General features: G+C 40.4%; 2 protein-coding genes and 1 long non-coding RNA gene across 4 annotated transcripts in view; 1 reads left to right on the top strand and 2 right to left on the bottom strand.

The window, feature by feature from the left end:
* Positions 1–39304: 39304 nt before the first annotated feature.
* FRZB (frizzled related protein) lies at positions 39305–58307 on the bottom strand (the record flags this gene model as incomplete). The annotated part of the gene is made up of 6 exons (XM_082284831.1): positions 39305–39430; positions 41389–41452; positions 41679–41883; positions 43856–43921; positions 48190–48237; positions 57854–58307. The coding sequence occupies 6 exons, from the start codon at positions 58305–58307 to the stop codon at positions 39320–39322; spliced, it is 948 nt and encodes a 315-aa protein (XP_082140957.1). The 3' UTR covers positions 39305–39319.
* A 12513-nt stretch (positions 58308–70820) lies between these two features.
* On the bottom strand, positions 70821–132231 carry NCKAP1 (NCK associated protein 1). Of its 2 annotated transcripts, XM_082285069.1 has the most exons (31): positions 132054–132231; positions 120947–121057; positions 110956–111048; positions 110701–110757; positions 109566–109708; positions 109388–109478; positions 107182–107319; positions 106494–106542; positions 105863–106019; positions 105227–105283; positions 104603–104699; positions 104269–104375; positions 103092–103224; positions 101741–101822; positions 101277–101335; positions 100570–100715; positions 99159–99291; positions 97369–97488; positions 96972–97111; positions 95664–95795; positions 93073–93291; positions 92592–92722; positions 92086–92183; positions 87687–87780; positions 86978–87060; positions 86440–86520; positions 81659–81752; positions 79980–80096; positions 76165–76274; positions 73249–73338; positions 70821–72657 (listed from the first exon to the last, which is right to left on the bottom strand). In XM_082285069.1, exons 1-31 carry the CDS (start codon positions 132159–132161, stop codon positions 72541–72543), a joined length of 3387 nt encoding a protein of 1128 aa, XP_082141195.1. In that variant the 5' UTR covers positions 132162–132231; the 3' UTR covers positions 70821–72540. The 2 variants fall into 2 exon arrangements, 1 of the variants encoding a protein (XP_082141195.1); XR_014226572.1 differs by lacking the exon at positions 76165–76274 and having other exon boundaries at positions 72521–72657.
* A 7232-nt stretch (positions 132232–139463) lies between these two features.
* Positions 139464–144179, top strand: part of LOC309575084 — a 15316-nt gene continuing 10600 nt past the window's right edge. The window contains exons 1-2 of the long non-coding RNA XR_014226581.1: positions 139464–139997; positions 141757–144179. The exon at positions 141757–144179 is cut by the window's right edge and continues 10600 nt beyond it. This is a non-coding gene — a long non-coding RNA (uncharacterized lncRNA). The remainder of the gene's footprint in view (positions 139998–141756) is intronic.

The raw sequence follows: 144179 nt of genomic DNA, 5'->3' as shown, positions 1-144179 counted from the left end.
CTAAAGCTTGAGTCTTAAGGCCAAATTTAGGAACTGGCATTATCATAAATGACCGGGCAGCTCTCCCTGCTTTCAGTCAGGATTTTCATGGGATCTACCAGTGACACTAGCCTCAGGCTATTTTCTGCCTAGCAGGAGGCATCTTTATGGGAACAGATGCAGCTGATCTGCAGAACTCAGTAGCAGAGGACTCTGTGAAGGTGAAAAACTTACATAAAAGAAAGCAGAGACAAATTCATGGGCACTGGCACCTGCTGAAGGCACAGGGTCAGACCATTCACTCCCTGGCATCTCTGAGCCTGGAGTGCCATGATCAGGACCTCTGTAAGTTCTCTCTGTTCTCATACGCTTTCCCTAAGCATTCAGTACTTTCCATTATATTATCTATCTGCTGGTTTAAAACAGCCACAGTAATTATTTTGTTAGGAAGAAGACAAAAAAAAAAGTAATTTAAACAATGCATCAAGTTTAGCCATTTCTTAAAAAGTCTTTTCAACTCAGAGCCTCTGAGCAGAAACAAAAGAGCATTTCTGCAGTGAGTGTGGAACACTCTTGGCTCATCTCACAAAGTGAGCTGACAGCCATAAGGTGTGGCATGATCTAATTTTAGAATTATCATCTAAGACTCCAAATTTATTTTATTAAAGAGAGCCATAACTAAATTTTGATGTCATTAGATAATACAATTAAATACTGGCTTGCTTGCAGGTCTTTGTATTTTGCCCCAGATAAAAAAGACTGTATCTACAAATGGCTGTCTTCTGAGATTTTCTTCTACAGGATATTTAACAGTTACTGACATATGAAATAAATCCTTAAAATATAAATGAAAACCTTTTAATCTACAGAAGCAAACTGAAGAAAGTTGCATCTTGATATGGGAACCTCCTAAATGTTTGATACTCTGTGAACTCCACAAATTTTAAACCCTTCCAGGTAAGTGAAAAATAATTCATTTCCACTTTCTGCCATTTTCAGATGAGACAATAAATAACACTCTATGGGTTTTCTTAGGAAATAAAAAGACTGCGTAAATGGAAATGGATTCAATATTGCTTTGTCATCATTTAAATCCCACTAATATGGCCTCTCCAACTGAAAAAAAACCCACTGCATTTAGTGTAGTCTCAGTAGTTTGGTTCTGGACTCAGAAGTTACAGCTGAGCAATATGAGGGCAGTTTAAGACAAAATGTTTGGGACCCATCGGAGGTTCAGAATTTGATGGCCACTATAGCGGCTGGTCTTGGGGTCTGTAGCTCAGACCCAGGAAGCCATGACCGGTCCAGAGAGATGGTCCCTCGAGGAACCGTCTTCCAGGGACTGTGCAGCTTTCCCTCAGCTGCTGGACTGCCTTTGCAAAGAGGTGCCTGTTTCAGCAGGCTAACAGCTCTTTCAGTGATTTTCAGCTAGTGATTTCAGCTCTTGCTCTGCGAGGCAATCTCCAGGCCAGACCAGGAAAGAGAGACGAGAGGCCCGTATGGCATTCCTGCATAGGTGGCTTTATTGTCCTGCACCTGCAAAAGGTGGCCAGTGACAGGCTCACTCTACCGACTTGAGCTAGCCGGGCTTCTTTTGTGGGGGTACAAAGGTGGGTGTGAGAGGGTGAAAGCCAATGGGTTGGTTACAAAGGATCTACATAGGGTCTCCCAGAGGATCATGGTTCTGTGCTCTCCCTCACTGTAACAGAAGAGTTCTGGCCTTTCTAAGGGGGGCTTGCTGGGAGATTGTGTAATCTCCTCTTATCTCAGCAGGCTTCCTCCCAGGGCAGAGGCTGGGCAGGCTCCACAGGCCACAATTTGAAAATTACTTTTCCTAACGCACAACAAACCACCCCAACATAACTTGGTTCTTACAGCAGCCAAAAAAACCAATCAACTACCTAGACTTTAGTACCATAGGTAAGGTCTGGACTGATTTTGTCAGTTCACTACAAGAATACCTTGTGGAAGCAAAGCACAGCAGTATTAAAGATCCATGATAGGTGATATTTTTTTTCAGAGAATGGCTCAATATTTGCATCCATATTAATGTGTGAGCCAACATACAGATTTAACTGCAAACATTGTGCTTTAAAAATAAACAAAAGCCCAATACAGTGTGCTATTAATAAATAATGGTAATAACAATAAAGTGATAAAACACAAGCTATTTAATTTACTTTAGTAAGAGCCAGTTCACATAGGATGCTTTCATAGGGAAACATTTACCATTATTTCTACTTGTTGACAAAAACCTAAAGAGAAAAGCCCAGTGACCTTGTAGTTTGCAAATACTGAAGATAAAACCATCAGCTTTGCCTGTGTCCTGGAGGGAGAAAGAGAGGAAAAAAGAGGAAGAAAGGAAAAGGTAATTTAGTGGAAATCAGTTTACTAGGCTTTTAGGTTATGCTTGAGCTTTTTTTGTGTCTTCCTGTAGATTATGGTATTACTTGTAGCCACATTCTTCAAAGAGAAATTTTCGATAAGTCCAGGAGAAGAAAGGCGAGGGTCAAAGCAGAGTCACAGGTGTTGTTACCTGATTTTTTCTACAAAAACAAGAAGTGATGTGTGTGTGCATGTTTATATGACAGATTCATTCTAGAATGTGCAGTTTCCCGAGTGTTGCCATCAGGACCAAATTAAATGTTCTATTTAATGCAACTGTTTTCTTGATCAGATATATTGGTCCTTTCTGACCTCTCAATTAATGTATCTCAACAATTGTCTTAGAGAAGACCAAGCACGTAGTTGAAAGCTGCAGATTCAAGATAAGAAAAATGCCCAAAACAAGCTAATTCACCAGCAGCATAGATGTGTGTGCAGAAAAACATCTGGAAGTCCTATCTTCCCTGGTTGTTCAGGCTAACCCTCCTCCCCCCAGTTTGATCAGAGCTCCAAGTCTGCCAGTGAGATTTAAGTTCTTGTGCTATGGAAGTGTTTTTAAACAATTTGTCCATTAACCCTTCCCCCTCCCCCCCCCAATATCTTTCAGGACAGAAAAATAATCCAAATAATTTCATTAGGTAAAAATGAGTTCCTGTTACCCAAAGGATGCTGGCTCACTCACATGGGCAGGGGAATGTTCAGCCTTCAGTGTGGCATGTCCTGGGCATTGGAGGAATGAGTGAGTGGCTGCCAGTGGCATTTTGAGATATCTTGCCTTCATTTCTCAGATTGCTACAGAAATTAATGATTAGATAAGGTGATTCCAGGCTCAGACAGACTTCAATTTCTCAGTAAATGTCTACCTTCCATTTCCCTCATTAAATATATATATATGCATACAAATATATTTAAAAAATTAATCTTACTGCAAGAGCCTAGTAAAATAGATTAAATGGCTCCCACTCACTTCCTCGGGCACTGGTTCAAAATATTAATCTGATTATCATTATGGCTCGAATTCAGCATGGTTGTTAAGTATACATCTAACTGAAAGCACCTGAACAGTCCTGTTATGATGATTCATGGATTTAAAAATAGAAATACGTTTAAATGCTCTCTTGAAGTCAGGTCTAAATGAAATCAATACATGCCATGGCTCTTCTTCATGAAATATTAAGGCAAGATACATAATTTATTGTGCTCTATGTATGCATATGTATTTAGCACTGATTATTCTGTAATAGACATATACATAATTTAAACTATAGAGCATCCACTTGGTGTGTGGTGGGGGGAGAAGTCTTCATTAAATCCCAAATGGTACATTGTTTGGTGATGTGGGGATTTAGTTTATTCTTATTCTGTGGATGTCTGCATAATAAATCTGTGCGCACATATTCAGAAGCCCTTTTCCAGAGGGAAAAGAAAAATCACAGCCTGTTGTACAGCTCTGGGAGGAGATCCTGCAAGCTGCTGCTGAAGGACAGGACTGCAGTGAGCACCCAAGCCAGGGTGCCCAAACCACTGTAAGGGCCACCAGTCATCCCTCAGGACTATCCCTCAGCGCAAAGCTAAGAAATTAATTTCATTTAATGGTACATTGTCCTGGGTAACTCAAAATGTTAATTGTATTCCATATCTATCTGTGCTCAAACTTGTTACTCAAACTATTTAGGATCCTGCGGCCAGAAAACGGAATGGGAGGGCAGGGGCTGGGGGTGCCCTGGGTTCTTTAGACGTCAAGGCACTCAGGCAGAGTCAATCTCTACCCTTTGCCTCTTGGCTTTTTCTTGCCTCTACTTACAAGAGTATCAACTCAAGAAGCTGCATTTCGCAATCAAAAACTGTTTCAGAGTGAATTTTGCAGCACCTGTCTTTAGCTGCGGCATGGCACTGAGAGTGGCTGCACTCTGTGCAGTCACCCCAGCCCACCAGCAGCACCTGACTGAGGGGAAGGCATGTGAACTCTGGGACACCTCAGCCCGCTGCTTGCTCTCTGCTGCCAAGAGGAAGGCGAAGTCCCTCCACGGGTTCCAGCCCTTGTCCAAGTTCCAGCTGCCGAAGTATGCCAAGCTGCATGCGCTGGCGGAGCTGGTGCCACCAGGGCGATAAGGGGGGGAGGGCTGCTGCCATTTTCTCTTTGTCTGCCCTCAAGCAGTTGTCTGTGGTGGGCGGCATCTTGGGGACTGTTTCACGCTGCCATTTTGAGTTTCTCTTTGTTCCCCGGCGGGAGTCCCTGAGATTTCAGCAACTTTGTAACTAGTGATTATTTACTGTTATTTTTTGCCTATTGCTATTTCATTTTTTTAATAAGCTGTTATTTTTTTCACTTTTATCTACTCATATTAATTTCTCGTTATTGGTGGAAAGGGAGGTAAAACTTAAGAGTAGGAGGAGGTAACTCATTTTAGAGTGTTCCCCTTAAATTGTCTTAAAACAAGACATGCATTCAGCTGGACAGGAAAAAAGGGAGCCTGCGGTAGTAAAGCCCACCTTATTTATTCGCTACCAGGGATACTAGTCAAGGTTACTATTGGTTTCTAAGCCAGTTTCAGTTCTAGATCTTGTTTGCTGATGCCATCATGCTATCTGCAGGCCTGACAGTAATATGTAAAGTACTCACAGAGAGAAGCATTCAAGAGCACATTTAAATATATTTATACACAGAAATGGGTTTCTACTCTGCCATGCACATTAGGAAGTAACATGCTTAAACTCAGTATGTATTTAAAAGCATTTCTTGGCTGAGAGATATGTGACACATTTAGTACTTCTGTCACATGGGTGGGTTTTCAAAAGCTTTGCTGCCTTTTTTCACAACGTGACACTTCCTTGCCTGTACCTGGGACAGGTGTTGCCTCTGATGGAGAATGCTGACCACAGCAACTGGGATAACTCTGCACTGCAAAGGCAAAGCAGGGAGCTCTGCCTAGGGCTTCCCATTTCCCAGACCCAAGGAGATACACAGAAGAGGAAGAAGGGATAAACAATGGGAGGAAAGAAACGGCTCAGCTTTCTGCAGCAGAGCTATGTGGTGATAAACTGATCCCGAAGGGGTAGGTTCCTGTAGTAGGTTGACCATGGCTAGATGCCAGGCACCCACCAAAGCCACTCACTCACTCCCCTCCAGAGCTGGACAGGGGAGAGAAAATTTAACAAAGGGTTCATGGGTTGAGATAAGGAACTGGGAGAGATCACTCAGCAAATACTGTCATGGGCAAAACAGGCACTAATTAGAGATATGAATTGAATTTATTACTAACAAAGTCAGAGCAGGATAATGAGAATTAAAAGAAACCCTTAAAAACACCTCTCCCCCACTCCTCCCTCCTTTCCAGCTCTACATCCTACCCCAATGGTGCAGGGAGATAGGAATGGGGGTTATGGTCAGTTTATTACCCGTGGTTTCTCCCACTGCTCAAGGAGAGGAGTCATTTCCCTGCTCCACCGTGGGGTTCCACCCATGGGAGACAGTTCTCTGTGAAGTTCTCCAACACTAGTCCATCCCAGGGGCAACAGTCCTCTTCAAACTGTTGCAGCGTGGGTCATTCTCTCATGGGGTGCAGTCCTTCAAGGACAGGCTACTTGAGTGGGCTCCTCTCTCCAAGTGTCTCCCATAGGTCACAGCATCCTGTCAGGCATCCCCCTGCTCTGGTGTGGGGCTCCTCCACAGGCTGGGGGGGGATCTCTGCATCCCTGTGGATCTTCATGGGCTGCTGGGGTACAGCTGCTTCACCGTGGTCTTCACCACAGGCTGCAAAGGAATCTCAGCTCTGGTGCCTGGAGCACCTCCTCCCCTCCTTCTGCACTGACCTTGGTGTCTGCAGAATTTTTCTTCTCACATGTTCTCACTCCACTCTTCTCTGGCCGCAATTACAACTGCACCATAACTTTTTTTCTTTCTTCTTAAATATGTTATCCCAGAAGTGTTACCACTATTTATAATTGGTCCAGCCGTCACCAGCTATTAAAAAAAACTAAAAAGAAAAAATGCCCTAAGGTATATTACCGTGTCCTGCAGCTGTAGGGAGGAGGAGGAGAAGATCTAGCAGGCAGGAATTGTGAAGCAAGATTGATTTATTTAATTATTTTACAAACTCTTTTATAGATTTTTTTCTTCATAGTCTAATTGGACAAAGGATCAGCCACCCCTTGGGGTGATTGGCTAAAATCCTAAAACATCCATTGTCAAAATATTTTTCTACTGTACTATAAACAAGACTTTTCAAGGCTGCAGGTATTTGGTTGTTTACATAACTCTGCTACCTCTTCTGTGAGAGAGAAAAGTCTCTCACGGACTTAGAAAATAGCAAGAAAATCCTCGCTAGCAGTATTTTGGTATCCACAATCCCCCCTTTTTGTTTGATAAGATAACAACTCTGTTAATCCTAAATAGAAATTTACATCAGTTATTAATTCTAAATATGTCCTTAAGGCTTTAACTATCTGACTCCATAACAAGAAATTTAAAGTTCAGTCTCTGCTTGTGGAAGGACCATCTGCCTGATGGTCGACATCTTGGTCATCATCAGAAGAGTCATTAGGCTGATGATCTACATTCTGGTCGCCATTTGGGTGGTTGGCGTTCTGGTCATCATTTGGAGGTTGCCTGTTCTGCCTCTGGTGCCGTAGGTCAGGGCAAACACATTTTGAAGGTAGCCACTGTACCCCAGTATCTGTGGAAACGCAAGCATACCCACGACCCCAAACGATAACCTCATGCGGGCCTTCCCACTGGTTAGTGAGTAAATTCTGTACCCAGACTTTTGCCCGGGGCAGTTGTCTCTCGCCTGCAGACTGCAATGAGAGAAAATGATTCAGAATAACAGGATTATTTGAACTTTGTGGTACTGTAAGGTGATTAATTGTATACAAAGCTTTTTCTAGTCGGCTCTGTGGGGTTTCTCCATGCATTCCCCTTTTTTGTTTGTCCAAAACATGCTTCAAGGTACCATGAGCGCGTTCGACAATGGCTTGGCCAGTAGGAGAATGTGGGATACCAAAGGTATGGTCTACACCCCATAGGTGTAAGAACTGCCGCGTCTTCTCCGAGGCGTAGGCAGGACCATTATCGGTTTTCACAGAAGCTGGCACGCCCAGGACTGAGAAAGCCAATTTCCAGTGGGCAATGACATCACAGCCCTTCTCTCCAGTGTGAGCAGTAGCCCACATAGCTGAGGAGAAAGTGTCAATAGACACATGCACATATTTTAGCCAACCAAATTCAGGGATGTGTGTTACATCTGTTTGCTAAATCTGCAAGGCTTTTAGCCCTCTGGGGTTTACCCCTGCTGGCAAAGGTGCAGTGAGTCCATGACAGTCAGCACAAGCGCTGACAATGTCACGCTCTTCCGTTGGCGTTAAATGGAACTGCTTCTGCAGGGTATGTGCACTTTGATGGAAGAAACCGTGCGATGCCTTGGCTTGTGCAATTTTGTCAGGCTGTGGCCCTATCCACGCAGGGTTGGCCAGCATGTCAGCCCTGGCATTGCCTTCTGTTAGAAAACCTGGTAAATTGGCGTGGCTTCAAATGTGCAGAATGTAATACGGATGCACTCGAGCCTGAATTGCAGACCACAAGGTTTGCAACAGCGAAAACAGAGCCGCATTGTTCACCTCCTTCAGAAGTGAACAATCTAAGCGTTGGGTGATATCTGCTACATAAGCAGAGTCAGTAACCAAATTCAAAGGTTCCTGTGAGAATTGCTGAAAAGCCATGGTAACAGCCCTTAATTCAACTAACTGAGCAGAGCCTGACTCGTGTTCCTTCAGCACCTGCCATTCCGATCCCTCCTTCCAGGTAATGATGGCTTTCCCAGTTTTCCCAGAACCATCCGTAAAGACAGTGGGGCCTTGCACTGGCACTCGACTATTTCTCGGCCGCAAGGAAAGTACGGTTGATTTTGCCAACTGCAGTAATTTATGGCTGGGCAGATGGTAAGTGATCTGCCCTGAAAAGTTTTGCAGCGTGCTTTGCAAAGGAGCACTATGGATGAGGCTCCACTCAAAGTATTCCTCTGAGATTGGAATGACAATTACTGCAGGATCCGCAGCCATCAGTTGCAAACACCATTGACGGCATTTGATTATCAGAGAAGCGACCAATTCAAACACTGTGGTCACAATCCTTTTTGGCTGGTGAGGCAAGAAGACCCATTCTAGGATATGCAAATGCCATTGTGCATTCCACTGGCCAATGATACCTGTAGGATGGAGGTCTGGAATAGTAATGAAAACAGTGATAGCAATGGAGGGATCCATTCAATAAACCTGACGAGCAGAAACAGCCCGTTGGACCTCTTGCAGTGCTCGTCGCGCTTCTGGAGCCAACTCCCGAGGTGAATGCAGATCAGGATCCCCTTTTAATGTATTAAAAAGTGGGGAAAGTTGCTTCGGGTTTCGACCTAGATAAGGTCGTAACCAATTGATGACACCCAGCAGTTTCTGAGCATCATTCAAGGTTTTAATTGAATCTGGGAAACACACCTCTTGGCGATTTGGTTGGTGATTGGATAGTTTGGTCCAAATTTTTCACTCCTAAATATTTCCAAGGAGGATGCTGTTGAACTTTCTCTGGAGCTATCTCTAATCCATAGGCATGCAGAGCAGCGAGCATCTGAGGCTGTATTCTCAGCAGCTCGTCCTGGGTGGATGCTGCCACCAGGATATCATCCATGTAATGGTAGCAGCATGCATCAGGAAACTGCTTGCGGACTCCAGCTAAAGCTTGGGCGACATACCACTGACAGATAATTGGGCTGTTCCTCATCCCTTGAGGGAGGACCTTCCATTGGTATCTCTTAGCAAGTTCAGCATTGTTAACGGCAGGCACAGTAAAGGCAAATTTTGGTTTGTCATCAGGATGCAAAGGAATTGTGAAAAAACAATCCTTCAAATCAATGATCAGGATGTCCCACCCCGTAGGAATCATGGTCGGAGAGGGCATGCCACGCTGCAATGCCCCCATACCTTCCATTACTGCATTAACTTTCCGGAGGTCCTGCAATAATCTCCATTTCCCTGACTACTTCTTAATTACAAAACCAGGAGTATTCCAGGGACTAGTAGAAGGTTCAAGGTGCCCCTGTTGTAACTGTTCCTGAATCAGCTGATGAAGGGCGTCTAACTTCTCTTTTGGGCCACTGCAGCTCAAAGATTGGTGTTAGTCAGCCACTGCAAAGGCAGTGTAGGATACTGTACACCCTTATGCACAGTGACTCCTGCTAAAAATTTGTCCCAATCCATACCCCCCAAGCTGCCAGCATGTCCCATCCCCAAAGGTTAAGGGAAGTGGTAGTAACATAAGGCCTAATTGTAGCTGTGTGCCCCTCTGAGTCCCGCACCATCACAGGCCGTTCGCTTAAATAGCTCTGTGTGGTTCCTCCTACTCCTGTGATGGCCGATCCCACCGGGGCTAAAGGCCATGAGGGAGGCCACGCAGAGAAGGAGATGATAGTTACATCAGCACCCGTATCAATCAAACCTTGAAGCTGAGTCCAGGGTGGACGGGCGTTCGGCAGGATCAGGGTACATGTCATCTGTGGCCTTTGGTCTGAGATGTCTGCAGTCCAGAAGGCCGGCAGAAGTCCCATAGATGCACTGCTGCTATCTTCATGAGTTTGTTGTTCTATCCTGGGGACACAAGACTTAAAAGGCACTAATTTAGCAAAGCAGGTCTTTTCAGGAATAGTTACAGGAGGTTTTTGCGTGGAGACCATAGCACAAATCTGACCTTTAAAGTCAGTGTCAATAACTCTTGAGTGCACTAAGATTCCTTGATGGGCAACATCAGGTTTTCCCACCAGCATCGCACTGGATCTCTGGGCTAAGGGTCCATATGCATCCAAGGGAACCTTATAAATACTGCTAGAGTCTAAGACGACTGCGGCTGCGGTGTGGACGTCAAAACCGTCTGATCCCTGGGTGCTGTCTCTAGGGTGGTGGAGTAGGCCTGTGCCTCTACCTGTGCCACCCTCTGGGGGGGCGACTGCATTGGAGACCAATTCCCCCTCCTTGCACCCCGGAGGAAGTTTCCTGACAAAGGCCGACCATCAGCATGAGTCAGGGATCTACAATAGTCTGGGCAATGCCCTGGCCTGCCACACCTCTTGCACTGGGGGATCGGTGTGTTCTCTTTTTGGCTCGGCTTAGGCCGCTTCCGTTTTTTCATCTGTTTTGGTTGCTTTGGTTCACTACCAGAAGATGTGTGAGCAGGCTGCAGGAACGCAGCCAAAGCAGACCTTCTCTGGTTCCCAGATCCCACCTTAGCGCAGGCTTCGACCATGTCTGTTAACTCAGGATCCCCTGGTAAGGCTTCTATGATTTTTCTGCACTCCTCATTTGCGTTATCTCTCACTAACTGCCTTAACAACATCTGCCTTAACCCGTCATCCTCAACCTGCTTCTCGAGAGAAGCAGTGACTTTCTCTACAAAATAGAGAAATGACTCTTGTCCTGGGTTGCAGTGTATTCTATTACCATCCTCAGGAGCTGCTGAAATCAGGTGGGGCAGTGTTTTCCTTGCCTCCTCCCCCCGACTATCTTTCTGTTAATGGTCCATCAATGCCCTGCCGCATGACTCAGAGATAACTCCCTTCGGACTATCTTCAGTTAATGAGCCCATCAACACCTGGCCCCATGACTCATCATCTCATTGTAAGATGCTCCACCCAGAGGGAGGAACCAAGCATTCCATCCTGGATATAATCTGAGATTCTGAATGCTAGAGACAACTTTTCCACTGGATTCCCAGAAAACAAGAGCTACATAGCCACCACTGGACCTTCTGAGGAAGAGCAGCCCCTTTCTACAGGATCACTGCTTCAAAAGAACCACATCCACCACTTCAGGAGGACTGCAGCCACCATTCTACCAGACTGCTACCACCACTCTGACTAACGGTGTCAGGTTGTATCTTGACTCTGTCAGTTTGAACCAGTGTTTTCTTTTATTTTTTTTTTCCTTTTCTTTAATTTCCTTATTAAATTGTTATTCTGACTTGGTGCCTACCACTGGTTTGTTTTCAAACTAGTACAAGTCTGATTTCCCTTGAACTATTTCAGTATATTGCTTTCTAGGCACAGACAACTCCATGGTTTTCAACAGGGCAGCCATGCCGACCTGTTGAGCTTGCTGCAGGACGCTACAGGACAAAGTACTCTGTAGACTGGGATCAGAGAAGGGACCAGTCCCCATCAAAGCATCCGTTCCTGCTGTCCATCTAGGATCGGCAGCTGGGAGCTGTATATTCCCTAATGCAGCCTTGTCGGCCAGCTTTCTCCAGGTTTTCTCAAAAACTGTAAATTGTATAGGTTGAGATAGAATTTGACCTAAGTGTCTGATATCAAATGGAGAAAGCAAATCTGTATTTATCACCCTTATTATCTGCATAATATCAGCAGAACCTAGCCCATGTTGTGCCACCTTGGATTGCAGGTCCTGGGCAACCTTCCAAGCAATCACCTCATGCTTCTCATGCTCCCCTGAATTTGGGAGAGCCTTATACACTGGGGAAGCTTGGATCTCCCCTTTTGGGGAATCACTACCATCCTGAACTTCTGGCACAACCTGTGGATGAAGCATAACAGCTTCCCAATTACCCCCAGACCCCTCAAATCTATTTGGCATTCCAAGTGTTTCCAATAATTTCCAATCTCCCTCCTCCAACACTCGCATCTTAACTGACTCTAAGAAGCGATTGTAGTGGGTTGGACGCACTGTTACCATGCAGTCCGGAAAGGTCCAGGGGCGAGACTGGCGCAGCCTTTTCATTGCCGTCCGGCTATGGCAGCTTTGCGCCCCGGCACCAGAACCTCATCTGCCTCACTTCCTGATGAGGAATCATCAGGCAAAGGCAACTCTGAGATGCTGTGAGCAAACAGAGGTGGGCAGAGAGGGGCAGATTCACTAGAGCCAGAACAGACAGCACAGACTACAGCTGGCTGCGCTGCAGTTTGAACAGCAGCCTCTTTACGGGATGCTGTCTCGGCCGGTCCTTACCAAACTGGTACTGGAGCTGCTGCAGCTGTCTCCAGGGCTGCAGCCACGCCCAGCGCTGCGCTTGTGTCTTCCACCGTGCCGGCACCTGGCACCGCTGCTGGCCCTTGCTCTGTGGCCACGTTTGGTGCTGCCGCTGGCTGGGGTGCAGCTGCTGCCGCTTCCAGGTTTTCCCGTGGCAGCGCTACTTCCAGGTTTGCCGCTGGCTGCACCCCTTCCTGGTTTGGAGCCGCGTCTCCCATGGGCAGCACGGGCCCGGCGCACCCCGCACAGCAGGGTGCCTCTGGCATCTGCAGCAGCTGCTTTTGCAAGCTGAGCAGTTCCTCCAGCTTCCGTGATATGCTCAGCAGCTCTGTCAGCAAAGTAAGATGCTGTATTAAAAGTTCGACGTCTCGGTTCTGCAGTGGTGCAGAACAGTCCGGCACCATAGAGGTCAATGGACCACACCCAGGCAGTCTCAGTGCAGGCACGCTTGGAAGCTACGCCAGCCAAGAAGGTAGATCTGGGCGTTACTGGCGCAGCCGATGCATGCACAGTCAGGCTAGGAGCCGCCACGGTCCAATTCGCTAAACCGCTATATTGTGGCCCTGGATAAGCTGTGGTCGCTGCCGAGCCGAGCAGCAAGGCAGGCTGTGCGGCTTCCCCCTGCCCCAACACCCCCGCCTCTGCCGGCGTGGGGTCCCTGGGGGCCGCAGACTCCTGTGACTGTACAGGCTGAGATGGCGCAGGCTCTGCCTGTGAAGCCAGGGGGGTTTTTCTGGATCCAGCACCACACGTCCCTGAAGCCCGGTCAGCGGGGTCCCCTTCGGATATCCCTCCATCACTCATCACTGAAATAGGCAAGCCAGCTCTGCTACCACAGTCAAGGTCTGTCAGCAGCATAAATAATGAACGCCAAATTCGGAATAATTCTAACACTGCTGGGTCCCCAGACGGGAGCTCATGCTGGACAGCGCAGCCAGGTTCCTGCCATAAGCCAAAGTCCAGGGCAGTATCTCTGTCCATGGGAATCCCTTGCAAGGCAGCCCAAGTTAATAATTCCCGAAGTGAGTTCTCAGGAATGGAGGCATGCATTATACTGAAAACACCTTTCCAGACCGTTACCACAGCGTTGATTTGTGAGCTGCTGTTCGCCATTTTCTCAGTCCTGTCAGACGTCCCGGTCCTGGGGGGGAACAGCATACCTCTAGATAAATGCGGCTTGGCTGGCAGCAGCAGGACACTTTGCAGCGTGCAGATCACGTCAGGGTCACCAAATATTAAAAAAAAATAAAAAGAAAGAATGCCCTAAGGTATATTACTGTGTCCCGCAGCCATAGGGAGGAGGAGGAGAGAAGATCCAGCAGGCAGGAACTGTGCAGCAAGATTGATTTATTTAATTATTTTACACACTCTTTTATAGACTTTTTTCTTCATAGTCTAATTGGACAAAGGATCAGCCATCCCTTGGGGGTGATTGACTAAAATCCTAAAACATCCATTGTCAAAATATTTTTCTACTGTACTATAAACAAGACTTTTCAAGGCTGCAGGTATTTGGTTGTTTACATATCTCTGCTACCTCTTCTGTGAGAGTGAAAAGTCTCTCATGGGCTTAGAAAATAGCAAGAAAATCCTTGCTAGCAGCATTTTTGTATTCACAACCAGTGGCACGTCCATCTTTGGAGCCGCCAGGGATTGCCTCTGCCAGACATGGCAGAAGCTTCCAGCAGCTTCTCACAGAAGCCACCCATGTAGTGCTCCCGCTGCCAAAACCAGGCCATACAAACCCAATGTGATTCCCCTCCTCTGGAGCTGTGCCAGGCAGCTCACACATAGACTCATATGTCCCCAGACAATCTAGAGGAAATTAGCCCTAAAGATTACACAAGGAGCCATCTCCATTCAGTGAAGCCAGATCTGCCAGTGGGGATGCTGCAATACAACAAGGAAACCCTGCTACTTTCTCTCTAAGTTCTAAGCTTCATATACTGCAAGGAATTGAAGTAACACAACCACCACTGGATACAGCAGAGAATACTCTGAAACGTCATTGCTTCCCAGTCTCTGCATACATATAAACCACAGTTCTTGGTAAGCAAATATCAATACCCCTTTCTTCTCCTGGCCTTCCACAATAACTCAAATAATCCAAATAAACTTCTTGAGGCCAGGCTTACTTTACCAACTTTGTCACAGGCAAAGCTTACAGCATGGAAGTCTCCAGCAGGAGAGCGTGTGAAGGATGCAGTTCTTCCAGTCATGCTGTGCTGAGTCCAGTGTCCATGTCACTGCAGAAGAGCAGAAAATGCTTTCAGTAATGATAGGATCTCAACAAGCTGTAAGCACACACATGTGGGATTTAAGATGTGCTTCCACCCTTGAGCAGCTCCTGAGATCCACTCTAGCTTTCTTGTTTCTGTTTCAGCCCAGTTCGCTTAGTGGCATGGTGTAATACTGGCCCAGTGCCATGCACCCATGAAAGCCACTTGCTCACCCTCCTCTGCCACAGCTGGGCAGAGGAGAGAAAAAAATTAATGAAGGGTTCATGAATTGAGATCAGGATTGGGAAAAAATACCAAGGGCAAAACACATTCAACTTAAAGATACAAAGTGAATTTATTACTAACAGAGTCAGGGGAGGATAATGAGAAGTAAAATAAGCCTTTAAAATACCTTTTTTCCCCCAGCCCCTCTGTCTTTCCCACTGACAGCACAGGGAGACAGGACGTGGGGGTTTTGGTCAGTTCGTCACCCTAGATTTTCTTTGGCTGCTCCAGGAGAGGAGTCCTTCCCCTGTGAGACCATGGGGTCCCTCCCATGGGAGACAGTTCCCCGTGAACTTCTCTAGTGTGGTTCCAATCTCATGAGCAGCAGTCCTGCCAAACCTGCTGCAATGTGAATTCCTCCCATGGGCAAACAGTCCTCCCAAAACTGCTGTGGTGTGGGTCACTCTTCCATGGGGTGCAGTCCTCCAAGGACAGGCTGCTCCAGCCTGGCAGCAAGGGCCTCCCTCTCTCCATCGGGTCTCCCACTGGAGCACAGCCTCCTCCAGGCATCCCCTTGCTCCAGCATGGGCACCTCCCCCACAGGCTGCGGGTGGATCTCTGCGTCCCCCATGGACCCCCACAGGCTGCAGGGGCACAGCTGCTTCACCATGGTCTTCACCACGGCCTGCAGAGGAATCTCGGCTCCAGCGCCTGGAGTGCCTCCTCCTCCTCCTTCTCCACTGACCTTGGTGTCTCCATGTTGTTTCCCTCACATGTTCTCACTTCCTCCCCTTCTCTGGCTAGAAGAAAAACTGTGTGTACTTTGATTTGATTTTCTTCTTAAATATGTTATCACAGAGGCATTACCAACCTCTCTAATTGGCCCAGCCTTGGCCAGTGGCATGTCCATCTTCAAAGTCATCAGGGATTGGCTCTGCTGGACATGGTGGAAGCTTCCAGCAGCTTCTCACAGAAGTCACCTCTGTGGCTGCCCACTACCAAAAACCTGGCCGTGCAAAACCAACACACCTAGGTTCATCTATTTTCTTTAGGTCTTCAAGTGTGAGGGAAACAAAACAAATATTGCCAGTTGTGCTCCAGTTTTGAGTTCAAGCCAATACAACTGCAACTTCACATGACTTGTGGCAGATAATGATTACATAGGCAAAATTACCTGAAGTGTTTCAGAAAAAAACACAACTAAACTTTTATGTTGCAGTGGATTTGATGAAAACATTTCATCAGTAGAATCAGCGGATATACTATTTGGAACTGCTAGTTGTATTCACCAAATTACTAACAGTGAAGAGTCAATACTTCACCCATGACTTCTCCATGTCAATCATTTTACTAAGCATGCGATTATGAACACCTAGCAGAGAACAAGCCTCCCATGTAGTTGCTTGGAAAACCTGATTGGAAAGTCATTGGGAATTGATCTGAGCCACCTGAAAGTCAGCAGGCACATACCTGTAGGCAAGTGCTGTGCTGTGAACCAGGCTGTGCTCCTACATGAGGCCACCTCCCCAACTATGAGAGATGTGCTCACAGCCCAACAGTCAACTGGATAAAAACTTGGAAAAATAAGAACAAACCTGAGGCTGGCAAACATAGATCAAAAAGGTACAAGGAGCAGAAAAGCCTTTGTTGCACTCATGCCAAAGGGTTTTTTGTTCTGTGGATACTGGGGACAATGGCTCTATACTGAAGTCTTGAAGACTGCTTGGTATGTATTGCCCATCTTCATCCATCTCAGCCTGAGACTGATAGGACAAAGTGTAGAGTTCCCACACCCTGAGCAAGCCAAAATAAGTCTCAGATTTCTTTGCTGAGCCCCCATAGCCCAATTTGAGTCTGGTTTCCATGTACATGCACAGATAAGCTTCACCAAACTCACTGTTCACACAGCTGGATGCAGTATTACAAAACACTCTGTAAAATAAGAGCTATGAAACCTTTTTCTTTTCTTTTTTTCTTTCCCCCTAAAAAAGTTATTTTTAGGTGCTGCCAAGAGTTATGTTAATTCAATAAAAATAAAATGCCCTTGTCCTGTGCAGCTGCAGAGGCTTGGTGACAGATGGCGCTACATGAATATGAATTTGGTTTTTAAATAGCTACATTAAATATTTAACATTACATTTCCTTACACACAAAGTGCACCTGAGCAGTGTCAGTATTTTAATTACTTCTTACACATCATAAATAATATATTAGAAATAAAGCTCAGGAAAACAATTTCTTGAGATGTCGCAAGACAGCAAAGGGCGTATTCTCTGTGATTCAGCTCTCTGGGCAAATCTCCCTTAGAGTTGCAAGTTGCTCCCACCCTTAGCCAAGAGCTGACGGGTGGGAGCAAGAGGAGGTGGTTGCAGGTAACACACTGGTCAGTTAATTTCCAGTTTCCTGGGTTCCAGAACACCACCTGCAGAGAACTTTTTCTAGTAGTAAAGCTGCTTCGGTAAATATAGTAAGTATTTACACAGCACTGGCAAGTGCAATCAATAACTGCAGTGGTAAATTTCCATTTGACCCAAGCACTGCTCTGGTCCTAGCTGGGGATGGTCAGCTGACAAGGCAGCCTCTGGAGGAGATTACATCCTCAAAGAACAGGTAGAAGGGGGAGAACCACATAAATAGAATGAAGCATATAGAGTGAAAAAGGCATTCAAAGCACATCAGTGAGAAGACTGGGGAGTGAAGTTTGCAGAGATCCACAATAATGTGAAATGTATAGAGCAACAGTAAAAAAAAAGTTCTGTGTTTTTTTGAACAAGTATCATCTTCTTCACTCCTAATTAGAAGTGTTCACGGCCAGGCTGGATGGGGCTTTGGACAATCTAATCTAGTGGAAGTTGTCCCTGCCCATGGCAGGGGTTGTGGAATGAGATGATATTTGAGGTCCCTTCTACGCCAAAGCATTGTTTTTCCATGACTAACCTGTACCGAAAACTAAAGTTCCTACTGACTCATTGTAATGTTCTCTGCATCTCTCACACCTACTCATATACCAGATACTTAGAGAGCAAAAATGATCACACGAATTTACCAAAATTTTTTCATGTTAGGGCTAGCAACATCAGTGATTGCCTGAAACTAGCCTCTGACTTGCTGGATTAGCTTCACATTTAGAACTCCTCTAGAAAGTGCATTGTGATAATGTCTGGTAGAGAATGCCTGCTCAGGAGAAAGGGGAAACAAGGGACAACCAGGACTGGGAGAAGAACATTAAAAACTAAGACGCAAGATTTTGTAAAATGTAAACTGTGACCAGGAGAGATTTTCTTCATTCTCCGCATGTGTGGATTAAACAAATACAAACATCTTCTCTCCATTGGTTATTTAGAGAAACTGTAGCACACAGAGACAGCTTGAAGAATGGGAAGCTCAGTCTATGAGGCTAAAAAGGCCCCAGAGGAGACAAAGCAGCAATGCTAGGTCTTCATGGAACAACCACCTCTCTTGCTTCCAGTTTTGAAGAAAACCCTCCAATCATCCCCAACTTCCACACTTTGATTCACATGGCAGAGCATCCTCAAAGCACAAAAGCTGGACTGCTCTGGGATCATACTAAACTGGTAGTCTGCTTCTGTCATCCAGGGGAGCTCAGACTGCAGGCACAGACCAGAGCTAGTCCAGAGTAAAGCCTCGAAAACAGGCACAGCCCATGGTTGGGTCCTGAGCACCCGCTGTTTCTCCTTGCAGAGTCTCCCCTTGAGCACCCCCAGCCACATAAGTGCAAGTGCAGCCCTTGCCTGTGGTAGAGGCACTGTTGACTCCTCCGCACTGTGACACAGCTACTGCCTTGGAAGGTCAGGGCTATGCTCTGGCCAAAGAAACTGTCGCTGTTTTCCTATCCTTCTTCTCACTGGATTCATACACACTTCATTCTGGTCAGTGCCAAGAGCTTCCCTCTGAGCTTTGCCCTAGGGATCAGCATCATGCAGTGACAGCTGATAGAGTTCCCCCTGCCTGCTGGACCCTGCAAACTTCCACCCCTCCTCTTCCTCCTCTCCATGCATGTCCAACCTCCATCCCCACCTCTTCACAGCATTCAACTGTGAAGTAAGAGAGCTCCTAGAGTGTTTTTCTTGTAGAACTGAATTGGGGATCACTTCTATGACATTAATTGCATTATTAAATATGCAAGGTCTGAACCACATTTAATAACACACTTGTTCCAGTTAATCTCCCACTATCAGCTCAACCCTCAAAATATTTGCACTCTAGCTGGGAGGTTTATATGGGCTAAACAGTAATTAGAAAGTTTAATAAGCACTCAGGGAAGCTTCCTGAGCTGTTCTGCATTTCCTCATTCAGGTCAAATAAAATCTGTTTTCCTGTCTTCTAAAAGGAGTTTGATATTTCCTAAAACTCAGTAAACTGTTGGGAAAATTTAAGTGGGTTACAATGCTAATTGTATTGGGGAGGAAAAAACACTCTCCAAAGCTTACTTCTTTTTAGTTCTGAGGAGGCTTTGAGAAGTGTTACAGAGTTTAGAGAAGTCTTTTTACAAAAGGCGTATTTAAAAACATAGAGGGAAAAAGTACTCTAGAAGATGGAGCTTGCAGCTATGCATCCCCAATGGAATGATGCTCATGTTGGGGTGATTCAGAGTTCTGAACTGTATCTTCCTCAGATTCAGTACCTGACATCCTTCGCAGGATGACAATTAGAGCAAGGGTCACATTAAGAAGATACATACATCCTCCCTTTGGAGTCCTGTTGAACTTTACAGGAAACCAACCATGCAAACTTCACCAAACCCCAATGAATAAATATTTCAATGTTTGTATTTAATGAAGCAATCTCGCACTAGAACAAACAAGAAAATTAGCACTTATACACACAGACTTTAGCATTTGTTTGCTATAGATAAACTGCAGTGGATCTGGAAGTTTCCCTGAACCATCTTTCTGGGCGACAGGAAAGCATAACCTTGCAGAGGAAAGCAGGGACATCTCCTGGGTTGTGAGAATAACATCAGGGAAAAGGATCCACAGCGCACTACAAAGAGAGAGAAGACATCTCAGAAGAGGACAAAATAGCTGCAAAACTCTACTGCTCTGACTTCCATAGTAGGCAGCAACTGAAGGCCTGTTTTACCACATTTAGGAGACACATAACCAAGGACATTTGGAGCATTAGCACACCAGTGAAGACAGAGTACTTGAGAGAGAATCAGGTTTGTGGAGGTTCAGGAAATATTCACATTGAAAGTTACTACAAAGTTGTTAATTACATGTTGTAACATATTCATACCTATGTCTCTTCATTTAGGTCCATCACTTTAAACTGTAGATGTAGCTACAGGCAAGCAAGTGAAGGAAATTTGGAACATTAACATCAGATTTTTAGAAGAAAATATTTCAAGCAATATTCTAAAGAGCTTGTGCTCAGTGTATTTCTTATTTCATGTATCTGTATCACGCTTTGAGGGTGAAACTATTCCAGCGGCTCAATGCAGAATTCATCTGGAAAATGCTGGAGTGAAGTCTTAGACTGGAAGCACTGGTTTTCCTCATCCTCCTTAGCTCCTGTTATTTGCCTGCATAATTTCATTTAAAGTTATCTTAAAAGTATTAATGTGTCCATTATATGTTCTAGCTCCATTTAAATAGCTGAAATTTCAAACAATAGTCACATTAAAAAAAATACCACTTTCTTGCCTGGATAAATAAGGAAACCTGTAGATCTTCAGCAACTGCTCAGTGTCAAATTCCTCCTGCCACGTGTCATTCCTCAACACTAAGGGAAAAATTCAATAAAGCTCCATTAACTGCTGCTGCCCTTCAGCCATCACAACATTGTCTCAGACTGTATTTTTGGATAAAGCAGGAGGGAAGCATGCTGCTTTCACGGCTCTTCAGTGCTTTGAATGTAATCACTTACATCGAATCATAGTGATGGACTCCATCACTCCACTGCTTTAGAAGATCAATCTAGTTTTGTGTTTGCTTTACTTTTGGGGGAGAGGGAAGCTTCAAGGCTTGCATGAAATGTCAGAAACTCAATAAAAACTTTTTTCTATGTGACTCTTAGCCTGGAAGAAAGTATTTCTTTAAATTTCATTTGCCATACAAAGATATTCACAAATATATTTTAATTCATTCACTGTTTGCTTCAGATGCAGTTAAACTGCAGCATTAAGATGAGATACAGCCTTTGGCAGGCCTCAGAAGATAATAACATATACATCAGATATAAGGAAAACTATTTTCATCACAAGGATGGTCAAACACTGGAGAAGACTACAGTATCTCCATCCTTGAAGATATGTAAAACTCCAGTGGAAAAATTCCTGAGCAGCCTGAAGAAGATTTATATGAATTACTCTATATTTCTATTCTATTATTCTATATTTCTGTTCATCTCAGACATTTGCAGAAGTTCCAAAAACCATAACAGCAAGTAGTTGTAGTCTGTCCAGCCAGTGATCCACAGGCTGCAGACCACCAGCACCAGCAGCTTCAGAGAAGTTACTGGAGCCACACTCATAGAACTGTTCCATTTCTGATCGAAGTGTTACATGACAAACAAGGGGGCTCTTCTTCCAGAAAGCAATTCACAAAATTGCTGTTGTTCCAGTTAGCCAAATCTGTTGTTTCATGTTAGGTATTTGTATTGCGATTCTGCATCTGGTAAGACTGTAGCAGCTAATGGAGCTATTAAGGCTCTGAGAATGAGAAAAGGCCAAAATCACAGAATCACAGAATGGTTTAGGTTGGAAAGGACCTGAAAGATCATTCCATTCCAGCTCCTCTGCTGTGGGTGGAAACACCATCTACTAGACCAGGTTGCTGAAAGCCACATCCAACCTGCCCTTGAACACCTCCATAAGATAGGTTGAACTTCAAAATACAGGTTGTAAACTAGGTTTTGAAGCATCCTCAGGAAGCAACACCTACACAATCTAACTCTTTTCTGTATTTTGTGCTTTTAAGAATGATGGAGATGGAGGTGCCTTATGTTTAGAAGGAGAGGAATGATGAAAAGAGGGATGAATGGGTATGAGAAACAGACACTACCTAGGAGGCATTGCTTAATCCCTCCCATATTTCCTACAAGAGATTTTTGCAGTTTTGCTACAAAATAAAATGACCCATAAACACATGGAATTTCAGTAAGCATAACAAAAACAGAAGGAGAAAAAAAAAAAAGTCCAGATTCTATTAGAAAGCAACCGGTTTGCTCTACTCTCACTCTACAGCACTGCCTACAGCAAATGAGATCTAGAGCCTTTGCTGGAGTGTGATAGATATCTAATCAGTGCCTGGTAAAATTATGGAGGAGATTATTTTGGGAAGTATTGAAAAACACCTGAAAGACAATGCAGTCATTGATCACTGTGGGAGTGTGTCTTGTTTGGTTCAGTCCGGGTCTCCCCTTTGGGTTTCGTGTTACTGTACCATCCCAGTTTATACCCTCCTGGTTTCGTGTTCATAACCCTGCTTTGTCTATTTGTCTCCTCCCAGACCCCTGCCAATCGCTCCGGCACCCCTCCCAAGCTTCTAGAGAGTTCTGGCAGGGGCGTCGAGTGATTGGTCTTGGGGGGAGGATCCCTCCCTTCCTTTCCCAAGATAGGTTCCCTTGTGTGTCCCTCATCCCGCAGACCCGTCCTTCTCCTTCCCTGATTCGATGCCTTTGTCATCCCTCCCCTGTCGCCACCCCCCCATAAAACCCCTCGCAGGCGCGTTCAGGGTGGCTCATTGCTGGACACTCCCGGGGGCGGGGTCCCCTGTTCAGAGACACAATAAACCTGGATTTCATCTACAGTTGAGCCTGCCTCCTTCTTCCACCACCTGCCTCTATTGCGGCAGTCCTGTGGAAGGACCCACGAGCCAGACCTCTGGTCTCCCGGATTCCGGAGGCTGGCCCCCGCAGCCTGCTGCGTCCAGAGCTGACCGGGCAAAGTGGGAACTGCTCCAAAAAGGACCCAGAGGCAGATCACAGCCAGCACATGAGAGGAAAGCCCTGCTTATCAAACCTGATTTCTTTATGTGACAAGGTAACCCACCTGATTGATCAAGGGAAGCCAGCTGTAATCTCTTTGGACTTTAAGTAAAGCTTTTCATCTCTGCCAGGATCCTTCTGGATAAAATGTCCAGCATTCAGCTGGATAAACATATCATGGGATGCATGAGCGGCTGGATTATGGGTCCGGAACAAAGGGTGATAGTGAATGGGGTGATACCAGACTGGTGACCTGTAACTAGTGGGGTTCTGCAGGGCTCCATCCTCAGCCCTGTGCTCTTCAACATCTTCATAAATGCCTTGGACACAGGACTGGAAGCGATATTAAGCAAGTTCACAGACAATACAAAACTGGGAGGAACTGTTGGCTCCCTCAAAGGCAGGGAGGCCCTGCAGAGAGACCTCAACAATTTAGAGGACTGGGCCATCCCCAACCAGATGAAGTTCAAGAAGGGAAAGTGCTGGAATCTCTACCTGGGATGGGGCAACCCTGGATGTATGGACAGACTGGGGAATTTGATGCTGGAAAGCAGTGCCACAGGACAGGACCTGGGATCCTGGTTGAAGGAAAGCTGAAGATGAGTCAGCAGTGCCCTGGCAGTCAGAAGGACCAACTGTGTCCTAGGGGCATCAGGCCCAGCACTGCTGGCCAGGTGATGGAGGAGATTGTCCTGCTCTGCTCTGCACTGGGGCAGGCTCACCTTGAATATTGTGTGCAGCTTTGGTCAGCACAATATATGAAAGATACTAAGCTATTGGAGAACGTTCAAGGGAGGGCAAAAAGAAGCACCTTGTATGCACTTATGAAGCTCTATGAGGAGTGTATGAGGAGCACTTGGTTTGTTCAGCCTGGAGGAGACTGAGGGGAGACCTCATCAGGTTCTGCAACTTCCTCGTGAGGGGAAGAGGAGGAGCAGACACTGATCTCTCCTCTGTGGTGACCAGTGACTGGACCCAAAGGAATGGCCTAAAGCTGTGTTAGGGGAGGTTTAGGATGGATATTAGAAAAAGGTTCTTCTCCCTGTGGGTGGCTGGGCACTGGAACAGGCTCCCCAGAGAAGTGGTCACAGCACCAATCCTGACAGAGCTTGAGGACCATTTGGACAGTACTCTAAGGCATACAGTGTGACTCTTGGGGGTGGTCCTGTGCAGAACCAGATGCTGGACTCAGTGATCCTTGTGGGTCCCTTCCAACTTGGCATATTCTGTGAAATAACAGAACATTAATCTGCAAATTTTAGTTTCTTGCAGGCTCCTCTCCCTTAGAAGCACTTACTAAGTGCTAGTACTTAGTCCTTTACATATTCCACCTCCTGCAGGTAAACAAGCCAAAGTCACCCTAGATCCTCTCATGCCCATACATGGATAGTTCCTGCATTTCTGTTTGGACACCATCACCTTAACACTTCTACTAAATTAGGTAACAGGACAATTAAGCATGAAAGAGGTTAGAACTGCCATTTTGGATACCTTCCTGCGCCTACCTGGTAGAGCAGGTTGTAAAAAATAAGGTGCTTTGCATGGCAAGGTGTTTGCAAATTTCTGAAATCATCCTGTTTTGGTACTCAAGAGTGGTTTCTACATTCTTTACAAGCTGCCGCTGGGCCTATCTGCATTATTTTTGAAAGAATGAAAGGAATGAAGAATGAAAAGCCTTTGGGGTTTGGAATTTCCCAATTCATTGAACTGTTCAGAAGTCCTTGGCTTCCAGTCAACTCCTGCTCTCGTGGTCAAACCAAAAAAGTGAAATTTTAAAAGTTAATCCATTTCTTACACAAACTTAATGACAACAAGGACAACAATAAATTTAAAAATTAACTTTAAGTTAAAAGTGACTTTTGCTCTGAAACACTGATCCGCTCTACTGGACTCATAATTCTTTTCAGAAAGAATATTTTGTGGTTTGCTCTGTCCCCATCAATAATGTATCCACAATGTTACAATTCTAGAGCTTGGTAGGAAACACTTCTGTTAGCCAATACATTTCTTCAAGACAAAAATAATTCCCCCTTTCAGTGTTGGGCCAGATCCCTTTTGCAACCTTTTTTCTCATGACAAACATCAGGGCAGGGAAAACCTGCCTGGAATGGGCTCCTAGCAGGGCCAACAGGGTGAAGAGCACCCATACACATGGGTTTTTCTTCTCCTTTCCCTACCTCTTTCAAGCCCTGCATGTCACGAGGCAGAGGTCTGTACGCCTGATGAAGTATTACCATCTGGATGACTCAAGCAAGATGGCTATACTCCCGTTGAGTTAGTCAAGTAATACAGCTCTGACATCTTCTCTGCAGAATGAATCACACGTGTAGGAATAGGCAGCTATTCAGATGTGTAAAAGGAAATACAAAGATAGGCATTCTCCTTGAAAAACACGGAAAAAGAAATTTGCCTCCTGACTAAGCCCTTAATTTGTAGCATAACACAGTCTTCCCCTCGTATCTAAAGGGCAGGTCTTTTAATGAGGTCATTTGAGAATGTACAGTTAGCATATTTTTATACTCTATGCCAAAAAGTAGATGTGTTTTCTTAACAAGTGCTTAACATCAACCTATAACCACATGCTATAGCCACAAAGACCAACTTGTCTTCAAAACAACTTTGAGTCAGGGAGAGTCTCTGCACTAGTTAATCAAGGCCCAGGTAATTTTTCAAAATATAACTAAAAGAAGCAAGATAAACAGTGTCTCATAAGACCTTGGAAAATGTGATTTACTTCTGCTTTATATGCTAATTTCCCCGCTGAAGATAATACAACACGGAATTAATAGTTTAAATGCATTCTTAACCTATATATTACTCAATTTGTTTAAAAGTTGCATTTCTTTTATGTATCCTGTTGACAAATATTGAGTAGGAGAAATCCATGGATGTTTCTGGGAGTTAAGAAAGAAGAAACCTGTGTCCTTTCTATGCATCTAAGAGTCATAATATTCCCAATATGACCAACTTTTTTTAAAACAAAACAAATCAATCAAACAAAAACACAGAAAAATCCCACAGAACACAAATGGGGCACGGCATTAAAAAAACATGTACTGTGAAGAACATCCTGGAAAACTCAACCCCACTGTTCCAAGAATATCATGAACATCAACAAGTGACAACTGTAATCAAGAAGATAAAGAATATATACTAACAGTATATTATAAAACATCATTTTACTTGGCTCATATGAAACTTATTCACGTTGTAGCTCACAATCTGTAGCACAGAGATTTGGTATCCTGAGAAAAGTTAACAAGGTGACTTTGGATAAAATTGGAGACCTTATGTTGCCCCCTCTCTTTCACTAAATAATGGATGTTATTGACACTTTACATTAAACAGATAAAATTTGTTTGTCAGCTCTAGGCATCAAGGCCTATGAAACAGACACATATGACCCATGGCATTCTTAACTACCTCATACTATCATTTCCTACTCTGCTCTGAATTTTAAAGAGTTTACAACTTCCTGAAGACTTTTTTGGGGGGCTTTACAGACGTAAGTGTGAACTTAAAGGTTTTTAATTTTACCAAAGATAGTCATTATCATCTGTTTCTGCTTGGCTCCTTACCCACTTTACTTTTTCCAACAACTTACTTTATCACAGTCCTGCCACTGTATTTATCACATCACTAGGATATACTACTCCAAAATTAAATAGAGAACAGTTATTAACTAAGCTGTGATTATAATAAGAGCTCCTGGCCTTTATTTATTCCTTTAGAATAAATAAATTCCTTTTGACCCTGGTCTGAAACTCACCTAAGTAATGTGAGCCTTAAAACACCTTAAACTGCATCCTCTGGAGCGCAGTGTTAGTACAAGTTGTGGTAGTGCAATGCCAAACATGTTAGAGAATTTAATGCCCATCAGGTCCCAAAATAAATCCTCACACTAATTTAGCAGTTTCAATGCTACCTATCCCTCTTGATCTACTTTTACTCAAGTTTTCTCTGGAGGGAGAAAATAATTTGTTATTGTTTAAGAGAAGCTATGGCCAAAGACCAAATTTTTCCAAAATTATTTCAAATAATCTTGAATTTTTTGAACTTTAAGCTTATAATCATCTGACGTACTGGGAAACACACCAGGAAGACATAGTCCTCCTTGGACCACTCTGCACTAATTTTTTGTAGCAGTTTCACTGCACAGACAACCTCAACTTTTTCCCTCATGCTGCACTTTACAAAGCATCCAGTTTTCATCAATTCACGCTAAATTAACATCCTTCTTTTGCATTCTGCAGCTTAAAACTCATTGTTTCTCTTACAATAAGACTTGTACAACCAGCAATCTACTAACAGCAAACTCCTACATGAAAACCTCCAGTACAACTCTCTACCATCGACACATTCCTATCCAAGAACTTTATATTGTTCCTAAGATTCCCACCCAAAAAACATCTGGAAACAAAGATCACTGTCCCAATAACAGCTAAAGCTCCCCAATGATCTCTGTAAAGTTAAAACCAGGACTGCACTGTGATTTTGTTGGTATGTGTTAATGCAGAGCTGGGTTTGAAAGACCCTAAGGGTACACTTTACAAATTCATGTGGCATTTGCTGAAAAACCAGTATTTGCACTTAGAGAAGGGCACATAGAGAACCTTGTTTAAAAGAACCAGAAGAATGTTGCACTTCAGTGCTCTGAAGCTGAGGGGAATCAGGGAGATATGTAATACCCTATGGAATACCTTCTGCTCCATGTAGAATATCTGCCTGCATTACTAACCTGAAGACCCCTGCCCTAAGCGGAGGTTTGGCATGGAAAAGGTACAAGAACTGTTTTCCAAGTGCAAATTCAGCATATTCAGTAATTCAGTCACAAAAGTAAGCAGCAGCATGAAATTAGACCAAAACCTTCAACTGACGCTGTTAAGGTGGCCAGGCCCTGGTGCTCACACATAGACCCTTTGAATACAGCTCTCACCAGAAGTGAGAATCACAGAACTAAATAATTTTTAAAACGAAAAATCAAGACATCACACAGCTGTTAGCCAAACCTGCTGCTTTTTTATGAGACTAGAAGTGACACTTACTTCTGGGTAATTTTCAGGAATTCCATTTGCAAGGTCGATAAAATGTAGTATTTCTAGCAGATGATTCTCATTCCTACAGTCCTTTTACCCATGATTAAAGCACATGGCCCAAACACACCATCAAAAGGCAAACAAACAGAAACTAAATCAGTGTATTCCATCCCAAGGTAAGACAATAGCTTTTGTGTTATTGCAGCAGGTAAAGCCCAGTTATGCCATATAATTTCATTTTACCAAACTTCTCTAATTACTCGTTTTCTTTCCCTGATTACTAGGAGGGCCAGTAACAGGCCACAGCTGCTGGCATTTAATGTTACACTGCTCCCAGCAGCTAGAGTCCTGCCTTCACTTTTGGGTACAGCTTTAATTAGCCATGATACTTTGGAGGCAATTACAGCTAGAAGTTGATTTTTTTTTTTTTTAAGAATTATTGACGGGCACATTCTTTGTCTCTCAGTGTGAAAATGGATGTGAAATTGCAGTGGACATGCTAAAAAAAGTAGACGGGTAACCTAAAGAAGGCCTATGTTTCAGGAAGATTCCAATTTTTAATATCTAGGTTTGAGAGAATTCTTATGGCCTGGGAGTTGATGTAAAGAGTTTGCAGGTTCCTGGTCAGAGACCTCAACTCTTGCTGCTCATCACTGTATAATGCTACACAGGGAAATACCCTCAGTGAGGTCACCAGGGCTCACCCCATTGTCAAGGAATGGTGCAGGCAGTGGGCCACAAGACTGGAGGTCTAGAATGTAAATCCAGAGTATGAGTTTTCCATACCCCTCTGTTTTATTGGCTTGCAAGACAGGGAAATGCAGAGAACCAGCCATCTAAACCCACAGGCAAAACATTGCTTTTAAAATACCCTGCTTGTAATTGTTAGGACAGCCTGAAAATATGGAAAAGTAGTATTTCAATGGCTCTGTTATCATTGCACAGGCATGGAAAACACTTCTCACACTGAATAATCCTCACCATTCACAACAATTTGCTGTTTAATTAAGAATTTGAAGTATGGTCAAGATATTAAAGTCTAACCCCTTCCTTCATGGCAGAGCTGACTGTGACTGCCTTCTGTGACTACATCAGTGTTAAGGAGAACCTCCCACCTTGTCAAAGCTCTGGCTTGTGTGGATGGAGGAGAAAACATCACTGCCTACATTGAAGGTACAAAGCCCTGTGCATGGCATGCATAAATGAAACTCTTCAGACTGAATGACTGAATTACTTGTATTTTATGGCAGGTGTTAGGAGTCACAGGTTAAGAGCACAATGTTGGCACAAGCTAGCATACCGCATAAAGTCCAGTCTATAAGGAAAATATAACATTAATATTTTAGGAAACTGATGTCTTTGTATTTTTAATACATTCAAGCTGAAGAAGCAAACTTTTTCCCTTAAAAAGCAAATTGTTAATAAATAGCACTGTATACAGAGCTCTCCTGGGAAGCCACTGTCTGAAATACCCATTTCAGGACATCTGGGAGAACACCAGTTAAGTTTGTGAACCAGAAAGTAATATTCACCCAAAAAAAGGTATCCAATTTACTGGTATTTCAATAGAATGCTCTTTCATTACCCAATTATGCTTCAGAGGAAGGGGTGAGTTTGTAATACCTTGACCATACTTTAAATTCTGCCTTGCCTTGTGTTGCCTTGCTTATGCCTGGCTTACATTACCTTGCACTCCATTACCTTGCCTTGACCCTGCCCTGCCCTTCTTCAGCCTCACCTTGCCCTTTTCTGTGGCCTCTGTCCTCTTTTCAGCCTCCACTATTTCCTGGCCTCTACTTCCCTCCTGCCTCCCGCCACTTTTAGGGTTTTATATTTATGGCCACATCTTGCTTTCCAGCCTCCCATCCTTTTTAAAACATACACATCTTTTTTGCCTCTCCTATCCCCTTTCCTTTCTCTCCCATCCACACTTCCAACCCTTTCACTCTCCCGCTCTAATTTAGCCTCCAATCACTTTAGGGCTCCACTTTTTTCTAGCTACTTCTTGCTTTCCAGCCTCCCACTTCTTTTTGGACTCTCACACCATTTTAGCCTCCACTCCTTTTTAGCCTTCACTTTTTCCTGGCTTCCACTTATGCTCCAGCCACCCACAGCTTTTCCATCTCCCACAAAATTTGACCTCCACTCTTTTCTGGCCTAAACTTTTCCTCAGGCCTCTCACCCTGTTTGGCTTTCTACCACATATCAGCTTCCACTTTTTTCTCTCCTAAAGTTTCATTCCAACTTAGCATCCCTTTCCAGACTTCTACCCTTTTTCAGCCTCCCACTCCATTTTAACCTCCCACCACTTCACAGACTCCACTTTTTCTGGCCTCTACCCTCATTCAGCCTTCTACCCCATTTCAGCCTTTATATTTTTCTGGCCTCTGCCTGATCTCCAGTTTCTCCCTTCTTGGCCTCCCACCTCTTTTTGCCCCTCTTTTCCTCCCCACACTCTTCCCTGGCTTTTCACCTTCCACATTTTGGTCTATACTTTGGGGTTTCTTTTGTCTCTGGCATAATTGTGTCCTCCTTTCCTTTCAGCTTCTGCATTTCTTTCTCTCTCCCACCCTTTCTTGGCTCTCTACCCTTTTGCAGCCTATGTTTTTTCATTGTTTCTTCTCACTGACCTTTTTTTTGTCTTTGACTCTTTTTCAGACTCTACTTTTTTTTTTTCTCACCGGTTTTCTTTGCTACTGCACTTCGTTTCTGGCCTCCTTCTCATTTTTAGCCTCCACTTTTTTTTTCAGCCTTCCTTATTTACTGCATTTGCACACTTTTTTTGGCCTCTGCCTTCTACACTGAGCCTTCTGTTCTTTTTCAGTTTCCCACTCTTCTTTGTTCCTCTACCCCTTTAGGGGCTCACCTTTATATTAAGCCTCCACTCTATTTAATGTTTTCTCCTTATTCCTCCACTCTTCATCAGACTCTCAGACTCCATTTCACAAAAAGATTTTGTGAGTGTCCCACAGTACGTTAGCCTCCCCCCAAGTTTCAGCCTCTACTTTTTGCCCTCCAGTCTTCCACACTTCTTTGGCCTCCTATCCCATTTCAGCCTGCACTCTTTTCAGGCCTCTATCTCCCCTCCAGACTCCCACCACTTTTCAGCCTCTCACAAGAAAAAATGTGCTAAAATCATGGACTGAAACGCAGCTGGCAAACACTAACTTTTTTTTTTTTTCTGCTTTTCCTCAAGTAGTGTATTGAGAACATCCTGTGTCGTGTTTTGTGCTCAAGAAACTGTCTACGCTGGGCAATGGGTTACCCGGTACTTAGTATCTAGGTGTCAGCCAAAGGGTTCCTCAAACAAGGGATTTAAGGCTGCCCAGTACTTCTAATAAGACTCAGCTTTCCATTGCTAGTCTGTAATTCTGCACCAAAATATTTAGGAAATTCATAGTTGCACAGCCTGAAGTATTAAATATCAGCTGTCTGGGGACTGGAGTTGTTTTGTGCAGCTCTGATTTTAGACACAGTCAATTCTAGGGGCAAAGCTAGGGAGGAATTCTTCATCCACCCACACAGGCAAGGAAAAGCCAGACCTTTGTCTCAGCAGCTCCAGCACTCTAATTTCTTGGCACTCTGGGATGGTGTGAGAAATTTTACATTTAATCATGAGGGCTGCCATAGGGTAAACAATGTACCAAGAACACTTGGGCATTTCAGTTTAAATTCTCCACAGATAGGCCAAATTTCCCTGTAACTGATATCCACAGACCCCTTTGAAAGGGGATGTGAGGCAATGGGAGGAAGCAAATGTCCCAAATGTCCCTGATAGTCATCAGCTGGGGGCAGGAGGCTTGGCTCTAGCTGCGGGAATGGGGAACAATGACCGGAAGAAAGGGAGATAAACAGCCAGGAAACACAGAGGGCACAGTGGAGCAGAAAGCCACAAGAAAGCAGAGAGGGAGAGCTGCAAGGCAAAAAACAAACCGGCATCCAGTGTTGAATAGAAGGGATGCCTGTATCAGAAAGGAAGTCCTCAGAAATGTTAGACGGCATGTCAGAGTGAGAGTGCAAGTGGTAAAGGTTCCATGAGGCCACGGGCAGCAGGAACACCATGCTGGCAAAGGGGAGCAGAGATACTATGAGCCTCTTCGTGAAGTCCCTGGGGCAATGGAGACTGGTGCATGAGATGGAAGAGCCTGGTTATCCTGTCACTCAGACAATCTCCCAGAGGGAAATGCTGGAAAAAGCTAGGATTATGCATGTAAAACCTGGTGACCAACGTCCACTTCCAGATACTCAGTCTGGGACCAAAAAAAGGTGGGTTTCCCTACCTCAGCAATGCAAAGACACGGCCAGAAGGAGCCACACCACCTAGGACAGAAACAGGTCCATATGGAGGACAAAGACGATCAATTTTCCAATGGATCATACAGGATAAAGTGATCAAAGTCTTCTGTCCGATTTCAAACCCTAGATAACTGCACAGGAAGGTCAGATTTGCAGTGTTCAGCACTCAAAATTCAGCAAGTCCTAATATTAGATCTGCTGATAACACATGCGTTCAGTCCCCCTATTCACCTGTGACAGTCTGATGTTGCCTTTAGTTATACAGTAACATATCTGTGCTTTTTACAACACACTGCCTAGCAAAGGGGCACAAGAACAGAGTCACAAGTAATTTCTTTCTGCTGCTCTTGTCCTGAAACTCCTTTTCTATCCCTCCTCTATCTCCCTTCATCATCACCCATTAAACCTTCCAAGCCCTGAAGTAGGAGAGGGGCAGTTGGCTGGCCCAGAGCACCCTACCGGCAAAGGGTGTTTACTTCAGAGCCAGTAATCTCCCCTGTGACAAGGCTTGTCTGGGCTCCATGTGGGCATTTAAACTGCTCTGCGAAGGATGTGGTGACCTGGTTTGCTATCCCCAACCCGGACTGCAGCAGTGGGCTCAGTCAGCACTGATGTGGAGTCTTTCCCATGGGTTTCACAGCATAACCTAGACTCATTTGTAAAAAATTACTGAGGGACTAATTCAGCCTCAGGATTTCCTATGTCCTCATCTGCCCTACTTTGTAACCAAAGAGAAGCTGCCCACCAAAACAGCTGCTGCTCCTAAGGTGGCTTCAGCTAATTCTGCATCTACACACATTTCTCCTGAAAAATTGAGGTGTAGCAAATGTCCAGGAAGCCTTGTGTGAGGCAGTTCCAGGGTTGAAACACAGGCAGATGCTTTCCAGAGGCTGAGAAGTGTGGGAAGAACCAGGTGCTCAGGGTAGGGGACTGCAATCTCCAGGGTGGCAGGTCAGAGGGGCAGCCAAATACATCTCACCCAACAATGCTACAGGGAAAAAAGGTAAGCTTTTTCCCTCTCTTCCCACAAAACACAGACAACAAGAACATTTTGACAAAGAGGGTCAAGCCCAAGCACTTTTGCAGCTGACCTCCATGCTAGTGGCGCTGTCAGTGACACTGAACTTACAAACAGTTTTCTGGCCATGCTGTGTTTTGGTGTCACCTTCCTAATGATGTGGCACAATGACCATTCAGGAATGCATCTTATGCATAAGGCTCTGCTGTTTACTCTAAGGAAAGGGCAAGTGCACAGCTCACGTGCAGCAAGACAGCAAGCATCACCTGAACCTTTATCTACCCATGCTCCAACAGCACTGTCTAAAGTGAGTAATAATCAAATATCCTGTACTGTGTTATAGAAGCAGTGCAAATACCCCTCCATGCATGACAGAATGACTTACTAAGATTTCTCCTGCAGGACAGGGAGTTGTTGGACTGTCCAACAGACAGGACATTTTTAAAAAAAGTTACACAGTATGCTGCTGTGCCAGGGAATGGGGAAGCAAATCTAGGGTGTCACTCAGAGTAGATATATTTCATCCCATTTTCGATACTTTGCTGAACTGATACTTCTCTCAGACTCTACACGCTAGAATATTATAAAAATGAAAACCCTGATTCCAGTTTAGTCCTGCAACCCTGATCAACTGAACTGTGCTCTTCTGACTGGCTCTTCTCTCTGTGCTCTTCAACTGTGCTCTTCTCAAAATGTGCAAGTTGTTCTCACACTGCAGACCCTGATAATTATTGGCTTCAATGGAAGGAAATATACTCCAAAATAATAATTCCCAGGCTGAAATCAAGCTCTGTTATTTTCATGCCATTGCTAATATGTTCAGAGCAGATTTATTAAAGCCATGCGTCAACCCCTGCCAGAAATTAGAGACAATGCTTGTGAATAAGCAACTTTGGTGTTTATTCCTCCTGCCTCCTCATCTGCTGAGCTGCATCAGGGAAGCAACTTGTCAGGCTAATTATTCGCAGAGATTTTAAGCTGCGTATTTCTCTCTGGACTAATCTAACCCAGATGTGGGAAAGGCATGGTTTTAATCCTTCCATACATCCCATGACACTTGGTCACATGTGCATTGGTAGGTATGTGCATCATGTGCATCACCCAGGAAAATAACCACATTGTACACCATTAACAAGCTAGCTATCACGTGCTGTTCTGTTTGCCCTCTTTTTATGGGATTTTGGTGCTGCATCCAAACAAACCAGTTCTGGAATGAAACTCTTAATGACTACAGAGCATTTTTTTCATAGTTACAAAATTTTTTACAAAAGTAATAGACTGACCATGACCCTCAAGTAGTTTCACTGCAGGTCAAAAGGCAAGATTAAAAGCTATGTACTTTCTCTATATTGTTCAATAAGATCTTGGAAAACAGAGTGAAATCAGCCTTCCTTCCAGCATATGGAAAGTCATTTAAAAGGGACACACCATCTGAGCCCACACTAGAAGCCTCAGTGCAGCCAGTGCTCTAAAGCAATTCAAGGTATTTTTTTCCTGAAACAAGTGACAGACCTAGGCTCCAGGGAGGGCAGAGCCCTGCACAAACTGCAGAATCACTTACCAACACTGCACTGACCAGCACAGGATATGACAAAACCAGCTGCTTCTTGTCCCTAGTGACACCTGAGGTCAGGTGCTGTTCTTTCTGCAGTGACAGAGGCAGGTTTGCTCCCAGACTGTACCCCTTTCCTTTTCTTCATCCTCACACAGCATTATTTTTTCTTTGGCTCTAGCTATGGGGACTGAAAGACAAAGTAGAAGGATCTTACTTTAAGGGAGGAATGAAATAGACGCTGGATGGAAAGCAGGACTTTTACGAACAAATTAATTGAATATAACACTACCTGTTAGCATACACTGACCCAGTTTGAGTGCAGGACTTGGGAACACAAGGCAAAGCTCTACCCAACTTAGGGAAGATTAAAAAAGCACCACATTTTCACACCATAGTCTCTAATTCTAGATTGCATGGGATGTTCAGGTGAAAGGAATGAAAAGGATGTCTCTTTACAAACAAACTGTGGGCCTGCTAGTAGATAAAGCCAGATACCGCTAGGTGAAAGTAGCAATGGGAGGAACCATAAATTCCAGAGGAATTCCACTAATTGACACAGACTCACCCAAGGCTGTGCTAAATTCCTGGACTTTGAGAAAAAGAACAGAGATACAAAGAAAAACAGGGTCTGTATTAGGTTATTTGGGAAGTCTGTACCTCTCAAGTACCTCAGCCAATGGGGAGAGATGGAAATGTGGCCAGGAAATTGGGATAAAAAGGAGGCTGCATCCTCCAGCAACTTGAGAGACTCCATGGGAAATGCCCCATGACCTCTCCCTTTGTTTGAATAAAGTTGCCGGTCTCCTCTGTCTCCTTTTTGGACATAAACCTCTGACATTGTGGATTAATTTTCCTGACACAAGGAATCTCAAAAAGAGATCTAATTAGGCAATATTTAAAATAACAAACCGTGCTTTCTTCCAAAGGCTCTGAGAGTAAGGACAGGAGGGCAGTAGTAAATATATTACTCAAAAGTTTGGTTTTCTTGGCTTTTTGTGCAGCAGGTTTTCCTTCTAACATTAACTGACAGTCACTGAGTTCTTAAACAAACAAACAAACAAAAAAAAAATCCAAAGCCCAGCAGTTAAATAGGATTGACAATATGCTTCATAGGATTTGCTGATTCAGTGATGATGCTCACCTTGCTGTACCTATTGTGACCATCACAGGCAGAGCTGTCTGTGCTGGTAGCATGTCTGGAAAACACAGGCACCAGGCAATGGTGTGGATGAGAATGGAAGCACCAAGCTACAATGTCCAAAATGCATCACAGTGATGTTCTCAAATGGAAACAGTTTTGTTGTTAAGTATTTCTTATTCTTCTAATTCAGCATCCTCTTTGAAAGTCCATTTGCAACTCCACACCAGTTCCTGCAGTACCTTGCATACAGCAGGTGGGTGGGATGGTGGTGGGACCTGAGGTATGCTTGGTGTGGGCTGAGGGGCTGCATTCACAGCTCTGTCACATTGTGCTGTGCCTGGGGGTCATGGAGAAGAGCTCTTCCCACTCTCTGCATGGGCGGGAGGGCTGGGAGCAAGATAGAGGAAAGCTTGAGGGTTAGGACAGAGGAGAGCCCACATGCAGGATGCAGGAGAGACTGGGAATTAGGATGGAGGAGAGCCTGGACCAGCTCGGCCACACTGGTGTAAAATGGCCACCTTGAGGGCACAGGGAGCGGAGCCAGTGCTGGACCCACAGCTCAGCCTGGCATGCAGCCGTCAGGTGCAGCCGCATCAGAAACTGTAAAGTTCAGTCTCAAGTCTGTCTGCTTTGGATGTTTTTCCTCACTTGCACTGCGCTTTTCCCTTGCTGTACCCATATGATGGTTTCTGGGGGCTCTTCTATCAGACAAACATTGTGGTTGACACTCCATTTCCTTTACAGCTGAGCAACACGACTTTGGACAAACCAAAACTTTTAGAACATACTTGACTTTGTGTTTACATAAATTAATAAAACTGGAGGAACAAAAAGCATTAGAAATTGAAGCAAAGTCACATCTCAAGTGGATGTTTTTGAAAACACTGTGCTGAAGGCTGTGTGCTCCTACAGAAGAATGTGCTATATAGTGCATTTTTGAAGGTAGGATCACATCAAAAATATGCACAAAAAGAGCAGAAAAGGATTTCCTGGGGAAGAAGCAAGAAAACAGTCCATCTTGTCACAAAGCTCTCACAGATGTGGTAAAGCAGTAACTGCAGCTTTTGAGCAACAGAGCATTTCAGCATGCTCCAGGCCACAAAACAGATGTGGGAACGATGCTGCTCAAAGTTATTGAAATAATTGATATTGTGCCATCTGTCCTTGGATGTCATTTGTACCAGCACAAGTGAGTCTGGGTGATGCTGCAGAGGTTCAGTCACCGAAATCACTGTGATGGGGTAAAAGCAGTGTCAGAGTATGTAAAAGGCTCCTCAGTTAATTAAGGGATTGTGAAAAATGCCTCCTGCCTCTTTCAAGCAGCCCATCATGCCACCCTCATTTTTCACGTGTTAATGAAAAATGATTAATTCCTCTAGAAAAAAAGCAATCTGGTGGCTTACAATTAGGGAAATATTTTCCCTGTAACATCATGACGTGTGTGACTGTTACAAACACTGCTCATTTTTCTCTTATTGAGGTTTTAAAGTGCAGCACTGTGCTCTGCTCTGGCAATTTTTAATGCGACTAATGTCAGTATTGGGTTGCAAGTGGATTAAATAAAGGTGGCTGTCAATCACAGAGAAATGGTATGGGAGAGCCCATCTTCAGAAGTGGTGGCTAAGAAGGATAAACTTCCAACTGTCTGGGGATTTTCTACATCTTTAACAGGGTTTTATGATTTCACAATTCTTTTCATAGCAGAACACGACATGATGAACGGTGACTGCAGAACCTGTGATTCCAGCACTCATCTACGTGATTTCAGTGGATGCTTTGGGGTAAATAATGAGGTTTTTAACATTATTTAACAAGCTATTCACAACTTAACAAATTGTTCAGTTATTTACCAACTCAGTAGAAATACTTGTTAAAGTCACCCTCCCTGGAGGTCTTCAAGAAAAGACTGGACATGGCACTTAGTGCTCTGGTCTAGCTGACATGGTGGAAATCAATCACAGCTTGGACTTGATGATCCTGGAGGTCTTTTCCAAACGGAATGATTCTGTGATCTGTGTGATTCTGAGAAAATACTGAGGATTTAATACCTGGAGGATTAATATCCTTCTCCCAGCTTTCAGAACCAATCTTTCTGCTTTATTATCCCTTTATTTTCAATTATAAATAAAAATTTGAGTGTTGCAGGAAGTTGTTCTTTTTCAACTTTCTTGGTACCCAGCCCAATGGAAAATCTGTCCCAAGACTGCTGGTTATTAACTGAAATCTTAAAACAGCATTATTATAATATTCCCAAATATTTCTGTCCTACTTATCATGATCATATTTTCAAACCACAAGCTAACAACACTGTTTTCTTACTGAAAGACAGCCCTAGTGTACTAAAGACTACTGACCACTAGAACACAACAGTCATTTGTTCTTTATAAGCAGAGCCGGTTCCCCTCTGCAGACTATGCCAAAGAAGATTGTTCTTTGATGTACCTCATTTTAATTTCTTTTAAGCATGGGAGAGTAGAAAAACAAAGGTAATTTTGAATATGTTGGTACTATCTGCAAAGAATTCTATTAAAGCACAAATATTAAGTTGGGGTTTTTTTAAATTTTCAAGAGTAGTATTAGAAATATGATGTTGGTTCAGAAGTCAGGTAAGGAATTGTTGGCGGCTACAATTCTTTATTGGACATATGTTACTGAGCATTGAACACTTGTTTATGTAGGCACAGATTTAAGAATAACATCACAAAATCAAAAGGCAGACCTGCGCTGAGAAGCAGGCCTGGTGAGTCTGTCTACTCCTACAACTCAGCTGAGAAAAGGGGAAAAAAAACTGCCATTATAAGAGAAGAAGCATGTTATAAGTTCTGGTTACAGAACTAGACAATCTTTCCTTCAAGGTCCAGAGCACTGGAAAACCCAGGTTCCCTGTGTACATGCACATCGTGTTTGTTGCAGGAAATATTTTAAGTTAGACTTTGCCTTATACAACTGGTTTATCTGTAAGAAAATTTAATAAAGCTGTACTGATTCAAACAGTTCTCTTAACAGTTTTTTTTATGTATTTCAGAATTATATTTCAGAATAAAAACCAATACACTTAAACCCAGATAACAACCTACCCAAAACAGAGCAAGTTTCAGCAAATAGTGACCAAGAAAGAATGAACAGGGGAAGCCAATGTGAGTCATGACTTTAAGCAATGGTCTTTTCCAGATTTCATTCCTGCTTGTATCAGAATTTTCTCCCTAAGAAGATTCAGGAAATAAAAAGGTAAATTGTCTTTCCTCATCTTGTAAGGGCAGTTTTCTACAGTTCTTAGTAACAGGAAAAAAAATACACATTTCCAGAGCTTGCCCATATCCAAAAAGGAAAAGGTGGAAAACAACAAGAGGGAGAATAAAAACTAATAAAAGCTAAAACATTATTTTGTAGTAAACATTAGAATATAACGTGCAATAGTGCAATTTCTCCTTTGCTGCTCCAACAATGAAGTCTTGGTAGACAGTCCCCTGCATGTCACCGTGCAGCATCCCACATCTAACTGCGTGCCTGCCGGGCACTGCTGGGTTTGCCAGGCTTCAGAGGCGAGTCGCTGTGTCCGGACTCTCCCTTCCCCTTTCCAAGGTGGCGGAGTTTCTGATCCCAGCGCTGCAGATTGAAAGGCAAAGAAATTACAAGAGAGATTACAGAGCCACGTGTTCACAAACAGCAGCAAAAGCAGAAAAGCCGTTACTATTTCCACCACGTTACCCTGCATTGGGCTCAAGGGTGGAATGAGAGCTTATTGGGAAAAGTCACTTTAAATAGGGAAACTGTTTCCTGGCTTTCTTGTAGCCTCTGTTGAATGAAGGGTCTGATACAAGGCACAATGGCTTCAGCGCAAGGGGGACTCACCTTCAAAATAAGAAAATTTAAATGAAGCTACTCATGCAGTCTTTGGGGGAAGCAGGATGAAAGAACAGTCAAGTGATTTTTGTTAATTTTTAAAAATTATTATTATTTATTTATTTTTATTTTTGCAGGCAATAGCAACCACAATAAATAAAAAAAAAGACATAATAAATATAATTGGTACAACTGTTGACGCTCTTGGAAAGGAAGACAATGATGACAAGTGGGTGGGGATGTGGCAGGGTCCTCAACACCCCCAGGCTGGGTGCGAGGGCAAAGGCAGCAAGTCACAGATGACAAGGAAACAAGTGAGAAAGTAAGTATGTTCCCCAAAAAAATTCCAACAAATGATGTTACCACCCAAGAACTGAAACTGAGCAGAAGTCAGCCCATGGCAGCAATGTGATATTTCCTCTGTGGCACTGGATTTCCTAGGGTTCTGCCAAATCAAACAACAACTTGAAATAAGATCCCTGTATCTTTTCACTCCTGTAATCTCCACTGATGTAAGAAATGTGCACAGAAAATCTTGCATTTATAAACACAACAGTATTTTCCTGCCAGTGACCCTTACACTGATGAAGAAAGTGCTGAGTGGAAGAGCAGACTGGTTTGCACATGCACAACACCATTATGGCAAATCAATAGCTGAGAAATTGTGTCAAAATAAGAATATTCTGTGTAAAGTGACACTCCTAACAATGTCAAAACCACTGATACTTTGCAGCGCATTGAAACATAAAAAGGCAATCCTTACAGAAATTGGAAGGCATTAGAAAACATTTAAATAAGAAAAAAACAGAATATATTTTCATATAGAGAGTTGGGGTTGCTCAGCCTGGAGAAGGGTTCAGGGAGATCTTAGAGCACCTTCCAGTACCTAAAGGGGCTACAAGATAAATGGAGAAGAACTTTTTACAAGGGCATGTAATGACTTTAAAGTGACAAAGACCAGGCTTAGATTAGATATACTGAAGAAACTCTTGACTGTGAGGGTGCTGAGGCCCTGGCACAGGTTGCCCAGAGAAGCTGTGGCTGCCCCATCCATGGAAGTGTTCAAGGGCAGGCTGGACGGGGCTTGGAGCAACCTGGGCTAGTGGAAGGTGTCCCTGCCCATGGCAGGGGGTGGGACGAGGTGGGCAAACCATTCCATGATTCTATAATACATGGCTTGCATTTGAGCTCACTGCTTCCAATTTGCTGTGACATGACTTCCCTATCAGGCTCCTCCCTCAGCCAAGTCAGGAAGATGACTTTAAAATAGTTGCTAATCCACAAAATTTGGTGAGAGCAGAACTCTATTTAAAGAATATTAAATCTTAAAAGTATAATCCTGACTTAGTCAGAAAAACATTTGTAAAGCCCCCAAGTCTGTTTGTTTTTTTAAATTCATATCACAACCCCAACTAAGCAGGCATGTGTTGTGGAATGCACAGCTTGCCTACAGAGTTAAAGGACTCCTACTCTCTGCTTTTTTGAGACAGAGGTTTTGACTGCCGCTACACTGGGATACTTTGGAATAATTCAATGTATCCCTTTAGTTTACTCAGCATGCAGTTCTAAGTAATACAGCAAATAACACACCAAGTTAGTTTTTGATACATGATATTAATTAACTGGAGGCAGCACATGCATTTTCTTCCCTTATTTTGAAAAGATAGATAGATGTTTTATGGCACCCACAACATATGACTTCTGGTGAGGTATTTTCTTACCTTTATTTTTTTACCAAGACGTTCCTTCCACTTCTCCGCTATGGAGCCTTCCACCAAGAGTAACCTACACAACAGAGACAACCAGTTACTCCATCAAGAGGCTATACAACTCAACACACACAAGACTAAGGTCTCTGTGCCTGTAGAGAGCCTTGCCCTCCCTGAATACCATGAAGGAGATGCACAGACACCCACACCAAGTTTTCCTTCCTTTTGGGTCTGATGTTCAGCTTTATGACAGGGGAACAGTAACAACAAACGTGCTGCAAGGATAGCACAGAAAGAGTTACCTGGAGCGCTCCTCGTCCTCATAGCCCATAATGATGTACTCTTCATTGGCACTGAGTGGTGGGCACAGGCAGGCAGAATTCGTGTGAAGGCTTACAGTATCCTTTGGAATGTTCACTAGGGAAGATTTCAGGATCTCCTTTACTTCCACTACTGCAGTGACATCATGACATTTAGTCTTCACCTCCTTCACTTTAGCCCGAATGACTGGGGAAAAGTCACAAAGAGCATTGTTAGAAGCAGCAGATAATCCAGGTCACCCCCAAGCTGTTCTTGGTGACGTCTGGGTTTAGTCTTTTGCATGGTCCTTTATCAGAAGTTTAGCTGAACTCCTGCAATGTCTCTGCCCCCATCTCTTCCCTTCATTACTTTACCCTCCACCAAGGAGGTCCAGGTATCTCTGTGTGTCTCTTAATGATATGGTCAGGAGCAGGGGTTATATGTACCAGTTGGATTTACATCCTGTTTAAATCAGGCTTTGACTTCCTTCCTTTCTTCTTCACTCTTTCCACGTTAAATATATTAAATCTATTTCTTGTATGCTCTCCTTCTCCCTTGAGCTGTGACTGTTCCCTCTTTGACTACCTGCATTACAGATGACCAAACTTTATTTATCACTCTGAACCTTTCACAAAAATCAAATGTGCATTAAAACTTCTCATATCACTACTTCTGCTGGATGACAGGCCCTTATGTTTTTTACTCTCTCCAGTGACCCAGCACTAATCTGCTCTGCTTTTTATGAACTTCAAATGCTCCTGATCTTGACCCAATGACCTCTCTAATTGTTTCCTCTCTCACCCCTTCTTTTTGCCTTAAGGAGGAAGGGTTGCCTTTCAAAGGGAAAGCTTTTCATTCTCTCATGGTGACCAGTGAACTGATACCACATGCAAATGCAAAGCCAACCCAGAGGTCATGCTCTAGAGAATGCCACATCAATCACAGCCTGCAAACAAGAGTCCCTTTCCACTACAAACAGGAGATACCCCAAATTCCAAATGTCTCCTATATGAAAAAGGTAATATAGAAGAAAGAAAACCATGGACTTACACATCTCCTCACTTCACATACGTTGCCCTTAACAACCATTAACCAGCATGCAGGCACATTAAATGCAGTTGCCAACAAACACTAACTTGTGCATCTAGTATGCACAATTTACCCTAAGTGATCCCCTTTCTCAAAACCTTTTAAGATCTCAAAATAAAACATTGCTTTAGTTTGGAGATATTTCAAATGCATTTTGAAACCTCTTTAATTTCAAAAGCTTGAGAAAATGGGCAGGAGCATGCTCAATGATTCTGCCATGTGCAGTTTCTGCCTAGAGAACAGTCACTCCAATTTTTTTATAAACAAGTCCACCAAAACAACATAAAACTGACTAGTGACCTAAAAAGTGTTTGAATACAGTTATAATTTTTTAGCTTTTAACAGCAACTAATTTTAAAAAAGATTGTCTGACTCTGGTTTTATAAATGTGTAATCCTAATAAATATTATACAATCGCTACCATTTAAATAAATCCTTTAAGTTCACCAAACCTAAGGCTCTTCACCTGATTAATGGGAAAAAGGAAGGGCCCAATTGTTCAGTTCCCATGATATATATTCAGTGGCTTTATCAGCCTAATTTGCTTGAAACAAACAGTATGAAGAAAAATACTAGCCTGGACCTGTGATATGCCTGAAGAGCAGGACACATGCACTTTTACAGGTGTTACTGACAGCATAACACAGCTGGCAAGATGTCCATTGCTGGCTTTGACACACCAGAAGGAAAAGAACCTGTTAGATCTCATGGTGAGCTAGTGGGCATGAAAGCTACTAAAAACATCCCCTTCTGCAAAAGCTGAGTATATTGGAAATCACAGAGGCAGTTCAGGCACAGCAGCCCACAATGTCATTTTTGTTGCATCACTGTTCACACTAGAGAAGTACATGAACACCAAATGCCTGCACTAAAACTGAAATAACTCAACAAAGACTCTCGTACTAACATATTAAGCTAATCCCCTCCATCCTTCTAATTTGAAAATGTTTCTGACTACACCTTCCTCCTGTAATAAGTAACACTGGGCTACCATCAGTAACTGTGACCTTTTTTAGGTTTTTTTAATGAAAACTTTCCCCTTCCTGCAGCCTTAAAAGAAGTTGGGAGCTGGCCATGCAGCTGTTCTTACCATAGTTATAGTTGTTGCGTAGATAGGTCTTCTGGGTAGCTTTTACAGGCTTGCACTTGCAGCGGTCTACAGAAACAGAAAGCTTTGTTTAGAAAGAAAAGAATACGTACTCATTAACAATCTTCCCAAACCCCTGCGGTCACACCTAACAAAAATTTCACTGAATTGACTTGTTTATTACAGTAAAATACTAAAAACCACAGGGCATTCCTGGCCTATTCTACTGGGAGAAGTGGAACTGTGTATGAGACCTTACATGTTCCTAGGAGAAAAACTGACATACTGAAATTTAAAAAAAGCCAAACCCAAACCACAACACAACAACAAAGACACACAGACTTTGAGTCTCAAGTGACAAAATCATCATTTTAAGCCAATTCAAGGTTCAATCTTGGTCACTCCTGTGCTCGCAGGTGCTATAATTCCATCCTTGCAATGCTGTTCTCTCTTCTGTACTAGACTTAAGGAATGCCCTCCTTTCTGTTCCTTTTATCATACAGACAATAATAGAGACACAGCAAATACTATGACAGTACATGACTGAACATTTTTTTGAATACTAGGTATCTCAGGTTAGTTTAGCAAACTTGGATATTCTGGCTAGCAGGCAATTCATAGAATAGTTGGCATTGGAAGGGACCTTTAAAGGTCATGTAGTCCAAACCCCCTGCAAATAAGCAGAGACATCTTCAACTAGATCAGGTTGCTGAGAGGCCCATCCAATTCACCATTAGGAATTGTGTAAATTTTACACAATTTTATTATGACCCAGAAGCCCAAGTTTAATGAAAATAGAGAAATTCTTAGTCCTTGTGGCCATAAGGATAGCCTTCAAAAAACAACACAAATGAGCACTGTCAGAGCAGCATTTCCAAAGGTGCAGATGCTAGACAGCTGGGAACTCTAACAGAGGTAAAAACATTTTCATTAGTGCCCAGGGAGTGCTAACGCTGAAGCTCCCGACCCACATGTTCATTAACACCACTGGTATTTCAGGGCTGGTTGTTCTAATGCAAATATTTACTTATTTTACACTAGTGTCTAAGCGTGGTTTGGTGGAGTAATTTCAAACAGCAGATCCCAGTATTACATATGCATGGCCATCTATTTTAATGCCAACTTATTTCTATACACCATCATTGTAAATATCAATGCATATAAGCTAGTGATTTAGTTAAATCCAACATGAAGAGTGAAAAAGAACTCTTATTTGCTATGTAAGATTCCTGCATATTAAAAAAAAATTTAAAAGATGGAATCATATGGTTACCAACTTCTCAAATCATGATTTATTTTCCATAGGAAGAATTTTTGTAGCTGAAAATACAAAAAAAAATACCCAAAAAGAGGAAAACATTTCAAAAGAAAAGCATATTGTTTCCTTGAACTTCAAACACATCCTCAGGAATCTATATATATATATAGAGAGAGTACTACAGACTTTAACTTTCCTATGAGTTTGTGTTAAAATAAAAAAAGCAGAGAAGGGAAGTGATTTTTGGCTTCCCTTCTGCCTCTGTGAGCTCATGGATACTGTAGAGCAAATTATAGCTGCTGTTATAAGCTGTCTTGAAGCAGAGCATAAAAGATGTTCTCGTATGAGCCATGCTCACACTGGCACCTCAGCATTCAAGTCCAGCAAGTCATACACTATAACATTCTCCTGCTATACAGTACTTTGCACTGTTGCAGGTAAAATAAAATAGGCTAAATTGCAAGACAACACAGTCTCACATTTCCTTCAGTTTTAAGACAGTATTGGCTTACTTTATTAATTTCAGAATATATTTTATTAGTCTAGTTCTATTTCTAAATTACCCTCATGCTTTTTAAATTTACATTTAAAAGAGCTTTACAAAGTGCTGCATTATTCCTAATTACTATTTAGAGATACAGAAACTAACACGAAAGTCATTTGCCAAGGTCAGTTATAAAGTTAGAGCCAGAACCAATTCCTCTCTCCCAGTTCCTGGTACAGTGATTTTCAAAGGAAGGCAAATGCTGACCTTTCCCCAGGGAGCAGGAACACCCACAAAAGGTGGCTATAAAAATGTACTGCATTGCCTGATGCTGAGGGAAAATCCCATCCTACCTGACAGCCTCCTCAGAAGCTGACAGAATTACCAGAAGAGCTCTGGGATCACAACAATGGTATGTCCCAAGCACAGAGACAGGCAGCAGAGGCTCCCACTGGCTTTGACTGAGATCACAGCTAGCCATTAAACATTCAAGTCAATAGAGGACTAACAACTGCTCAAAATCTCTATCTTTGAAAACTTCACTCTGTAAATGCCGTAAGACATGGACTACACAGGAAAATGGTTTTCCCCATGGATTGCTACCAAGGAACGTCTGTGTCATCTTAAATATATGTGCATGCACAATCAAAAACTTTGTTGTAATACTGTCCCGTACAAGCATTCACACCTGGCAAATACTTCCCTGACAAACCAAGGATAAAAAAAACACTAGAAAAATTTTCTAAGACACTGGAGGAGCATGTGATGAAGCAGAAAACAATGTAGTTCACTGCCAATAGAGGTAAAAAAGGTCTCCCAAAAAAACCCCATGCAGACTCAGAGAGAAGGTTTTGCCAGCAGATACTGCCAGGGAAAAATGGTGTCTCAAATAGGGATAATGCAAGAGTACTGTTGCCTGCGACCATGCACAGCAGCACAAGCAATAAGCTGCAGAAACCACAGAGCGGAGAATGGGATTTTTAAAAAATTACATCAGTTTGCTACTTGCAAAACAAACAAAATATCTCTATTTACAATGGCAAAACTACAAATTAACTTTACTGAACATATAAATAAAGCCATTTTGAAGCATGGCCTTTTGAAACAGGGTCCAACTGCGTTTGTCAGTTCAAACAGATGTAGCACATTGAACTGGAAGTCATGTATGTGCAGTAAAAGGCAGTGATATCAGCAGATATTGCACCAGCAATTTTTCTGTGCATCCATACCCTATTTTCCAGTGAGGATTTTTTTAGGTCTGGTTTTGCTTTCAGTCATCGAAAAGCATCACAACAGTAACAATATGACTGAAACTTTCCTCTTCCACTGCCGGGTCACTCACTGGAATTACATGCTTTCTACATGCCTATGGACAGGCAGCAGTAAAGATACGCTTCATAGTTTTGATATAAGGTGACACTGAGAGCATGCAGCTTTGCTTTCATAGTCAAAGTGAAGCTTGTATGCTCTTTGTACAGTCAGTGTCGAGCATGAAATCCCTACTTTCTCAATGCCACACAATTGAAAATGACTTAAAACTATGAAGATACTAACGTAACAAATATCTTTAGCAAGTCTTCCAGACATGGTCCCATGCTCAAGACAATTTAAAGCAAAGCTTGCTTTTGTGAGTTTTTCTAACTATACCTGGGTTTCTAGAGGGTATGCACTGTGATTTAAAGAACATTTCACACCTATACAGCTGCTTTCACATTGGGACCTGCTGATTAAATTTTAAAACTGTATTATAAACTGGGCATTACTAATACCTTTTTGCAATTTGGTCACAAAGCTTAATGCTGAAATTATATATATAGGTATCTAAGGTTAGGTTCAACAACCATGCTTAGGTGTTTACATTATTGAAGTGAACATCAATGCACACTGTAGCTCATCAACACCTCTGCAGAAGGAAAGACGTGGTGGCCAATTTTAGGCTTCCAAGTGTCAATTTTTTGACAAAGACGTAAGAGGTAAACTTCGGATGGAATCATAATAAAATTCAAGGAAATCTACAGTCATTGACTTGCTTGAGCAAAAAATTCGCATTCCTATAATTATTAGTTACCAACCTGGGCTTTGCTTCTTTGCATTGGCAAGTAGTGGTAATGTTCAAGGGGTTTTATTCAGTTTTATTCAGTTCCAGCAAAACCAAAACAGAAATAAAAAACAATAGGGGACCTGCTGGAATAAAACTAGCCTCAGAAGGTCCCACCCTCAATCTCCTCAGGCTAACGCGAGTATTGCCATTATCTACGAAGAGTACTGAATTTAATTTGCGAACTTTAAGGTCAGAATGAACCATTATCTTCACTGGTTTTGCCCAGGGAAAAATCAATTCAATGATTACTCTCTCTGTCCAAGAAAAAAAACTTTCAATAAAATCAGCACAGCCCTCTTTCTTTGATGGACATTTTGAGGCTGACCAGCCCCAAATCCCACCTGCCCATGGAATGCAAAAGCACAATCTACAGTATTCTTAGTCAAGACAAAGTATTTCAGTATTTATCACTCAGTATCCCTCTTACTTAATCAAATATTTAAAGGATTTGAAAGTCTTCAGCTTATTATACAGTTTTATAAGAATGTACTTACCAATGCCGGCACCTCTACAGTTGCCGTTATTAGAATCCATAGGGAAATCTGGCATGGATTTGTAAAATACGTAAAGAAATGTTAGTATTTTTAATACTGGATTATTTCACTACACATACATTACAATGTTTTCTCTTTGTCTAATATTTAGTACATGGAAACTTAATAACTTCATTAATAAACAGTTTGCAATGTTTTAGAGGTCAATCCAGTAAAGTTGACACAATTTCTTACCCAAATTTCACCTGAATCCAGCATATCATGTTAAATGCTGAAGCATACTAAATATCCCATTTCCATTGCTACAGACTGGCAGGTTTCAGACAAGGATTGACATTTATGTAATGAATTTTGATCACCTACAAAAAACACATGTAATGTTTGCATTTAATTAGATAATGAAGGAGAAATTACTTTTGGGGTTTTTTTTGGTTACTGAGGAAATCAAATCAACCAACCATAATTATACTGTTGTAGGAAATGCCAAAATAAATGTTTCAGACCTTCCCCTCAGTTTAAAAACACACTGAATTGGGAGAGAGGCAGGACACTTTATTAGAATGGCACATCAAACAGAAAAACAAATGAGCTTTCAAAGAAAAAGCCCTTCTGTAATTTTGCATGCTTAGTCATTTATGCTGCTTTTCCAATTCTGGAATCTAGTATCCTACAATCATCTTTTGTAGATCTTTACATAATCATGGAGGCAACACCGCTGCCTTTACAATGTAGGACAAATGTAACAAAAGCTCCTCTCTTGCAGCGTGAGCTGTAAGACAGCCCGGAACACTCATCGTACTCAGTATTCGTGACAGCTTTAGATGTGTGGATTACATTTGAAGGGATGGGATCATTATTTAATCACAAATTCTGTAAATACATTCTCTAAAATACCTGTTTACGAGAAAAATAATATTACTCAGATAACCTTCTAATTTTGCTCGTTTAAAAAAAAATGTAAAATCTCCACCTTAATGAATGCTTATATTACTCATAGCAACATGAAACTTCATTTACATAAATGAGGATGGAGCTAAATCAGTCAGGGCAAGAGTAAAACTGAAAAACAACTAATTCCCTCACATAATAATTAACTTTAAAAAAAAATGTGAGACTTCAGGACTAATTTTTCTAACCAACATGAAGAGCAAAGGGTATAGAAAATAGCATTGAAAGATTGAACAGATGCTCTTTTATATTCAGTATCCTGTAGTTAATAAAATATCTGTTGGGGTTTTAGTTTAGTCCTAGTTTTTTTTTCTGTTAAAGGAATTTTTTTCCATATGCATGTTGCTAGGGGACAAATGGCTGTACGTAAGGAAGACAAAAGAGCTGCCCATTGGGGGTGGGGTGGGCCTGGCTACTCCTTTGTTTCACCTGGGTGTGGGTTCAGTTTGCTCTCGGTGTCCGGAGAGAGAAGCTGCAGAGAAAAGAGCTGCTGGTTCCTTTTTTCGGCCGTTTTTCTTTCTGCTGGAAACAACACTGGGATCCCAAAGCCGCTTTCCCTGCCCTGCTGGAGGCCGGGCTGTGGCCGCCCTGCCCCGCTGCTGCTTCGAGCTTTTGCTATGCTGTAGCCGTGCTCACCCTGCCTGCCTGGACCTCCGGGGGGTTCCCCATTTGGATACATCTCGTCTGTCCTCCAGGATTTGTGCTCATCCCTGCCGCTCCAGCCTGCCGCTCCAGCCCCGCCGTTCCAGCCTGCTGTTCCCGAGAGCCCGGGATCGGCTGCCCAGCGGCTTGTGAAGCCTTTGTTCCATCCCTCCCGGGATCCCAGGGCACCAGTGCCGCGTGCTCCCCGAGCTCGCTCCGGAGCGCCCCCTGCAGCCGCGGGGGAACCATCGCACCTGCCCTGCTCACCGGGAGCCGCCAGCGCCCCTGCCGGCTGCGAGCGGAACTGCACCCGAGGGGAAAGGGCCCGACAGCCGAGAAGGCTGGCACTGGGTTTGTGATTGTTTGCTGTTACTGCCATAGTTACTGTTGTTTTGTTTGACTGGTTATATATATATATATATATATATATATATATATATATATATATACATATATATATATAAAAGTAAAGAACTGTTATTCCTATTTCCCACACCTTTGCCTAAAGGCCCTTGATTTCAAAATTATAATAACTCAGAGGGAAAGGGGTTACATCTGCCATTTCAAGGGAGGCTTCTGCCTTCCTTAGCAGACACCTGTCTTTCAAAACCAAGGCAATATCACATCCATTTTCTTGCAAAGAAAGTTTCAAACTACTACAGGATCTCAGTTTATAGAAGAAACCAAACATTTTTATGGAGCCAATCTGGTGTTTGCTTATCAGGTGCTTCCATAGAACCTCCAAATCTTCACCATGCTGCCTTGTAACAAGTCCAACTATACAAGCTGATTCTTACTTACATGTTTGATTTTGGTTATTCACCTGAGTTATTCTCAATGCATTAAGAATGCATTTTATATTGTATCAAACACGTTCCAGTATTCCAGGACATGATAAAAGAGGAACTAAAATGACTTCACTCTTGCAAATGGTAAGAAAAAGATAACCACACTTCTCATTCTTCCTCTCCTGGGGCAGTTATCTATTGTCTTGTTCATTTAGCCAAGCTGTAGCTTTAAATCTACAATTCCTTCTGATGTCTGATGTGATAAAAGCGTAGCGAGCACTCAGGTCTATGGTCTGATAATCCTCCCATCCACTCCAGCTACAGACAAAAGGTCTGCAAAACCCTCCAGCCACCAAGCACAGAGAGGCGGCTATATAGGCCTCTCTGTGTACCTAGGACTGGCCTCAGATGTTCACCATTCTGGGCGTCCGAAACCCCTGCAGAGAAAGCTCTCCAGCTTCACTGCCCCTCTCACACAGCTGCCTTGGCCACATTCTCAGGTTTCCTTGAAGGCTATCTGCATATGCCCAAGCCAACTCCTCTGGTTTTTCATGTGGGCCAGCAAGCTAAAATTCCTACCAAAACAGGTATTTCAGGGATAGTTTGTTCATACCTTCAAAGCACATTCCCCATTCCACCAAAATTGTTAATGGGAGCAGAAAAAAATCTTCATCACAGAGAAGACAAGAGAAGTATCAGATTAAATGCTTACCATCTTCCATCCATGGAAGGAAAAAGAAGCCCTGAAGTGCACTGTCCCTACCTAAACCAAAGACAGATCCCAAGCAGGCATGACTTCATGGTGCTCAAGCAAACCAAGTCCAATTCACATTGAAATTACAACTCAGAATAAACCAGAGTGCAGTAAAGGGTTCACAGACTTTCCTGGACAATGTGGAGTATGACGCTCATGGGTATTGGCTGAGGAACTGTCCTTTGAGCTCACACCAACACAAGGAGGACTGGTGAGCACTTGATATGGCCAGCATAAACCTGGTCCTGCAAACAAGCATGGAACTAACCTGCTTTATGCCAGATGTTTCCATACTCTCTTAGGTACACAACTTATTTTTAACCAAATTACAACACACCACAGCCTCAACCCACCTCCTAATTCTGCACTGCCGGGTCACCTGTCCTACCCCAAACTAGTACTACCCAATGAAGTAGCGGGGTGTGCAGCCGGAGTAATTCAGACACTGTGTGCAAAGCACCCATTAATGGAAGTGACTTGGTTTCTGTGCCTGCACAAAGGCATCAGTGCAGCCTTGTGGTCAGAGCATGGTGCCCATCAGTGAGCAAAGGAAGGGTGAACAGGTACTGATACATCACTTCATAGATCATTTCCTAACTTGCAAGGACTTGGGCCAGGCAAGTATTGACCTTGCCTTGATGCTTATCTTTTCCAATGCACTCATGCCTATTTAGGGGTGACTGGTTTCTACAGAAGGACAGGAGCACGGGCTCCATGGAGGGGACTGGAGACCTCTGCCACTGTATGACACCTCTCAGGAAAGCCTTCTCATTTCTCTGACCCTTTCCCCAGTTAAGATCATACAGTCTGGTCTCTTCTCACCTACCAGAGAGGAGATTGGAAGAGGGTCCAGGCCAGGCCTGCAACCAGCTACTTGTCAGATCTTAAGTGGGTGTGAGCACCCATGAATTCCCAGCCCCTGTCCCTAGCAGCCTGACTCCACCAGGAGACACGCACTGCTGAGACCATCAGCTGTAACGCAGACAGAGAGGGGGGAAAAAAAAGCTATTAAAAAAACCCCAAACAAATGACTTCCTATTGTTCCACTTCTCTTCACGGGCAAACCCTCTGCCAGGTTCTATCTATGCAAAGCAATCTTTTTGAAAGAAATACGTGTCAGTGATGATTAGCAGGATTGCCAAAGAGGGGAATATTATATCCAGAAGCCCAATCCAAGAGTTTCCTATTAAATTTTGTTTAGGAGCAGGGGACAAAATCCAAACAGTTTTTTCCAGTAAGCCATCTCAATTAATTGCTTTTCAGAGGTATTCTATATAAAAAACCACAAAACACTAGCAAGGAGAGCTAAATAAAAGCCATGTACACAGTAAGTGTACAAAATAACAATGCCCGTACCACAGATTTGGATGAGAAGTTTGGAAAAGAGAAACAACTTGGTAATACCTAGTTTTGAGCAAACATATTTCCTATATCACTGTTTAAATAAATAAAAATTTTAAAAGGCAGAGGAAGGCCAAAAATAACACGATCCTGATTGTCATTATGATTAAAGAATGTGGCCCAGCTATTACCAAAGCCACTCCAGGCACCCTGTTCCAAAGAACTAAACCACAGCCAGAGGCTGCTGCTTGGGTACCTTCTTCAGATTGAGACATCTGTGAGTCCCATTAATTAAGAAACCCTTCCACAATGCATGAATTCATTGTCATTTACTTCAGCTCTTAGTACAGCGAGGATCTTTGCTAAGTTGGTAGCAAAAACATGCACAGAAAAGCCAAGTGATAGGAAAATTGATTCTAGTTAACATTTAATACAAAGAACTCAAATTCCAAGTTGTAGAGCAGCCAGCAACATGGCTGCTCCACGTAAAAAATGATTCCTCATAACAGATCCCACCAGGTTTTGATGACATTTAATGGTCCAAGTATTGACTAAATGCTTAGACTGTAAAATCCAGGGGACTCAGCCAAACTGTAGCGAGCGCCAAACACCATTGGTGGTATCTTCATTACTAAGATTTAAATTCTCTTATTTACTGCTCCTGTCCTCTTTCAAGCTTGAAGCTTGTAAAAAATTTATTATCTAACTGAGAAATGAGGCTGCTCCCAAGTTTCGAGCAAAGACCTAAAGAAATCTCAACTTTATAAATGATAACCTGGGTATGACTGCTCATCCTCAGCACAGTCTGTAACACTCCCCCAGCACTGTCATGAACATCGACTGCTCTAAGTAGAGCTAGGCAAAAACTGAGTCACAACAAATTTGATCTGGAGCTTGGAAACCACTGTTTTGGAAATTAAGTTAATAATATGTAAGAAACAAGCATGGGAAATGGCTTGTTCACTTGTCTTTTAAGCCTGTAATGCCAAATTAACATACTGGGTTACTATGAACTCTTGCAGACAGACACAGAGGACTTGGGCAACATGGAGAAATCATGGGTTCATATTTATTTAAGAAAATAGGTGTCCATCATGTGAATAGTCTATAATTTTCTTTAATGTTTAACAGATGGTGTTTTTTTAAAAAAAATTCAAAGTTCTCCTCAGATATTTTATCATAGTTTGGGTGTTACCTACACATGGTTGATACCTTGTGATGTTGCTTCCCTTTTCTCCAACATCTTATTAACAGGCCAATATGACTTCAAGATACTTTCTTATCTAAAGAAGATAAGACAACCTGCTTGATAGATCTGTCTTCCCATACGCACAGTACCAATCACACTGCTCTGGTTTTGTTGTTAGTTCCCTCTTCAAAACAGGAATAAACATTTCACTCGAGACATAAACACTCTGCTAGGCAGTAGCAGCCAAGGACACATGTTGAAGATGCTTTTTCAGTCAGCATCCCAACATCAACACTGGTCACTTATTACCTGTAAAACTAAAGATAGGTCCTGCCTCTGAAATTCTAGATTAGAGACAGTTTTGTCTCTCAGCAGTTCCTGCTGCTTCACAGACCTAAGAAGGTTTGGCAGTGCCGTGCCATGAGGGAAGCAGATAATCTTATAGAATGGAGGAAGAATAAGCATATGCACATGAAGACAAATATATGGAGCAAATGAACAGGACTTCCCAGAGATGTAAGACAGCTTGTACTAATGTCTGCAAGCAGAACCACTTTCATCTCCAAAAGCACAGGACAGGGATGTGGGATAAATGCCATAGGACACTTCAGACATTAGCATGCACTTCTTTGATATCTGAGGTGTTAATGTATTGTCAAGATGCTCTTTCATCCTCCATCCTGGATGATGATTTGTTGGATCTTTCACAAAAAACCAAAATATTCAGCATCACACTCACCTCCAGAACACCTACACCATGCCTGTAGCATCCCTCTGCTTTCTGGCTTTAAAGGAACCCAGATGTTTCCCAAAGAGAATGAAAAATTGAGAAACATACACTTCCCACATGACACTTGTTTCAAGCTGGTCTCTGTAACTTGAGGAACTTAAGACCTCCAAATCAGCACTCCCACTCAGGTTTTGGAGATCAGCACGAGCCCGGGGTGTGAGCACAGCTGTTCCTCTAACTGAGCCCAAAACACAGCACTGTTGTCAGCTTTCTCCATCACAGACACAGTAGCAGCTGCTTCACCCCTTCACCATGTCACTAGCCCCTTGGTCCTGTGACAGGAAGTGTCTAGATCTTTCTCACCACCTGGGCTCAAATGGAAAGATGTCCTAGAAGATGTCTGTGGTGGACTATGCCTCAACAGCTGAAAGTGAACTTCTTACTGGGATTTATAACAGATTTTACCAACCACAGTTCCTCTATAGCAACAGTCACAGGCTACTGGGATGCAGGGAATACAACTGATGGAAATTGGGCTTGTGAACACAGTCCCTGCTCTGACAAGGACAAACACTGACTACATCATCTGCAAGGCTGCTCCCTTATGGAAGGGACTAGATAAATGTAGTAATGTTCACCAGCAATAATGCAGAAACCTCAAGAGGAGAGGAAACAGTAGAACCCTGTTACAGGTAGCAAAAGAATGAAAGCAAAAACAAGATTTCACTACCGAAGAATAGAAAAAGCCCCTTCTACAGCAGAAAGCCATAAAACAATGGATTTATATTTCTGACTGCTCTATTAGATGTAGTTTACAGACAGCAGAAGGGGCTAGAATGCTTAGGAGATAAATGAAAGCAAATACAAGCAGGTATTCTGCATGCTTCTCATCAGGCAGTTGGTTATTCGTGTCTCCTACTTGGCTGCAATCTTTTATTTGGAGAATTGGATTTGAAAGTGTTCACCTTACCTCTTCCTAGAACAGGAATCCTTCCCTCTGCTTTCTAAAAGAACAGTTTTATTCCCTCAAGAAGGATTCTTTCAGTCTGGTGCATAATGCATCAGTTCAAAATATTCAGCCCAGAAATGAGAATGTCATCAGGTTCTCATTCACTGAAAGAGAGTTTTCATGGATCTGGCCCTGGAATCCCTCAAAGAGGTTATTGTACTGCTGAGGTCCTCAGAAATAGGTAACTTGGGGGCTATTTCAGCCAAGCTTCCTCCTTCCAGATTTGAATGTGATTGCTTTCAGATCGCTGCAGACCTGCCAAACCTTGCTCATGTTGGAGCCATTTTTAAGGTAGTTTTGAAAGCACCTCAATGCTGCAGGGAAAGGTGCTTGGTGCTCAAAACCACATCTCCCCAAAACTACCCCAGCAGGACTGCAGCCCTCAGAGAGCAGCAGCTGATGGCAAAAATAGATGATTGCATTCATGGGCTGGGGAAAAAAGTATGAAAAGGCAAGAGGGAAGCAGTTAGAAGTTAGAAATAGCAGTAATGACTGGAGATATCAGGGTATGGAGGTTTCAAGAGGTGCAGAGGGTAAGGGAATGGAGTCAGAGAAGGAGTAGAGTTTGTCTGGCCTGTAAATAAATGGAGATGGAGAGAGCAGCTTACCTGGGAAGGCTGCGCTGGGGGGCACGGTCAGGAAACCGAAGCATGATATTTTGTTAGGAGAAGAAAACAGGAATTACGGTGTTTGGCATTACTGGCAGTGGGATACATAAAGCATTTGATAGTGGGACAGAAGCACAGTCAAATACTGTGCTGAGCACAGCATGAAAAATCCCCCTTTCATCCCCAGGCTATTGCTGCGGGAGGACAGAGAGGTGAGATCTGCTGCCTGTCAAGTGAGCTCCCATAACCCAGCACTGCAGCAGTGGGCACTGAAGGAGCCAGGTAGCAGCACAGCAAGCTTGTGGGGTGCATGGGTGCTGCTCTGCTCTGACCCCTCTGGTCAGCTCTCCCACCCCAGTACTGCTCTCCCACTCCTCTGATGGAGAGGTCTGGCAGAGCCACCATCACTTTAACTTTGCATCAAAGAAAATGGTCGCCTGGTTCCATCAGCAGCAAATACTTTCCTGAAAACATACACGAACCATAGTCACTTTGTAAAAGGTCAGAGCTCACTCGTGATAGCCACCCACTGGCTTGGTTTAATTTCCCGTTCAATAGCTCCTTGAATTCAGTATTTCTGTGGTGCTCAGCTCACCACATTGGAGCAGTGTCCTGCCAACTCCTCCAGCCCAAAGGCAGCTGTGACAAGAGCAGGATCCCTAAACCACAGCAGGTTTGTAGCATGGTGGTGGCCTGAGCAGTCAGCAGTCCTCGTCTGACTGTGCAGAGATGCTCCTGCCTCCGACAGTACTGCTGGGTGGCAGCTGGACACCCAGCACCAGCCATCCTGTGGGATCACAGTGAGCTCAGCTGGTGAAACAGGATGCAGTGAGAAAGTTGAGGGGTTCCAACAGCCCCTCTGAGGCCACAGTGGTCAGACATCATCAGGGCTGTGCTGGAGTTGACTCAGGTGATGGAGGCAGCATTTGGCTCAGTTCAGAGACGTTGGGAACAAAACATAGTGGTAGGCTGCACTTTGCTACGCTCCTCACCTGGCCATAAATCTAGAGCCCAGGGACCTGCTGAGGAACCTGTGCTGTAACCTGTACCTTCAGTGCTAACCACTGAGATGAGCATGTTTTCTCCCCTTCAGGTGTGCATGTACCACCACTGTCATAGGAGGTGTCTGGGGAGACCCCAGCCCCCAGCTCCTGCCTGGGCCTCCTCTGGGCACAGATCTTTCCCCAAAGTCTGTGGAGTGGTGGCCTTGTGTGGGAGGGGAGCAACCTGCTTTGGGAGAGAGCAGCTGGAGATGAGCAGAGAGGAGCAGGAGGGAGCCGGCAGCCTGAGGGCTGCCCCTCACTTTGGTGGCTCTTCCTTCTCTGCCAGCAGCCGCTGCCGATGGATCACCGAAGAGTGGTATGGAAACGTTTCCCGTTCATGTGGAACGAGGGCTGTCGCTCCCACACTCGTAAGCGCTCCCCAGAGCGGTGGCGGGGCTGTCACTTGTCACACACACTCTGTGCCCAACAGCAAAACTTTTCCGGCAGCGATGCGGCTGCTAAAGGCAGAGAAAAAAGAGCAAAAGAGCGAAGGGCAAAGCAAAGAGAATCCGAGAACAGTCGGAGGGGAGGCAGGGCTCCCGGGCTGGCTGGGCTGCCCTCCCCGCCCGCCGCCCATTGTCCCCGTGCCGGTGCCGGTCCCCGCGCACTCACCCGCGCCCTCGGCGGTGACGATGGCCTCGGGGGAGATGCAGACCCCGCGGTCGTAGACCGGCAGCTCGTCGCAGGCCAGGCTGTCGGGCCAGGCGTGGCTGTACCGGACCAGGACCGGCTCGCAGCCGGCGCGGGCGCGCTCGCAGACGGACTTGCAGGGCTTGATGGGCTCGTGCTGGAAGTCGATGGTGCAGATGGGCGCGTACATGGCGCAGAGGAAGAAGAGAAGGTCGGGGCTGCAGTTGGTGCCCAGCAGCCCTTCGAACTGCTCCATGGCCAGCACGGCGTTAGCCTGCGTGCTGTGGTGCAGGTGGTTCGGCATCTTGGTCATGTTCCAGGGCAGCGGCTTGCACAGCGGGATGCGCACCGGCTCGCAGGCCGCCCCCCGCCCCGCCGGCGCCCGCCCCAGCACCAGCAGCCCGGCCAGGGCCAGCACCGGCAACCCCCGCCACATGCCGCCCGCCCCGACGGTAACCGAGGGGCCGAGCGGGCACAGCGCGGCGCGGGGGCGGCTCCGCCCGCCCTGGCTCAGCCCCTCCGCGCTGCCCCCGTCGGGCGCTCGCGGGGTCCCGCCTCTCCGCCCCGCAGCCCGGCCCCGAACAAAGGAGAGCCCCGGGCAGGGGAGGGGGAGCTCTGCTTTCTGGGAAGAACGAGAGAGAAATTTGCCTCGTCCTCGCCGGAAAGCAAGCGAGCGCTTAAATTCTCCCCGAAGTAAAAACCTTACTGTGAACATGAACACGATTTCAGACCAATCTCTCGGAAATACATTCATATATTTTTTAGGAAAGACCTGGGTTTTTTGCACACACTATGCTGGATGCAAATGCTTAAGCAGGAGGTGCACACCAAAAGCACGTCACCTAGACAGTGATGGGTGACCAGTTTTAGAGGAGAGTAGTAATGTTGAGAGGCTTAAAAATGAGGGAGATTCGGCTGAGCAGCTGGAGATGTTTTCTTTTCAGAAGGTTAAAAAAAAAAATTGAAGAGGCCAGATGTTTAAGATACCTTGAAGAGCATTGGCACAATAAAGGGAGTTCTGACTTGATCTGAAAAAAGCACCTTGATGTAATCACAGAATCACAGAACAGTTTGAGCTGGAAAGGACCTTAAAGATCATCTAGTTACAACCCCCTGCTATGGACAGGCACATCTTCCACTAGACCAGGTTGCACAGAGAAAACAAGCTGACATTTATTAGCTGAATAAATTCTTTCCAGTTATAAACATACTGAGCAACTGCTCGATCATGCATTTATTATTTCAGTTTCTGCCACTAAATCAAACCTGTGAGTAGAAACACACCTACCACAAGCCACTGCTCAGAAACCAGACCAAAAACGTGAATGGGCTGTGAAAGCAACCATGGATACAAACTCAAAAACACAGGGTCCTAAGCCTGGAAAGGCTTTCTTGCAGTTTTTAATTTTATGACTGCAGATGAAACCTTGATCCTTTAACTCAGCTGCTGATGTCCTGGCTCCAGCAAAGGCACATGCCAAGCAAACAAGGAGTTATAATATGGCCAGTGGAGTAAAGGTACCTTTTATTTGCCCACCTCCACAGGCAGTTGTTAGTTTCAAGGACCAAAGCCTTGTTCCCTGTACTCCTAGAAGAAAATTTGGGCCTCAGAGGGGGGCAGAAATGTTCACACACATGTGCATACGACAGCCTTGGGAGCCATCAGTCAGGCTGCCCCTGACCCTGAGCCTGCATCCAGGCTTGCAAAATAGCCAGGAAGGCAGGCAAAGGGAAGCTTGCTCATCTGCAGGGGGAATTAGAGAGAGAACTGTTTCTACTCATCTTCTCAGCTCTTCAAATTTAGTCATAACAAAGCCTCAGGCTTGAGTTTTCCCTTGCAATATAAAAAATTACATGTTAAAAAAGTATGTGGTTAATAAAAACCTTATCCAGCTGGTTGGGAACTGAATACATTGGGACCTTACCTGACTGCGGTGAGTGTGAGAGCGGTGCATCCCTGAGAGTCTGAGTCCAGTGAGATGGGCCAGAGCAATGCAAAGTACCCATTAACATGAACGAACTACTTGAACATGAATTTTCTGCTTCAATATGAAATTCTCCCATCTCTGTATTTTATTTCTGAGAATATTTTTTCAGATTGATAATTACACAGAACAGCTTTAAAAACATTTCCTGTGCTTTGCAGGAAAAAAGCATTGATAATACTGAATATTCCTATGCCTGCAGTAAGGCTATGAAGTCCAAAAATTTAATTTTTTAGTCCCAAGTCTACATGATTGACATGAGAGGACCTTGCACTTCTTTATTTAAATAGTAAAATTACTGAAAATTATTTCAGGACAGCAAATGCTGGCATCCCCATGAGCTCACAAACATTAAAACACATTCCTATGCAATCTGGCTTCACATCTTCCAATGCTGGTGTGAAGATACCTCCCATCCATTCAGCTGGCAGAGCATCACCCACTGCCCTGCTCTGCTGGCAAGTTCCTGGTGCAGCTGGTGCCTGGGAGAGGATCAGCTGCTAGCAGGACTGGGGGCTGCTAGCCCACAGGGCTGTCTGCATTCATTACCTCTTAATGCTTCCAGTATAAATCAGCTTATATGAGGTGGTAAAAATTCACCTCTGGCTGGAACTAGGCAATCTGATTGCTGACCTGAAACATTGCTATTTTAACCAAACATTTACACCCCCGTGTCTGCCAAGTTATTTTCTGTAATACAGAAGCACTATGGCCAGTCTTGACACCTTTTTAAACACATGAGCAGTCTGGTAAAGCAGAAAAAGAGACAGTGAGGGAGGGCTGTGGTTTCATGCTATCAAAATGTGGCCACAGTGCTTTGCCCTGCATGTGGAGTTACATATACAGGAAAATAAAATGGCTGGTTGGCGAACTACCAAGCTACTCTCTGTCTTCACATGCAGTTGCAGCACAACACCAAAACTGCTAATTGGAACTATAATAGGTTTACATACTGAAAATGGTGACTAGGGAGTTTGTATGTTAGCTGAGAAAGCATGTGCTGTGGTATCTGATATTTTCTACCAGTTTCAAAATAAAAAGTAGCTTTTACTCTGGGTGCTACCATAGTGCTGTCAGGAATGTCACCCCCTTTTCTCCCACCACTTTCTTAAGATTTATGAAGGAAACAAAATCTCTTTCGACAGCTTCCATCAATGCGGGCAGTGCTAAAACTCTGGGGGTGCGTTGTGACAACAATCAAATCCCTTATCTTGGACAACTGCAAAAGGGCTTAGTCAAACTATGGTATCATCATTCTATGAGCTTGATGTCATGCATGACCAGCAAGAATTTCTTAACCAAAGTATGCCCAGGCAGCAGACTGAGATCAGCACTGCATGCTTGTGAATTTTGTGGTAGACTTTGGGGGGTTGGTACAGACCTATAAATTTAAAGAGTAATAATACAGCCCATAGTATCACACAAAGTCATTTCCTAGAATAAACAAGGACTCAGTGGGGTTGAGGCCTAAGGCAGGGATTTTCCTCTAGAGTAGCTCATACAAAAATTACAGAAAAAAGGGGTTGTTTGTTTATTATTAGTAGTAGTAGTATTATTAATCCCCACAAGAACGACTGTAACCCACAACAGTGCATCCAACTTACTCATCCATAACGCCATTTAAAAAAACCAAGTTAGTTGCCTTGGAGTGCCATGAGGATGGACTTCAGCAGGGGGTGGCAGGATAACCCTCACAGCTCTAGGCATGGCCAACCAACATTATTTGGGGATACAGAAACAGAGCAGAATGAGGAGGGCTGCAGAGAAGATGAAAAGGGATTGTGGACTTTGTTGTTGCATCCTTCCCCAAAAGGAAACTAAGTAAGGAACGGCTTCCAGATGCCTGGCATTAATTTATTTCTGTATTGTTTTTTCCTTTACATAGTATCTATTCTTCCCCCCCACCCCCAACTGCCTGCCCCCCTTTGTTCTTCTCTTGCAGGAGGCAGATAAACAGCAACAGGCTTAAGAAGCAAGAGCTGGTTTTCTGAGAGGCTTGGATGTCCAGCTCCATTGTTAGAACTGTCCATTAGGAAAACTTCATGGCTTAAAATAAAAAAATACATGTATTTCAAATTTAGGCTGGAACAACTACGTTACTGAATAGAAATATAGAAATATGACCTCATTAAAAAATAAAACTGGAATCTGAAGCCTTCTTTGCAACAGTAAGAAACACATATGGGTTTGGTCAAGATGAACACGTTGCAGTCAAGGCAGTCCCAAGTGTATTTGTTAGCATCAATTCTATCCTGAAGTGTTATAGTCTCCCTTTAGAGATAAGAAACATCCCCATATACACACCCCAGCATCTTACCTCTATAAGCAGGGGGTGCTTATAGGCCAGGGGAGGTATAGGGAGGATGAAAGACCAGATCAAAACAGGTCCCACTTATTCTGGCTTGGGGCAGAGTTCAGCAGATCAACAAATCTGTATTTACATTTCTAAGAGAAGAGGAACTAAGTATATACTGTGGATGCATTTAATTCCATAGTCTGCAAGTGGCTGAGACATGAGTATGTGTCTAAAACAAACTAGTACTGACAGGACAAGAGGGAATGGCTTCAAACTGAAAGAGAGCAGGTTTAGATATTGGAAGAAATTCTTGGCTGTGAGGGGATGAGGTCCTGGCACAGGTTGCCCAGAGAAGCTGTGGATGCCCTATCCCTGGAAGTGTCCAAGGCCAGGTTGCACAGGGCTTGGAGCAACCTGGTCTAGTGGAAGGTGTCTCTGCCCATGGCAGGGGGGGTGAAATGAGATGATATTTAAGGTCCCTTCCAACCCAAGACATTCTATGATTGTATGAATTTCAGAAAGGGAAAATCTGAGATCAGGAAAAGATGCAGAACAAGGGTGTTATTTTTCCTCGTCTAACAACTGCCCTGAAGATGCAGGGGCCTGTGTGCAGGCACATTTGTATTTTAGATACCATAAACCTCATTAGCACTGGAGTGAACAGCCTGCATTAGGCTGTAAGCTCTACGTGGCATTATAAGAAGTCATCTCTCCACTTTCAGTTTGTATGTTTTGCCAGACCCTTCAGAGCAGTGACCTGTGGTAGTGTTCAGAGAAGATGCAAGCTCACTCTGTGCTTGGGGAGCTTCCCATCATCCCACTGGTTTAGGCTGCCCAAGGACCCCGTGGGCTGCTGTTTATAAACCAGGACTGTTCTTTATGGTCTGGTCCTGCCCATTCCAACTGAAAAAAGGTGACCGTATCTATTCAGAATGTTCCCAAGAATAAAACTAGCTGAGAAAAACACTTCTTTAGAACGGGTTTTTGTTCTCCTGTTCTCTTTCTTTGGCAATCTCAGGATTACACGTGATTTAATTTGCTTATATACACTGCCTTAGAAAAACAACCACAAAACCACAAACCAAAAACAGCCAAGAAACTCACTGAAAACCAAACCCTAAAATACTTCTTACATGCCTGTTACTAAAACTATAAAATCATTGACTTACAGAGTCATAAAAATGGGATTTATTGTATATTTCCTGTTTCAGCCAGGATCTTGTTACAGCTCCCTCAGGTAGATAAGACACAGGGGAATATTAACTTATTTTAATAATCTTTTAGGCTTCTCCATGGATGGTGTGGAAGTAGCAAAGAAGAAAAGGTTCTTTTAATGCAGTCTTTCAGACTGCAATATTTGGGGCTGTTTTTATTAGACAGCTCATTATTAACTATCCCTTGCTCTTGGGGTCTGCATGCCTTCTAGATTTTTTTCCTAGTAATATTTACTCAAATTGCCAGTGTTCCTGAATTTGCAGCAAAACTCCTCTATTTGCCCAGTGTTTTGCATCCATGTTATGGGTAAAATTAGTAGTATGACTAGGAAAATATGCTGCTTTATCTTTAAACACCAAGAAGCCTAACTGACATGCATTTCAAAGACAGAATTATGCCAATTCTGTATTACAGGCTTTCAATTTATCCACAGAGACACATATGCACATAACTCTCTCATAGCAGTCTTATTTTGCAGGGTGATTTTGTTTGCTGCTTAGGACTTTTCCCAGATTTTTGTGGCCATGTCAGAGTTTACAGCTTCTGAATAATGAAATTTGCTACCTGCAGTGCTGATTTTCCACCTGGCCATTGGAACTTGGATTAGTGTTTCTGTGGGAAAACACTGCCAGATTTATTGTGAGTTGTATGTCCTTCTCAAAGCACTCAGCCATGCTGAAGGGACTTACAGCAGAAGACAGAAAGCTGGACCTCCTGATGTGTCTTAGCAACCTTCCCCCAAATCCTCCCAGATCATTTTCATTGTAAAATATTGTGCAGATGTGAGCCAAGAAATTCTGGTGGAACAGAAATGCTCCTGTTCCTTGTGTAGCTGAATTACAATGTCAACAGCTTTCCTGACCACTTGGTTTAGCACACATCAAGAGTGCAGTCACTTAAAGCAAGGGATGCGACTGCCATTATTTCTTTGGGAGAGCACATCTTAAATTCAGAGGCAATAAAAGCACAGTTAGTTGGTCAGTACCTAAACTCCGGGACTTCAAACTAGGAAAGCATTTGCATGTGTTTCAGAGCAAAGTAACTCCATTTTCACTCAATTCCGCTGTTCCTCATCAGTCTGTATTAATATAACAATTCCCCAGGGCAAAGATGAACAACAATCTACAGTCACTTAACAGTACTGATTGACATGTAATTAGTGTCTTGAAGGCAGTTGTTGTTCCACTGGTTGTCCTGCTGCTGCTTGGGAGGGGACACAAAGGAGGATGCTTGGCTGCTTTGCTTCCCAGCATACAGTTTTTTTCTTTTTTTGGTTTTAACTCCTGCTCAAGTGTTTATGACTGCGAGACAGCCTCTGTGGTAGCATTATGTGCAGACATTCGATTTCAATATGCATTAAATTTGTTACTCTAATGTGGCAAATTGCTATACCCAATAGCAACTGGGTCAATTACAATGACCACGCAGATAATGAAAAATACATCCTTCTCTCCCACTATGGACCACGACAGAGAAACAATTGCATCCACTGAACTCTCTCCAAGTTATAATTGCTTCCAGATGGAGCGTTTAAGACAAAAAAACCCAAACCCGCAGAGCTCTATAATACTCTACACATTACACAGCATTTCTAGCCTGGCCCCTGCAGAAGTAACTTGAGAGGCCTAGCTTAAAGGCCATAACCACTCAGAATTTAATTTCATTAAACCATAAATTTACTATTTCAGATTTACAGTCTCTCTGGTTGCATGGCCTGAGCCTGCCTCTGCTGCTGCTTACCCAGATTTATTAGCAGTGCTCAGCAGTATTAAGTACCAAATCACACCCATGCCTGAAAATAAGCCTCACACAAACAGCTGTGTTTTGCAGTACCAGCCTAATATCACCAGGTGCTGAAACTCAGACTCACCGCTCATTTCAGTGGGAGCTGATTGGGTTTGATGCACCAAGGATTAAGTAATACCTATAAATAGAGGCCAGCCCAGTTTCTGTGTATTTTTACACATGTTTTTAGCCATTACCAGTGGGATCACAAAGGGCAACCTCAGCAAATTTGGGAGAAGAAGCATCACCTGTCCTGAGAGCTTTTAACACGCTTGCAGAGCCATACAAACAGCAGATGCTCCAGCATGCTGAAAACTATGAAATCTAGCCCTGTAAAAAAAATTTCGTGTTAAGCTAACCCACACACAGAGAAGTTTTTAATTCTCCCAGATTAAGGTTCCCAGTTGCCTTACCTGTACGCCTCAATTGCCCCATGCTCTGTCAGACCTTTGCACAGCTGATGGTGCTTTTCATATGCATAGCTCCTGAGTGATTATTTTTAACTTCACAACTGAGTTTCTCTCATCCCATCTCTGATTTACTGAAAAGCTTTAAAACTGGGGGAGTTGCTGAGGCTGCAGCTGCTGCTGTGACTTTGTCGGGGTGTTCCATGTTTTGCCACTTTATTTTTACTTCTGTGAGAGACAACAATGAAGGTAGAAAATACAAAGATACCCCAAAATTAAGGAAGAGCTGCTGGTCACAATATTTCAGTGTGAAGCCATTATACATTAACATAATCTACAGCCTAGTCTAAAATAAGTGCCCAGTCTCTAGAAAATCTTATTTTTCTGCAGAAGCCTTTCCTTGCCCACCAGATCTTTTAGCCCTTTGCAGCAGTCCACAGCATTCACCATGTCTAATGATTTACAGTCCCTTCAAAGTATGCACCAGGCTATACTGAAGCCCTACCCCATCCAAAACAGTGAGTTGAGGGATATTTTGGGAACTCTGGGACTTCCAGTTCTTTATCCCACACACATTTTAGTTGTGGTAGAATAAAAATCAAAGCCGGTAAATTATTACTATGCTTACTTTTCTCCAATTATATCCTGATGATATTAAGATTTTTTTTAAAAAAGTAAATAATAGGGTGACAGTGTTGAGAACTAAATGTTTTAAAGTTGCTTTAGTTCTCTACTCAACAAACTTCCATAGCTCAACTAATACCAAGGGGAAAAGCTAGTGGCATTTTTCTATGAATTATTTATAGGTTTTAAGTGTGGCCATTCTGCTGTCACTCCCGTAGTATAAAACTAACCTTCCAACAAGCTTTTCTCAGGTAGGGTGTGTTGTTTAGATTTTTTTTGTCCCCACCTTTATAGACTGTTCTTACAACAACGCTGCTTTTTCCCCCTCCCTGAAGGGCTCCACAGGCTTACTAAAATTGGAAACACAAATCCTGTCTTAGCAACGTAGCTCATATGCATACACACAAATATTTATCAGTTTAACTGGTCAGGAATAAACCTGATCAACGTTTTGTGACTTAGAAAAGCTTGTGTATTTCACCTGCTCACTAAGGACTAATGAAATACCCAATGAGCCCATCCTCTGTTTGCAGGGCTGTCAGTCACCAAGCTGGAATAATTAGAATGTGAGCTTAGAAAAGGCCATTTTCCAGTACCATGGGACATTTTAATTGAGAGCTTTCCTTAGGACGAAGGCAGCAGGGCTTTTATCTGCTTTGCATCTCAGCTCCAATGCTTCTGCAAACTACCCTCACAGCTCCATCTCACTTGGTTCAAGCAGGATAATTTTAAAATGGCCCTCAGATGTCATCACTGCTTTTAATTTCCCTCTCCTCTGCACACTAAGGTCACTGAGACCTTAATAGCATGTACATCTAGAAGCTGGGATCCAGGCACCTCAGTGTTATGCCATAGGCTGTGTCCTTAAATTGCAGTTCTTTGTCTCCATCTCCTACCTGCAAAATTACAATATTGATATGCAATTACTCTTTTGCTGCTTGCATCTTCTGCTAGTAACTGGGATTTTGAGAAGTTCTGATGTGATGTTGGTTTTAAATGCTCCAGCACCCTCCTCGAGAGGCATGTGATACCTATGGCAACTGTGCTAAGTGTCATCTCTGCCAACAAAATCCACAACACAATGTTCACTTCTACCATTTGGAGAGAGATTTGAAACAAATGAACTCTGATCCCAACACCCATTAGCAAAAGACTGTGACCACCTTCAACCAGTGCCTGGGGAACCATGGGTTAGCCAGAAAACAGTTAGTATTATATGATAAAATTAAAATTTATTGTAACTTCCTTGTTGCTAGTTTTTGAGTTTTTACTAGAAAAAAGTTCATGTGTTTTCTTAGCACTCAAACAAAAACTGTTATGGAAACAGTGGTGCAATTGTTCCCCTAATAAAGTTACCTCTAAAGCAAGCGCCATAGGGTCAGCTCATTTTATTGGCCCTTTGAAGTGATTTGTTATCTAAAATAAGAAATGGCTGAGATGAACTCTTTCACTTACCTGATCTCACTGTAACACTCAACATCATTCCTGACATCTTCCAGTTTAGACATACATGGAACTAAATCCAAACAGTACATACCACCTTTAGTGTTTCATAACAAGCAGGCATGAGAGATGGTCCTATCCAGTTCTGCTGACTCCGTCTTAGCAAACACAAGTTCATGGTAAGATTTCTCAAAGTTTTACACTTTAAAGGATCCTTTATTTACAAACAGTCCTAAGGCTGGATAAGTTTGCTTCATGTGCAGTATGGAATAAAGAGGATACAGCAGCTGAAATTTTTAAGTGCAATTCTGAAGTCTGTGAGATACAATATAGATTTGATCCACAAAATGTCAAATGACTTCAGAGTCACAAAATGAAATCAGAGACACTGAGCAATGTCTTTTCCAACTTCTCTGATGGCTATGTGATAAGCACTTTCCCGTCTTACCTCCCTTTTCTTTTCAGGCCTCTTCTGTATTACCATAATTAACATAATCTTAGTTTACAATGCATTTGTTGTGATACTTCTCTTTCCTTTGTGTGACTATGCAAGGAATGGTTTCACTGTTGCTGAGATTGTGTCCTTGCTATTGTTAAAATGATAGTTGAATTTGTATTAAGAAGTAATACTGCTTTTGCCAAACACAAGACTTCCATTCTCTGCACTGGCTGCCCATCGAGATTCCCTCAAATTCAGCCAGATTCAAAAGCTAATGACAAGGGCAGAGAGAGCAAGAAGAGTTTGCAGGTAACCTGTGATATGGTCTTTCCCATATCCTGGTTGCCACATGAGTGAGTACTGACAAGATAGCAAAGCATGTGGTTAGTGAAAAATGAACTGGATTCATGAGCACTGGGGTTTAAAACAGCTCTAATAGCTTTGCAGCTTGCATCTCTCTTCACACAGGTGTCAGTGTAATTTTTATTGCTTACCTTCACTGTTTGTGATAAGGCACTTCATAAGATTACTAAGATCATGAGCAGGGCAACAACCTTAAAGTCTACACGAGAAATTACTCAAAATACCCTTACTTCATGCAAAGCTAAATAGAGGCTTTTCATTCTGAATTTAATACTCACAATTTCTCTTCCTGAATTGTGTAAGACACATTGACACTATATCCAGTGAACAGGTCATTTTGACCCAGGAGTGCTAGAAAAAGCATGACTAATAGCAAATGAATATGGTTTTGGACACAGGTCAGGGGGACATTTTGATTTTGTTATGAGTTAGTACAAATATTTACAGACTTTGTAACATGACAAATAGCAAAAGCACACAAGGAGTGGTCAATTAAAGTAAACATGTTTTGTCACTTCAAGGGAAGATTTAGCTTTACCATTAAAATAATTTTAAAATTGTACTTACAGAGGAATACAGGTAGAAATTCAGTATTTTTGAAAATTGGTTATTTGACAACACTGAAAACCATTCTTGTCCATGAAACCAAATCATTTATGTGTGTAGCTTCCACTTCAATTACCTTGCTCTGGACAGCCAGCTGTGTCCATGTTTCAGGGCTAACCACAAGGACTGAAATGGAAGCAATTCCTTACATTCTTCCAGTCCTTAATTTATCAGCCCCATTTAGTAGTGAATACAACTGCAATCAATTACTTCTGCTGAATCCAAAATGCACTGTGGTTTTAAAGGATGCTTGAATTTGGATGTGAGACCAATTTGAAGTCTATGTCTAAAAAATCTCTTTCACTGATTGAACAGGATGACTTGCTACACGTAAACCCCTAGCTGTGAGTTTCATTCAGCTTGAAGGAGCCATTCACAAAAAAAAAAAAAAAAAAAATTACAGCATTAGTTCAGACATACCCGAACTTTAAGAATTTATAAGTTACTAGTACGTAACTGAGGGCTCACTTTTAGTATGAGTCACAACTGTGTATCCCAGGACAAGGGAAGCTTTTGGAAAAAATACAGTTTAGAGGCCAAGCATATTTACTTACGGTCTGAAATTCTTGAATCTGGAATGAATAAGCTCAAGTCAGTGAAAGCCCATGACGACCTGCTGAAGAAGACTTGTATCTTTCCTCAAATCACTGGCCTCGTTCCAACATTTGCTGGGGAGAATGCCTTTCTCCAGTGCAACAAAAGTGGCACAGTCCAAGTGTTACCAATTCCTTTTCCTATATAGAAAACAAATTGCTACAGCAAAAAAAGGTTTAGGAGTAGCCCTTGCTTTAAATGGTAATCTTTTGTCCTGGCACACAGGTCTTTTAAACTATAAAAATAGTTCTCTGGGCAGCAATGGGATGGACATTCTTCTTCTGCACTGTTTCTCAGATGAGGCAAAACCCTCCCCTGTGAATTAGACATTTGATCCAAACTGGCTCCAGATGGGGCCAGCTCAGCCCAGCCATCTGTGCTTTGTGCTCCAGGAATTACAAATACATCTGGAAATGCACAAAAGGCCACCTGAGATGTCTTGATATACAGTAGCCAAAGCCGAACTTACTAAGTTGTGACAAAATGTTGCAGGCTCCAGAGGAAAAATTCTTTCTCTATGTTCCTTCCCAACAAACTTGGTTCACCAGGCTTTTGATAGTTTGTGTAGTGCATGGACACAGGTTGCCTCGAGGACTAGGCCTGATGTGCTCTGCCTTCCATGAGCAGGCTGAACCCTAAATAGTTCTGTGGTAGCTCAGCTGAAACCAGGAACAACAGAAATGCAGCAAGACAAAGCAAAGAAACCCTTCCAGCCTTGCCCAAACCCAATCAACACATGGATGATGAGTCCACATGATTCTTCTCCAACTTTCCCCTTCTGTGGTTTGTTCTGAGCTTGCCCAAGTTTTTGCAGGAAGTAGTTAAAAAGCAGTAGTGTAGTTAAAAAGGTATCACCTCAGGGATTTGTGTGCCAGACACCACATGTAAGGGCTCCCACAGAAACAACCAAGTCTAAAAGGTTAATGTCTAAATCTAATCCAACTGTGTCAGAACCAGCTTCTTGCAAAGATACTGCACTCATTACCTATTTGTCAGTGATTACCTATTTTCTAGGTTTGGTTCACTAACACCACAGACAGTGGAAATCTAGGATCTGAGACAAATGGACACATACAATTGTTTTGTATTTAAAAAGATTAAAGACACAAAATAGGTTATTTCTTAAACTGGAGTTTTTCAAGAATCCATCCTGAAAATAGGCATTGTTTTCCCACAAAAGGCTACATCATAATCAAAATCTTAACTGAAATCAGAACATTTGAATGTATTAGATAATAAATATTACAGAGTAGAACTCTTATGTCTTGCATTCAACCTAATTACTTTATGAACAAACTTCTTCAGTATGGTACTAACTTATCAATTTAAAAACACTACCACAGTTATAACATAAATTGCACAATTAGGAAAAATATAGATGTACTGTCTTACTTCCTTAGGACAATTTTATTCCAATACTTTTTTCCTCTGGACAGAGGAAGCTATTGTAACTGAGCACACAACAGCTCTTTCATAATAGAAAAAGTTACCAGCATGCACAGAAGTTGCACCAAGAACAGGGGCTCTATACAATGTCCAGAGCCTGTTGAGGAACACACAGCTTTTATACATCGGGGATTACAGGGCACAACCATCTGGTCAGCTTTCAGGCTAAATGAGCCCATGCTATCCTGCAAGGCCAATTTGCATGACTGATAAAAGAGGGACTGTTATACATCTTTCTCCGTCATGCCTGATGTTATGGTTTTAGCAACATTTGCCTGTTCTAGGATTATTTCAAGTTTCATACTTCAACAATACACTTATTTCTATGGGTACAACTGGGATCACTACATGCTATATAAATGCTTTTCTTGCTTTATTATGTAAAAATAAGATTTAAAGGATAATGGCACTAAACTGACACTTTTAACATTGCTTTTAATTCCTTCTTCCAACTTTTTACAAGATTCACTATTGCAAAAGCCAAAAGTTGAAGGATTAAAAGAAGTCTTCACATAAAAGCTCTAAGGATTGATATTTAATGAACTGTGAGATTTAAATCAATGCACAACAGCACAGTTAAACCTTAAAATACTAGGATAACATTTATATTAAAAATAATTCACCTACAGATAATACAGTCTAGTGTTTATTGTATGTTATGGGAGGTACACTTGAATTTCAAAAATTTAAAACATATAAAAAGTGGTTAAGGGCTAACATTTTATCAACATGTGATAAATGTGTAAGAATGTTTATTATACAGCAGGGTACAATGGTAGTGTTAATGCCAACAGGGCACCACAGAAGTTAGTTTAAAAAAATTTCCACTATGCTTTATACAAACACCACCACTTGCAGTTGTTTAAGAGTATTGGGAGAGGATTGCTGTCTGTAGGATAAGCAGTCCTACAACATTTTTAGTGTTAGATAGTGTCATAGTATGTAGATCAGTGAATGCTTCAAAATAAAACTAGAAATGCTGCAATTACTTCACAGAAATGCACATCCAATATTTGTTTTCAATAAGAATAGGTACAAGTTTATAACTCTCCCTATATGAAATAATTTACGCACAGATGAAAACTACTCTATCTAAAATAATCACTACATACATTTTTCTTCTGGGAAATAAACAAGCAGTTTTTGTTTTGCATGATCAATATCAAAAAACATATAGCAGAAGTAGTATTTTTAAAACACAACTGATGCTCTGAAGTTAAAAAAAAAAGAAAGCAACGAGAAAAAAATTTTTCAATGAATGATGAATGTGCAACCTAAAATCAACCAAGCTTATATTGTAGTACAACCATATTAAGAAACCACTGTTTAGGAATACAACTTTATGGAAAAAGTTTATAATTCACAAAACTGTTTGTCAGGCCATAAAGTAAAATAGCTCCACAGTTTACGGATCAAACTGAGGCCACACAGATGCGTGCTATGTCTTATCTCCAGTAAGCAGATACTTAGGCAGAAGATGTAACACTTTGTTTGTAGACAGCATGGTATGCATTTCTCAGCAAGACGTAAGGAAAACAAGACTCCAAGAGATCCATTGTCAGGAATGGAGACTCCTGCACAATCTGAAAAATACCAGAAACACAAGGTTTTGCAGAGCATCTTCTACTGCATGCTACTGATAATCTATTTCACGTAGATCCTTCCAGCCTGCATCACACCACCACTCACATATTTCACAGCAAAAATAAATTGCACCAAGTTTATAGTAGTATTTCTCCCCTACATTTAAACACACTGCTTCTCAAAGCAAGTATTTCGCTTTCCTATATAAATAGTCATCTTCCAAAAGATACTGAATACTGAGAGGAAATCCTCTGAGCAGAGAGGATTTTCTCCTACACACTCCGAACACTGCTTCTTAAATGTGACATTTCGTTTCAATATTGTATGTACCAAGTGAACAATGAAAATTATCTGAAAGCGTGATACAATGTTCTAAGCAATAAAAAGACGATGGCAAAAATGTGTGCATGCTGGGGGAATGAAAAAAAAATACTGACATTAGAATGCCAGGAAGAACAAAATAAAAAATTATTTCCACTGGTTTGTGAGCTACAACACTCAAGGGGAGACCCAAAAATCCTTGGCTGAACGATGCAGTGTGGAGCCTATTCCTTAAGTCAGTAGCACAAATAAAACACACAAATGCTCACCATGTCTAGTAGTAGGTAAACAGATTCTCGGTTTCTTGTAGTAGTTTTGTCTGTCTCCTGGCCAATCTTCAGTAGACTAGACGATGCAAGCTACATAAAATGAGCATTTCAAAGGAATAAATAAAGCATTGATGAGCTGCTGCTATTTTGTTATACAAAGCCAATGGACTCTGTATTGTACTAATAATGACAAAGGAAAGCAAGTAATCCTGAGCACACGAACCACTGGGCTTTAGTCTCAATGTGCCATATTGGCTTATTCCTAGTAGTGTTTAATAAATGACATAAGCTATTTTAATATAAAAAATGAATTAATTTATTGCAGAGAACTTTTTGTTGTAATCATTGGTTGACAATTTATAAAGTCTCCTGAAATCAGTGACAGAACTCCCAGGGGATCAAGATCTCACTTCTCTGTCCTTCCCAATATACATTTCAACTTACTGCATTTTTGTAAGGTTTAAAGTGATTGAAATTTTTATCGATTGAAATTTTACCCATTTTGTAACAGAAAAAGTTTTACTTCCTAAGCTATGTTTTTAATTGAAGAAATGTCATCCGAACTGCAAATTAAAAATATTTTATCAATATACCTTCCGTACACACTCACTTCATGGTTACCAAACCGTGCCTGGATAAAAAATATTCATAGTAGCTGTAGTTACAGTTGGCATCTGTATGATAGACGGTTGTGTAAACTGGTGGTGTGATTAAATATGGAGTAGAGACTAGACAAGGTAAAGTCTTGTTAGTCTCTAAAAAGGGAGGAAATTATGCCTATTGATTTTTGTCTGGTTTTCTTCTATGTATTCTCTGTATTTTTATACATACATTTGGAGCTCTGTAGCCCATTGTATTAGTGCCTAGTTTTCCCAGTACTTTTCCATGCCTTTTCCCTAGGCAGAAAGCCAACACATATTCCAGAGCTCCAAGCCCCAGGGGGTACAAGGCCCCTGTGCTATCGTGATTCTTCCTGGCTACCAAGGTTGAGAACAACTCTTCGAGATACATTTTTATAAACAAAGTACAGCTAGTACCAAGGGGGGGGGGGGGGCTCTGGAGAAGGGGCCTGACGGGGGGGGGGAAGGTGGGGAGGGGAATTGCATCATCACTTGTCCTCTTAATTGGTGCTTTTTGTCAATCATGCTAATTTGCTAAACTTATAAAAACTGTATTCACCCCATGTGGGTGGGCTTTTGTGGACATTCTTCCATAACTGTCCCTGAGGCTCCAATAAAGATCCACTTTTATATTACCTCCCATACTAATATTATCTCGAGTGTGTTGCTTCATTTCTAGGTTGAAAAAGGCATCACCATAAGCAACCCTAGAAACTTCTAAGATGCACTTAGGTATTTACAAGCTCAGGATCACAGAATACAGTAAAATGCTTAATTTGTAGATGTCTTGATACACCGTGTTTTCATGCCTAACAGAAATTTGAAAAAAAACCCTTCCAACTTTCAGATGTACAATCATCATTTAGGCCCTCACATCAAGCAATGGCAACATGCCTAAACCACGTTTACCAGAAAAGGATTTTAAATTAAAATACTAACTTCAAAAATCTAACTCAACACTCCTCTTGAAAAAACTGTCATGAATCAATTTTTAATATGAAATCAATATGCATACTTCAAAAGATACATAGTACACACTCATCAGCATTAAAGAACCTCCTAAGTTCCTTTCATATTTAATTAGCTTGGACAGGAAAGCAGATCATCTTCAGCAGCAATTTTTTTCTCAAGAGAAATGCTTTTCTTTCAGACTAACAGTAAGTGTTAAAATAGTAAGATTAACAAAATATCTGAACCATCAAGTCATAGTCTGTGCAGTAAAAGCAGTGGTTGGAAAGCAGTCTGTAACACTAAAAGAATGCAAACCTCATACCAAAAGTGTTTTTATCATATGAAACTATACTGGTTTCCTTCACTTGTCAAATGTATGCAACTTGATACAACCATTTCTCTTTCATGTTTTACAGCCAACAGTTGCATTAGACAAGGTCAATGGCCATAGGGTTTTTTCTGTTTTACAAAATGCAATGAATTTCCACAAGTGAAAGATTCTTTTAAGGAAAAAAAAAAAAAAGAAAAATTGTTTATGTGAACTTCTAGTCACACAAAGTTACCTAAAATAAAGAGGGAGGGGCTTTTTCTCCACACATTTTAATGCCAAACAGAAAAATCAAAATTCACTCAAAATCAACAGTAATTTTTAAAAATTAAAGTGATGCTGCTGTTTTAGCCTTTAGTTTCCTTCAAGTACTGGCTAATTAAGAGCCATTTAAAAATTTTTATTTCTACGCAAGCAGCACACCAAAATGTACTTAAAACACATCATCATGACCTTAAGACTTCTGATTTTTTTTCTAAGCATCACTAAAGATTACAAGTAGCTTTCATCATCAATCTCCTCTGAGGCATAAAAAATTTCATCTTCCCAACTAGCCCTGTAACATGCTGCTACCTGGCTGTTTAAGAAGGGCAGGCATGTCAAAAGGTACAACGCAAAAGCCACTCTGAAGTTTATTTTACTTTTACAAAGAAAGTAACTAGCTAAAGTATCCACCACATCATGAGAAAAAGTCAGCTAGACAGAATTTTGATTTTATATGCACTGCAATTTTTTTTATTCCAGTCACGGGCCACACAACATGAGAAACGGTATGTGCTAAAATACTAGATTATACTGAAAAAAATTATGACACTTGCACCGATTTACTCCTCTAACTTTCCAACCTCCCACAAAAGTGTCTATAAAGAACTACTGCAAAGTTTAATCTATGTCTGGACTTGCATATAGAAAATATGCTTCTCTCTTGTGCATCAAAAGCAGATTTCTATGAAATCAATTGCATTGCATCCCGAATCAACACTACATCTTAAAAAGTAGCAATAAAGTTATACATACAGCCAAAAATTCTTTAAGACGGTCTTCAATGCTTCCCTTGTGGATGGTAAATAAAGCCGCAGCAATCTGATTGATAGCTTTTGCCAAGCAATGAATGTTGTTGCAATGCCCTAAACAAAAACATACTCAAATCACCTCAGCACCATGTTGGAAAAGACAGTATTCTTTGGAAAATATCACCAAAGATTAAAGACACTTGTGACAATGAAAGAACTTTTAGCATCTTACACAATGGGAGTAAGGTACTCTTCCACACTGAACTTGCTATCAGGAAAGCCACCAGAAGTACAGATGTCCCTTCCAAATCCTAATGATCACAACAACCTGAGAAAGATACTTTTAGAAATAATGGATATATTGGATAATGGGATATATATAGTCTACACAACTTCAGAGTGTTAACACTTGACTAGGCCAAAAAGACTAGATTTTCACAAGTCAATTGACCATTTCTTTCCCTCTGTCTAAATGAACATCTCATGCTTAGACAGTAATCCTCAAAGAGATCTAGAGCTGCTCAAGAACAAAGGTGTTCCATTTCTGATTTTCATACGTAACATCTTGCCCAAAATTCACCCAGGCTTCAGAGCCCTAGAAGGTGGTTAAATTACACCAGTTTTCAAAGAGAGAACTGCTCCTCAGTAAGCCTGATATTTCTTCCAGGCAAACTAAGTTAAATATACCACTTTACAACAAAATTAATATACATTTGGGCAAGTATCTTGGGCAAGTGTGAGCACATGAAAAGGTCTTTGAAGGAGTTAACAAGTACTCAAGTATGCAAACACACTGATTCTTAACTTATTTTTTGACCATTGTTGAGCACTGAGCTCATCTTTTCATTCAGCCATTTATCATAACTCCAAGTTCATGCTTGAATAATGAGGTCAGCTGGACCCCATCACTCCACATGAGAAAAATCCATGTTTTCTCCATGCATATCCCTGTTGTTACTTAAAATTAATTTTAGCTGTCATTTTTTCCCCAGTTTACTCAGTATCATACCTCTCTGCAGCTCTTCACTCCTCTAATACCCTCAACAACTTCGCATGATATATAAATTTTCTCACCTCACTCTTCAGGCCCCCCATCCAGGTGGTCTGTGAATATGCTGACTAGTAGGTCCTAGTGAAGATCCCTGTGGATCTCCATCAGCAGGGCCCCCAGATTTGATACTCCAACTTTGTCTCCTATTTTTACATGAATATCAGTCAAGAAAATCTGTTCTGCTTAATTCTGGTTCAAATTTGAATTTGTCTCTGAAGAGGCTCGTTTTATTCAAGTGACTTCATTTTTATGTCTCAGGCTGTAGAAAAAGCATCAACAAGGGAATTCAGCAAAGGAACTGCTGTCTTCCAACCGGTTTTAAGTATTTAGAAAAGAACTATGGCTCTTGCAGACTTGCAGGTTCTATTCTAGCCTCTAGTTGACAAATTAGACCTCTAGCCTGGTATTTGACTAGCAGTTCAGATTCTGTACTGGAAACAAAAGTAAAGGTCTGTTAGACTTTGATCTGGAACTAGTGTAAGAAACAGACTTGATCTTGAAGTAGGCAGAGGGAATGCAGACATTGCTACAGCTGTCCAAGCACTGTCTGTATTTGGGAGATATGTCTTGCCAAACTAGAAAGCTGAAACTCCTTAAAATCTGTGACTTGTTGATGGATTAATTCAGGATTTGTCCAGGGAATTTACTTCATAAAGCAGAATTTATTAAGTTCACATTCTGGAAATACCATTGATATTAAGTGTTTCAAGCCAGATGTTCTACAATAAGGGCAGAACACAAGAAAAAGTAGTATTATGCAAGGAAGGCAGGAATGACAAGGTCTATTCTGTTAGTTCAGTTATTTTTGAGGAGCAAACATATTTTATGTATACCTTTTGCTAGATTTTCTCTCAATAAAAGAGCCCACTCAGTAAAGAATTATGTAATACATAGGCCATGTCTCACAGAACCAGTAGCAATTCCCAATATGGGCTTATTTGAGCTCAAGATGTAACTTCTCTCCAGTCACAGTTTCATGTCATCTATTAACCGTACTTTAAGGACTCACTTTGAAACAAGGCTTTGCCTGACTTCATCAGAAGAGTTATTTAATGTAAATGAAACGACATAAACTGGAATATTTAAGCTACATGATATAAAACAGGCAGAAAATAATTATCTGTTGTTTCAGCCTGCTAAAAACAATGACTAAGAGGGTCTCAGGAAGAGACAAAGTTTGAGGAAGGCAAACCCACCTGAGCTCTAACCTGCTTGAGAACCTCTAGCTAGCCTGACATATTCTTAGCAATTAATCTGAAGAGGGGTAAATGTGAAAATATAATCACCAGTAAAACTTTCAGTACTGCCCTCCTGGCAAGCCATACAGATTTTGAGACTCTACAGATGGTAAGATCCTTTGAAGGAGAAAATGGTAGCAGGAAGTACTTCCAGAGGATTTCTTTTATAAAACTGTAACTAGGTAATTTTTAAGAGATATGATCTTACATACACATAAACAAGTTCATTTGGACTGAGTAAAGACAGTCAACCTGATTGCCTTCAATCAAGGAAGTTTCTACCCGTGCCCCTCACCAATCACAGTAGATATTCCCTGCTCTTGCCTATATTCCAAGATTTTTATTCAAGCATCATGACTTGGAAAAAGCTTGCAAAGAGCAATAGAAATACTACGAGAGCACAAATAACAGGAAACAACTCTGCAAGTTACAGATTGTTATCCCCATTCATGAGAAAAAGCTTTTACCTTGAAAATTCTTAACTTTTCAAATCAATATTCAAGTTCTACTCATAAATCAGATTTATATAACATTTTTCACAACTGGAGAAGTCTACACTATCTGTTTTAAAATGAAACTAGAGTAAACAGATCCCTAATCATTCAAAACTGAAGAAAAGACTGATTAAACCCATGTAAAACAACAGTCCTGGGTCTCTAAAAAACGTGATTTGCATACTACATCGAGTGATACATAAAGCTTTCAAAATTTTTGGTATTTTCCTGGTACTTAAAATTTTCAAAAGCCAGTTTACACTTAATTTGTGTGTTACAATTTTGAGCAGATTAAAAATAATGCAACTTTAAAAACTAGTTAGAGAAAACATGCATCCCACTGAATGGAAGCAGTATAAACATGGTCTTTTATGTGAGTCATGTTATACATTACAAAGGAAATAGCTTGAACAGCCAAAAGGTGACTTTTGTATGTATTGGAACAGCACTGTCTTTTTTCAACTTAAAAAGAGAAAGAAAACTTCTGTGGATTACATGCAAAGAATTTTATTGAGGCAAAGATTATTTTTTTAAAATAAGGAAGTTGAACTATTGTGTAGGAAAGAATTCTGTTCACCACTTACACCTTCCAGATTCTGTTTTCAAAACTCTATGCTTGCCAATATGAACAACATATTAAATAAAGACACCTTGTATGACTGGCCCAAGGCCAATGTAAAGATTACTGAAATATTAATATTTATGAGAATATATTACATTAGATAATAAGTGTCACACTAATTAATGCAGAACGTGTGCTCCAACACTTACATGTTAGGACAAGACTGCCCCCTGCAGTGTCTGAACTTTTCTGAAAATTGCCAAGTACCAAACTAATTTTTCATAGAAAGTTCTCTCAGATAAGAGTTAAGTAAATGCTTTTTACAGTACTTTCAAAAGAACTTGCCTGAATTAAGGCTAATTTTTAAATCTGCTCACTATAAAATGTAATTAAATATTAAAGGTGAATGTATTCAAGACACAAGAACTATTGTGAAGACAGCATTCCCAGCAAATACTAAGGTGACTACATTACCTTCGATGGCGGGGCTATACTGAGACATCACATTACTAGCCAAAGTTGGCAAGGAGACAGCCACGAAGACCATTAGAAGGCAAGCAATTTTATATTCTTCTTCTGGACTAATGTTTTCTAAAAACAAAAATAATGAAGTTCTTTAATTACAGAAGTAATCTTGAAATATTTCATTTTAGTTGCAGGTAGATTAGAATGTAAAATGTTTGACCAAATTGAAATATAAAGCAAAATCCAACGAAGTCAGTGTCTTTATTGTGAAAGGAGGAAGATTAATTTCAGTCTTGCCTAAAGACACAGAGTAGGGCTGCAAAATGTCCAGTCTGTTATCTAGGAGAATAAAAAGGAGCCACTGCCATGCTATTACTTCTAATGATTTAGTTACTAAGTCTTTAATATGATGAGCAGACTAGTAAACCTTTCATGCTGGTATATAAATCCAGTTATTGCTCTAAGGTAAGAAGAGCTTCTCTTGCACTCTCCCTTTGGCAAGTGAGCAGAAGGTGATGGTGTACTCATGTCAATTCACAGTAAAACCTTGTGCCTACAAAAATAGCAGCATCATCACACATTAGCCTAAGATTAGTTGACAAAAAAGGCAACAGTTGGTGACATACAGAATTTCTCTCTATGAAAACTGAATAAAAGCAAAATATTTCAAACTCCAAAGCTAACAATCAAAATACAAGATCATAAACCATTATGAGAATATACAGAAATTCTCTGTCTTATTTACCTAGCTTAAACATTTCATAGTACCACAATGAAAATAATCTATTTAAAATGCCATTTCAGATATCAGATACCTTACAAAGATATACTTCTGTATACTGTGCATATAATGTAGACAGAACAAATGCACTTTGGGTTGCTTTTTTTTAAGTGCACAAAGAAATTGTGCTTGGGACTTAAATTCAAATATTGAAATGCTCCTCTGTATTTTCCCCTCTCAAAATAACTACTATTGAAGCAAGAAAAAACAACTTAGGTAGCATTTAAAATATTCATGGTCTCATTCTAACATTAACTATCCACGACGCACAGAGGGGGAAAAAAGTAATGAAATGCTCAGTAAGGAAGATAGGAAAAAAAGCTGAAGACCATCAAAAAACACTTAGGAGTCATTCATGTCTTTGAACATGCCAGAGTAAACAAAACTGAAAAGCTTAGACAGCAGTGCCTTAAAGCAATGGAGAGGAAGCATGATATATGCTAATTCTCTAACATGTTTATTTTACTATGTTTTCCCTTGTAAACTTCAAGTTAACAATTGTAGGACACACTGGTAACAAAATATTGTGAAATTCATGAGCTGCGTTTAGCTCTTAATGCTTACTTAGGTGACAGATTCATCACACATCTGTGCAACAGAACTGATCAAGTTGTTCACAAGACACTTGTATTGTCACTGTTCTTAAATTACAGCAGTGGTCACCATTAAATTCCTTCAACATCTACCTGTTATCATTTTCTAGGTCAGCATGTCCATTCATACATATTTGAAAAGATTCTCAAGCTAACACCAATAAACAGCAGGCACAAGTAATTCATCCTCTTGTGCCATTTATGAAGTTTATTGAAGGAATACAAAGGAGTCAAGATACACAAGTTTCCTCCCAGCACTTTAAACACTTCTATTCTTTTTTTAACATTTATATTTTGAAACTGGAATGTCTTACCTGATTTTTGGGAAGACAGTGCTACGACCAAGGCAGGATCAATCTCACAGGGCAGTCCAGCAGCTGATGACAGTTCATATACATTCATTGCCACCTGAGGACCAGAAGAAAGACAACACTGAATACTTCCATGTAAAGATGATGAAGCACAGTTTTGGGGGTCATGTTTAAAATGAGTTTGAGGCACTACGGAATTTTAGAGATTTGGCAAATATTAGACAGAGACTGCAGGTTTTGTTTGCTTCTAACCTCCAATGAACAGCTGCGTCTGTACTTTGGGCTCCAGATGGTAATTTTGTTGTGTCAAGCCAAACAAAACTCATATACTTTCCTACATTACCTCCAAAGCAACAACCTGACTTCCAATTAGCTGTTTCTACATCTTTCTTTAATGTTCAAAAGAAACTAACGTATTTTCTCTACCAGATCTAAAGTATCAGCTAACACCTACAAATACGGCATTTTTAACCAAGATCCAAAAGTCACAATCTGGTGAAAGAGAGTAATGCAGAAATCTTACAAGACGCAAATGTTACACAGATTCAGAGTTCATTGACTCCAGGCCCCAAAAATTACAGTTTAAGTGGCCACAGCACTTTGAGGAACTAAGAACATCTTAAAATGTATTCCATTTCCCAGCCCATCCCAGGATGTCTGTTTTGTTACCATTAACAAGCATTCAACACTGTTGTTTTCTCTTTCCATTTACTATTTCAACAAAGTTTCTGAAACCACAGTTCAGACGACTCTCTGCAAAAGCAGGTCTACACCAAATACAAATGAATACAGGAAACACTAGTGATGTCTTACTGACATTAGTATTCAAGAAGTATTACACTTTTCCCATAAATTTTCATGTATAGTTGAGCAGTTCCATGTAGTGAATACTGTGCAGACTATCCTTGTGTACTCCAGCCCGGCTACCTGAGGGCAAGCTTTGGTATGAAAAGCATACAATGCTGTTTGTACAGTCCTACATGAAAAGAATTACAGGGCATGCTTTACAGCCAACAGGCTCAAAAGAATCATAGAATCCCAGAATGGTTTGTGTTAGAAGGAACCTTAAAGTCCATCCCATTCCACCCCCTGCCATGGGCAGGGACACCTTCCACTATCCCACGTTGCTCCAAGCCCCATCCAACCTGGCCTTGAACACTCCAGGGCTGAGGCAGCCACAGCTTCTCTGTGCAGCCTTTGCCAGGGCCTCACCACCCTCACAGTCACGATTTTTTTCCTAATATCTAATCTTAAACTACTCTCTGTCATCTTAAAGCCATTCCCCCTTGTCCTGTCAGTACATGTACAGTGGAACAAATGTAAGCCTGTTTCTAAAAGCCTGTATAGACAGCTCAAGAATTTAATATTAAAAATATCCAAATAAAAGGAGAACAAAATCCCATTTTGACTGTCACCCCAAATCATAAGTTTTGGGAATAGTAAAATAAAAGTAACATTTCATAACAAGTATTCATTTCATCAACAGCTTTAAGACTATTTATACTTTGTTTGGTAAATTCAGTACATAAGAAATTACTGTTATTATGTCCTAAAATATGCCCAATTGGGCAACTGTTCCAATCCACTGTACTAAACCTTATAAAGATCTTGATGTGCTTTTCAAAAAAAAAAAAAAAAAAAAAAAGTTACCTTATTGTCCCAAAAGAAGACACTGTTACCTACAGTTGCTCAGCTGGGCCAAGAGAAAGGTCACACAACGAGCTGCTAATTGTCCACAGGGCTTAATTGTTAGCAGGCTCGAAGAACAGTTCTGGCCCTTCCAACAAGATGTTTCCAAGACAAAGCTCTGGCAGAGAGTTGTGGGGGAGTACATGTCAAGAGTTTCCAGTACTCTCAACAGGCACTATGGACAAGATTACCCAGGTCTGGCTCCTCCATGCACAGTCCTCCAACATTATCCAGACAAGCTGTGAACTCTCCAACAAGTCTACATGGCATCACATCACACCATAAGACACGACATCTATGGTTGGTATCATGCGTACACCAGCATGGTGGAGTACACCCACAGCAGTTAGAATTTATCTCATACACTTATAACTAAAAAAACCACACACCAATACACAAAATAGGTATATTTAAGAATCACAGCAGAACTACAGCAGAGACAGAGAAGGCCAACAGCCAAATATTATGTGAAGCAGAAGGCAACTAGGTAATGCCATGTGGCAAGAGCCAGACAGCAGCCCTCAGCAGGGTTTTATTTTGCAGTAGATAGCATTTCTTCTTCCATGCAATTATTCCAGTGACTGTAAATTACTCTGCTGACTTCCAGAAAAGAAGCAGCAGTTACCACACTTTCTCGCATCTGCTGCTACAAATGAATTCAGTAATGTCTTTGGAGGTCCACTAAACTGTTTCAAATGATCTGTAATCATCAGCTTAAAAATGTTAAGGGTAAAATAATGTCTTCAATGATTACTGTTGCAGCCTTTATCCCATCCTACTTTTTAGCACTTCCTTGATACCAGTAGGTGAAAGATGCTTTCTGAAAAGATCAAGCAAAGTAAGCAGTGAACGTCCCATCTCATCTCTTCCGGATGCTGATTCCTCGAGTTCAATAATGTATTGAACATGATGCTCTGGAGATCAATCATTTTCTCCACAACTACATTAGGAATTTTAGAAAGGCTTTTCTTGAGAGGTACAAAGGCAACTTGCATCATTTTGATATAATTTTTATCATGAGCTTGTACATTTGAAGTTAATTTTCCATAGCATTTCCACAGAATTCCTCTGTTGTGGTATGAATTTCAGTATTTTCTGGGACATCTGATGTGCTGAGGCCTGAGTAGCAGGCCTCGGCCAGAGCTGACTTACAAAATAAATCCTGGGCACTGTGTGAACACCATCAGTATTATTTAGCTAAAAATAGATGACAAAGATGCACATGCTAGCTCTGTATAACCTTGTCTAGTTATCTGCAAGAAATGTATCATTTTAAGAAACTTTCCCAACTGACATGAATAGAGGCTTGTTTGTAGGGTATTTTAGGGGAAAACCCTCCCAGCTGAGGCTTGGGCTCTGGCCAAACCGTGGCCCCTGCTGGCTGGGACGTGTGCCATCAGATCCAGGAGTTTTTGTGCTAAAAATACCATCAAGTCACTTTGACTTGCTGATTTGGGCCTATAAAAGCTGCACTAACTTTTGGGGCGAATTTGGAGACCTCACCTACGGATGGACGCACCGCGTAGGATTTTCCCAGCTGCTGGGAAGGGTTCACCAGGTCCTTGCTGCGAAACAGGGCTCCTCAGCGACTGTGGACTCTGGGTGATGGTAAAGTATTTAGGCAATTGGTGATGTATCTTTCTCAATCACTATCCTTTCTCTCGTATTGCAATAATTAGGTGCATTACCTTGCTTATTTTCACTTGTTGCTAAAGCCGAGTGCATAGTTTTATTGAATGTATCATTTTACTTTTGTGTTGCCTTTATATTCATAGTAAAATAAGACCATTCTTTCCATTGATGTCTGTGTTCTTTAAATTGCCCCATCAATTGGCAGAACAACATCAGACATTCACGACTGGTTTATCAGCATTGCAAGTTTCAAAGAGCATGTGATGATATTTTGGAATGAAATAGTATACATGTAAAATTTCAATAATTTTAACTGAAAATGATCCAGAATATAACTACTGAACTGCGTTTTCTGAAATCATGAAGCCCACAATGATAGACTCTGAACTTTTAAAAGGAGGAGGATGTGGATACAAAAATGCTGCTAGCAAGGATTTTCTTGCTATTTTCTAAGCCCATGAGAGACTTTTCTCTCTCACAGAAGAGGTAGCAGCGTTATGTAAACAACCAAACACCTGCAGCCTTGAAAAGTCTTGTTTATAGTACAGTAGAAAAATATTTTGACAATGGATGTTTTAGGATTTTAGCCAATCACCCCAAGGGGTGGCTGATCCTTTGTCCAATTAGATTATGAAGAAAAAAGTCTATAAAAGAGTTTGTAAAATAATTAAATAAATCACTATTGCTGCACAATTCCTGTCTGCTGGATCTTCTCCTCCCTACGACTGAGGACACGGTAATATACCTTAGGGTTCTATTTTTTTTTAACAGATGTACATCGTATATCCCACTGCACATTCTCTACAAATCAAACTGCTGCAATACCATTAAGCAGCTGAAATCCTTCACAGACTCCAAGCTGCAATAAGAAATTAAAACCCTGCTAGACGTCAGCTACTGTGCATATGTGTTCAGAAGCCATGTGATGTGCCAACAAGGGTTTTTGGATGGAAACATACTGTAATTCAGAACCTTACTTAAGCTGCTAACTTTTTTTTATCAAGCATTTCATACAGTGGGTTCACAAAAATTTTCAATTTAAGGTCAAAATCAGACTTGTCGCTATTACATGCACAGAGCTCCAACCACATACAGAGAGTCCTTGAAATATTTAGTTTTACCAGTTGTACTGCTCACAGCATGAAGCAGCTCAGCATTCTTCTGCTTGTCATGTTTTAACACTTGATAGATCTTGTTCTTAAGTCTATGAAAGTTCTTAAATGTGATCACAGGCATACAGAGATTTGTGCTTATCCTAGCAGTTGGTTGAGATTTTTTTCCCCAGAACATTAGGAGGCTGCAGATCCACAAATACTAAGCTCTTAAGGGGGGGAGAAAAAAAAAAAAAAAAAAAAAGGCGTTCTTTGTGTCTGGATGTTCAACACTAAGCATGAAAGCCTTGCCGCTTACATATTTTTGGTAAACTCCAAAACAACACTATCACCCCTTCAGTCAAACATTACCTTCATGTCAGTCTCTCTTGGAATGTGATCTTTGAAGTCCTCAATGGAACTTACAAGGAAAGGAATGTGGTAGGATAAGACCTAAGAGACACAAACACATACAAAATGAGAAAAATTACTTCCCATGTTAATCATCAGTTAGACACTACCATTACTTTACTGGGCTTATTTTTTATTTAAATGGGTTTTTATTTTACGCATTTGTATTGCTTTGTAGATTTAAGACATTAAAACCTAGTAAATGTTTTCAATAAAGAAGTGAAATAAAAGCCTTTAAAATGAGTAAACACAGAAAACATGATCTAAACAAAATTTGATGTTTTAATATAACAGTTCTCTGAATATTACTCAAAAAATAGATTCCCTCACCCCAAGTTGCAATCTGAAGTTCAGTTACAACTGAGTATTGCCATTTTACCCACATGTTGTCAACCTTTTAAGAGGTAGCATTCCTGAACAGTGACGCTTTAAATATTCTATCATTCCATTAAGTTAAATACAATGAAAATGATTCAGAACATATTCAGTTCTTTCTTACATCTCTAAGAGCTTCCTGTGCCAATGACCGAAAAGACAAGATAACACCAATAATTGTCATTCTCTTCAAAACACTGTCAACAGCTGAAAAGAGAACAATGAACAAAGTGCCGATGTTTATTGTCAATGTGATTGTTGAAGCTCAATTCTTCAAATAAGAGAAACAAAGTATTTAACAAAATATTGAAAACAGCAAGGTACTGAAACAATGGCATTCCTTAGAAGAGCCAAAATAACTAGTGCTAAAGCAGGTTTTTATAGCTGAATCCACAATGGGATTTTCAGTAGAAGACTATCACAGTTACCACTTCCTGGAATGAAACCTAGTATACAGTACTGGATGCTAGTGCTGGTTCTGTGCTTTCCTGAGTCCAAAAATGTCTCTTTATTGTAATTATTTTTTGTTTCACATTCTACAGCTATGTACCAGGCTTCCAGATTACTGCTGCTACAGCTACGTATTATCATCCCTGAAATGATGCTTAAGACTCACCACTAATATACTGCCTGTGCACTACATAACACTGAAATCTCACTTTGTACATGAGAAGACCAGAAAAGTTTAAAATGATCCATCAGTTTACATGAGCTCACATACATTTTGCTGCTTATGGATACTCAATACAGAGAAATTAATTTTTCTCATTTTCTTTACAAAGGCAGATATAAAAAATAACTGTATCTTTAGTAGGATCTTGTTAGTTACTCACATGATAATCTTTTAAAGAGTGCTGCCATCTGGTCTGGCTTGTCAAAGCTGGTCCTCATTTGTGTTAGAACTTCAACATTCTCCACCACAAGTTTCTATAAAGAAGCAAGGACTCATGTCAGCTATAGATTTTAGCATGTTAACTGGATAAATGCCTGATTTAGGACATTTCAACTTGGCAGAAAAGCAACCAACCCTATGGAATACAGATGTTCTTAATGTGTTCTTAATGGGACGACTATCAATATTATCATCAGTCACTACTATACACAAAAGTTCTGAATCAAAAAGCAGAGGATTAGATACCTCTTAGAACATGATTTTTGTACTGAGCAATGTGTACCACATCTTAAAGCAAAGGAATGTAACTCAGTAAAATCAGACAATAGGTCCCTGTGCCACTCAGCTGTTTAGAAGAAAAGTATACATATTGCAATAAAAATGTAAATTCACAAAGTAATCAATTCTTTTGGGTTGCTGCTTTCACTAATTATGCTGAAATTTAATGCTGGTAAAATTGAAAAATGGAATCAAGAGTGGAAGTCAGATTAAGCCCTGATGCAGTTTACTTGAAATTTTCTTCCACTATAATATAAATAAAAGCAAAGACATACCTTCAAGTCCCAACACCATAGCCTGAAACAGTTAAACTCAAGTGCAGTAGTTTTCATGTCAGTTTGGGCAAAGGAAAGAAAATGTGTCTGTTTCTAATTTTTAACAGCTCTCATACATGCAACTTGTACCATTAGAGTAAATGTAACAACTTTCCTGAAATCATTCTCCAAATATGTATCAGTTTAAATTTAAATTACAGAGATTGCATAATCACATCTCTAAAATGTCAGATCCAAATTTCCTGTGAGCTAAGGAACTTCAGCTGTGCTAAGCTGTATTTTTAAACTCTCTTCAAGCAAAAAATAGGTAGTTTATTCTTATAAAAATATTTTTGCAGTCTGAGTGCTAAGTATCCTATTTCAGAAAGGGAGAAGTGATTCTCTCTTAGATAGAGGACAATCAACAGCTAAGAAAATGTAGATCTCTTAATGTTCTTCTAACACTGAAGAAAGTATTTCCTTCTATTTAAAGAAAACTTCAATTAATATTTTATATTAATAAATACAAATATACTAAATGATATCAAGGTAAAAAAGAACTGAAGGATGGAGGGAGAAACCAAGATATTTTGGATTGGGGGTGGTCTTCCAAAGTGATTATCAATAGTTTTATTTTTCAAGTAGGTACATTCCAATCCATCTTAATTACCAGAGGCAGCAGCAGGAAAAATTAATATTCATCAAACATGTAGGCTACTCTAAGCTTGGAACATGATTATATATATATATATATCATAAAACCTAAGAGACATACCTGCAGGAACCTACTGCTAAGGATCCGTGAAGATCTAACCTTTGACAGTTTTGCTAGCTGCTTTAATAGTTTTATTTTACTTCACTTCAACCCACACTGAGAACAGGGTGAAACATAGCATCTGGCAAGCAGGCAGATTAAATTTCAGAGTAAATATTCCTGTGACCACAGGAGGAGAAAAAACCAATACAATCTATAATGCTGCTATGAAATCAATGGTGGTCTGTGTTTACTCCCACTTTGTAGTAAGTAGCCTGTGCAAAGCAGATCTGTCCAACAACTACACTGTATCATGATCGTACTATTCCCATAAGATCAAGTCTATCCATAATCCACCTACTGTCCTTACTTTTTTATTTTTAGTGAAAAGCAAGGAAAGAAATATAGAAAATGCAGCAAACTAACCAAGAATCTTTAAGGTCACTTCTCTCCTGATACCTAAGCTTTTTATATGTTTTTCATACATTTGTAGTTTTGTAGATTGCTAATGCATGGTTGTAGATCCAGTACTTTTCCTACCCTTTTCCCCTAGATTTTAGAACAAATAAGCTAACATTGTAATACATTCCTGAAAGTACTGTTTAGTCTTATTGTCAGGAAGAGGGCCTACAAGAACATCATTTTGTTTTCCAACCAGAATCTGAGAAGTCATAACAAGAAGTGGGGCAAAGAAGCCCTTGGATCAACTCCAAGGGGCTGACCCAGAGGTGGGTTACTGGGGCAACCAAATCTCCTACTGGATGTACCTGTTAGATATCCTAATTAATTAACCTTATAAAATTGTAGAAATGGGGCGGTGAGTGTGCCCATCACCACTGGGACACCTGTAAGCTTCCAGTAAAGGTCTGCTTTTCACTTTACTATTCTAACACTCTTGCAAGGGTTTTTTCTCTTTTGATTATAGGCAACACTTCCAACCCAAACTGTTCAACGACTATGAGTAGAGTGCACATATGCACGCACATGATGTACTTCTATGCTGAAAAGCCAAAGCAAGACTGGTTTGCACTGAAATGGACAATTTTAAACCAACTGATGTATCAGAACTTGGCATTTTACTTTAAATCCCTCAAAGCTCTCCAGAATGCAAGTCTGAAGGCAATAGCCCATGCACATTGTTACTCAGTCAAGTTTTCAACTTTCCAAAGGATAACCAGCATATCAGTTTAAGATTTAAAAGGAGTAGGCTGGAATACAGTTCAAATAGTGACTTAAATGAGGCAATCTTCCCCTTCTTGCCCCAGTCTTAAACTTCAGATACAAAACTGACACCTGGTCCCACTTTGCAGGAAGCAAAGTAAGCATGTTGAACCCTACTTGTAATAAATTCCCTGTGCTCTCCTTTTGCTGCTTTCTTCTCCCAAACACAGATGCTTCTCAGTGCTCTCTTGCTAAGCCAACTATCTCAGCCAAAGAGATGAACATTTTATTACTTTGTTTTTTCCTCCCAATATGTGGTCAGGCCATGTGGATCTACATTATGCTCTGCTTACCCTCAGAAGTATCAGAAAACAATGGATTTCAGACACAATTTGAAGTTGTTTTAAAAAAATACATCTACAGTATAAACTGTGCTGATTTTGAGGAAATATGATGACCCGTCAGTAAGTGCACAAACAGTAAAGCAACAAACACTTGCTGAAGGCCTTTGTGCTTAACTTGAAACATGACAGATGCCATTTTGTGCATAGCGAGGAGTTACAGAATTTAACTTTAAAACCACACCATTCTCACCTGGAAAGCCTTATGCTCTAACTCAAGAATTGGAATACGCATAAGGAATCAATTACCCTGGCAGGCTGGGCACTCAGGTCAGGATTGCTGCATGCTCTTAAGCCAGCTTGGAAAGCATAAGCAACCCCTCTTCTAAAGCTGTGAGAGTGAATGAAAGGCTTCAAACCTTTTTATCATACATCCCAGCCTTTCAGCAGCACTGCAATTTAAGTGTTTACAAAGAAAACAAGATCCTTGAAAGTGTAACACAGGATATATTAAAACCACACGCTTCTAAAGGTCTGGTATGCTGACAATAAATTGTTATTGAATAAAAAAAGGAAGTTCCTTAGATCTCTTAGGTATTCATGTACTTTTTCATGCATGCATGAATAGTTACAAAATACAGCATGCATGAATAGTTACAAAAAATACCTTAGTTTAATCAGTGGTTAAATAAACTGAAAATTACGAGATGTTATAACAACTTGGAATTAAATTTGGAAATGACACTAAAAGAACAAGTCATATGAAAAAAAAAATCTAGGTCAATTAGTGATATTTTAATAGTATGACTACTTGGAGAAAGTAGTATATATTATTACATTTATTAAAACCTCTTTCCAGAAAGAGTTGCACAGGTACCAAGTGGTTCCCCTGACACTGTTTGCTGTTTTGAATATACATGAAACTAATTTCTTTGACATGTCCCCATTTCCAAATTTTTTCATTGCATCAACTTTATTATTTGTCTGTGTTGCCGTAGATGTGAGGTTTATTTATCAGAACACAGACTTATAATAAATTGTTACTGCTGAGCCAGAGGGAAAGACATATGTAAAAATGAGGAAAACTAACAAAGAAAAAAGGACCTGAAGCCTTTCATCCATGTAAACTAAACAATAGATGCATACAAACATAATTAAGAATTAAGTCCTTATAGAGTACTAAGATAGATTTGAGATTTTCCTGCAACATTTGGAGAATCAACAGTCTTGGGTAAGGGCTTCACGAGCACCTGGAAATCTTGAGAAACACTTCTCTTCCCACTGATGATAAAGAGACTTGACTTCTAACTTACGGTATCTAACACAGAAATGAACAGTCTGCATAAAGTCCTGAACATTCAGCTGTCGAAGAATGTGGGATACACACATACTGGCTGCGCAAACTTATTACAAAAGAACAGTAAAATTCTCTACTTCATAGGTTTGATGTTATTTTAAAAAGATGGCATGCAGAAACATAGGTATTAAATACGCTAAAGGAAGCTTAACCAGAAAACTACTGCCTTCCCACCCACCAGTTTCCAAGGTTACCTTAAGCTCAGCAACCTGCGAAGAGATGTGCCACATCAGACTTTCACTTAAGAACTTCATGCCATATGGTCCCAGAAGTTCAGAAAGGGCTCTCATTTCTGAGAAATAAAAGAAACTGTTATACTTCAAACATTCCCTCTTCATTTATTTGCAGCCCATCATGTCTCTAGCGTGGTGTTTTAAGTGCAAAAATATTTTATCCCTAAGTGTAACTTTAAAGACAAGAATTTGTATGGTAGTAGAATTGAAGCAGCAGTCACCAACACATAATATACCCATTTCTTTAGCTTAAATGCAACACTACTTTGACCAAAAATAGGAAAAGTGAGGCAAGAGGCAGCATGAATAAAAAGTACTTAAAATACTACTGAAGGCTAACGAATGTTAACTCTAAGACTTAGCTGTTATTTCAGTAACATTTGCTCTGAGAGTTACTGTTATTCCAGTAACTCAAGCAATACAATAACTGTCCTTCACAAATATTGAGTAGAAATATCAAAGTTTACCTGATATGTCAGAGTATTCCTCAGCATTAAATGTCAATTCATTTTCTGTAGGCAAATTCACAAATGCCTTCATGGCTGGGAAATAGGCTATGTGACCATTGCTGACTTGCCGTAGCAAAGTTTCCAAATACCTTATCAGAAAGGGGAAAAGTTTTAGATGAAAAGGCACATGTTCATGGATACTCTATACAGATGAAGTATAGTTGTGTGACAAGGGACAGCAAGGCTCATAGACTGAAGCTTTATTTTCATAGTTCAACTGATGCCTGCATTTTACTCTATATCTTGTCCCTATAAAAAGTGTCAGAAGTTTGCCAATAGGCAAACTTTAAACTGCTTTTAACAGGTATAGAGAGAAGTAAACATGTGATGTTGGAAACTTAGCAAATAACTCCACTTCTCCAATTCCAGATTTTTCATTAAACAGCAGTAACAAAAAATCTCTAAAAAATTTGTAACAAGCATTCATATAATTACTTACCAATTTGTGTACAGACTGGTAATGGTTGGCTCACCATGACTATCTAAATGCTGGGTTTGCTGAAGCAGAACATTGTTGAACACTCGTGTAATGTCAATCTGTACATAGTTTTCTATTGACTGGAGGACTGTCATATAGGCTCTTACACTGGTCAACAGCTCTGAAGGCTTTGCAATCTCCTGTGTTGCTTGATTGTACATAGTCATTCCAACAATTGACCTTTTAGAAACAAAAGGATTAGAAACAAATAAATTCATTTCTTAGTAAAAATTGAACAAAGATGGAACTATAAAGATGATTTCATATCCGCGGAAATTCATAGAATCATAGAATGGCCTGGGTTGGCTTAAAGACCAGCTAGTTCTACCCCTAACCCCCCCTGCCATGGGCAAGGACACCTTCCACTAGACCAGGTTGCTCAAGAACCCCATCCAACCTGGCCTGAAATACTTTCAAGCATGGAAAATATTCATTTTACTTGAATACTTCTCAAATCTTCAACTACAAAACTCTAATCAATACACATACTACATTGTCACTTTTAAAAACTCTTTTAGGTTCCAAAGACAACTGTATCAGTGGTTCCAGCAAAAATTTCATGAGACTAAGAGTACTCACCAAGTACTTTTCAAAGAAAGCTTTTTTCCCCCTCTCTCTCTCTCTATATATATATATCTATATCTGTCTATCTATCTATCTATCTATATATATATGAGTGATCCACACTGTGCAAGGCTTATGTAACAAATATTTTGGAAAATAAATTAACGTTGACATCTTTTAAAATGAAGGACTTCCGGGAAATGCAAGAGCAATCATGCATTGAAGTATTAAAAGCATATTAACTCAAAAAATTATTTCACCAAAGCTGCTGTTATAATTTTAGTTTGAAAAACCTTTAAAAAAACCACACAGCTATAGTGTAGTATGAATTGAAAAATACATCCAATTTATACATTAAGTAAATAAATAGAAATCCTATTAATGAAAAATACATCTCCCTTTAGCTAACACAGAGTTTTCTATCTTTAATCAAGGAGTCAAGAAATTGCAGGACATACTTTAATTTGTTCAAATTCTCACTATAAATAAAACCAGGCTTCTAATAACAGATGTTCATAGGCTAGCTTTCAAGCTTGAACAGAACTGCATGAAGGACTGTATATTCTATTTTAACATACACGGACATGGACCTTACTCAGTATGTCACTGGAACCAGATCCTCAAACAAACTTTATCAGGGGATCCTTAAAAGCAAAGTCTTCTTAGTAAATAAATACTTGTTGTAGTGTTTACTTTAAGCTTACAATGGTCTCAGACTTTAAGAGCTAAGCTTTTAAGTAGTATGTACTTTTCAAAAGCAGAACAGCAATAAAAAAAAAGAAATCGTTAGATCACAACCTTCATCATGAGTTAGTCTGGAGGAGAACACCACATTATTTAAAGTAACTTGTTGCTTGGACATATGTAAGTAAATATTTTCTACAGTTTGCTTCTGAGGCAGTCTCTTATCTTAAAATAAATTCAAAATTGATACAATAACAAGATTAAACGGCATAATAATAAGCTCCAGTCCAATCACACGTGACACATAGCAGTTTGAAACAGTAAACAAATCCTAATAGTGAAACACGAACACTGTCTTTAAAGGAACACTGCAAACCTCTGAAAGAAATGCCACTTGAGGGTCTGAAAAATAATTAGAAATTGAATATCTATTCTGCTCAGCTAACAAGTTTCATTTCTTTCATGAAGCAAGAAGGAGGAAAGCAGTCTCAAAATAATGTGTCTGTTGCTTCAACCCCAGTTTACAAGCTGACCTCCCCCAAATTAAAATAATAAGCCAACAGTGGTCTAAGTTCATAAACCTGAAGAGCTGACTTCTTAAAATGTCATGAAGTTATCTTCACTTTTATGCCACTTTATCTTATTGATGGAACGCTCCAGTGACCTAATATTATGTCTTGATGATTAAACTGATTAAGCCTTATACCCTGCTTGAAATATATAACTAGTAATTTTTGGTATAAAATAGTAGGATAGGTGGCTCATTTAATATGAAGTCCTCTCCAGAAGTTGCCATTTGCCTATTTCTGTAAAAAATTATGAGAAGATCAAGGTAAGAACAGACAGCAATATCAAGCATCAACACTTTTTATTAAAAAAAAAAAAAATCTCAGTTGGCTTTGTCAGGTCTTGCCTTCTGATTTTTAGACTTCCTTTCAGCAAGGCACTGGACTCAAACACTTGAAAACAACCCAACACTGTGCAAAAGAATGGTGGGAATACATGTCTTCATAAATACCTAAAACCAGCCATCACCAGCTCCTACAAAATACACAGGACTGGGAATGCAGGATCTGGCTGTTAAATAGATTATATGGATTTCAATATATTTTATTTTAAAACAGGAACTGACTATTGTGTATGTCTGCATATGTAACTTAATCATTTAGCTGGAATTCTAGTCATGGTTTTCACAATCCACCTTTAAAACCTAGTTTAATGTAGTAAGTACACAGTATTTCCAACATAAACTAGCAAAGGCTTATCTTGTGTATCAATGTTTCTAACTCTACAATATTTCTTACTTGGTAAAGCGGATTTCCAGGTGAGATGTCAAATATTCTCTTGGGGTAAACGTATGTTCCCAAACCACCATGTTTGGTACATAATTGATAGAGAAGCAGAGCTCAGAAAGTGCAGTATGCAGTTTGTCCAGGCTTTAGAATAGACAAGAAATTAAGAAAAATATTTAATATAATGTAAGTGTATATTATAATGGAAGGCACATGCTGAATGGATAATGCCTCAAAAGCAGGTACAGGTCTAACCCTTCATTATCATGTTCTGCTTTGAAGCATTTTTCTAGCATAATTAAAAACCAGTATTTTGGCCAAGAACACATCCTACAATTACATACTGATCTGCATTGCATACAGTGATATGAGATTTATTTTTTTAAGAGATATATATATATATATACACACACATATATGTTCCCCCCCCCCCCCAAAAGACTAGACTGTTAAAGTGATTTTTCCCTAACTGAACTAAACAATACAAATAATGTTTCCTAGTAGGCAGTAATAAAAACCTAAAAATATTGGGGGAACGAATCTTAAACTAAGTTCTTTTCCATCAACCTCTCTAATCTTTACATTTCTCTGCTGTTTGGTTGTTCCAGCTGTAGCAAAACCACTTGCCCCCCTTCAGTAGTGTGTGAATTTAGGCACCCCCAATCACAACACTTCCCTTTTTTAGCTTACTTCCTCTTCATACTTTTATCACACTACCATCCTGATCTCTGATCTCTCCTTACACCTATCTTATAGCCATTCCTACCCTATAATCTCTTACACCCCAAACTGTATTTATTAACCTTTCCTCTTACCTCTTCCAGGTTTGCTTTTGGTTTTGCTACTGATTTGGTGGTGCTCTCAGTTTTTCTACAGCCACTAACAAGGAAACATGCCCCACTTGATTCAGGCACTGGAGCCACAACTCCATGTCAGCCATCAGCCTTACAGCAGCAAGAACTTCCTGCCCAGCCTGTACTTAAGAGTGCTAAAGGTAGAATAGAAGATGCCGCCTACTCCTTGGACTCACATGCCCACAATTAATATGACTATTCAGGAAGCCTAGCTCCAGCACAGGGATTCTTTCTGCTCAGGAAACAGCCAAGGGGATAAAGTCAAGTGACAAACATTCCTATTACCTTTGTAACAAAAGTCAGTCTCTATACAAGCCACAGAACCATCATAAGCTCACAAACCACAAAGCTGTAGAACTTACAGCCAATTAAATTTATTCAAACAAATTAAGCAAGATGCATTGAATATGTAAAAACACATTTTGACTTAGGATTCAAGGTGAAAGGAACAGAAGAAGCAGCTTACTTTGTCACAACCAATCTGTTTTTCCTCATGCTTTCTACTCCTGGTTTCTCCCTTTCAGGTTCTCCTTTCTTTCCAGTCTGTTTTTTTGACTTCTTGTTCACTGCTTGACTGATGGTTTTGGCACAATGTTTTGGCAACAACTGGTAAACAAAAAGAAATAGCCCCTCCAAATTAAAATCCAATTTTTTAGCACACTTCACCACACAAATAACTCATTCTTCCTTTGACACAATATTAGTATTAAAAATTCTTGCTCAAATCACCTTCAATTTTATGAACAGAAAGCTTACCCAAAACAGAGAGAAAACATGTGAACAGGAAATAGAACCATAAAAATCCAGAAAGTTGAATGGAGAAAATCTCAAAGGAGAATTAAAATAGACACAACCATACTCACCTGATCACTCAGTGTACATTGTTCTGTGCATATGTCGGTGATAAGATTTCGAGCCTGCTTAGCCATTTCATCCAAGAACATGTTACACAAGGAAAGACTACGATCTCCGATATGATGTCGCTGTAAAAAAGGGAGAAAAGGAAGCAGAATTTTCAGTTTCCCATCGGTCTTACAGCGCTGCAGAGAACAGTTCACTAATCATGTAACTAGGATATGGAAAATAATAAATTAATTATTCCTCAATAATCTTGACTCCAGGCTATTTTTTTTTCTTTTTGGAAGCAATTTGAACCATGAAATTTTCAAAGTCAACATTAAAAATATTTTCTGTAGAAAGAGGTAAAACCAAAAATTTTGAAGAAGTAGGTTTTCATATTTAATTTTGGAGCAAATCTACTTTAATGTGTCCAATACTCCAAGGTCTCTGTGAATGTCCTCTTCATTAATTTGTGCCAATACTAAGTCTAGGGGGAAAAGAGCATGCAACTCAAGCTACAGAGAAAGCAGTGTCCTTTAGACCACTGAAAAAGTCAATGATAAAGCCCTGCTACATTAATTTCTGGATTCTGTTCTTTTGTCACTGGATCTGCACAAGCACAGTCTCTGTCTTGCTGAAATCCTCCTTTCACCACTGATGTTTACTTTCTATCAGCCACACTACGACACATTATACACAGCACAGCAAAGATTATTCTTCCAATACGATAATAGTTACCAAGGCATACAATTCAGAAACTGAATTTCAATTTCTGCTGGCTGGGACAAAATGTGCTTGCTGTAGCTGAATGCACAGTAACTAGTGTCCAGTGGACTTTGGCTACTGATTCTTTACTGTTACTATAATTGTTCTCAAAGATGTCTCTTGTCCTGAAGGGTTAAGCTTTCCTGGAAACCTTTTAGTGCTTGTCTAGTATAAATAGCATTAGCAGCTATTTAAAGCAAAGCACACAAGGAAAATAACTATATAAATGTATATTGCAATGAAGTTTATGTTTAAATAAGTTATGTTAAATAGTATGTTTAATATACACAACCCCGTATTGTGTAAATTACAATAAATTTATGCAACTAATTGTTTCAGATGAGCACTCTTAAGAAGGAAAACACATTTGCATGGGCACTACATAAATACGACCAAGTTAACTCCCAGACTAATTCCAAAGTCAAGGCACGTACAGGAAATGTACTAAAGGATTTATGCCATTACAACAAAAATAGAAAGAATTTCCTCAGATTCAAACTGCTTCCTTTAACAAAGGGTCCATTTCTTCAAGCAACACTGTATTTTTCAATTTCTAACTATAACCAACAGGGTTTCCATTACCCAGTTCCGACCAAAGCAAATCCTTGCATTATACTGTGTATCACTTTTTTTTTTTTCTTACTGAAGAAAACTATAACAAGCCATACAGAATCCCCAACTTCCTATTTTCTTCTCCTAACTATGAGTTTACAAACCATTTGACAGGAAAATGGTTGCTTCTAAGTTTTAATAGGCATACAGAATTTATTAGCATCTAAGCCTGAAAAGCCATCTAACTTTTGTATCTAACATAATCTCTCCTTAAAGTGAAGATCAAAATGCCTTCTCACTTCAGAACAGGATTTAGAGAGTTATGCATGAAGAGTCATGTAACAAGGTATCTACTTGTTTTACTTTCATTTTTACATTTTTAGCACTCTCCTCCCTCAAATCTTAAATTGCCATAACAAACACCTTCTTGAAGTGTTCGGCTCTAGTTCACTCTACATTGAATAAGAGACGAAAATAACTAAAATTTTAAAATTACCTCTTCAGGGCATAGTTCATGGGTACAGCTCATAAAGTGAGTACAAAGCAGTGGGAATGCAATTGAGTATCTTGATTGAGAGGGAAGCTCCAAACACTGCTGAAACATCTTCTCAAAAGCACGACTATAAAAACTGAACAGAATTAATCAGTTATTAATCAGACATTTAAATACAATATATATATTTTTGCTACAAATAAGGTTTATTTCACACAAATCAGATGCGATTAGCATCAGATTTGTAGTTATACCAAAAATTGCCCCATGCTTTCATAATGTTTGTTTTCTGCATTTACTTCTCATGCATTTTATTTGGACTTCTATTTTACACTATTATTATCATCATCATATTTTTATTCTGACATTTACCACATAAGCACAATAAAAACTTGCACTTTTTGCAAAAAAGTATTAAGGAAGAATCTGAAAATGATTCGTGGTCAATTACATGACTACTTGGAGAATATCTCTGACAGATGTTCATAAATACCTTTTTCAAACTAATTCTGCTAGAAACCAGAAATTCCTATTGATTCTTCCACTGGCCTATCTTCCTACGTGTCTTGGGGATGGTGTATTATCCCATACCATTTTTGGGGATTTTGGTCTGTTTTGTTTTGTTTGTGTCTGGGGTGGCTGCTGTTCCCGCCCCACCCTCCATCCTCCCCGAGCTGTGCGGAGGGTGTTCAGGGGCGGGGGGGGCAGCCCCCCGGCGGGAAAATGAGGGTGTTCCTAGATCCTGGCGGGGCACGCACTGGCTCTGGGCTTCCCAACAGCAGAGCAGCAAAAGAAACCAAGCCGGCAAACTCAGTCACAGTGCCGAAGCAAAAAAACCAAACCAAACCAAAAAAAAACCACCCCACAAACAAAACAAAGCAAACAAACAAAAAAAACCCCAAAACCAAAAAAGCAGCAGGCAAAACCCACAGAAACAGCAGGACCCCTGGTCCAAGATACCGGCTGCATGTGTCCAGTCGAACCGCCTGCGCCGGAAGAAAGGGGCTGCTGCTCGCCCCGCCACCAACTCCCTCTGGGAACTGCGTCTTGGCTCCCAAACATCGCCATAGCTCCGGAACCAGGGAGGATGGGGGTGGGGCGGGGACAGCTGCCACCCCTGGGCACAAATCAAAACAAAACAAAACAGATCAAAACCCCAAAAATGGTATTGGATAATAAACCATCCCCAAGATATTCCATCCCCTATCCCATACCAGGGAGGATGGTGGCTGGGGCACAGACAGCAGCCATCCTAGGCACAAACACAACAAAACAGATCAAAATCCTCAAAAACGGTATGGGATAATCGACCATCCCCAAGACACTACGAAGTGTGCTATTTAAAAACTACACTTGCAAGGACAAACCAAACAGTAAGTAATAAAAAAATTGTACCATCAGGTTAGTAGCATACCAAAAGATAGAAAGATCTGAGGTTTCAACCAACATCTCCACCAAAGAATCTACCATTTTTGTGTGGAAAATAATTGTGTTCATCATTTTTCCTAGTTCTCTATGGTCCGCAAGACCAAGTGAAGCTTTAGAAACACTGGTGTAGGCCTGGAAAGACACAACACAATTTATATGTTATATCTGCAGCTGCTTTTTTGCAAATTCCATTGCTATTGCTCAATACCAATGTTAAATACTGCTTGCGCAGTATTTAAAGACCATGTAGGTATCCTTCTCTTTCCACTACAGCTTAAAAAAAGCAAACTGCCTTTCAGTGAAGTCTCTAAATATCCGTTGAATACAACACTAATTCACAGATAAACTGCAGAACAAATGTATTGACAAAACATAAACTTGTAAGCACTCCTTTACCAGCATAGGCAGGCTGAATCACACTCTGCACACCCACCAAATGGCTCAGCCTCAACACATTCTATTTCTGAACTGTTACAAACACCCCCAAAGGATGATTTGCAAAAAGTGCCCAAAGCAGATGAAGCTATATGAAGACATAGCAAATTATCTGTTAAAGTACTTGTTTAAGAGTAGGTTATTTTTAGATAGCCTGTCACCCACTTGCAGTGTGACAGGTAATCTAGAACAGTAGTAATCTATGAAATATTTTGGTTTTAAGTTAGTGAAGTGTCATGCATATTTATCAATTCTTACCTGCAATCTAAACCAATCTAATCTCATTCCTCTGAAGTCAAATACCTCTCCATCTTCAACTGCATCAGGGAAAAATACAGAACAGAAAACCCTTAGAAAACAATTACAAATTCAGATATACTATATCAGACCTTCTAAAAACCCCAAAGTAGTAAAGAATGATATGGGTAATGAACCTCATGTTTTTACCCAAGAATTTTGATTCAGTGCAGTTACAACAAAAGAAATTAAAACACCTAGATGAAAATATGTGTAATGTTTTCTATATTAAAAGGTAGGATTACTACCCAATAGCATTCTTTGGAAAAGGGACACACCACAAGAAGCAAATATAAAAATGAAAGAGAAACAAAGGAACAAATGCACTTTATCTGCTTCTACTGATTACAGGAAACAAAAGTGATGAAGCTTTTCAGGGGAATCTGCCAGTCTCTTACCAATTTTCCAAGATCATTTAAACTTACCTTGTTTCACACTTAGTGAAGTCATTGTGTTTACAAAAGAGGACATGATGATTGATTCATCTTCTGGGCACACTGAAAGATTCTAAAATAAATGCTGTTACTATTATTATTATTACTTTAAACTTGGTTTATGAAACAATGTCAGTATCCATGCCCCGTTCATCAGCTATACTCTGAAATGTTCAAAAACCTACACAAAATAATTCAATCAATGGAATATTTCAAATAGTGCTATTTAGTAGTTTTCATGTTTTAATTCATTGGTTGATGACAAATACCTAGAAAAGATTGCTTCTAAACCAACATCAGCTCAACATGAGAAAATCTTTCAGTAAATGTAGCCATGCTACATTTTCTGTCCTGTCTGCAAAGAAAACCTGGCCATGGCAGGATATAATGGAGCCCATGTTAGCATCACTTTGCCTCCAAAAAATTCCTCTCTCAATTTTTTTTTTTACAAAAAATTCGAAATTTTTTTACTAAACATTCAAATTTTACAAAATCCAACAAAAATCATTTTAGTTTTAGCCACTAATAGGATCACATTTCTGTTAAATAATGCAACACAGAAGTTTCTCATAATTCCAGCAATAACTGACATTGAAACCTAAAGGCTGAAAAAATCTAAATTACCACTCTATGACTTGTATAATCTGGTGCTTGATAGCTATTATGAACTAATAACAACTAAAATTCACGTCCATTTTTTCCCCTCATTTCAGTTTGGGCTCCATCTAGTGGGGTCACTAGGGAATACAACCAAAGCACTTAAGAAAGTTTATCATTTCTTGGTTGGGCTAAATAAGAAAAGGTTTCTACACTCCTTCAGTGACAGTACCTGTTTCACTGTCTCTAAATATAACAGTGCTTCATAATATTCCTATATGAATACTGAAGTATATAAATTCATACCACTCATAATGGTATGAAGCTGTGTCAGGGGAGGTTTAGGTTGGATATTAGGAAAAGTTTCCTCCCCCAGAGGATGGTCAGGCACTGAGCAGGATTCCTGGGGCTTGGGTCAGAGCCCGAATACTGCCAGAGCTCAAGGATCATTTGGACAATGCTCTCAGGCACGGGGGGGATTGTTGGCAAACTGTGTCCTGTGCAGGGCTAGGAACTGGACTTCGATGAGCCTTGTGGGTTCCTTCCAACTTGGGATATTCTGTGATTCTATATACAAACCAAAAGTACAACTCTAAATCCCAGAATTAAAGAACAAGTTAATTTGTCTTATTCCATAAAGTTCATCAAAATCCACAAACTGGGATGCCTTTCATGAAGTCATTTTGGACAAAAAGCCCTTGTTAAAATTTGCATTTGAGAACCCAGAACCATGATGTTGCCATACCTGCACGAGCTCATTTAAGACCACTGCATCAAAGCCAGACAGATACTGTACATAGTATCTCTGCATCACTGGTCCGTATTTTCGCACATGTGCCCTGAGCTCCTCCATGTAGAATATTAGCTCAGCTATGTGCCTAGGCAAAAAGACAAGGAAAATCTTACAAGTATCACTCAAATTATTAAAACCAATTTCTATCAGTGGGATGCTTTTCAAGGGGATTTCCTCCTACACCTTGCTTTTAAAACAATTACCAATAGGTATTTCTGTATGAAAATATTTGTTGATGTTGTAAAAGGAGCTCACATAGGTAATTTTCTCTGCAAGACAAAATCCACTCAACAGCGACTAAGTTAGCAGGATACCATCATAGTAGTCCTCAAAGGTTTGTATAAATATTCAGTTCTTTTTTTGAATACGAAGTCCTTCTGTAAACTTGAAAAATTTTTTTTTCTCAAAAAGTGGTAAAACCTGAAAAATACAAGTTTAATAATGGCTTTTCTGGCTTTTTTTCAAGCCATGAGGATGGTTAAGATGGTTTCAGAAAGGGTCTGGAACCTCCATCTTTCCTTAGCACCTAAGTCCAGCGGAGAGAACCCAAGATTTTCCCACTCCAGCTCTATAAATGGCCTTGTGATTGTTACTTGTTTAAATTCCTGCAGTCTTTCAGTTCAACCTTGTGTTCAATAATCTTGAGAAGTCTCCTGCCTAACCACACTTGTAAGATCTTGTAATCATATGTCTCATTTTTACCATCTGTTTAGGGTGAACTAACGCCATATTACATAAATAAAGCTTAGCTGATTTAAAAGACAGTTCTGCTATAAGAGACATTCTACAAATCAACAAATAAAGCTTTTTGAAAGTTTTCTTGCCTCCTTCATTGATTTCATCAATGCAACATAAAAAAGCTTTATTTTTGCCTATTCAGAGTTAAAAAACCAAAACTTAAATAGAATATTTTTATTTTATAAATGAATTTTCACTGATGTGCTCCAATTTCTAGGACAGTATTTCCAGTTTTCTGTTTTGATGGGACACTTAATACTCCCAAGTAAAAATTTTCTGAACATTCCTAACTGCTCCATATAGCCAACCTTTCCTGTGATTCCATTGCCTTCAAATTTATTTTGTCTGTGAAATTCTAGTACTGAAGGTATTGCATTAAAAATGAACATACTTATCTATGAAATCATCTGCACTCTTCTTTGGCATATTATCTGCATGACGAAGAAGCCAAATAATTTCATCACGAGCAAAGGATAATGCCATAAATACAAAAAGTGCCTGAAAAACAAAAGTTGTTCACAAACTTATCAATATATACAGCAGCTGGATAGTTTATGCACTCAAGAGGCAACTAGTCTCTAAAACCCAAGAATTTAAAAAATTAAGTAGGTTTTGTCAGAGTGAAGTGAGGGGTCTTTTCCCCCCAAAGAAAATAAATATTGGATTTACCATTGAGAAACACACTGGAAGATTGCACAAATGCAAACCATAAGAGCCATCATTACCTTGGGCCCCAACAGGCCTGGCTGATCAGACAAGACAGTGGCTAGTTCTTTGAGTGCAGAACGTAAAAACTTGCGTCTCTCTCTATGCATTGAACCGCTGCATCGAAAGAACATACATTATCCACTATGCTAGCCACAGAACATTTGATTTTCAAAAGCATTTAAGATCAAGCGTAGGCAGATTATTATACCAACTTCGAAAGTTCATAATTTTGAAGAATGTAGTTCAAAAAATTGGCATCCTCATCACCAACACCATATATTCTTGAAGTATCATTAAATTTAAACCCCAAGTTCTCTGCCCCCTCTCTGTGATACGCATTTGACTACATTAAAACATTTCTATTTAATCTGCATTCACATTTGGTAACCAGACAAAACATAACTAAAGAATAAACTAAATGATTCCATCCTGATAATTCGAAAAATAATCTAAAACTTGGGAAGTTCAATTGGTAATGACATTAAGCAAATCCAGATTTAAAAGAACAATCAGTACATGATCTCATTTGAAAATGCATTACTAATTCAGCATTTGACAAATTCTGTTTGTACAATCTTTATAAGTTTGTTTTAAGAAAACCAATACTAAAATCTGTCAGAAAAATTTTTTAAGACACTTACGCATGTGAAACAGCAGCTTCTTTGCACTCTCTGATGTCGTTAATACGCTTGTTGTAGCTACAAGTAAAAACCAATCAGATACAGTATAAGAATCAGTAGCACATTTTAGCAAGAGCTGAGTGGGACTTAAGAGGAGCTACAATGTAATCGCAAGCAGAAAACTCACACCAGCTCCTGAGCAGAGCTAAACGCCAAAACTGGATATCCAAGCCAAAAATACTTTCTACCAAAGGGCTCCTGGTGTTTGCTGGTAGAGGTCTCAGCTTTGTTTCTGAGTTTTCATATAATGTACTGCAGAAACAGTGGCAGCAAGATGCAATTTCTCAAGCAAACTCTAGATTCGTAACATAATTTCCCCTCAGATTTGTGGGTGAGATCATTAATCTTAGAGACTTGCCATTTTAGAGACTGATTCACCAGGCTTTCAGTACTGAGATAAAAAAAGGTGTGGTGGTTATGAAATCAGGCCCCTAAAATTTATGCATTAAAGAAACAGTCAAGATACCAAGGGGAAAAAAAAAAAATCTTTGTGTACTTAAGCAGAACTTGTGTGAAGCAGAAGTAACCTGTTTGAAACAGTTCTTCAAGAAATAGGGTGTTTTTAGTAGAGATTCTGAAAGGAGAACAAAAGCTTACCCTCTTATGTTTACAAACAAATCTTCTGCAGCTTTGTGAATATGGAACACTTCGTCTCGAAACAGAGCCAAGCAAGAGCTGCTTTGAAGTGCAAGTTTCCAAAGATTCAAAGCTGTAGCATCACTATTTAGGATTCCATGGCACAAAATAAATCCAACTTCAGAAGTTCACATTGATGTATGTCACAAACCAGATGCACAAAGACAGTAAGAGAACAGTGAGATGATTATGTATTTTGTCTTAAATAGTTTGCATAGATCATTAATAAACTCTTTAATGAAAAACATTTTCTAATACATAAAAAATACCTCCCTATTTCTAATGGAGGTATTTTTGCAATATTTTTGTAAAATTAATTACTTCATGCTGATAGTACTTGACTATTTTCATCAGAATAACTAAAGCCCTCACTTCCAGTCAAAGTCTGGAACATACTGATGACAAACTCTATTCCAGCAGCATGCGCTGAATTCTAGCTTCACTGCATGTATGTACAAATGAGATTTAATCAAGTCCTCCAGAATCTTATTCGAATACAACAGGTATTGTACAGTACAGAAAGCAAGTAGTCTTTTAAATGTTAACCGATTTTTTAATACAACCATGAGCCGTTTCAGAATATTTTACTCACAAATGATCCATTTTTCCATTGCATCCAGAGATAGGTATTCACACGGCATCTGTTAAAAAACCAGTAATTTGTAGCACACTAATTATAAGTACTTTTTAGCAAAAAATGACAAACAAAGCCTTAAATGCTGATGAATCATAGAAGGCTGCTGACCGCTAACAGCGATTCAGTGTTTCAGCACTTCAGAAACTGAGGGTTAGAATATTATGTGAGTTTCCATACCCTCCACCACCTTGAACAAATTTTGACAAATATTTATTTTCAATAAACATTGTATTTAACAATATTTAAGAACTAAAAGCTTTTGATGGATACTAATCATAACTTGACAGCCGTTAAAGCTTCAATTTTTTTCAGAAAGATAACCATTCATATCACAACTGAGGCAGCAAGAGCAAACAAAAATTTTAAAGGAAGGACCAGTTCTGATTTCCAGTCTCCTGGATCACAAACACCTAAGAGGATACACAGGATTCCTTTCCTCTACGGCTGCAGAAGTCAACATTGCTTCCCTTCATCTTTTGGTCAACAAATACGGAAACTGAAGGCACAAGTTAACGTAACAGAAGAAACTAATCAGCCTATTTACTTCTCTGATTAAAAGTCACGTAGAGGTAATTCAACAGGCAACTATTTTACAGAAAACCTTACTTAACTCTATCATATAATGTAAATTAAAAGACCATACTGTGTCAGACTGTGCAGGATTAAGCATTGTACTGGGGGCACTGATGAGGCTCAGTAGTTGTGCATTTCTCCACTGGTCAGCTGAGAGATTTCGTCGAGGATACACCATCTGGAGTGAAATCAGAGCATCTGAAAGGGACTAGAAAGCAGGCTAATGGTTAGTTTGAATGGTTAGTACTATTTCATCAGTAGAGCTGTTTCCTCAGCATTATTACTAACAGTCATCAAAACATTTTAGTGAAGCAGTTCTGAAATTAAACCTGAGGTTAAACCCCATTGCATCTAGCTTATTTAACACATAAAAGACTACTCCAGGCTAGAGGAAAGATGCGAAGAAGCAAGAGAGTTTGATTTCTATTTTTAGCTAGAGTTACAAAATCCTGAATTCAGAATTAGAGGACATGGGAAAAAACCAATAAGGCACAAAAGCCCTCTCACATACAACTGGAAGTTGTTCATTATTTATTCAAGTATTCCAATTGTTGTGTTACTCCCTTCCCTGCCACTTCCTTTAGTATGTTCTTCCCTCTTTGGTAGCAAACTATAATTGTTTTGACCAGATATTGTCTGCAGGAACATCTTTGTAGCAAATTAAGCTTATCCAGGCAAGTGTATCCAAAGTCTTTTCCCTGACTTTTGTACCAATACTGGCGCTTGTAGGAATCCTCAGGGAGACAGATCTGAGCACTGTGAGAGAAGAAGTCACTCACGTAAAAAGACCAAAGTCATCTGCCGAAGCTAATGTAAAGGACTAAACAACTGTCAGGTTTGCTGCAAAGCAGTGGGATGACAACTTAAAGTGTGCATTTCCATGAGAGTGCAATATGGCACCCGAAGAGATCCCTGACCTCAATTTATACTTCTAGCACAAAATAAGCACAAGAGCAAAAATCAGACTGAAAGGCATTTTCACAAATGTTTCAATGAAAAGGACTGATCCACTATTAAATACAAGAGCATAAATAAAGATAATACTGAGAAGTAAAGCATCTTTGCTAAAATGTTATTACTTGTAAATATTACTTGTAGATGTTGTTACTTGTAAATGTAATATTACTTGAAATATTACTTAGAAATATTACTTGTAGATGGGATCCTTAGCTAAGTAAGTCTTATCAAGACAGGAATCATGGAGAGGAAAGTGTAACAACAATAAGATTACAGACAAATTTGAAGTATTGGAAACTATTGCACTTCAGAGCACTTAGCAAAGTAGCTGGAAAACTCTGAACTTCTACTGGCAATCCTAAAAGATTTAAGGAAATAGCAAAAAATCTCAAGAAAACTAGAGAAGTAAAACACAACCAGTACCTAAACTTCAAAATAGGTAAAGAAAAACGCAAACCTTAAAAACTTGAGGTAATAACTTAGAATTTAACTTAAGCTCCTGCCAAAGATTCCAAAGTAAGTTGTAATTGTTAGGCAATTAACTTGCAAGCACCTAGAAAGTAACATCTTTATAATAGTTGGTCAGTCCTGATCAGAGAAATCTAGTTTCCTTTGACAGGATAGCAAATCTAGTGAACAAATGGGAAGCGATAAAACAGGATCTACATTGACTTTGGCGAGGCTTCTGAAGCTTTTCTAAGGTATTCTTACATGAAAATACAGCCTAGATAAAACATCACAGAACTGCAACACAACCATGTAAGAACAGAAACTTAGAAACATCTGTACAGAATGGACTAAAGGAATTGAGCACCTTTAACTCAGTGAAGGCAACTCAGCAGCTTGAGTACAGGAGCTACTGTTAAAGAGGCAGTGGTTATCTCCAGGGTTCCCAGTTTAAGGACAATACAAAGCAAAACCCCTCGGGTTACAAAATAGAAAATCATATTCATCTAGGACGGCAATCTAACAAAACAACCAACTTCATAGAAACATTGTGAATCTCTTTAATTTCAAGCTACAAGTCTACACAAAACACAGAAGTAGCTATTCTCAGATGATCTACAACTGATTTTTAATTAATTTCTAATCCTTAGTGAATAAAATGGCACCTTCCAAATGGGTCTTATCATTCCTGTATTTCTGCAGGTTCTGCTTTTAAATAGGGTATCAATCCCCAGCCCTAGATGTTCAATGTAAGCAGAAATCTCATGTAAATTTTATAACAAATGGCCTTCGACAGAACAAACTCCATTTACTTTTTATCTCTGTTTCTCCCAATTAAGGTTACTGCATGCCTGTGAAAAGTAGTTACATACTTTACTGTGAGGTACAAATTCCTCCATCATTTTCTTTAAAGGATTTTCATAATCCACAATCATCTGGCCAAGGCGTGGATATTCTCTGTCACTAAAAGCAAAACCAAACAATTCACTTAGGTATAGCTGTTACTATCATTAACATTATACCCATCTTTTATACAATAATTTTTTTTACCTTGCTCCATGTGTCATTTCATGGGCATAGTTATACAATCCAATGATAGCCTTCCTTTCTTCAATTCGGGACAGCAGTATCATTAGAGTGGTGTAGGTTATAATCAAATCTAGGTAGTTCTTTGTTAAATCAAAGTTTACAGTCTAGAAATGAAAACCAGTACATTATCATTCTAAAACTTTTAGAAACAAGCATATAACATTTTACCTTACACTTCCATCAACTTTCAGAATTTTTTAAATACAATGGGCTGTCTTTTGAACAAAGTTCTTGTTCTGGTTGCACATGACTTTGTATAACCTTAATTTATTCATTCAGATTCCCAGAACTGTTTGTACTCATGAAAGCAAAGGATCCAATTAAATCCTTCCAGGCCTAAGTGTTACTCATTACCTGACAGATAAGAAAACTTTTCTTGTTACTAAGCAGTCAGCAGTGCCGTGCCTATGAACTGTATTTTAGTAAGATCCTAATGTAAAAGACTAGCACATATCCCACTGGCCTTGTAACATCATTTCACAGAACACATACCTGTTCCTTTTTCATATTATTAATCTAGTCGAGCAAATTTAGAATAATGACAAAAACCTACAAGAGGACATTATGAACATTAAGAAAGTTGAAACCAACAGGAAAAGGTGTTGGAGGTTTTCTTTTAGGGTTTTAGGGGGTTTTTTTCTATGTTTTTTTTTTTTGGGGGGGGGGGGGGGGGGGGAGGAGGGTCAGGGTGGGTTTAAATACAAGACTTTCAGATGCTTTTGTAGTTGCTTTAGTCAACCCCAAAAGTGACCTCCTCACATAGCTTAGGTGGACACCAGTAATATTCTTGTCTTGTGAGTCTCACAAGGCATAAGCATACAGATGACTGGGAATTAACTTGCAGATACAATAAATCAAAAATTACTGGAAAATTTTTATGTCTCATAACAATACTGCTACTACTGTCTGTAAGAAGCGTACTGAGAAAAGTCTGTCTCTCTATTATAACAGTTAGAAATCTGAACCCTACATTGTTTTTATTTCTCTTGCATTTATTACTAGAGACGTGATGTTTCTTGGACTAAGAAAAGCAAGTCCTTCTTCCCACAGGACTCCGAATAGAAACAGTTTTGAAAATTTACACCTAGAAACTTACAATATCAAAGAAGACTTGGCAAACATCAATAGTGTTCAGCAGCTCACAGACATGGTCCTTGAAAAACAAAGGAATAACTTCAGTTTAACAAGATATAATTAAATCACATTACTACGATTAGTGATGGAGCTTCATTTTTTTTAACTTGAAGAACAAAGCTGCAAGTTCAGCTATTTCATTATATAGTGTTATTTCATTAATAAAATTACAGAAACCTAATGTGACAGAACAACTTACACATTTGTAATAGCTTACCTTAAATTCCATAACATCAACAAACGTGAAGTAGTATAATGCCAGGTTCTTCAAAATCTCTGATTTTTCTTTCTGGAGCTGAGCAAGCTGTTGCTAAAAGAGAAACACAAACATGCACACTGTTCTTAGAAGATCTTGAGAAGACTGCTGAAAAGTAATACCTGTGAAGCGCAGAGTAACCACCAGGCTATGCAAAGAAGCTGTAACACAGTTTTCTGAGGTCTGTGTGCCTCAAATACACACAGAGTACTCAGCACTGATCATTTTAACAGCTGCCAACCACATTTTGAAGATAAAAGTTACATTAGTACATGTTAGTACCAGAGTCATATTGTTTAGCTCAGCTAGAGATGAAAATGGTAGTTAGGAAAAGTGTTACCATATGTATGATTTGCAAAAGCAGAACAGTGCATGAGCACAAACCAGTATGCCAAAACCAAAATAATTACGTTACTTGAGGTGGAAGAACATAATGTGGCAGGTTACAAACTTTACTACAGAAAAACATTATGCTTTTAAATTCTGAACTTACCAAAAAGAATATCCAGGCAAAGCCACGTTAAGCATGCAAAATAAAATGCAGATACAAACATAAAATACAGTAACGGTTCTTTGACCAGTTCCATATAAACACAATAATACATTCAAACAAAAGCGACAAAAGAAAGAAACATAAAAGAAGCAAAACACTAGCATTAGACACTGGTGGATAAAATGGAAGAGGCAAACGTGAATACAAATGTAAAATAGTTCACATGGATTTCTTTTTTCTTAATATTTTAAACAGAAAATGAAATATCATTTATTTTTAAAGATTTTCTGAAGGAACCAGATTGATCACTTAGACAATTAAGAACACAAAACAGCAGCTGTTAGTGAACAGCCATTCTGTTTATCTATGTATGACAGTCTGCACTGCAAGATATTTAACTTGCAATATCCAGCTACAAATTACATCTCCTTCCTGACACAGGAATTCAAATGAGTTAAAGCAGTCACAATAGGAAAAAGTGCCCTCCAAAAATCTGCATGATTTTAAATTAAAGATGATCAAGTTAAATAATATATTTCTCTCAACAAGAGCAATCAATTATAAGAAAGATTTAAAAACTGCTTCAAATCAATTAGCTTACTTTCATGAGAGGTTAGAACAGAGTATGCTTCTTCAGCTCACTCTCATTTATAAAGCTGTGCTCTGTATCCTCTGTTTTATGTAAACCATCAAAATTCCTCTAAATTCCTAAAACAAAGTGCCTGGACCACAACTAGGTATCATACATAAAATAAGTTTCGCTTCTTTCCACTGAATTTTTAGAGGTGATGATAATTTTTTAGAAGCCTTGAGCCATAAGACTTTCATTATTGTCAAGGAAGACAAGAATAGACAGTTAAGAGCAAATCAGAATGGCTACATTATAACAGACTCCTGCCTACTCTTAAACCGTTGCCAAGGATTGGGCTTTGAATGCTTGCCTGTACATTATTTAAGTCTCTTTCACATAGCCATCAGTTGAGGCTTAATTGAAAGCGGTGCAAGTACGTGTTTTATTTTGTAACTTGTCCTGATAAATCTCATGCACCAGGAAATAGGTTATTTCCATTTAATCTGCTGCTGTACAAAAATCTGCTTTCAAATCCCATGACTTGTATTTTGATCCTCAGCATGAAGATTAAAGCTATACCTTTCCCAGTGTATAGCTTTAACTTCAGCTGCCTTGAGCTCAGAAAATAAAGCACCCAGCATCATCACACACAGACTCCGGAGCTCCAGCAGGTCTGTGCAGCTCCAGTACACTTTCAGGCCAGCTTGTGTCTATACTTGGAGCCACTCCAGAGGAAAGCCTGCTTTGTACTTTCAGGACTGCTTCATCAGTCAACAGTTCTTACGCAATGAAAATTCAGGTAAGATGTGTGGTTTTAATACTGCACCCTGGCCCTAGTGCTTCAAGCATTTCTTGCCAGTTTGTAGAAGACTAAGCAGAAATAGGGTTTTTTTTCTGTGCAACTAATACAAGTGTGAACCAGATGAATCTGAAAAGTCCTTTCAAGAATTTTCAGGAAGAGACGACAGGGTGTGACCCAGAAATAAGATTAATTCTAGTGCAGAGAGAAGACAAAACCAAAACTCATTACCACTGCACATAACGCCTTAACAACATTTTTCCCACTGCAATCCTAACTCATAGTAAGCAAGGTGCAATGCTGAAGAAGACTCTCAAGATTATAGGTTGCTGTACACCACACCTATTTTTGGTATAACAAATAGCAACTGAATGTCCACGCCTGCAGGACACCACAATTTCAAGCCAGAATATGTGAAGTGGGGAGATATGGCAAACAGGGAGATGGGAATTATGATTGCAAAAGAAATAATAGATTTTGAGAAATTCTGTGAAGCTGTACAGAGTACAGGGAGGTATTTGCCACACTCAGCTAAGGATTATGGAATCACTGCTGTGCATTCTTACCTTGCTACCTATATTCGCAGAAATATTTATACTTAAGTGATGCTAAAACTTTCCTACAGAGTTAAGATGATCATTCTTTGAATGCTGAGTGTTGAAGGGGTCAGTAAACTTTTACTTAAAATAGTACTATGAAAGTAAAACAATATATTAACTGACTGTTATATCAATATGGGGCCAATAGTTCAATTTATAGAGCACAGCCTGATCAGTGATGTTTAGAAGAACAGCTTACAAGCATGCAGTGTCTTGGATGTTTATTTGTTTTTTTATCATTCAGGAATGTGGGTGTAGCTCTTTGCACAACCACAGCATTAAAACTTTCCATTACTAATTTCCTAACAGCTGGTTAGAAGTTGCTGGTGCTATTTTGATTTGCATTTGCTTTTTTCCTTAGCCTGCAATTCATTATTCAAAGTTTACAATAACCAACAAAAGTAGGTATATCCTAAAACAGGATATACTGAAGAAATAACTCTTTAACCATCATTCTTTTTACTATAGCTGACTATGCCTTGTAGACTGGTTAGCTGTAAATTGGTTTATTTATTCTTGGAGAATTTGAAGTACAAATTATACCAACAGTATTTTTGTTGCATGAGGTGAATTAGATTTAAGACCTGTGAAAACCTGTAGAAATTTCAGCGTAATATGGCAAGACTGAAAAAACTCCCAAATAATTAATCTGAGATTATTTCTTTTGCCTATTAACAAAAAACCACATCTCTGATCATGTTTTAATATTATTTATAAATAACAAAGAGTGAAGCTAACACTTTGTGAATATATTACCTACAGGAGAAGGAACTGATCTTTAACTTGTGCCTTTCCTTCTTTATATTAAATCCCTAAGATCCTTCACAGTCAATTATGTAAACAGAGAAAGGACATTAAAAGAAGCACAAAACAAATCAGAAAGTGCAAGACAGCCTCACTTAGAGCTTATATGAACACAATGGCTCAGACAAGGGAGAAATGATGCAGCCCTGGCATACTAATCATGTGAATAAATACCAGTTTAATACCACAGCTTGCAAAAAAGATTAGACAACTAGAAGAGGTTGTTCAGAGAGGTTTATGTGTGTAAAAACAAAGGGTACCCCTAAGTCCTAGAATTTTTTATCATGTTTATTTGATTGGTAGCAGTAGTATGTGAAAAAATTACTTATTTCATGATCCAGAAGTAGACAGTAGGAAGGGGAGTTTTCTGCTTCTTATATCAGTGTGATATTTTTCCTGCAAGTTTGATCATTAAACACTTGTATTTGTTTTCTACAATCCAACACCATAGATATTACCACGTCCTCAGTGAAAATACCATCAACTTAATCTTACCAGCTGGAATATAAGCCCCCAAAAAAGCAGTATTATAAATTCTGACTGTTACATTTCTGGAGAGAGAGGTAAATCATCACTGCCAGTATTCTTACTGTCATGTTATACTCACTATGCTTGTCACCTACAGAGTCTTTAGATGAACATCTGAAACAATTAATTTGAACAACATTTTGTGTCTACAAAATCCATAGCAGAACAGCAGGGAAAGACAGAAGCAACTAAGAAAATGAAGAAAATTAGTTTTAAATTCCGTAAATTAACTCTAGAATTATGGATATGTCCTTGGTTTTCTTATTTCCAGTTAAAAGCAGTTTCTGAAGTACTGTGCTGCATATAAAAAGATAAAATAGAATATTTAAAGTGTTTACTAACAAATGTATGTCTACCACAAGATCTATTTTAGTTTGTTTTCAAGTTTCTAGCACTAAGGTAAGTGTTTGGAAAAGGAAATAGCCACCCGTGGTGCTCCATAACTGTTACCATTCCCAGAGAATTAATAATGACAGACAACTGGAGCAGGGAGGCTTCTCTTTAAAAACTCATCCGCCTCTCAGCCATAAGAAACAGTTTCCCCATTTTCTCAACTTCATTTACAACTTTTGCAAATTTTTTACAATTCATACTATTTTTTGAATGCCATCTCAGTGGGGTTTTTTTGTTTGCTTTCTTGTTTTTTAAGGGCCAAGCTCTTAAATTGTCAATCATTAAAACAAAGAGAGTTTTAGTGGATAAAGCAGAGGGTAAAATGTTACACACAGTCACTCCTCTGCAGGTACTGCAGACACTATAAAGCAACAACGGAGCAAGATTTATTTACCTTGGCAAGTGACTTGTATGGACTTACATGACTTACAGCAGCGTACTACAATGATTTATTACAAATAATGATAAAAAAAATACAACATTTGGATGCTATTCTATCTCAAATTCAGGCCCAGTCAAAGGTTAAACCATGTATATAAACTTTGCAGCTGACAGCACTTACTATTTTGAAAAAATATGTTATAGTATGAGAATTCTGTTTGGTGAAACATTTTGAAGATATTTCAGGATTTCACATGACCTCTTGGAGTTGCTATGAAAAAAATGCTCACTCACAAATTACTGTTAGACTGAAAAACTTTATATACTATATTCTATTATATAGGATATGTCATTTTAAGTCAGTCTTCTACCTGTAACAACTGAAGACATCAGACATGCTACTGCATACAAAACCAGAACAGTAAGTATGGCTGTATCAGAGCAAGGCATTAGCTGAGCAATTTCAATTCTGAATGACTTTTTAGTAAAAATGTAGATAAAATTTTATTATTTGTAGATATTTTGCAGTTTCTTGTGAAATAAACTATCATTAGTATATTCTGTTCTCAAGCATAAGACATCTTAACTGTTCATACAAAGCTGAACAGAGAATAGTTGCTTATCATCTGACTTCACTCATGCAGGGGAAACACAGATAACCTGAACTGCTGCCTCAGTGACTTCTGGAAAATTTATCTCTTTTGTGGTCCTTTACCACTATAAGCTCCCTGAGCAGGAACAGAGCTGAACAAGAAGCTGTGCATGGCACCCCCTTACCTGGAAAAGGTTTTGTCCTCACGGTCAGAAGGCCAGTTAAGTTTTACGGTGGAATATGGGGAGTTGGGGGTTTTTTGCTTAAGAAAGCTGGAAGTTACCTGAAAAGTCAAGTCACCCATGCAAGAGATCTAACACCCCAGAAAGGTGGAGAAAAATATTAAAATTTACTGAATATGGGGATAATTTAAGTTAGACTTAAGAAAACAGCTGTGATAGCTTTAATGACCATATAATTTCCTCAAAAATAAATGACTAGTGAAAAGGGATTACCAATACATGAGGCTGAGAGCTGAGACCCTAAAGTTATTTTTCCAGAGATGACAGTTTCTAAATTATCTTTGCTAGTGCTATGAAAATTACAGTACTAAATGCTTCATTAGAAACAAAAACAAATGACATTTTCTTTGATGTACTGTACCACTTACAGGGGCTGAAAGAAAAAGAACTTTGAAAAACAGGTTATTATTTGTATTAAGTATTTTGAAAAAGGCTAATTACTGGAAGCACCTATCACAAATTAAAAACCAAGACTGGTTATAAAGTGTGGGTTTTAATTTTTTAAATAGAAGAAGGCATTTAATAAAAGTATGCATTAATAACTTCTAATAAGCTTTAGCCAAGGAGGTTCAGCCACTCTGTGTCCACAACACCTCTCCCACATCCAGCTAATTTGCTATGCAACCAGCTTATTATGAAGTGAAACTGTGAAAGACACAATAGGCAAACCAAGCACACACACACACACTGGGATCGAAAAGGGAAAAGGCAAAAATTTAAAAAGTAAAGTGAACTAATTTAAAACTATAGAACCTAACCCTGGGAGGCTGGAAAAGCTTACACTGCTTGTCCTCTGCTCCCAGGCGATCTTATTTCCAGTACCCACAGACACAATACAGCAGAAAATTAGTCAATACAAAACACAGATTGAATTGATATGAACATACCTACTAGATGATGAAGACTAGCATTATCTGGAAAACAGACCTTTCTCTCACTAGCCATACACTTAGAAACTTCAAAGTGATGCTTCACTGGTCTGCTTTGTGCTAAGCAATGACTGAACCTCAATTTTTCCAAGAGACATGTAAAAATATAAGTTTTTCTACAAGGAAATTGCTGAGGAACAAACCAAGAAAAACATATGTTCAAGAAAGAAGGCAGATATTCTCACTACTTGTCATATGTGGTGTTTGGGAAAGCAGAAAGCGGGCTACAACTTCATGACACAAAGACGTGGAGCTTTACCTGCACAGGCAGCGGATTTATCAAACCCTACTCACAATCTACAAAAAATTTATGTCCTTTCTCTCTGCATCTCCAGTTCCCCATTACGAAGTACTTTATTATGGTTTTAAAAGGCATTAAGTATTAGCATTGACTGAGAACAGAGTAACTTTTAGGTCCTACAACATTTTTTTTTAGTTCATCTCGATTTTTCTGTGACAAGAGCCTCGCCTGTTCACCCTTATAAGAGGATGAGGTCTAAACAGCCGTCAGAAAAATCAGGCTGCTTCTGCATCCCTTACTTTGGAACTTTCCTTCTGAAGCTAGTCCAGGAAATTCAGTAAAAATAAATGCTACTCTGAGTCAATACAAGTACAATCAGATCACAGACCTGACCAAGAACAATGGTGCTATAAAGTTTTTGGAAGCCATCTGCAGCTTAGAAGGCTTTTTCAAAACAAAGCTTTAGTCAATTTAAAATAATTATAAACAGTAAAGCTCCCCCAAACACAGAAGAAACTTTCCTTTCAAATGTTCTTTATAAACCTTCTTTATGCTGTTTAAATTTGGAACCTGTTTTGCCTTAAAGTATTTTTCCCCTGATCCTTATCTCACTCATGAAAATGAAGTTTTAATTCCCCTCCTCTGCTCAGCTATAGCAGAGGAAAGTAAGTGAATAGTTTTTCTTGGGTGCTCAGTGCTTAATCAGTGTCAAACCGCAACACAGGACTCTATCTATCTATCTTGTTTGTTTCTCACTTTCCAAATCCTTCAAGTTTTTGCTTATATACATTCCTTCCTTTGCAGGTTATTTCATGCACTATGCAGCAATATTACCCTGGTAGCCTATATGATTAACAGTTTATTTAAGAGCCTGGTCTCCAAGCTGCACACTTTCAAGGTTATATGATTCACAATGGCTATTGGAAAAGAAAGGGCAAGACATCACAGGGACTGCCCTCACACAATGGGAGAGAGAGTTATGAACTGATAGGGTGCAGAGTTATCTATAATTAATACTTTGGAAGATGAACTACTCCATTTCATTTTCCAGCCTGGTCAGCTAAGATTGATCAGTCACTTCACTGTTTGAACTGTCCACAAACGTTCACTCTCAGTACAATACCAAAAATCAGCAACTGTCAGACATTGCTCAGCATGTCAAACACTGAAGGAGGAACAAAACCAGGAACTGTATTTTCCATGGATAAAGATGTAAAAGATATCAACAGCAAATATAACAGAATTACTTGTTTCAACAGAATGAAAATTCATGCTTTTCAAGATCATCTGATTACAGCAAACATTGCTCATACTCTTCAGTAAAATGTGTCACTCATTTCTAAGACACAAAACACTGTAGATGACAGTGCCTGAGAAAAAACAGCTAAAATAGGTCCAAAAAAAAAAAAAAAAAAAAGGCTGGCACTACCTATTCTCTAAAACTGAATGCAAGCTTTTTTGGCACCATCACCTACTGACATGTTAAAAGATACTACTAACAGCATAGGTACACAGTGCTAGGCAGTGGCAACTGCTGCATTTGAACATACAAAATCCAAAACCCCCTCTTGAAAGCGTGTCCTGGAATTTTCACTGCAAGGAAGAAACACAACTTATGATTTCTTAGCTATTTTCACTGCTGTAATCCTTTGTGATATTTCTTTAACCATTAAATAGACATTAAATAATCTAAATTAAATATACATTAAATAATCTTTATTTAATGTCTGTTCCAATTAGCTTCTTGCCCTTTTAAATCTCTGACCACCCTTTTCTTTTTTGGGAGTTACAACACTCTGTGGGAAACATCTGTAAATAACTAAGCAAACTGCCGTCAGCTTTGACCACAGGATGGAAACCCCAGATGCCTACTGCTAGAGCTCAAAATCCTACTTTAAACTGTGCTCATACATAAGGAGGGTAGGCTTTTGTCAACTCTGCTTAATAAACACAGGCCTGGATGGCTCATAGTAAATAAATACATGGCAATGTCAAAACATTATGAGTGTGTCCTATTTTGGAAACTGTGATTGTCAAAATATAGCAAGTTTTCTTTGATCTCTTTCCATAAACTTCACAGCACCAAATCCTTAAATATCTATCATTAGTTAAGGTCCAAATTCATAATCAACAACTGGAAAACATTTAAAGCATACATTCAAGTGCTATAAGTACATTCTATGTACATTACCTTTAATAGCAGATCTGCCACCCAAGCTTAGAGAATACCATTTACCAAACACAGTTTAACGGGTTTCCTATTTTTACATAAATTCGATAAAGAATGTCCATATTTGTTACTAAAACAACCAAATTCAATACAAAGATGAGCAATTACAGAGTACAAAGCATGTACAAGTTTTAAAGTGAAAAAGCACATTGTTAATGAAATTGTTTCCTCCAATTGTTTTTTGGGGGGTTTTTTTGCCCATTGGCATTACTGAAGACATTACATACAAATTTGAGATGGCAATGTAAAAGAAACTAATTATTCTCATTGCTATCATCACTACCATTCTGCAGAAACCTGAATGCTTAAAGCAAGCCTAAACCTCCCAAGCACACAGGCACGCAGTTCCATGCAGGGAACATGCAAACCCAACACCTACCTCCATTTTCCACCTTTGGAAAGAAATATAAGCAGGTAAAACAAACATCTTTCCCTTGTCTTTCAAATTGAATCAGGGAAACAAGTGCACATCACCTGCCAAAATGCCTGCCTCTAGCCTAATAATATTAACTATCTAAAAAAAGGCTTCAAAGTCAAATTCAGCAATACTGTGTCACTCAAATGTAAAACATAATTTACTTCTGCAGCTAAACTCACTATATGAAGAGGAAACAATTATATTTCCATATTTTTGTACTTCACAATGTTTCTCCTTATGTACTAAAGCATTCTTTATTCCCACAGGGACTAACTCCATAGGCAAGGGTACCTGTAAAATACAAACACTTCTTCCCACCTTGCAGCCAGGTGTTTTTTACTGATATGCTGGTTAGGACACATCACAAATAAAGTTATACAACTTCTACCTTCTGCAAATCAGTCTGGTCACCAGGAATTTCTCCTATTAAAGTAAGGCATGATTTTTCCAAGGATTTCTTCCCATTGACAATTCTTTGAAACGGAATAGAAGAGAGCAGGCAAAAAGAAAACCAGAAAGTGTCCTGTCTTAAAAAAAACCATCCAGAATTACAGTATACTATTCTCTCCTTAGAGATAGGTCCTTCTGAAGTATCCTGTCAGACATTTGAATCAACAACTATATTCCAACTGCAACTGCCAGCAATAGATGCTTTTTAAGAAAATGTAAACCTCCCAGATTGTGCTGAAAGGCTAGCGAGAAAAACAGTTATACAGCCACTTGATTACTTACGTTGTTGTTGCGTGTTTCTACTGCTGGAAACTTCCTGACTATGAATTTGACAGCAGATTCCAGGTTTTTGTCAATAAGATAGGATGGTTTGGCTTTGGGGTCACCACATGCCTATAAAAAAATACAATACGAAATGAAGTAGAAACACAATCATCCATGTAAAGCTAAGTGATAGTTGCCAATCTGAAGATAAACTAGAAAGATTCCTCTTTTTGTTTGTTTGGTTTTAGTGAGCAGGTGATAAAATGAAAGGCAAAGTGCAGGGACTGTCACAGCTGAAATATGCAATGGGAAACAGTACAGAGATGCTCTTCTACTGAAAAAGATGCATGGAAGTATCAAAGCAGTTAGTGCAGAACAGCAGTGAGGGAAAAAACTCAATCCTAAAAGAAGGAGAAAAAAAATGTTTCCTTTTAATGCTATTCCTGGTTTGAGGTAGTGTTGTATTCATCTGGAGTTAACAAACTGTTAGAAAATTCAATCATGTCATCATCTGTGGAGGACAGTGCTTGGGTACATTAAATGATTCAACTATCCTTTGTGAAACAAAACTAAACACCCCACCACCAATCTGCATTGAATTTTTTTTTCCCAGTTGTTAACTGTAAGACCATTTTCCATCCCACAATCAAACCACCAATATTTGCCTAACATAGTCTCTTTCCTGAAGTTTTACCCGTGTTCTTTATTCCTACAGCATCACAGCTGAGCTTTAAAAGCAGGAATCAAAAAGTTTCACTAAATTTTAATGTGAAGTCGCAACCGTAAGGTCTCCTAAGTAACTTACGTAGATGGATCTGAACAGCTTCTGTGGACAAACACCTGAGGAAGCACCTACTGTTGCCAGCTACAGTGCATGCTGTCAGACTCTACTTTTCTGCTACTCTGACTAGCGAGCCATGCGATACCATTTCATTTGGAGCAATATACTAAAAGCAGCATTACTTACATGACAAAATATGTGCTCAAACTGTAATTCTCTCAAATATTAATTTAGTTTTATTTTCCTCAGAGGGGTTTGCGAAGGAGTTTCACGTCTCATGCAAAACTGAATTACATGCTAGGCATTTCTATGCAACAGAGTGAACTCGAATGACAGCTCATTTAAAAACTTTTCCACATTGATTTCTATGACTGAGTTGTGGACTGTAGAGACAGAAGTCATGGAGTATGAGACCGATTCTGAAAGCGGGCAAGCGGGCAAAGGGAAGGTGAAAAGCTTTGCAAACCTTCCAAACTTGTCCTTGCTGGGAAAGCAGTGTAATAAAAAGAGAGAGAAATTACATATAAACAAATTACTCTTAAATTCTAAAGTATTACATTTATGTGAACTAATACACTATTACCTACATCCAAGAGAACATTACAACCATCTGTTACTCTAGTCAGCACACTTTCTACTGGATGTTGATTATTCTAATACTCACAAAAAACTTTACATGTACTTATTAGAATTTCACTATTGTGCAAAGCACTGTGAATATACCGAGACATGTAACTACTAATAGTACTTCCAAACTAAGTTCAGGTAGAGAGGGAAAAGTTAACAAACATCACATGCAACTACAGGGGAAAAAAAGGAGAGAAACTCAGTGAAGTTTTACATACCTGAAAAAGAAACGGTAGCCAAGAAAAAAAAAAAAACAAAAGAGTCATTATTGAAAGTTTCTAAAACACCTACCAGTAGTACATGACCATCATGATGTATACTCATGTACTATTCTGATATCAAAACTCTCATATTTGCTAAGTTTCCCACAAAGGTACTAAACTTTATTACAGTATTGTATCTATAATACAAGAGGAATTTATAATGAAAATAAATTCAGCAACATCCACAGTATGTTAGATATTAAATTGTTGCTTCAATATCCTTAGAGCAGCAAACCACATATGCCAAAAAAAAGACCTATTTTGTACACACCTTAAAGTCTATACAATTTCAAAAGTACAAACTATACTGTAAATAGGCAGCAAATATTAAACAAAGAGCTTCAAATTCATGAAGTTTTAATTAAATCCGTGTCATGGGTGTCAGAACCTTTGTCAAATTATTTTGTTGTTCTTGCTGCAAAACATGTAACTTTCTCTACTAACAAGATTACTAAGAAAACAACCTAACAGACACATATTTGTGCCCTGTTAAATTCCAATATGGTTGCTGTTATATACGAAACAAGAAATCTGCCACTGTTGACTTCATAAATTTTTCAGTCTGAATTCAAACACTACTTCCACATACACTCCTTATTTTTCCTAGAAACATTTGTTTTCCTTCCTATAAATCAGCTCTCCAAAATGTTTACTAAAACTTAGGTTCTATCCAAGCCCTTACACACACATTCACAAGGAAACAGAGATTTGAAAACATCGACATGCACATCTTCCTGTGGCTTCAGAACTCAGGCCCCAGAAAAGACAAGTGTTATCCTCAGTCTAACTGGCAATCCTCTCAATATATGTGAATATGCTCCTCGTTTGCTTCTTTCCATCGGTTGTTAGCTGACATTATACTTGAAGCAACTGTAACTCTTCCTACTAATAAACTACACTAGACTGATTGATAAATAAGAAAATTCCTGCAAGATGTTAGAAGTATCCCTCACACGCATCAAAATTCCAACTTCTAGAAAGCTGTACAAGCCTACCTAGACAGACTGAATTAAAAGAGGACAATTGACATCACTGAACGAGTGGGTCAATGCTTTTCCTTCACTCTCCCATGTTCCACAGCAGCTCAGCTCCTTTCTAAGAACTGGTATTAACAGATTACTAGCTGTTGTTCCATCAATACAGTTTTCATCCATACAGTTACCTGCATTCAGTATCACAGGTAAAACAGTCTCCATGAGTTAAACCTCTCCCAAAATGGTGAACAGACCTCAAACTCACTATAGTTTACCCTATAAAGCATAAAGAATGAACATACAAACCCCAAACTTAGCACTTTTGCACAAGCATGAACGTGTGTTAAGGCACACAAACAGAATTTTGCTCTAAAAAGAACAAAGACATTGAGGGCAATAGTCTTAGAATGTAGATAAGAAATGTAGTTCTTGCTTTTAATGGTTGTATTAGGCAATACAAAATCCATTGTGAGTACAGTAATGGATAGGAACATTGTGGTAGAACATACAAAACCCATTTGTCCATATACAGCTCTCCAGTATTCACATAGAATTCTGAGCACCAGCCAAAACCAGTAGCCCTTTCTCAGCCTCATATACTACTTTTTTCCCCCTTGTGGGTTGCAATAACTATTCCTCAATTCATTTCTTATTAGGAAAAAACACACAATCCAGAATTACTACAATTCTGAGCATTAAAAAGAAATTCACAAATTAAAAATGTTCTTACTAGTGCAGCATTCACAGAACACAGCTCTGGAGCTATGGGATTCCAGCTGCTTCAGTCCTGAAATATTACACTGAAAGAATCTCCCAGCAGTCAATTCTGAATTTCTTTGTATATTACTAAACAGCTGTTAAGCAGCTATGCTGAAAAAGATCATGCAAAGCTATGGTTAGAAACTAATCTACATAATTTAAAAAAAAATTAATGGACTCAGATGCTGGGTTTCCTTCAAGTTACACAGCATTTCTTTCCACAGATCTTTAGAATGGTATCCTTCTATGATAAGCTCTCAACTAAGTAAAGTTATTCTGTGCACCATTCTGTGCAACTACCAACAAGAACAATATGATTTCTATAGTTAAGAAGTTTGCCATTCACAATACTCATTTGCTATCATATGCACAGTTATCAAGCTTCAGAGAGATCAGACTAACATGCACTGTTTTCACATGCTTCACTAGGCCATGTTTTGAATTAAAGCAGCATTTTCCTACCTACCCTAGTGAGGTAAATAATTATATTATTATTAAACAAAATTCAGATTCTCTTCCTCCCTTGATGCTATTAGATTCTTCTATACTAATTTAACTTTGAAAATTTAGAATACTACATATCTATACTTGCTACGTTGTACTCACTCAGAAGCAGCCAACAACAAATCATTCAACAACAAAAATCTTAATGCTTTAGGCATACATCTAAGATAAGTAGCCTCTAAAGAGGAAAACAGAATATAGTTCAACTGCCTTTGGCCCAGAATACACCAACATTAATACACAGCAAAGAGACCTTTTGCCCCAATACTGTTACAGCTATCACTGCAAAAATCAGAGCTTAACATTTCACTTCCTACTTGAGGGCAGAGGATGTTGAAGGAGAAGAAAAAAAAAACATCCATCAACAAAATTACTATATACATGCAGCTGAAGTGGCCTGAACAAAAGGAAGTTTATGTTCAGGTACAGTCATTGTCAGTAGTCAGTGCCCCAAACTAGCATTTAAAACCCCTGAACCTCACTCATGACTCAACATCAACCTGTTATGTGCCCTTGAATAAGAACACTGGGAAGTAGCACCTGAGTTACATGGCTTAGGATGGTAAAAAAATAAAGCCTAAATATTTACTGTATTATGGAAAGACCTATTATATATTTTCTTTTGTTGCTGCTAAACCCAACCTATTCCAAATTAGCAGCAAGGCTGTCTCCCAATAAAAGAGAAACAGGGCCATTTGAATTAAAAATTTCCTATTTTCATCCCCCAAACCTCCTATATCAGCAGATTATCATAAACCATACTTTGCAGCAATTTAATGTGTTTATTACTTCAAGAAATCTTGATTTACTGTTACTGCAGAGCTGAGATAAAACACTGCTAAGCACAATTCCACTTGACTGTGGCAACATACACTGAAATAATCTCAGCCAACAAATCACTTCATCTTTAAGTTTCATTTACAAATGAATCTGCACTAAAAACCTCAGTGAATTTAACAAGGAAATTAATGGAATTTCTGTGACAGTATAAACTATGCCATCCCCTAAATTAGTAACTTGGATTCGTAAATGGAAACACTTTCAGGATGTCGCACATTCAAAAACAGGAAAAGCTCCTGTATGTCCCACTTGCAGTTTACTACAGCCCTTTCTCTTGATACGGCAGAAAGGCAGGCACTGGCAGAAAGTCAGGCACTGCTCTTCTTTCCTCGTAAGAGCTGCTGGCACTAAAGACTTCATGCTAAGATATATCTCTAAGTTTACATGCCTGGTTTCCAGGTGTACATCCTGTAAATTATATTAAAGTCAAAGAAACATTCAAAGAGACATTTTCACCATTAATTACATTTTTGTAAGATAAAACCTATTATATACTCTTTGTTTCTGCCATGCATTTAAAACAATTAAGAATATGAACTCACAATCTCTAATTTTGAAAAAGCAAAACCACTGAGAAGGAGAGAGAGGTGAATAAACAATAAAAAGCTGCTTTGAATAGTGGTTCACACTACATTTGCTTTAATATCTCTGATTAAGCCTACCACAACTGCTTGCCTGTATTTTAGGTTGTGGAAGCCTAAGTTGATTATTAAACAGGCTAGTCCCAGGTAAGTTTTGTGAATAAAGCCTTGTCCCTCTTAAAGTCTCTCCAACAAGGTGCAAGAATTTGTTGGTCACACATGGACAAATTATTATAGTTTAATACTTTTGATGGCTAAAATTTAACTGTCCTACACCAGCATCACTAGGATAATCTTGTTCTAAGTAAACTACATTACTTATTCTTGTAGTTACATAAATGATACTTTATGAAAGGTAAACGTGTATCTTGATACAAATTATGCTAATAGTTTCAAGCAAGATCTGGAAGCTGAAGAAAGTCTCTATGTAACTACTTCAGGAAGAGTCTCTAAAGGCCTGGGGCATACCCAAAATATGGCACAAAATTATTAGAAATTTAACAGCTGTTGCACTTTTTATTTACTAGGGTTCAAAACTTGAAAAATAATGTAGCTTCATTTCAATTCAAAATTAAGTCCAGTGTTTCCTAGATCTAAGCAAGACTTCTTCCCTGCATTTACTCATTATTTGGTGGGTGTTGAACTCCAAGTATATACCTTACTTTAAATCCTAGTGTATCACTACTCAGAAATTCAACAAAGTAAAATGTAAATGCATGTGAAATCAGAAGAAAAGGCTAGAAAGGACCTCGAGAAATTGCCCACCTACCTCTCCTGTTCCAAGGCAGGATCAGTTGTATCTGTGTTGCTCCTGGGACATGTCTGCCAAATCTTTACTTACAGGTCTCGAACATGCTACATTCAAAAACATTCTCACAATATCTTCCAATATTAAATTTCGTTTTCCAATATTTAATGTAATCCACCACTTCTTGATCTCTGGTGGTCATACTGGATGGCACAAACTATTCCCCTTCTCTCTACAGCAGTCCTAAATATTTAAAAATTTGTATTACTTATAAGCTGACTTGAAAAAACATTCCCATTTTTTAATGGGTCCAATTTTCTGCACCACCTGTCCTTATTATTCTGCTCTGAACTTTCTCCATTTTGTCCACATCTTCCTTGAAAAGAGTAGTCAACCAGATACGTTTTCAATGAATCTCCATGAAGGAGATGTAGAGCAAAAGGATTACTTTTCCTTCAGACATCTTGCTCACAGATTTATATAACCTCATGTCATCCCTGATTTTTTGCAGCAAAACTTACCTGGCTCTTGTTTGCCCTGGGATGTCCCCAACCTTTCCCAGCTATTTTCTCCAGACTTGATATCCCATTACTTCTCATTTTGTCCTTTAAATTCCACTAAGTACAAAATAGCTTACAATCATACCTGCTCAGCCACCTCCAAGTCTGTTAGACCATACCTACACTCAAGCTGAATTTCAATTAGATTCTGTAGCTTGGCCCAGCTTCCTACGTATAAATTTATTAAGCTCACTGTAGCCATCATCTAGGTTATTGATGCAAACAGTGATTGGAACCAGAGGTAATACACAACCCAACAAGACCCTGTTGATCTCTGTCTGACAACGAGATCTTCACAATCATTCCCTAATATGGTGATCCATCTGCTTTCATCATCACAACTTCATCCAGACTGTACTTCCTTAGATTGTTCATAAGAACAATCAGATGGTCATGTCAGCAGCCTTGCTAAGGTCAACGCATAAAGTATCTTCTGAACTGTCCATACTAGAGTGACCCATCACCTTGTCGATGACTGAAATATACTGGGTTTGACAGCATCTGTACAGTGATAAATTCACACTGTCTTCTTGTGTTTGTAGCACCCATTTAAGCACTTGGTTCTATTAATCAAATATGGGGCAGGTGAAATGCAAAGGATAAAAAAAAATAAGAGAAGTTTCACTGCCACAAAAATTTTCCTCAATGTAGTTTATAAAGTAACATCTTAATAAAAAGAAGCAAGGCAGTGGGAAAGCCTTGTCTATTCTGAATCTCAAATGGGAACTGTTACTACTTTTTAGGTGTATCTCCTCTGTAAACAACTTTAAAAATCTCTTGTAACTAAAACTGGATTTGGTTTTGTGTCAACACAAAATGAACAGTGATTGCAGGGAGCAAGGTAACTTGTATTTGCAAGCCAAGAAGCAAGGCAAAATAATTCTGGGCATCTACTCTTGATACAAAAGGAAAAATCCACTCTGTATATTTTAGAAGATATCATGGGACATTTTTATTTTATTGGAAAGTCTTACTGTTTCTTTACAAATTTAATTGCTTTTCTGAGTGTATGACATAGTATCACCAGTCAGTGTTTGCTTCTTGAGCAAAGGAATTTTTTTTTTTTTAATTACCAGCACTGTGAGTTTGTTTGGGGCTTCCTCCTCTGCTTATCAATGAGACAGTATTATAAGCCATTCCTCCAAAACCACAGACACAAACATATACTGCCATTTTAACCTTTAAAGAACTGCTGACATCTATGGAAGCAATACTACCCCACCCTGAGACACTTCCCAGTGACCTGAAGACATTACCTGACATTATTATCTGTTCAACACCAACCTTACAATTCAAAACTAAATTATTGGTGAGCTTTTCCTCTCAGCTCAAAGGTCCGCACTCCAGCACAGAGTTTCGTGTCCAAAGGGTGATCAAATCCTACACCATTCCAAACTTCAGAACTCTGCAGATTGGAAACTTCCCCAGTGTCTTCCAGTCACTTAAAATCTCTCCCACTGTGTCCTGAAGAACGACTCAAGTGCCTGAGCAAAACCACTTACATTTAAGTAACATCCTCAATATAGGTAAAAATCCAGTATTTTCACTATTACATCTTTAAAGAAAATATAAAGTCAGCTAAAGCCTCTGCAAACAGTTATTAAGTTCCTTATTTACGACTTCAGTTTGGTTATGCAGTTCACATCCAAGAATTGGTTTAAGAGTCTCATTTTTCAGATACTATGTAATCGAGTTGGGAAACTCAAAAGAATTTTTTTTGTTAATCACATTTAAAAAACATCTTGCAAACAAAGGTAAAACCTATACTGTGAAGAACAACAGAACACTGCTAGCAAAGCAATTCATGCTAAATAACAGACTCATCATGTTGATTAACATATACTCTAAATAATTCAAAACCTTAACTTTGATCCCTAGCAGGTCTGTTGACTGTAGTGCTACTTCAACTCTCATCAAAATCACACCCCCTTGATTTGCTCTGGCTAAATCTCTACTTCAGGTATTTCAAGATCAAATTTCTTACTGTAAACACATCCTAGTATCCAAGGATTTTATAAACAAACAAAAGACAGGCCCACAAAAAAGATTATTCTCTGCTGCCACCACTCTGTAACAAAACAGTTGTTAGTAATGGCAGCATTTACACAAGGTTTACCAACACAAGACTCGGTCTCCTCTGGAAGGTAACCATGAAATCCAAGCTTCACCTGACCCAGGATGGCATGAAAAACCCTTGCTGTCTTTGGTTTATAGAGGTGCAGTTGTACACAAATAATGACAAAAATTACAGGGTAGACAATAACCTACATAACTGTGGATAAATTCTTAAAAAATAGAAGGAACAAACCAAGAGAGAAACCACAATGTTAAGAGTTCCAAGTTCAGTACTAATACTGGTCCCAACACAAAAGACAGCTGAAAGCAGCAAGCAAAGGGCCATCCTTCAAAGTAACAACAGCAACAAAAAAATCCACCTCCTTACAGGGTGGAAATATAAGTTCTGTCTCATCATCCACTATTACCTGAGTAACTTCACTTTTCCTAATTTCCATGTCACTCTCAGAGGCAAAAAAAACATACAGCCACATACTCTGTCTTAAAAACAATGAATTTTTAACTGTTTCAAAAGACAACAGTGGCACAGAAGGTCAGTAAACAGGAAACTATGAACAATTATAAGCTATAAGCACAACAGCAACAAAACTGAAATTTGTATAGGAAGATGAAGTATAAAAAAATCTATGTTTCTAACTGCTTTTAACAACTTCTGCGATTCTTTGGGAAGTAAAATTTTCCTGCTTTGATTCTAATAGTTGAGAAAATTCTTAATCCTTGAAAATCTGTACTCTCTAGACAGCATCTACAGCAATCTCTACTGCTGCTACATATACTTCAACCTCTCACTTCCTCTTATTAAAAAAGTCTTAACCATTTCCTTTAACCGCAAACCCACATATTGTGTGGTTATCAAGTAGCTTGAGTTTCGGTATCATCTTCAACAGAGGCAGCTATGACAGAATCTTAAACAGCAGCTTTGGAACTGATAGCTTACAGAGAGGAAAAAAAAAGAAATAAACAAAAGTGTTCCAAGCAGTCAGTGATGCTGCAGCTGGGCTGAAGAGAGACTCACAATACAACAATCAATCCCAAGACTTCTGGGCTCACCATCTGAGCTAGCCAGTTACCCCTGTCAAGCAGTACTGACTGCAGCTAAAGAAAACTACTATTTGAATCACAAATCACTACATGAATACACAAGAGTTGTGCCTGGGACATCTCCATATTTGCAAAACTACACATGACACAATAATCAAGCCACTTGGTCATGCCTACTCTCTCTCTGTATCCAAGACCTAGCAATTTTGGACTCGGTTCTTGGGGTTTGCAGGAAAAAGTGGTGACATCCCCAGTGCTGATGCTCCCCTGCAGAGAGCCTGTCCACCTGCATCACTTCCTAGACATAAGTAACAGCAGAGGCTACCACCATATGGGCCAACATGCTCAGGACTCCGCCATCCAAACATGCCAAGCAGAAACATGTCTGTAGGCACTGGATCATTTAACAGGAGTAAGTGTCCCTATATCAGAACACTGGGAATGAAAACAGAGCCCAGACTCACAATGGCTAAGGCAGAGCTATCAAGACAAGGTTTAATTTCTCCAGTCCTGTTTCCTGTCCCACAAAGCAGGAGGTGGGTTGAGGGGCCATACACTTTCAGACAATATTTCACTCATTAGGAAAATGAAGCTGGGAAGGATACAAGCACCCAGCACAGGGGTGGAACTAGATGATCTTCAAGGCCCCCTTCCAACCCAAATAATTTTATGATTCTGTGGCCATGAACTACATTCTTTCCTACAGGAAAACATAACGATTACCTCCAGAAGAGAAATTAACCGAGCACGAAGGCGTGACCCATCCTTCTCTCAACATCCAGACCTACAGCTTCCTGCACCGCCGAGCCACCTCACCCAGGCCAACACCGATCCACTTCCTTCGGCAGCCGGGGAGCAGCTCCAGCAACCACGGCAGCCCCAAACACCCGCTCCATCTCACGCCGAGAGATGCTAAGCAACGGCGGGCCTCGAACTTATCGAAATCAACCTTACGAATTTTACCCCAAACCTCTTTTTCCGTTCGGTAGCGACAGGTTTTGGCGTGGGAAAAGCCCCGCGGCGCTGCCCGCTCGTGTGAGTCACGCACGGCAGCGGGGCGGCAGCGGCTCCGGGGGCCGCGCCAGGACCAGGCCCCGCTCCTGCGGGCGCCGCGAGGATCGGACCGGCCTCCTCCATTCCTTCATCCTTCTCCCCCGGTATCGATGCGGCGGCCGCACGAAAGCCCCGGCCCTCCCTTCCCGGGCCGGGCGGCGGCGGCGCGGCTCCCGCCCAGCCTCCCGGGCCCCGCCGCTAGGCCGCCAGCGCAGCCGGCACAGCCGCAAGCCCAGCGGAGCGCCGGCCTGAGCGGCGGTGGGGATCGCGCCGGGGCGGTTCCCCGTTCACCCCCCTCTCCGCCGGGGCCCCCCGCACCTTCTTGATGTTGTAGAGCCGGGTGAGCATGCCGACGCCGCGGTCGTTAAGGATGGTGAGCTTCTCCGCCAGCTTCTGCTGGCTCGGCTGCAGAACGGACCGCGACATCTTGGCCCTCCACTGCCCCCACCGCCGCTCACAGCCCCGCGGCCGCCGGCCTGGCCCGGCGCTCCCTCTCCGCCTGGCCCGGCGCTCAGTGCCTCCGCGGGGCGTGGGCACAGGTCACGTGGGGCGGCGCTCGGGCTCCCCCTGCTGGCGGGCGGTGGAAGCGCCCGTGCTGACCGTTCCCCGGTTCCCGCAGGTTTGGGGGCACGGATGGATGTGTGAGGGGGGTTTCAGGTAGAATCCCAAAGTGTGCTTCGAAACAGTGAAGAACGTCCGTTTTCCTTCAAGGTTTATACCGAATATAGTTATGGATGCCCCCTCCCTGGAGGTGTTGGCTGGATGGAGCTTTGAGCAACCTGGCCTACTGGAAGCTGTCCCTGTCCCTGGCAGGGAGTTGGAACCAGATGGTCTTTATGGTCCCATCCAACTCAAACCATTCTGTGAGTCTATGAAAGCCCCATTTTTTTACTTAATCAACTTCCCTTTTTAATTTAATCAACTCCATTTTTTTACTTAAACAATGAAAGTCCTACACTTTGGCCACAATAACTCCATACAGCTCTACAGATTGGGGCAGAGTGGCTGGAAAGCTGCCCAGGGGAAAGGCCCTGGGGGTGTTGGTCAACAGCAACTGAACCTGAGCCAGCATGTGGTGAACCTGAGCCAGCCCAGGTGAGCGAGAAGGCCAATGGCACCTGGTTTGTGTCAGGAACAGTGTGGCCAGCAGGACCAGGGAAATGAACATACCTCTGTACTTGGTACTGGTGAGGCTACATCTCAAGTGCTGTGTCCAGTTCTGGGCCCCTCAGCTCAGGAAAGATATTGAAGTGCTGAAACTTGTCCAGAGCAGGGCAAGGACGCTGGTGAAGAGTCTGGAGCTCATGTTCCTATGAGAAGCAGCTGAGGGAGCTGAAGTTGTTTAGCCTGGAGAAGAAGAGGCTCCAGGGGGACCCCAACACTCTCTAGAACTCCCTGACAAGAGGGTGGAGTGAGGTCGGGGTCAGTCTCTTCTGCCATGCCAGTGAGAGGATGAGAGGAAATGGCCTTAAACTGAGACAGGGGATATTCAGATCAGACATTAGAAAACATTTTTTTGCTGTTTGAGTAGTCAGGCATTAGAATAGGTTGCTCAGGGAGATGGTAGAGTCATCGTCCCTGAAGGTGTTTAAGAGTCATCTGGATCTGGCAGTGGGTGATGTGGTTTAGGAGTTACAGTGGCAGTACTGGATTGACTGTTGGACTGGATCATATTAAAGGTCTATTCCAACCTTAAAGATTCTTTGATTTTTTTACTTAACCAACTGAAATTAAGAACTGGGGCCCAGCAGACCACTGCACAGAGTAATACAGACACACTGTCACTGCTGGTGACCCTTGTTTTCTGAGGGCACTTCCATCAGCACCAGAGCATCACATCTCTGTGATGGGAAGAACTTGGGGATACCCCTGGGGCTGTTGCCATCCCCCTGAGCTGTTGCTCTAGACCAGTGTACAGCAAATTCAGAGAAACACCATATCACCAACTAGATGAGCCACATCGCTGCTATTTTTTTCACTTGAAGCCACGGAAATTAAAAGCATATATTTTTAAGGAATGATGACATTTCTATGCCATGAATATCAACAAGAGACCTCCAGAAGAGCCATCCCTTATTGTAACCTCTTAGGGAGATGATTGCAGCGCAGAGAGGCCAGCACAACCAGCTGGGATGCAGGGATTCCCAGTCTAGGGAATGAGAGACAGGCTTAAGAATTAACCTTCTAATCTCATTTTTTTTATATAGTGGCACCACCATCTGTGCTCATTTTTTGTGTAATAATACTTCTATTTCATTTTCAGTTCACATTTTTGCACTAGAAATCAGAATCAGACAGTCTCAGTCTTTCAGATGTTTTAATCTATTTTGGAAAGCATAGAAATGAATGTGAGAAGCCTGAATGTAGTTAAATTGTTACTGACCTCTCTCTTCACTTTAGCAATTACAAGACAATTTATGATTCAGAATAAAACCAGGAAGCAAGAACTTAGAGTTCCAATCTGAAGTCTGCTATTGACTCATTCATTGGCCTTTATCAGATGATTTTATTTCTCAGCTTCGTGTCCAAGAGTCAGGAGTACCTAGCAACAATGTTGTAATGATTAATTAGGTCAGACCTGTTAGACCTGACTTTTCACTACTGGAGTCTATGGAAAACATCAAAAATATTCAAATTGCTATTTAAATTTATAAAGCATAAAATGCTATATGATTTAATGTGATTTAATGAATAATATCTGTAGTAATACTTTCCACAAAGCATCTTCCTTCCATTATAAATTATTTTTTGAAGTATCGACTGTAGTATTTCTAGTTGAAACAAAGATGTTTCTCACGTAGTTGTACTGCAAAATAAGAATCATAGAATGGTTTGGGTTGGAAGGGACCTTAAAGATCATCTTGTTCCAAACCCCTGCCATGGGCAGGGACACCTTCCACTAGACCAGGAACTCCGTTCAACCTCTCCAGGGATGGGTAATCCACAACCTCTCCGAACAGCCTGTTCCAGTGCCTCACCACTTTCACAGTAAAGAGTTTGCCCCTAATATCTGATCTAAACTTACCCTCCTTCAGCTTAAAGTCATTAAAGAACAAATACTACTACTTTTTTTGTTTCTCACCTACACACCTACAGCTAACACAACAGCATCCCATTTTTAATTTCATAATCAATTATTTTTAGCCATATTGGATATTCTGGAAGTTTCAAACAGTAACAATCACAGAATTTGTAATTTATATATGGCCAAGCAAGTGGGATGATGTCACTGAGCTGATTCATTGTGAGTTTTTGTGTGTTGTATTGAAACATCTATGATCTAACATCCTAATCTTTCTTCCTCTGGAATTAGTAGAAAAACTACAGATCACACTGGAGTCAGAGCTACTTGATTTGATAAGGCTTGTGCTTAACGGAGCTCACTGGAAAACTCTCAAACTCTCTGTAACTACTCTGAGACGTATCCATGCTGCATAGATAACAAGCTAAGGCACAGAAGGGAAAAATTACTAACTCTCCCCTTAGTAGTAGAATCCTGGTTTTAAACTCTCACATTATTCAGCAGCGTGTTTACAAGATCCTATTATAAGGAGCACCTTGAGTTACTATAATTTTTTTAATGTAAATATTGCCAAGTTATCTGCATTTCTTGAAAACATACCAAATATTGGAATAGGGAAAGGATCAATATCAGTACAAAAGAACTTTTGACACAAGGAATTTTTAATACTATGCCATGATACAGACCTAATACTAAATAGATGATCTGAATTATCACTGTAACATGGTTACACACAGACTTTTAACTGTTGGTCAATGTCAATGCGTGTACTTAAGCACTCCACAGTTTTGTCACCAATTTTAATGGCAACAGTGTTAAGCCTGTGTTGTCATACTACTTTTGCTGCACTTTTATGTAGAAACTTCAGGAATATATGTAGATTTTCCAGTAGGAAAATGTATTGGATATTAGATGATAAAAATGTCTGCACCACACAATATGTGTTCACCAGTCTAGAAGCAAGAATAGCAATAACGTTGAAATAAAAGTTTTGTCAGTAACAGCACAGCTCTTAAAAGTGTGGTAAAATTAAATAAACAAGAGAGTAAGGCTAAGAATTATTTTTAAAACAAACAACTTCTACTTCCTCAATGATTTATTAATGATTAAGATTTGAACAGCTTTCTATTTTTATTCCAGAAGTATGAGTTCAGGGCAAGTTTGAAACAGCACTTCAGTTTTGGGTCAAGCTCAACTCTGGTCCTTTTAAAGTCAGTAATCTGTTCAGTACAGGGTTTAATTTGCTATGGGGGTTTCAGACAGTAATGAAAATCATAAAATTATTTGGGTTGGAAGGGACTTTAAAGATCATCTTGTTCCAAACCCCTGCCATGGGCAGGGATACCTTCCACTAGACCAGGTTCCTCCAAACCCCATCCAACCTGGCCTTGGACCTCCAGGGATGGGGCAGCCACAGCTTCTTTGGGCAGCCTGTGCCAGGGCCTCACCACCCTCACACTACAGAATTTCTTATGTATCTAATCTAAATTTCCTTTATTTCATTTTGAACCCATTCCCTCTTGTCCTATCACTACAGTTCCTGAGGAACAGTCCTTCTCCAGCTTCCCTTTAGACCCTTCAGATACCGGAAGGCTGCTATGAGGTCTCTGTGCAACCTTCTTTTCTCCAGGCTGAACAGTGCACAGGGATTTATAGTTTTCTAGCACTGCTATTTTAAAACCTGTAGTGGGCAACTTACTACTGCAGAGTAGGCTATGTTGCCACCTAAGTCTTTGCTACACTTTTAACTTACATCTCTGTAGTAGTATTTATATATTTTTTTTCCTTTCCTGTCTGTTTTTCCTTAGTTTAACTTCCGGCTTGGATTTTCATGTGAAATGGCCATGTGCTGGCCAGGATTTTCAGTGAAACGGCAATCATCAACTGCATTCTTGTCCTGGGTTGCAGTGTATTCTATTATCATCCTCAGGAGCTGTTGAAACCAGGTGGGGCAGTGTTTCCTTGCCTCCTCCCTCCGGACTATCTTCTGTTAATGAGCCCGTCAATGCCTTGCCTCATGACTCATCATCCCATTGTGAGATGCTCCACCCAGAAGGAGGAACCAAGCATCCCATCGTGGATATAATCTGAGATTCCAAACACTACAGACAACCTTTCCACTGGATTTCCAGAGGACAAGAGCTACATAGCCACCACTGGACTTTCTGAGGAAGAGCAGACCCTTCTACAGGACCACAGCTTCAACAGAACCACATCCACCACTTCAGGAGGACTGCAGCCACTATTTTATCGGACTGCTACCGCCACCCTGACTAACAGTGCATCAGGTTGTATCCTGACTCTGTCAGTTTAACCCAGTGTTTTCTGCCTGTTTTGGTTTTTTTTTAAATTTCCCTATTAAATTGTTATTCTGACTTGGTGCCTCCTACTGGTTTGTTTTCAAACTAGTACAATTCTCCATGAGCAATCTAGCACAGCCCATTGCATGACTTCTGCACCTCTGGCCAACAGAAGTCAGGAAACAATTTTTATGGACTTGTCTTGTTCAATATTTCCTTTTCAGGTAGAAATAATTCAAAACAGGAAGACAAACTGTAATTTTAACATACCAGAATTTTTATATCGTCACCATAACCCCAATTATTTTGGTCATGTCTTAGTATTTATTTGTTAATAATACATAAGTATTTATGACATTATTGAACTTGCATGTAAAAGCACACAAGCTGAATAATTTACCATACAAAGGCTATAAGATTGTTGAGAGACCCTAAAAACATAAGTAGCATTGAAAAATATAGTTGCCTTTATCAGACAGACTTTTAATCTTATATAAAGAAGCAACAGGTTCAAAAGACCTATCATCCTCACTAAACCAAGCTGGCAGATCCATTAGATTTCAATCTATAATTTTCTGGATGAATCCAAACCTTTTTCACTATTTAATCCATCATAAAGCCAGCATAACTGCAATTTCCCATGTTCTCTTCTTTCCTCACCTTAAAGGTATTTGGGCATTATTTTAATCTATTCTCCCTTTAACATGCAAGCTCATACATGTGCCAAGTCCCTGCTCAATTATGTGTGTGTCTTGGCATCCTTTTAGCTGAGGCTGTATATGAACACAGCAGTTGTTCAGAGATACCAGACCTTTGAACTTAAAAGAACATGAATGTAGGAGAGGGAGGACATAAAAGAGGTGTGCAAAGTAATTTTGAAACAGATGATAAATACCATAGCAGCTATTCTTTCATGAAGTGCAGATGCCTGCCAGTTCCAGAATGCACAAGCAATCCTGCTCATACCGGAGGGACAAGTATGACAACTCTGCTCCAGGACTACTAGCCCAACACTATGCGAATGAATCTCGATCAGTAGAGAAGCAGGTTGTTACCAAGATTTGAGAACCAGGTTTCTCAGCGTGTCCCAGGTCCATTACTAACCCACGATGCTTAACTGGCTAATCAAATGTCAGCCTGCTAGCTATAGAAGTTTGGGACTGCAAGAAGAAATTTGTTTACACGTGAGTTATCAGCATGGCTAAACAGAATGAACTTAGAAGGCATTGGTGGGCTAAGATTTGGCCTGTTCCAGCCTGAGGCACTGCCTACTTTTAGAGCAGAAGAGGAATCAAGATTCAATTGTTTAGTTTCAGAGCTTGGATTACAATTAACTCCTGCAGAAACCATTGAGCAAACGGATTAGACTTTTCCCACCGGCTATGAAACAAAATTTAGGAGGGCTGTCAGAATGAGCTACACAACTAAATTAAGTTCTTGAACTGATACAGTTGTAGACCTTAAATTAGCTTTCTAAGCAGGCATTACACTGCTAGCTTTAAAAATCTCCTGGCAAATACTGAAATCAGAAAGGCCACTGGATTCAGAGTCCACCTAGATTAGAAAAGGGCATTTTATTTGCAGTTTCCCTACAGGCTGAAGAGTCAAGTATACCCAGTGGTGATCTCCAAGATGTCTATGAGGCCACTAATTATACACAGAATGCTTAATGGCCTTCAAATCTTTGTCACAAAGATGAGCTAGCCTATGCTAACTGCCCACTGACCAGAAAAACCACAAATAATCTCTGACTTCTTTGAAACTGGGAAGTGTTCAAAATGTTGTGCATTGATGATGGAATACAGATGGCAAAGCCCCTATTATGGTGTTCCTGCGCACAGAAAAACTGTAGGGCTTCTGTTGGGCCTACGATTTTAACTACCTTCATGTACCTACAGAGCCTTTTCCGGCAGGCACTGAGTCAGGGGGATGGGGAAGCAGAGGTTAAATGATTTACTAAGAATTGGTTTGTTAGAAGCAATGCATACTGCTTGCCCAACACTTATTTCGCCTACCAAAGCAGGATGAGAAGATATGAGACTATTGATAAGGTGAAGGAATCTTGACCAAAGATCCTGTTTTTAACCTAAAACTAACTCAAACCAGTCTTGAAGTTTGGACTTAGCCCAGGGGAATAAAGAGCATGCACAGGGAGGAAAGGTGAAAAGTTCAGGATGAGGAAGACTCTTTACTTCATCTGAGGAAGACTCTTATTTCATCTCGGAGACCCCTGCCCACGACCACCAGACAACACTGCACAAGCGCAACGTGGATATAAATGACTTTTGGCCTCATTGTAATACGAGGCGAGGCTAGGCGGGGCTAGGTGATGAATATGTATAGGCATATTGGGAAACTCAATGAATATGGAACTTGTAACCTGATATATACCAAGCTGAATGCAGCTGTCGGCATGCATGACTTTAGAGGAGCTATGCCCCGCGTGTCCCAGCGCTGGAATAAGCATACCTCCTTTACTACTTATTCTAGTAGTGGAGTCTTTCCCACTCATCATTTTGGTGAGCCAGCCAGGAGAAACTCTGTCTGATCGCAGGATCTGCTGAGGAGCGGACGTCCTAGGCATGCCCCAGGGCTTTCCTGGAGGAACTCCGCCCCTCGGCTCGCTCACTGCGATGGAGGGACAACGACCTGCTGAAACTGCAGATAAAATGGTATGTTTTGCATTTAGAGTGCCTGTAAGTCGAACGCGTGGCCAGGACTGCTGGTAAACTGCGAGGAGACGTCCCGCGCACAGCATAGTCCCTGTGAGGTTAAGGTGGGGCTTGCAAGCAACTGGCTACAGGAGAGAGCAGGGGGAATTTCCAACCGCCAGAGTGGCTGCCAGCAATCCTGAGAGTGGATCGGGTGATTCCAGGGGGGTCCCGCCGGAACTTGTTACCATGTTGGGAAAATATAAGCAGGACCCTGAAGCTATTACAGGTGAGTGTTGTGAACATTTTTGCTACTAGTAGCTGGTTTGAATGTCGCTGTGTTGCTTATATGTCTGTGTTGGATTGCTTTATTTGTGTCTGTGTTGGATTGGTTGTTGTTGGATTGCTTTTATGTGTATGTGGCGTATATTAGCTCACCTATTCATTTGTAAGTTGGAGACGTGCGTGTTGCCGTGTGTTATTTGAGTGTGTAGTATTGAAGCATTTGTTTGGGGTGGTGCTTGATTGTTGATTTTGGAATTGTGGCTAGGCAAGAGTTTAGAAGAACCCCTACCCCTCAGTGGTTCAGTTTGGATTTGTGGGAATTTATAAATCCAATAGGACATTGGATAGAGAGGAGAGGCGAACGAGTTCCTTTAGAGGGAATATACAGAACCTCTGCAGGAAGATTAGTGACTTTAGACTGGGAACAACCAGCAGCAGAGGATTTAGGGTTTGAAAGAGTACGTGGAATAGATTGTTTGTGTGGATGTGTCAGAACTTTTTATTCAATGGGAGGGTGGCATGTTGCATGGGTATTAATACAGTGTAAAGTTTGTAAAAGGAGGTGGTACTGCTCTTCTGCCAGGCGGCACTTCTCAGTGCTATCAGGGGTACTCTAGTGAAGTTGATTTTGAGCCTGAGATTTTAAAGACTGTGTATGGAAAGTCACATTTGGTACCTGAGATTTGAGAGGTTCGGGAAGAAAACTGTGAAAGAACTGTGAGAGAGTGTGAAGAAAGGTTTGGGTGGAAGCGAGATAAAACTAGGAGACGGAGATAGAAACAACAGTGGCTAAGCAGGGAGGGAGGTCGTTGCCCCCTCCCTCAGTAGTTATATGGTAGAGGTATAGCCCCGACTCTTTCCGTTCATGTGTCCTATCTGCATGAGTAGTAAAAGGGACTCCCTGCTTTGTGTGTGGGTATAAGAAGACTCCAGCCCCACACCATCTGTGGGTTTTAGCTCAGTGTGGATTTTGTAGAAGTCAGAGACATTACAATTCTATTTATTTAGCAAGCAGAGATCTGTGCCCGGAGTGCTGGCAAAGCAAGGAACATTTTGTTTTAAAACTTTTGTGTGGCAAGGAGCATCACATTCCTAAAATAGTGTGCTAGAAACAGATTGGGAGGAGGTAGTAAAGACTTTGAAGAAGATTTCAAGTGACAGCGAAGCAGGCTTGGCAGAAGGCATAGGAGAATTTATAAAGGGTGGCTTATACACTATACAGGCGACCCCAAAGGGGTGACACAGTATTTGAGTGAACTCAAACTCTGAATAGGATGGGAACCAGACAGAGTAAGGAAATCCCCAGAGCAAGCCCGCTTGGCTGTATTTTGGCACATTGGAAAGAGATAGTAGGAACTGGAGGCACAGAAAATAAAAGAACTCTTATAAAATATTGTACCCAATGGTGGGCACTGTATAAATTAGAAAATGGAGCAAAATGGCCATCTAATGGAATTCTAGATTATAATACCTTGCTACAGTTAATGCTGTTTTTGAGACGGGAAGGTAAATGGGAAGAAGTTTCCTATGCTGATGCATTTTTCTCTCTCCAAAATCACCCTGAATGGCAGAGAGATTGTGGAATTAAACTCCCCAGTGATCCTATGGTGTTAGCTCTTGAAAAAGAAAATAAAAAAGGCTGAGGAAGAATTAAGCGGTGTTGTTCGTCGTGCAGTATAGGTCAGAGATGTACAAGGTCAGACAAAGTCTATAAAGCAGCAGCTCAGGGACAAGATGATGATGAACTAACCTATTTGCTTAAGCCTCCCCTTAGGAGAAGGGAAGAGGACGCAGACTCGGAAGGAACACCAATGCCAACCCCCTCTCCCCCGGGCAGTCCTGTCTCATCCTGAACCAGGAAGCAGGTACTGATGGTGCCCCCTGAGAGAGGCAGTGGCACCTGATGGGAATACAATGTTGATTAGAATACCTTTCTCTACTGCTGACCTAGATGCATGGTATAACATTGCCAAAAATTACCGAAGTGATCCAGCGGGTACCGCTGAACGCTTGAGATTTATAATCAAACAGCATAATCCAGATTGGGCTGATATACAATTACTATTGGGTGGACTAACAAACAGAGAGAAACAGTTAGTTTTGAAAGTGGCTCGAGACCTGGCAGAGGACTATTACAAAAAACAACAATTAGATACAAAAGATTACTTCCCACTCCAGGAACCACACTGGAGTCCAAATAGAACAGCTGAATTAGAGAAATTAAAAGGTTATCAAGAATGGATAGCAAAAAGGGTGGAAAGGGCTATTCCCAAGACCCTAAACTGGTCAGCTTTGTATGCAGCAAGACAGGGTCCTTCCGACTCACCATCCAAATTCCTGGATCGTCTGAGGGATGCAATGTGCTGCAATACATCGCTGGATCCTGAGACCGAGGTAGGGGTACAACAGCTTGTATCCTTGTTTCTCGGACAATCCACGGGAGATATCAGACGTAAATTGCAAAAACTTCAGGGGCCAGAATGGAGGAGCCTGGAAACTCTATTAGATGTAGCTTGGAGGGTATTCAGTAATTGAGAAGAAAGTTACAAGCAAGGGATGAGGAAATTAGTAGCAGTAGTAAGGGAAGGAAATAGAGAAAAACCTAGACAGAGACCCTCCAGACAAGGACCTCCCAGACAGGGCCCACCTGGCTAGGTAAAGATCAATGCGCAATTTGTGGGAAGTTCGGTCATTGGAAAAACGAGCGCCCAGAGGGAAGACAAGAAGACCGCCAGAACAGAGGAGACCAAGAAGGATGGAGGGTGGTTGCACATGTGAAAGAAGATTGAAGAGGACTGGGGGATTTTACCCTAGCAGATCCACTGGTTATAATGAAGCTAGGGGAAAAGGAAAAAGAAACAGAATTTTTGGTTGATACGGGGGTATTGCCGCTGGCCTGGTTCCTACGGTATATCACTGTGTCCTGCAGCCATAGGGAGGAGGAGGAGGAGAAGATGATCCAGCAGGCAAGAATTGTGCAGCAAGATTGATTTATTTAATTATTTTACAAACCTTTTATAGACTTTTTTCTTCATAGTCTAATTGGACAAAAGACCAGCCACCCCTTGGGGGTGATTGGCCAAAATCCTAAAACATCCATTATCAAAATATTTTCTACTATACCATAAACAAGACTTTCCAAGGTTGCAGGTGGCTTGGTTGTTTACATTCCCTGCTACCTCTTCTGTGAGAGAGAAAAGTCTCTCACGGACTTAGAAAAATAACAAGAAAATCCTCGCTAACAGCATTTTTGTACCTACATGGGGGCAGCATATTCAGTTTTAAATAAAGCTTTAATGCCTGTAGGGGATGACTATTGTGGTACATGGAGCAACTGGTCAATCTGAAAAAGCTTATTTTTGCAAGCTGTTGAAATATAAAATTGGGAAACAATGAGGTATTCACAAGATTTTATATTTACCCAGTTGTCCAAAAGCACTTTTAGGAAGAGATCTATTGGAACAATTACAAGCAACCATTATTTTTAGGAATGGGGGAATTATTCTGGAGGTAAAAGACCAACAGTATGTGGAAATACTGAGCTTAATATTAACAACCAAAGACTCCGCAGAGGAAATTAGAGAGGAGAGAATGAGTCAAGTGTTCCCAGGAGTTTGGGCCACAGATGTACCTGGGAGAGCCAAAAATGCAACCCCAATACAGATCAAACTCAAAGAGGGAAGACAACCAGTTAGAATTAAACAGTACCCCCTCAAAAGGGAAGACAGAGAAGGAATTAGCCCAATAATTGAAAAACTCTTACAGTTGGGATTGTTAAAAGAGTGCCAGTCTGATTTCAATACTCCTATCCTGCCTGTCCGTAAATCTGATGGGTCTTACCGGGTGGTACAGGATTTGCGGGCTGTTAACAAGATAACTGAAGATCTCTATCCTGTGGTAGTGAATCCTTACACTCTGTTAACATGCTTAACACCAGAGCTAACTTGGTTTACCGTTTTAGATCTAAAGGATGCCTTCTTTTGCCTCCCTCTCCATGAAGTCAGCCGGAAGTTTTTGCATTAGAATGGGAAAGCCCTAAGAGTGGGTGCAAAACCCAGCTCACATGGACGGTGTTGCCCCAGGGATTTAAGAACAGTCCCACCCTGTTTGGAGAACAGCTCGCAAAAGACGTGGAGTCCCGAGAAGCCCCACCAGGAGAAGGGAAGCTATTGCAGTACGTGGATGA

Source organism: Coloeus monedula (genome assembly GCF_965178545.1).
Source record: "Coloeus monedula genome assembly, chromosome: 7".
Lineage (NCBI taxonomy): Eukaryota > Metazoa > Chordata > Aves > Passeriformes > Corvidae > Coloeus > Coloeus monedula.
The sequence above is the reverse complement of the archived record's forward strand: the minus strand, read 5'-3'. Positions and strand labels throughout refer to the sequence as shown.

What these genes read in the sequence shown, in the direction of transcription:
- NCKAP1 (XM_082285069.1), bottom strand. Translation starts at nt 132,161, where the DNA reads ATGTCGCGGTCCGTTCTGCAGCCGAGCCAGCAGAAGCTGGCGGAGAAG. An exon ending in AACAGATTGGTTGTGACAAA is followed by an intron (nt 95,796 to 96,971) that starts GTAAGCTGCTTC and finishes TCTATTCTAAAG; the next exon opens with CCTGGACAAACTGCATACTG. An exon ending in ACTCTTTAAAAGATTATCAT is followed by an intron (nt 87,061 to 87,686) that starts GTGAGTAACTAA and finishes TTCTCTTTTCAG; the next exon opens with CTGTTGACAGTGTTTTGAAG.